At 36.2% G+C, this 144179-nt stretch overlaps 2 protein-coding genes across 12 annotated transcripts; both read right to left on the bottom strand.

Annotated features, from left to right (window-relative positions):
- Positions 1-38555: 38555 nt before the first annotated feature.
- LOC131066816 (uncharacterized) lies at positions 38556-123914 on the bottom strand. Of its 11 annotated transcripts, XM_058001668.2 has the most exons (5): positions 107444-108219; positions 107128-107233; positions 106920-106991; positions 106608-106760; positions 90779-93318 (listed from the first exon to the last, which is right to left on the bottom strand). In XM_058001668.2, exon 5 carries the CDS (start codon positions 92349-92351, stop codon positions 91362-91364), a length of 990 nt encoding a protein of 329 aa, XP_057857651.2. In that variant the 5' UTR covers positions 92352-93318; positions 106608-106760; positions 106920-106991; positions 107128-107233; positions 107444-108219; the 3' UTR covers positions 90779-91361. The 11 variants fall into 11 exon arrangements, 5 of the variants coding, with proteins under 5 accessions (XP_057857651.2, XP_057857650.2, XP_057857652.2 ...); XR_009111729.2 differs by lacking the exons at positions 106920-106991; positions 107128-107233 and adding an exon at positions 38556-38836 and having other exon boundaries at positions 93196-93318; positions 107444-108185; XM_058001667.2 differs by lacking the exons at positions 106920-106991; positions 107128-107233; positions 107444-108219 and adding exons at positions 121546-121610; positions 122835-123914.
- On the bottom strand, positions 122922-123224 carry LOC131066794 (protein AUXIN-REGULATED GENE INVOLVED IN ORGAN SIZE-like). Its single transcript, XM_058001644.1, has one exon. The coding sequence runs from the start codon at positions 123222-123224 to the stop codon at positions 122922-122924; it is 303 nt and encodes a 100-aa protein (XP_057857627.1).
- Positions 123915-144179: the final 20265 nt, after the last annotated feature.

The following is a 144179-nucleotide window of genomic DNA, read 5'->3' as shown; positions in this document are numbered from 1 at the left end:
GTCAGTGAGACTTCCCATTGAGCAGTGGGCTCTAGGCAATTGGCCTTCTTGCATGTGTAGGCCCCTTTTGTAAGTAATATTCTCTTATTGGCCAGTAAGTGAATATTGTGGGTCACAAATCCCACCGAGGTTTTTGCCACACCGGGTTTCCTCATTAAATCCTTGTGTCATGGTGTGCTTTTCATGTGGATGCTTTTAATTCTATTTATTGCATTATTTCTTGCATACGAGTACACTGTTATAATATGTTCTACATGTTTTAAGTTGAGAAATTCTAATTACCGGTTAGATACTGATTCACCCCCCCCCCCCCCCCCCCTCCTTAGTATCTATGGGAATCCTAACAAAATATAGGTTAAGGGGTTATGTAAGAAGCATAGCAGAAACCAGTATTGGATCTGGCATTATAGATGCTATTTTGAAGTAGTACAAGACACTGGATTTATATAATCCATTTTGTAAGTCAGTGAGACTTCCTATTTCATATTTGAGCAGTGAGCTCTAGGCACTTGGCCTTCCCGCATGTGTAGGCCCCTCTTGTAGCAGTAATATTCTCTTATTGGCCAGTAAGTGAATATTGTGGGTCACAAATCCCACCGAGGTTTTTCCCACACTAGGATTCCTCGTTAAAATATTGTGTTATGGTGTGTTTTTCATGTGGTTGTTTTTATCTTTGTTTATTGCATTACTTTCTATTTACCGGTACACATTTTTAATATGCTCTACATGTTTTAAGTTAAGAAAATCTCATTATCGGTTAGATACTGATTCACCCCCCCCTCTCAGTATATGTGGGAATCTTAACAAACCAATTATTAGAAATTGTAATCCAATTTACCAAAAATAATAATTAAACCTTAATGTTGGTAAACCAAACTTAAGTACCAGTAAAATACTTAAGCAGATTTAGCAGTACCGGTAAAACTTAATGTGAAAGACAGAAAGAGAAACAACATCCACAACACATAACATAGAGATTTTGACATGGAAACCCATTGAGGGAAAAACCACAGTGGGAAACCTTACCCATAATCAGATGATACTACTACAGATAGTATGTGTATTCAAATGGGGTCTACACATGCAGAAAGGCCAACAACCTAGAGCTCACTACTCAAATGACATCAAGGGAAGTCTCACTGACTTACAAGTGGATGGTTAAATCCAAGATAATGTACTGTACAAAATAACATCAACAACGCTTGATTCAGTACCGGTTTAGGCTCAGAACTTCTTCATAACCTTTCCTTCATCCTTTGAATGATGTTTTCTTGATTTGCATAGGGATCTGCTCTTCAATATTCTCTTATATCAAAATCCTTAACCAAGTGTACATATTTGATCATCAAGTGATCTTACATTTATACCAAGCCAAAGACCAAATGAGTAGGTCGTCTTACAAAAGATATTACAATAAAAATAATTACAAGATAAGATACAATATGTCAGCTCAACATAATAAGTCATCTTCATAATGTGCAATGTTGATCTGATGGTGAAACGTGTGTCGATGTATAACCAAGTCCTATCTGCCGGTAAAGGCAAATATGTCAATCTAATCAGTCCAATATCTAGAACACCAAAACCAAGCTTCTAATCAATGTCTTCGACATAGCCAAATGATCTCCAAGTGATAACAAGTCTTCATCATTGCTGGTGAACAAAATATCCCTCCGGTGAGTGCAATACCAAAATACCAAAACATCAATGTAGATCTCCAAATATGACAAGTGTGACAAGTGTTGACATCAATGACAAAACCAATGCAACACATGACAAAGTCATTCATAATACCAAAAATCTCCCCCTTTGGCATTGATGGAAACACAAGATGGAAAAACCATCTAAGTGCCAAAGAAAAAATGCCAAAAACCAAAAACCAACAATCTCCAGAATAGATCAATACCAGAAATCAAAATACAAATGCAGAGAGTGAAAATCTCTCCCTCAATAAATAATTGCTCCCAAAATAATGTTGTTTTTCCATAGATATCTCTCTCCCTTTGACATCATATGCCAAAGAAAAGAAGCTTCATGAAATGAAATACTCATCCAGCTACTATAACCAATTGTTATAACCAAAACTACTCCCCCTGAGAAGTAGCTCTCCTCCATCAAAGCCAGAAAATAGATTTTCTGATAAGTCCTACCGGTTTGATGCCAAAACCTTATCATCTAAGTCTCTATCGATGGAGAAATTACCCCAAGCTGCTCTCTAAGATATTCAAATGTTTCCTTAGCCAGAGGCTTAGTAAAGATATTTGCAATTTGTTCTTTAGTGTTCACATAAACTAATTTTACTTCATTTGCTTCTACATTCTCTTTTAGAAAATTGTACTTAATTGAAACATGCTTTGTCTTAGAGTGAAATACCGGATTCTTTGATATATCAATTGTTGTTGTATTATCACAATAGATGATTACTGGTTCTTTGCATTTTATCCTTATATCCTTCAACATTTGTTTTAACCATAATACCTAAGTACAATTCGTTGCTACCACCACATATTCTAATTTTGTAGTGGATAAAGAAGTACATGTCTTTTTTTTTCTTATCCAAGAAATCAGGTTGCTACCAAGAAAGAAATCTCCTCCAATGGTTCTTTTTTTGTCATCAACATCATCTACCCAATTTGCATCAGTGTATGCACATAAATCAAAGTTCTCATCTTTAGGATACCATAAACCAAGATTTGTTGTCCCTTGTAAGTACCAGAAAATCTTTTTAACTGTTGATTCATGATTTTCTTTAGGATTACCTTGAAATATAGATACAATACATATTGCATTCATTATATCAGGTCTTGTTTGTGTCAAATACAGTAAACCTCCAATCATATATTTGTACCTTGTTACATTAACTGAAGCAGATTCATCTTTTAATGTCATTTTATCAGTTATAGTCATAGGAGTACTTACCGGTTTAGAATTTTCCATACCAAATTTCTTCAAAAGTTCCTTCAAGTATTTTGTTTGACTAAGGAATATCCCTTTATCGGTTTGTGAAATCTGTAAGCCTAAAAATAATTTTATCTCTCCAATCATAGACATTTCAAATTCTTCCCCCATTTTGTTAGCAAAATCCTTGCATAGACCATCTTCACCTCCAAAAATGATATCATCCACAAATACTTCAATAAAAAAAATGTCATCATTGGTAACCTTGTAATACAAGTTACTATTAGCATTACCTTTTGTGTAACCAAGATTCAAAAGATATTTATCCAATCTAGCATACGAAGCTTTAGGTGCTTGTTTCAAGCCATATAAAGCTTTCCTTAACCTGCAAACCATATCTTTATCTGCCAAAGAAAATCCATTAGTTTGTTCAATGTAAACTTCTTCCTCAAGATCTCCATTCAAAAATACACATTAAACATCCATTTGATAAACCTTGTAATTCTTGTAGGCTGCAAAAGCTAAAAATAGTCTAACTGCCTCTATTCTAGCTACCAGTGCAAAGGTTTCATTATAATCAATTCCTTCTTTTTGAGAGTATCCTTTACACACTAACCTTTCTTTGTTTCTGATTACTTTACCATCTTCATTAAGTTTATTCCTATATACCCATTTAGTTCCAATTACATTTTTGCCTTTAGGTCGGGGAACCAATGCCCATGTGTTATTCTTTTCAATTTGTTCTAATTCATCTTCCATTGCTTTAATCCAATTAACATCCTGACATGCTTCAATAATAGATGCTGGTTCAATTTGAGAAATTAAACATACCTCTTCATTTGCTAGTCTTCCTCTAGTCATAACACCATGATTCTTATTTCCAATTATTTGATTCTCCGAATGATTCAATCTTACATACTTGGGTTTGTTCTGGTTTGTACTTACATGTTGTTATTCTTTTGTCATTGTTGAGTTTTCTGATGATACCGGTGTGACAGGGTCTTCATTTTGTACTGGTGGGATGTATGTTGGTTCATTTATGATTATCTCTATTGTCGGTTCAGTAGATCTAGAATCTCCTCTAAAGTGTTCATAAATTTTCACATTAGTGCTTTCAATGATTTTCTACAATCTCTTGTTATGGCATCTATATGCTTTGCTTTTAGATGAGTAACCAAGAAATATACCTTCATCACTGCTAGGATCAAATTTCCCAACATATTCATCTCTTTTGATGTAACATTTACTTCCAAAAATTCTGCAATATTTAAGAGTAGGAACATGACCAAACCATAACTCAAAAGGTGTCTTACCAGTTTCACTTTTGATGTGAACTCTATTGAAAGTGTAAACCAATATGTTCACTGCTTCTCTCTAATACATGTGAGGTAGATTAGCTTCCATCAACATAGTTCTTGTTGCATCCAAGATAGTTTTGTTCTTCCTTTCCACAACTCCATTTTGTTGAGGTGTCTAGGGTGTTGATAGCTGTCTTTTAATTCTATTCACTTCACCAAATGTATTAAATTCTCTAGATGTAAATTCACCTCCTTGATCTAATCTTAAGCATTTGATTCTCTTATCGATTTCATTCTCTACCAATGCTTTGAATATCTTGAATTTCCCAAAAGCTTCTAATTTCTCCTTGAGAAAAGTAACCCAACACATTCTGGAATAATCATCAATGATTAGCATGAAATACCTATCTCCTTATAAACTTATTGTTCTTGCTGGACCACATAAGTCAATATGAATTAAATCAAGTGTACCATTAGATTTATCAATAATGCTCTTAAAAGATGTTCTAACTTGCTTTCGCATTTGACATTCCTTACATACTAGATTATGAGGTTTCACATGTGAGGCCCTACCCTGACCCATCCTAGTATTTCAATTATTTTCATGTTGGACCTATTATTGATGCTTCATTTCTATGCATTATGGATATAGAATTTTATATGATCCCAGGATTGGATAACATTGATATGGTGTATCTCATTTATTTTGATTTGCAGAACTTTATTATGATGTTAGAAATATGGATGCATGTCTTATGAATGATTGAAATTTATGAGGATTATGATAATGTCATTAAGTGATTTGCTTTATGTGGATTTTATTGGATATATGGTAATTTGATTAGTATGATGGCAATTGTATGCAAAGTGATTGAATTGTTTGTTTTTTATATGTTAAATTTATATGTGGCTATTTGGGAATTACTAATGTGTGAAATGAGATGTGCAGGAAAACCAATCCATGTGACCATGGAAACAATATGGAGAATCAAGCCTAGACCTTTGTGCGTTTGTGAAGCCAAGGGTTGTTTATTTGGAAAGACAACACCCCATATGTATCGTGTTTTTATTTGTAAACATAAATGTTTGAATGTGTGTTAAATTGTATTTATTAATTTGTTTAATCCAAAAAGAGACATTTGCCATGTGTAATTAACTAATGCATTTTTATTGTGTCACTTGACACATGTGATGTACAGTGTGTTGAAAATGACATGTCTCTTGGAGGGAAATTGTTTCAACCAATCCTATTTTCAAATATTTGAGTGTGGTCCTAGATTAGTCTTGGGTAGAGAGTCTTTGGAGTGGTCAACTCAAGTTTGACCCGTAGGTAAACTTCAGGTGGGTTTCTAAGGGGTCAAATTGACTCCTAGGGTTAGTTTAGGGGATTTTCCAAAGGTCCATATGGTATACCTATGGGTTATGGGCATTTTTAAGCATGTGATCACTCTCATGTGACTATTTAGTCACCTCAAAAATTGATTTTCCCAAGATGGACGAAATCCAACTTGGAGGATTCCACCTAGGTTAGACAACCTTCCCTTCTTGTGTCACTTCCATCTTCCCCTTTTTTAGTTTTCTAGTTTTAGTAACATGTAAGAGGTTGGGAAGAACAACCAATGTGAGCTCACACTTTATCCAAGAGGTTGGAAAGAGTGAGAGAAGCCTTCTTAGGGAAGGGTTTGAGACTTAGGATGGTAAACACCCACTCTCCATCTTTGGAGACTTAAAATCTTGAGAAGTTTGGAATTTTAGTATAAGAAATTTTAGTTAAGTCTTGAGAAAGAAGAAGTTGTAGATTTGGGCAGCTCTCCTACAAACGTTCCTTTGCATCCTTTTGGCAGATTCAAGGTTGGTTGAATCACTAACTCATTGATAGTTCTGATACTTAAAGATAAGTATAGATGTCAAATTAATAAGATGAGAAGGGGGGTGAATCATGCAAACTTAGTCTTCCATAAAAACATCAGATTCAACCTCGGTAACCTATCCTTCAGTAATATAACCAAAACTCCTAAACATGCAAACTTAAAAGCATATAAACATCATAACACTCATAACAATAGATTTAACATGGAAACCCAAATAGGGAAAAACCACTGTGGGATTTCGGACCCACTAAGAAATATACTCTTCTAGAGTATGCTCGGTTAAAAGAAAATCCTATTAGAAATTACAAACACATTGCTAGATGTGACCCGGTTAAGGGATTTCCCTTAGATCTGTTAGGATCTTCACCTTGTTAGAAGTGACCTTGTTAAACGATTTCAAACACTCAATCAGAATGTCACCTTGCTAGAGGGTTTTACAAATAAGACTGTTAAGTCCACTAAGTTAAGAGATTTTCTGTCACTTCTCAAAATAAAATTAATAAAAATCTATCTACAACTTCACATCTAAAATGCTAAAGTAGATTCTTATTTGCTCAATACAATATAGACATAGAACTAATCTTGTCCATCTGCTAGGCTCTATACTCTGTTATTCAAAACAGGTCTTCAAGCTTCTGTGCTTGGTATTCACTATGTAGCATCCCTATGCATACACTTGCTCGCATGCATTGTTTATCAATAGTTCCCTATTTATAAACAATTCTCCAACCACTTAATCTCCTTGATTACATTTCCCATGATCAATCATAGCCATCAGATCTTCAAACTTTGTCCAGGTTCAATGTATCCTTCGATCTAAAAATGTTTTACCCTACCTTGGAACTTGCATACATTTCTTGGAACTTGTGCTAGGGTATTGCGGTTCAATCTAAATTGTAGATATTCCTGTTGATTTTCCTTTGCTATAGATTCTTTAACAAACTTCATTCACGGTATACCAATCATTTAATCATAGCCAGCTCATCAGCTTCCTTCATTAAATAATGCTTTTATTCATTCAATGTATTCTGTTATTACTCGGTTGCAACTTAGTAAATACTAAACTTCACTCGGTAGACATTCTGCCTTCATTAACCGATAGCGATAACCTTAGTTTACCGACTAGGTTCTTTGCTCGGTAACATATAATAGTATTAACCTTTCAATTAATAACATATGTAGGTTATCAAAACAATCCAATCATCATGATCTCATCATTGTCTAACTCAGTAATAGTTGCCTATTGAATAACTTATTTCTCCCCTTATTCATCATATTCTTTCTGTGTCTTTTACTGACATCTTTATACTCATCAAATCATACTTCTCAAGATATGGCAACATTATACTGAATTAGAAAATCAATTTCTTGACATCAATGAAAAAATAATAATATTAAGATAGTAAACATCCTTAATAACTTTTATCCATAATCATCAACAACCTTCTCAATATCCTTGTTGAAATGCCAACAATCTCCCCTTGTCTGTTATAATGCCAAATGCCAACACTCAGGTTTGTTGTTTATTTTTAAAAAGATTGTATATTGCATATGTTCTTCCATTGTTGTTTTTTATTTGTGTAGGAAGATGTTATGTTATTTCCTATGTACTTTTGGTTGAGTTTTTTATATTAATGTTTTGGGAGTTTTCAAGGCCAAACTCACCCTTGGGAGGGAAGACAGGCCTAGGGGTGAAGGGGTGTTTGACAACCTTTGAGTGAGAGGCTCTCTTTGGAAGAGAGTGATTTCACAAGAGATTTTTTGTGACCCTTGCTGCATAGTGATTTTTTTATGCAATGGGGGTCATAAGGAATTGTTGGGACAAGTTTGGAACTTGTGGATGTGTTCTTGGTTGCCTTGTAATGGCAATATGTTCTCCTATTTGAAGTTTTCTTCTCAAGGTACTTAGTCCACCTTAACCCCATTTAAAAGTTCACATAAGTGATGTTGTTTAGCCTTGGGATTGGAATGTGAATGTTGTGAAGTTGTCTTGCTTGTTTGTGTATTGCTTATGTGAATCCCATTTGGGTCTTGATTCTCCAAGCTCAGGGGTGGCTTCTAGTAAGCCTAGGTTGGGAGGTGAGCCTCCATGGTCACAACCTAAAAGCTTTTTATTGTAGGTTTGCTTGGGAAAGGATGAAAAGAAAAAGCTATGAGTTGATCCTATTTTTATTTGTAATAAGAAAAATGTATTTATTTGGGAAGCCCTCATTTAGTAGAAATGAGAGGCTAAGTTGGGTATCTACCTATTTGTAAAAGTTTACCATGATGTATTAAATGTATTCTTTAAACTATGTTTTATCATGAAATGAGATGTATTGTTTTATTAGATTATTAATCTTGCAAGAAAGAAATAAAATAAAATTTGAAGTTATATTTCCATAGATATTGAGATATTCTTTATTGGCATTTTCTTCTTGAAATGAAAATTATTTCTTCCTTATAGCTTGTTGTCTTCAAAATTTGATTCACCTCAACATCCTTATAATAAAATGATTTGAACTTTGTGTAGAAGAGATATTAAAGGGAAGGAAATTCTTAGGACAACATATGACAAGGTTTGATTTAGCCTTCTACACTTTGGACTTACTCAGAGTCTAGACGGGTATACCTTTGTGAACTAAATTCACACTTTCAAAAGATAAATCCATAGCAAACCAGTCTAGAAAACTAGTGGATCTAATCACCTTGAAACCAACTGAAACAAAGGAATGAAAACTATACTCATATTCAGTATATTGATCTACAAAACATACAATAGACAACCTTGATCTATACTAGTGCCTTATCCAAGGTCACAAAGTCATCAAAATTCAAGCAACACTCCCTAGAAAAAATATCTCTACACATCCCATTGGCTCGACTTTTGTTAATCCCTATATATGCCTGGTATATATAAGAATTTATGCACACCAAATCAAACTATGCTCATCAAGATTCAAAATATCCTATGAAGAATTTACTGATAGAGATGATCCCTGCATATTTAATTTCCCTCCTAAAGAGAAAAGCTAGCGAGCACATCTACTAAAAATTGCCTTACAATCCCCATTCAAACAAAATAACCCTCGACTATTCAGAATGAAACAATAAACAACTGCAAGCACATTCGAAGACAACACAAAGTTTTACTCAAAACCGATGGTCTGTATATTGATATATTTTCAAGAAAGTATTACAAAAAACTTTTGAATATTCTCCATTACACTTAGAAAATCTTAGATAAATTTCTGCAGTGTTTTCTTACAATTCTTTGCAATCCTCATTTTACTAGTCCCAGTATCCATTTATAACAATATGGATGCACATAGCTTTGGACTTTCCTAGGAGAATTTGTTATAATCATTTCTTTTCCAAAAGAAGTTACAAAGCCTTTTACAAAAACAGTTACAAGTCCTTTTCGACCTCTGCAGCTTCTTCAACTTGTTGTCTGATTGCAACCTCTTCTAATTGTTCTGGAGCACCCTCTAACTGCTCTACATCCTGGATGGCATATTTTGTTGTCGATTCATTGTACACATCATTAGTGGGCCATGTGAAATTAATCACTTTTGCTTTAGCCTTGGTTAACATTTTCCATGAATTCCTCATCTTGTTAACCTCTGAATTGAGAAAACCATAATGAGATTTGATTCTCTCTATCTCCTGAATTGTTACAACAAAAAAGGAAGCATCATCTAAGTCAACAATTCTTTTTATTCTAGCTGACAATTTGGCCTCTAATTCCTTAAGCCACATTTGTTTGTCCTTTAACTGATTTGGGCTGACAAAAACTCATGGAATCAATTCAAAAACCTGATCAGTGTAATCCTTTTTATACAAGTTGATTTTCCTGTCAGCATTGTCTACCTCTCTTGCCAATTTTACTAGATCCTTGGTGGTGTCACAAGTGGATTTGATGATAGGATCAACCCCTGCTTCATCATAAGATGCATAAATAGACTCCAAGTCCTGCTCTCTGGACTTCCACTTGTCAAAAATAGGTGTCAAAATGGCCTTATCTCCATTGAGCTCATTCCTCATATCCAAAATCTTGCTTATGTTATTATATAGCAATGAGGCTCTCATTGTATCTGCAAAACTTGAAATAGTAGCCCTTACCCTCTCCTCATATTTCTTTGCATACAAGGCCTGAGCCTATTTTAAATTCTCTAGCTCTTGAGGAGTAATCTCAACCATTTGAGAGCTGGAAGGTGCTAGAGATGGTGGGAACTAAATGATGGGGCTGGTAGGTGGAGGTCTTGTAGGAGAAGAGGAGATCATCAGTGTTGAAGACTCACTTTGATGGTACTGTCCTGTCAACTAGCTCTACAACTTAGCAATGATGCTATCCTTACCTCTTACCTCCTCCTTAGCACTATTGTAGGCCTTCAAAACTGTCTCCAACTTGACTTGGAGGACCTCTTTTTCCTTGGCCTCCTTTTCTGCTACTACAACACTAAATTTTGCAGTCTCTAGCACAGTACTAGCAGCTTCTACCACCCCTATGTTCTGCACTCTCTTCACTATCATTCCACCAAGGTAGCTTGACCCTGGGGTATCTTTGATTCTCTTACTCTCATCTCTCTTGAGAGACCACATGACTAGTGTAGCATTATCCTTGCTAAAATTAATTCCCTCCATGGGCTTAGTCTCCTTTCTCACTGCCTCTAGTACCAAGGAATCTACTATGTCCCACTCAAGGAGAATGAGCACTCCAGCTTGTGCCACCATATCTCTTCCTTGCTCAAGAGTGATGGTCTTAAATTCTTCCATCATTTCTTGTTTTATTTCCTCCTCCACCAGGGCTGGATCTTTGTTAGGTTGCTCACCTTTTCTCTTCTCACATCTTGCATTGTATTTATCTATATTTTGTTTCCATACAAACTGCACAAATGCTCCTGATGTGACAAATTGGTTGTCAGCCAAGAAGTCATCACTGGCCTGCTTTATCTCAGGATCCCACTCCTAGCCTTTAAGTTCAGTTGTAGTAATATTCATTTCAGCAACAAGGGGTTCTTCTGGCATTCCTTCTTCCACTTCATCATAAGTGTAGGCTATTTCTCCTAAACTTCCTAACTATAGAAGTTGCTCAGCTACTACTTGCTCATCTCCTATGTGGATAGGGGATTGGGATGGAGAGTACAAAGGTGTATCAAATGGTATTTCTTTTCCTACTCTCTACTTCTTAGGGCTCTCTTGGATGTCAATGACATCTTGTATCTTCCTCTTTCCTTTGGAGGTAGAGGGCTCCCTTGTTGTAGGCATCAGGACACTATAACTAGATTTCTTGTGCAGGGTGTAGTCACTAAGAGGGATTGCTTTGGTGGAGGCAAACCTACTTAGAAGCATTCTTTCCTTTTCAGAGTTTCTTTTAATCACAACTTCCCTCTTCTCCTTCAGGGTCTGCATCACATCCTAAAAGCAAACAATTAAAAACTTTATTTTCTCCTCCAGAGGGAAAAAGCTAGACAATGGGTCATAGCTGGCATCAAACTGATGCACGAAGTCTAAGGCTTTCTTAAAAGCCACCCATTTTTCTTTCCTTAGTTCCTGCTCATCCAAATCAAATTCATTTCTAATGAGGTCTTCAGGAAACTGAAATTGATGGGGTCTACCTCTGCATGTTGCTCTCTTTCTAAAAATGCCATTAAAGAAGTCTTATGGATCGGCACACCTGGATATTGCAGTTGACAAATGATAAGGTTTGAGAAAATCCTCACAACAATTCCAACCTCCCTTAGTTATTACAAATTGGTGGGCTATGGTAACTGTAGGGAAAATAGTCCCTTTACCCCTGCCTATCAGTTCTGCCTCTTGTACACTACCAATTTGTCTAAGGACTTCTACAATTCCCACTTTGAGAGGGACCTGATAGGGCAACAAGAATGGAGTGCCTTTGAAACCAAAAACTTTGAAAGTGTTGAGACTGGGTACAGATAAATGTCACCCTAATTGTGAATAATCTTTATACTCTCTGCAAATTCTTTTGGTCTAACAAACTCCAAAAGAACCTTGGGGATTCTTGGGTTTTCTGAGCAGAGAAGAGTCCTAATCTTGGATGCAAAATATTTATCAAATTTTAAAAAGCTAGCATCCTCTCTGTCCCATGACAACATAGTACTCCATAGTTGCACTGGCATCTTTTCTCCTTCCTTCTCTTTGATGAGGTCCAATCCACTGGCAAAGTAATCACCACCTTTGAACAGAAATAGATGTATAAGGAGTGAATACCATCCAAAAGGCCTATCCACCTTTCCATTTTTTATTCCTGTTAATCTTCCATGGATAGCATCAATAATGAAAGAAGCATAGTCAAATGTTACTGCAAGGGAAGGATTCAAAATCTAAGCAATCATTAGCAAATAGTGATTTGGCATATTTGCCTCAACATCTTCTCCCAGAATCTGGCAGAGTGCCCAATACATTCCCTTAGCCCTAAGGGTGAACAGATTCAATGAGAAGGGCTCTTTAGTGTAGGGTCCTACAATTGCCAACCCACCTATCTTCACAAAAAGTTCCTTAAAGGCCCATTTCTAAGGTGATTCCTCTGTGCATTGTATACTTGAGCTAATGATTTGAAATTAATGGGTTCCAAAAAATTGGTAAACTCATTTAGCCCAAAAGCATTTCTGAATTCCTAATTATTGATTTCAATGAGGGCTTTCCCATTTGTGTCCCTAATGCTTTTGGTAACTGGATCATAATTGTGTGCAATTTGAGTCAATAGATCCATGTCCATGAATACCCCTGGGACTACCAACTTCCCTACATCTAACTCCCAGATGCTATTTTATGGGGCCGGAAAATTCCTTATTCCAAATCCAACCTTAAATAACCCCAACCTAGACAATCTGACCTGCGGATCTCTCAACCAATTGCCCTTGTCATATAGCCCTTCTCCTATTTTCAAATGAGGAGCTCTAAGCACTAATTCTTTTGCTTTTGATGCTTGATTAGTTGACAACGTCAACTACTCAAGAAAATCATCACAAATGGCCCCCTCTTGATAATTGACTTTCTCAGAAAATTCTCTCTTAGGTGCCATTTTGAAAATGCAAGCAATTAAAATACTACCCCCAAATGGTTCTGTGACAAATCAATATCTTAATTAAAACACACCACAAAGAAATTGCTACACGAGAGTACAAGAAAACCTATTTTTAGCTCGAAGGAATCTGCTCTACAACTGAATTGACTTGCTCTGTATTTGAAGAAAATGGCTCTGTATCTGCTCCTCTGCAATAATTCTTTGGAAAGATACCTTCATCTGGTTGATAGGAAATCATATATGGTACCCAGGCTCTTAACTACGGCATTGATACTGCATGCTTCGGTCATCCCTTCAGAATTGAATTCATGAGACAATTCGTATTTTTCACTCCAATGGGCCACAACATTTCTGCAATTCTTTCCTTTTGCTCTTTCATAACTTCACGAAGCATAACCTTCAGGCAATTTTGTCCTACGAAACAGCGCCAACCGTCCGATTAAAAGAAACTTGATCAACCGTTACACTGACTTAACAGTCTTGCCTCTGCGCTGGGCCCCACCTTCTTTTCGCCATTTCGTAGACTTTATCTTTCGAGCACTTCTCCTTCACGAAATAGTGCTAGGCGTTAGATGGAACTCTAACTGCTCGGTGTTTAACTTTGACCAAAACCGTCGACATCTTTACTAACTGCGCCTTTACTTTGACTGCTAGCAGTTTTTCGCTATTTCACGAAGCTTAAACATCTATCAACTTCAAGCTGCGAAACAGTGTGAAGAGTTGGATCAATTCGGAGATGGCCATCCTTTAAGGGAAACCTTTATGCTTGCTTTACTTACACTACCTTTTCATTGGCTACTGGCTACCACGTGGCACTCAACCATTGGCTTTGTAAAACCCTTCGCATTTAATTCAACATCAGCCACGTGTCTCTCCTTTATACCTTCGGTTTCACCTTGGCGGGCCCTCAACTTCTTCTAAAACCACATGTCCACTGACACATCACCATCTAGCCTGACACCTGGATGAACCTCTTTTACTTTCGCTATTTCACGAAGCATATCCTTCAAGCATCTCGCAACCACGAAATAGCGTCGGCTGTTGGATCAAAACAAAGACGATCCTCTTTTAACCTTATGTTTTATCTACCTTTGGGGATGAAAAACCTTTTTGCCATTTCGTAGGGTATAAAGCACGAGCATCTTACCCTTGCGAAATCATGCAGGTCGTTAGATCATTTTCTACTTGCTCAGTGCTTAACCATCTGAACAAACTCCGGCAGACGTGGGCCCTCCAACTCAACCTCGAACACCTGGCATCTAGTCACTTTCAGAGCTGAAATGTCAGTCTTTCATTTGCCAAGAGAAAACACTGGGTTCCAATTAATTCTTACCACCTGCATCTGCCAGGTCACCTCTTATTCCGTGGCATGACTCACCTCTGGGACCCACCTTTTAACTCTTAGACCCACCTTGTTGACTATTGTAGCCTTTGCCACGTGCCATCATCTTACTCACCCTCTCGACCAACTAGACCATCTGCTTGGAATTCCATGCCATTTCGCAACTTCGCGAAAGCTCACTGTCAAGCATCTTCATCCTGCGAAACAACACGAACCGTCGGATCAACTTGGACTTGATCACCATTTAGTTGCTTAGAAAGTTTTCATTGTCGGGTCCCACCAGATTCTTTTGCCATTTCGTGAAAGGTATTTCGCTTGCAAGTTCAGGCTGCGAAATAACACTAGCCGTTGGATCTTGGACAAGATGAGACCTCTTTAAACCAAACCAAAATTGCCATTTAGAACGCAAAGCCTTTTCGCCATTTTGCGGATCATAAACCACGCGCAACTTCACCTAGCGAAATAGTGAAAACCATAGATCTTCCTGAGAGATGTGCACCACTTACTGGGCCCAACAACATTAGGAGGAAAACATATAAGGCGTAAAATTTTATGATTAATTCAAATGACTGCCTAGGTAAATGACAAGGGGGGACACTTTCGACGAACCTGAGACCCATTACTTAAGTGGATAAAGTAACGAAGAAATAGAAACTAGAGGGTTTTTTGATAACACATTGAGTGATTTTAAGACTAAAAACCCTAAACCCTTAAGACCTAGCACAGAGCTGAAGCAATTACTAGCATGTCTTATTCAAAATTTCAAAATCATAGCCAATTATGGGAAAGGAAAACCCAATTTTTAAACAATGATAACATAGCTATTGTAAATGAGAGGAAATAAATAAAATGTTGAAACATAGATGTTAGTAAAAGAAAATAAACATTTATTTCTATCTACTATTCATAATGCAAGATAATGTAAATAGGTTTTAGAGTGTATGTTTGTATTGCATCTCATTATGTTATCTATGGATTAAATGATTTTAGACAATATTAGTTGCAGCTGTAATAAATTAATTTCTGCTTATTTTTCCTTTTTGTGAATGTAGAAAGTAAATCTAGATATTTCGATTTAAAAAAAAAAAAAAAAAAATTCATGATATTGGAAGAATATAAAATATAATCCATTGTGTTTTATTGATTAAAACCTGCTCTAGATTTATTAAAAAAATGAGATCTATATATACATATATATATAAATATTATATATATATATATATATAGAGAGAGAGAGAGAGAGAGAGACATATTAATTATTGTCTTGTTCTAACTAAGTGGTTGTTTTAATAAGAGGAAAATAAATATATATGCTGCTATATAAAAGAAATTTAGTTTTAAATGTCTTTATATTTAAAAAAAATCAAACATATGCATATATATTTATATACTTTAAACTTTGAAAAAGAAATATTTAGTTAATTGATATTGTTGGTTTATTTATTTATTTAACAGTCATTATTAAATGTCTATATTTTACAAAAATATAAACATATGTATATATATATATATATACAAAAAAAAAGATAGAAAATAACCCCATCCTCGTGCCCAGAGCCGAAGCTCCCTACAAGCTGCCTCGGGGTGGCTCGGGGCCCTCTGTGGGTCGCAACCCACAGGGGTGACCCCCGATTGACACTATGGGTTGAGACCCACACAGGTGCCTATGGCAGGCCATGACCCACAAGGGTGGCCTTGGCCACAACTGCGGGTCATGTCCCACAGGGACGCCGCTGCAGGCCGCGACCTATAGTGGTGGCCTCGACACCACTGCGGGTAGCCACCGCCATCACCATTGTATATATCGCCACCGCCCATGAACATAACACTGCCTCTTTGCCCTCCACCATTTCTCACACCTGCACACACAAACACAAGCCCATTTCAAAATTTAGATGTGTGTTATTAAACCCTAACCCGAAATTCGGGTTAGGATAAAATGAAAGGTAGAAATAAAAGTTTAAGTGGATTATTAATAGATTTTTTTAATATGAAACCCTACTTAGGTTTCATAAAGTTTTAATATTAAGTAAAACAAAAAATAAAAAGGGGGAAACCCTTTTCAAATTTGAAAAGGGTAACTCCATTAGTATTTTAGTTGATGTTGATATTTGCTTTATTTTAAAGGGGTATTTAGTTTTAATGCATCTTTTATTTTGGATGATTGTTTTTATGTTTATATATATATATATATGCTAATAAACATATATATTTATATATATGGGTGTTTAGGTTAAATTCTTTTTGGAAATTTTATTAATGGGAATTTTTAAAAGAATAATGTAAAATTTTAGCCAATAGGGGTTTTATGGGTCAACATTAAATATTTGGTATTTAATAATTGTAGGGGATCAAATTTGGCATTTCGGGAAATGAATCTTTAGGTAACTGTTATTATTGTTTTAGTTAACTTTATAGTTGAATCTAATCGCATTAATTACATTTGCTCAAATGATTTTTTAAATTTAATAATATTAGTGTTAACATTTTTTAAATTATTATAAGGGGCAATTAAATATTATTTGAGATAATTTATATCTCTTGTCTAATAAGTTAAGGATTATTAGGCTAAATTATAGTATTAATTATTAAAGTGGTTATGGCACTTTTTGGAGAATTATTTTCGCATTAAATTATTATCGCATGCATGGTTAAGTTAATTAAATTAACTTTAGTAAACCACTCTTTTTTATTCTAAGTTAACCTATAGTTAAGACAAAACTTAATTGTTCCATCTTTATTGTGGCACATTTAGTTTTATTAGGATGTTTTTAAAAAATTATTGTTCCTTTTTTGCCCAAAAGTTTGGGCATGACATTTTGGTATCAGAGCAAGGTTTCCAACACTAGGAACCTTTCTCCATTACGTTTCTCTTTAATTATTTAATTATTTAATTAAATTTTCTCCAAAATTATTTATTTCATTTTATTTTATTTTTTCATAAGGATGCCTCCGACTACGCAACAAGCTCATAAGCACGGTAGAGGTCCTAGACGTGCATGCATGGCACATGAAGATGTCGATAGGGAGGAATTGGTTCTGAAAAGGAACCCAAAAGCTCTTCCCGAACAACCTATTGACCCAAACTGAGATATCTTGGTTGCTCTTCAGAACCTGATAGGGATAGTTCAGGATAGGCTCCTAGCAGTAGATCTTCAGGCAGAAAACTAGAATTCTGAGAGTCATAGATCAGCAGTTAGGGAGCAGAGTAGGAGTCCACCTCCTAATCCCTTAGAGGGTCAGGCTGAGCATGAGCCTGAGTCCATTCATCTACCCGGACCACCTCCAATAGCAGGGCCAGTATATTTTGAGAGAGCACGTCGTGATCCCGGGGATCAGATCAGAGAGGTTTTGCACCTTTAGCCACCATCTTTTGGAGGGTCTACCGATGGGGTAGAAGATGAGGCTTGGATTTTGAGTCTGGATAGGTGCTTTGCATTGCATCCCTATGAGAAAGGAATGGGTTATTGTTGACCTTTTGAGAGGAATGACTTCCACATGGTGGAGGAAGGAGGAGTACAAGTGTGGTATAGTTGCAGACACCCTCACTTTGGAGATCTTTACAAAGAGATTTAGAAACAAATACTTGTCAGAGCACTTTAGGTAGCGTAGGATCGATGAGTTCCATGACCTTCAACAGAAGGGTCTCTTAGTGACCCAATATGAGAGCAAGTTCTTTGAGCTCTTACCTTATGTAAAATACCTAAAGGATGAGAAGCTTCTTGTCAACCATTTTATCAGGGGATTGAATGTTGGAATAGCAGGACCGATGAGGATGGCAGCTCCAGGAAGCCTTCGGGTTGTCGTGGAGAAGGACTTGATAGTAGAGGAGATTCATGGTAGGCCTCAGGAAATGCAGGATCAGTTCCAGAACTAAAACCCTATACCTCAGACTTATAGGTTTCATAAAACCCACTGGAAGGGTAATGGTAGACATTCATCAAGGTCCTTCAAACCCCCTCCTCCGCAGCAGTCACAGCAGAATCAGAGGCAGAGGCCTCCGCAGAGTCAGCAGGGCTTTAAGCCCAAGTAGTGGCAGACACAGGGTCCTCGACGAGATCAGTGACCCCAGGTTCCTTACACACCTCTGGTGCAGACTCAACAATCCTCCAAGGGTGGGTATAGTGGTTCGAGCAGAACAGGTAGGCAATCATACTCTAGGCCAGAGGGTGTTCAGTTTTAGGCATGTGGTGCTTGTTTCACTTGTGGAGCCATGAGGCACATGATGAGAGAGTTTTTTCAAGGTCAGATGGCAAGAAGTCAGTGGATGGTAGCATCAAAGTCTACAGTTGGGGATATGGGCAAGTCCCATAGAGTCTTCATAGCGGTTGACAACTGCTAGGCAGAACATCAGGCCACAATTATTGAGGTTGCATGTATGATCAAAGGTAGTAGTGTTTCTATATTGTTTGATTCAAGAGCTACAAATTCCTTTATATCTCCATTGGTTGTGGAGCATTGCGGGCTAGTGGCAACTAGGTAAGATGTCAGTTGGGAAGTGGAGTTAGCTTCAGGGGCTAGAGTGTCTGTGGAATCAGAGGTTAGGGGATGCAAGCTTCAGATTGGTAGTACAATCACCTTAGTAGACCTTCGAGTTACACCATCTAGATTTTATGGCATCATACTTGGTATGGATTGGCTATATGCCCATAGAGCCAAGATGGATTGTCGTCAGAAAAAGATCGAGTGTGAGGATAATCATGGTTCTCCCATAGTAATCACTGGGATTCAAAGACCTGTATCACTTTGTATGATTTCTACAATGTAGCTTAAGTGGAGCATGCGAAAGGGATTCCAATTATTTGCCATCACTATCAGTGATAGAGAGGAAGAGGACAATAAGGAACCATCTATTGATGACCATCCTATCTTTAACAGATATTCAAACGTGTTTCCTTCCGAGCTACCAGGTATGTCACCTCGTAGAGAGATTGACTTTCACATAGACCTAGTACCGGGAGCTAAGCCAGTTTCGAGAGCACCTTATAGGATGACCGCTAATAAGATTAATGAGCTCAAGATGCAGCTTGAGGAACTTTTAGAGAAGGGTCACATTCATCCTAGCGTATCCCCATGAGGCACACCAATCATCTTCGTAAAGAAGAAGGATGGATCCCTTTGGTTATGTATGGATTACCGTCAGTTGAACAAAGTGACCATCAAGAACCAATACCCTTTGCCCAGGATTGATAATTTATTTGACCAACTTCAGGGTGCCAAAGTATTTTTGAAGATAGATATGAAGTTAGGGTATCATTAGTTGAGAATAGTGGAGAGCGATATCCACAAGACCCCTTTTCGCATTAGGTATGGCCACTATGAGTTCACCGTAGTTCCATTTGGTCTTACGAATGATCCAGCTGTATTCATGAGCCTCATGAATGGGGTATTCCGCACCTTCCTTGACCATTTTGTGATTGTGTTCCTCAATGACATATTGATATATTCTCAGAATGAGAAGGAGCATGAGGAGCACTTGAGTCGGGTATTGCAATGTTTGAGAGACAATCGGTTATATAGCAATTTGTCGAAGTGTTCTTTCTTTAGATTAGAGGTCAAATATCTAGGATATGTTATATCTGGTGATGGGATCTCATTTGCCCCATCAAAGATTAGAGCTATTATCGATTGGCCAACACCAACTAGTGTGACAGAAGTCAGGAGCTTCATGGGCCTAGCAGGTCATTATCGACACTTTGTTGAAGGGTTCTCTAGAGTCACACATCCTATTACTTCCCTTCAATGTAAGGGGAAGAAATTTGAGTGGACAAAGAAGTGCGAGAGGGCCTTTTAGGAACTCAAAAGGGCACTTACTAGCGCACCTATCCTTGTAGTGTTAGATCCCTCAGCTGACTTCATGGTTTGTGTAGATGCTTCCCTAAAGGGTTTAGGAGCAATCCTCATGCAGGATGGTAGAGCTATAGCATTTGAGTCTAGGAAACTTAAGACTCACGAGCTTAACTACCCTACTCATAACCTTGAGCTTGCAATAGTAGTGTATGCACTTGTGAGGTGGAGACACTTCCTTTTGGGTCATCATTTTGAGCTTCATTCAGATCGTCAGAGCTTACAGTACATATACACTTAGCCTAATCTTAATGTTCATCATAGAAGATGGATGGAGTTTTTATGCAAGTATGATTTTGATGTTCACTACATCAAGGGGAAAGAAAACATAGTTGCAAATTCCTTGAGTAGGAGATGTCATGAGGTACACTCCATGTCTATGGGCATAGATTTGAGAGATCATATATTGCAGCGGCTACCAGAGGATGAATGGTATTTAGAGGTTTGTTAGGTGATGCGATCTTAGGAGACCCTGGAGGGAAATTATGTTGATTATTCCTTAGAGTTTGATGGAATATTATGCCATAGAGGGTGCATCTATGTGTTGATATGTGGCGACTGATCAACAAAAAACTGTACACTCAACACATTTTTGTTGATGAAAACTGACATTGTAATAAACCCTAAAAAGGTCAACTTTGTCTGTTGCCCTAAAAATGCATGTTATAAGCAGCTGGGATGCTTAAGGTAGAGGGAGGTTCATGTACTATTTTTGCTGGATAATAAGAAAGATAGGACGACTATGTATGGTGGACGTAACCCATTCTAGGTGAACCACGTTAAATCTCTGTGGTATCTATGTCCTATTTTTATTCTTTTATCTTTTGTATTTAGATCTACTTGAAACCCTAACAATTGGTATGAGAGCGAGGTTTTATGTAAATTGGTAGGACTTTTAGATTTGAGTGGGAGCAATGCAGGATTCCAAATTCAAGGTCAAAAAGTTTAACGACCAGAATTATTAGTTATGGAAAATGCAGATGGAGGATTACCTATATCAAAAGGATTTGTGGAGGCCATTGGAAGGAAAGGTAAAGAAAGCGACCACAATGTCAAATGAAGAGTGGGACATTTTAGATAGAAAGGCACTGGTGTTGCTATTTACTAAGTTGTCATTAGCTTTATGCCCAAAGTCATCCTATATACACTAGTTGGTTAATACTACCGAAAAGTCCAATCGGTAAATACCAAGGCTATCGGTGTCAGTTATAGAAGAGAGACAAGTCACCAAGATGATATACACCAAGCTATGAACTGAGACGAATACAGAATGTCTACCGAGTAAAGTTCATAGGTCTACTGAGCAGCAAAGAAGGTATACTGAGTTAATCTGAACCGAGTGGAAATGTGTTACCAGATTCAATGAACCTGGACACACATGTGAATCATGTTACAAGATTTGAGAAGATGAAACCATTATTACATAGGAAATTACATTTAAAGATTTTGTATGATTTTGAGGAAGAATATCCAATGAAATAATTTCTATGTTTATTCATTCAATAAAACATGTTTGTATGATCGAAGCATGAACAGATCACCATCTCAAAGATCTATATAAATAGAATGATTTGAGTATTTGAAAAATGACATGGACAATCAAGAGATAAGATACAAAGCGATCATATAGTGAAGAAAGAAGATTGACAAAGATATTCAGAGGTTACCAAGAAGGTTTCAGAGAATAGTTTAAGGGATGGAGTATACAGAAGTGGTTACCGAGTTTATTTATCAATTACTGAGGAATGCTATGAGAAAGGTAATTTTATATTGAGCACATATAGTCTGCTAGAACATTTCAGATGTGAAGTTGCAGATATTTTGTAAAGATTTTGATTGAATTTTTAAGTTGTGTTAGAAACCTTTAACAGAGTAAAAGACTCTAATAAAGTCTATAAATTGTAAAGCCTTTAACCAGGTACAACATTTTGTAGAAGTGTTTGTAAAATCCTTTAGCAAGATAGATCTAAAGATCTTTATACTCCTAACAGGGTAAGCTATCCGAAATAGCTAAACATGTAGCTCTAACTGAGCAACCTTGATTACTGCAGTAGTGAAGTTGTGGGTGCCATCCCCACCGCAGTTTTTCTCTCTAACCAAGAGTTTCTGCGTGACCAAAAATATTTGTGTTATGGAGTGAAATTTTGATGGATGTCATTTCTATGATTATGTTTCAGTATTATATATTTATGAGATTAGCAATACTTAGTTTGTGTTTATCAGCAAAATTGTTTTTCAAGAAAAGTTTTGAAGTACTGATTCGCCCCTCCCCTCTCAGTACATTAGCTTTCCAAGTCAGACCTAACAATTGGGATCCATTCAATTGTGCCTTGCACTGTCTGTAGCTTTCAATATAACAGAAGCAAAAATGACTATAGATTTTATAGCGATATTAGCTAAGTTGTATGAGAAACCCTCGGCTTCAAATAAGGTATTTCTTATGAAGTGTTTGTTTAATTTGGAAATGAGTGAGGGAGGATCTGTAGCGGAGCACTTAAATGAATTTAATACAATTACCAATCAATTCTCTTCGGTAAAAATTACTTTTGCAGAAGAGGTTAGGGCTCTCTTGATTTTATGTTCTTTGCTAGAAAGCTGGAATAACTTGGTTATGGTTGTAAGTAACTCTCTCTCTGGTAAAAATACTTGTGTATTTGATGATATGTTGGTGTTATCCTAAGTGAGGAAATGCAAAGGAAAAGCACAAGTGAGACTCCAACATCATCAAGTAGTGTTTTGAATGTGGAGAATAGAGGAAGATCAAAGGAAAGAGGAAAAGACCCTGGGAATGAGAAGTAATGAGGGAAGTCAAAGAAAGGATGCTCTCAATCTAGAGGAAAGAAAGATTGTTGGTACTGTGGAAGACCTGGTTATCTACAGAAAGACTGTTGGTCTCGAAAAAACAAAGAAGGAGACAAAAATGAAAATGACTGTAAGGAAGCTAATATTGCAAGTAATACTTTACAAGATGCTTTAATCTTATATTTGGATAATGTTAATGATTCTTCGGTAATAGATTCTGGGGCTTCATTTCATGCTACACCCCACAGAAAATATTTTCTAGATTATGTTAAAGGTGATTTTGGATAGGTATATTTGGGTGATGATGAGCCCTGTCAAATTGTTGGAAAAAGAAAGATAAAGATCAAGTTGCAGAATGGAAATGATTGGTTTCTGAGGGAGGTAAGACATGTTCCTAATTTAAGAAGAAATTTAATTTTTGCAGGGCAACTAGGTAGTGAAGGTTGCATAGTTACCTTCTCAGATAGTATCTAGAAGGTCACTAAAGGATCATTAGTAGTAGCTAAAGGTGTGAAAGTAGGCACATTATATATGTGTACTGGTAACACTTACTCTACCCTAGCTGCTAGAGATAAAGTTATTGTAGGGACAACAACAATAGATGTTGCAAGAATAGATTTGATAATGTGGCACCATAGGCTTGGGCACATGAGTGAGAAAGGGATGAAAATCCTTCACTCCAAAAATCTATTGCCAAGACTAAAAAATATTGATTTAGAGTTCTGTGAAAACTACGTTTATGGTAAACAAAAAAGAGTCATATTTCTCAAGGTTGGGAAAGAGAAGAAGAGTGAGAAGTTAGAGCTTGTACATTCAGATGTATGGGGACCAACTCAGGCATCATCTCTTGGTGGCTCTTGTTATTATGTTATTTTTATTGATGACAACTAGAAAAACATGGGTATATTTCCTAAAACAAAAATCAGATGTTTTTGAAACATTTAAGAAATGGAAAGCTTTGGTTGAGAGTAAGACAGGAAAAAAGTTGAAGTGTCTTAGATCAGATAATGGAGGTGAGTATTGTAGAAAATCATTCAAAGATTACTGATCCTTAAATGGGATTTGAAAGCAGAAGACAGTTCTGGGAACTCCACATGAAAATGGTGTGTCAGAGAGAATGAATAGGACTATCATGGAATGTGCGAGAAGCATGAGATTGCATGTTGGATTGCCCTTACATTTTTAGGCAGATGTTGTACATACTCATGTCTATTTGATAAATAGAGGACCTTCAACCTCTTTGGATGGTGGTATTCCAGAGGAGGCATGGACTGGTAAAAAGGTAAATTATTCTTTTCTGAAAAACCTTTGGTTGTGAAGCTTTTGTCCATGTTGATAAAAAAAATAGAACCAAGCTTGATGCTAAATCTCATAAATGTATCTTCATTGGATATGGGATAGATGAATATGGCTATCGGTTATGGGATTTTGAAAATAAGAAAATAATTAGAAGTAGAGATGTTATATTCAATGAGAAAGTTATGTATAAAGAACAGATGCAGGAAAAGAAGCATGAACAAGACAAACAAGAATATGTGGTGTTGGATGAGATTCCTGAAAAATGTCATAGGTACCTGATGCTCAACAACAATGGATTGTCCCACAAACTCCTGCAAGTGTTAGACATTCTACAAGGTCAAGTAGACCCCTTGAAATATTTTCTCCTTCTTTGTATTCTATTTTATTAACTGATTCTGGTGAACCAGAAGAATATGAAGAAGCAATGCAGGTGGATGCCAAATAACAGTGGGAGCTAGGCATGAAAGAGGAGATGGACTCCTTGATGAAAATAAGACTTGGGACTTAGTCCCTTTGCCTGCAAAAAAAAGAGCCTTGCCTAACAAATAGGTTTATTGACTGAAGGAGGAGGAAGGAGGTCAGAAAAGATATAAGGCCAGACTTGTGGTAAAAGGTTTTGCATAGAAAAAGGGTATAGATTATGATGAAATATTTTCTCCAGTTGTAAAAATGAATTCAATTAGAATTGTACTTAGTCTTGTGGCTACAGATGATTTACATCTTGAACAATTAGATGTCAAAATAGCTTTTCTCCATGGAGATTTGGAGGAGGAAATTTACATGTTGCAACCACAAGGATATGAGGTCAAAGGTAAGGAGAACTTGGTGTGCAGGTTGAAGAAAAGTTTGTATGGCCTAAAGCAAGCACCCCAACAATGGTATTTAAAATTTGATAGTTTCATGGCTGAACACAGTTATCATAGATGTCATTTTGATCATTGTGTATATTTTAAGAGATTGGATAATGGCAGTTATATTATCCTATTGCTTTATGTTGATGACATGCTTGTTGCTGGGTCTAACATGCAACATATAAATGATCTTAAACAAAAATTAGCTAGGTCATTTTCTATGAAAGATTTGGGTACAGCTAAGAAAATTCTCGATATGAGGATTACACGAGATAGGAAAAATAGAACCTTGAATTTGTCCCAAAGTGAGTATATAAAGAAGGTGTTGAAAAGATTTAACATGCAGGATGCAAAAGCAGTTAGTACACCTTTGGCTAGTCATTTTAAATTGACTAAAGAGATGTGCCCAAAGGCACAAGAAGAGGTAAATAAAATGTCTAACATCCCGTATTCATCAGTTTTTGGCAGTCTGATGTATGCAATGGTTTGCACAAGGCCATATATTGCACATGCAGTGGGAGTTGTGAGTAGGTTTATGAGTAATCCGGATATGGAACATTGGAATGTTGTGAAATGGATTCATTGGTATTTGAAAGGAACTATTACGAAGGCATTATGTTTCAAAGGATATAATGCTGCTTTGAGTGGATTTGTTGATTCTGATCTAGCAGGTGATATTGATTCACGGAGGATTACTATAGGGTATGTTTTTACTATAAGGGGAACTGCAGTCAGCTAGATATCTAGGCTGCAAAAGGTTGTTGCACTTTCAACCACTGAAGCTGAGTATGTTGCTACTACAGAAGCCAACAAGGAAATGATTTGGTTACAATATTTTTTGGAGGAATTGGGTCAAACACATGAGGATCACCCATTGTTTATTGATAGCTAGAGTTCCATTCATCTTACGAAAAACTCTACTTTTCATTCAAGGACAAAGCACATTCAGCTTAGGTGCCACTTCATTTGGACTGTTTTAGAGGAGGGTCAGTTACAGCTTGAGAAGATTCACACAAGTGAGAATCCTGTCGATATGTTCACAAAGGCAGTTCCATAGGAGAAGCTGATTTCTTCATCAGTTTTCTGTTGGTCTTCTTGATTGATAATTGTGGAATTTATACCAATCGAGTCCCAGTGTTTTATCCAGTGGATGCTACAAGTATAGTGGTGTCGTCTAGTATTAGTCTCCAAGTGAGAGATTGTTTGGTGTGGAGCCTGATCAATCTCCAAGTGGGAGATTGTTGATATGTGGTGATTGATCAGCAAAGTACTATACACTCATCACGTATTCTCGCTGGGGTCTGGGGCTAGGCATGGGCCCCGGGAAAGAGGGGGTTCGGGGGTGGCAGCCCTCGAAATTTATTTTTTTTGGCCATTTTTTGTTGATGAAAACCGACATTGTAATAAAACCCTAAAAAGGCCGACTTTGTCTATTGCCCTAAAAATGCATGTTATAAGTGGTTGGGATGCTTAAGGCAGAGGGAGGTTCATGTACTGTTTTTATTGGATAGTAAGAAAGATAGGATGACTTTGTATGGTGGATGTAACCCATTCCGGGTGAACCACGTTAAATCTCTGTGTTATCTATGTCCTGTTTTTATTCCTTTATCTTTTGTATTTAGATCTGCATATAATTTTTAGTTCTTATTTTCTTCAGATCTGCTTGAAACCCTAACACTATGTACCTTCTTCTGGGGAATTGCGAAAGTTCATTGTGATCAATGCTCATAGAGCTCCTTATGCAACACATCCCGGAGTTAAGAAGATGCATGCAAATTTGAGGCAATTATATCATTGGCTAGGTATGTGGCAGCTTATTGCTGAGTTAGTAGCCTGATGTCTTGAGTGTCAGAGAGTCAAGGCGGAGCACCGCCATCCAGGTGGGTTGCTCCAGTCTCATGCTATACCAGAATGGAAGTGGGATACTATATCCATGGATTTCATCATTGGTCTTCCCATGTCATCCCGTCGCCATGATGCCATCTTGGTGATAGTTGACAAGTTGACCAAAGTGGCCCACTTCTCACTAGTTCGGACTACTTTCATAGCACTAGCAGTGGCACAAGTATGTTAGGATTCCCAAAGATACTAAGAGGGGGGGTGAATCAGTATCTAACCGGTTAATTGATTTTTTTGACTTATTAAATGAAAAGCATTCCAAAATTGTGTACCGGTAAACCAAAATTAATACAGTGAATAAGAACAACAACCACAACATGAAAGACACACCATAACACAATATTTTTAATGAGGAAACCCAGTGTGGGAAAAACCTCGGTGGGATTTGTGACCCACAATATTTGCTTACTGGCCAATAAGAGAATATTACTGTTACAATAGGGGCCTACACATGCAGAAAGGCCAACTGCCTAAATCTCACTACTTACATACAAAAGAGAAGTCTCACTAACCTACAAAAGTGGATTATGAAAATCCAATGTCATGTACGGCTACAACAGGGCATCTGCTATGCTAGATCCAGTACCAGTTTAAGCTCTGCAACTTCCAAAACCTTATTCCAAACTCTGCCTTAATGTTCGCACATAATATCCATCATATATCCTACATACAAATGTTCTCTAAGATCTCATACTTATATATGAGTCTTATTACAATATGCCTTGTCAGCTTTCAAAAAGATATTACAATTAATTATATTTTGTAATAAATAAAATCCTATCAGTCAGGGTGCCAGTGAACGTACGCCAGTGTAGAGTCTGTCGGTGTCGGTGCCTACCAGTATCATATGACTATAAGGTTTCCATCAATGACAATACCTTCAATCACCTATAATTTCTCATTGGAGTGTGCATTTGCCAACAAGGTATTCTTGCGAGACATTGTTAGACTTCATGGCATCCCACACAAGATTATTTTTGATAGGGATTCCCTCTTCACTTTTTCCTTTTGGAAGGCATTATAGGAAGCAATGGGCACCAAACTCAATTTCAGCACAGCCTATCATCTGGAAACGGATGGACAAATAGAGAGGGTTAACCAGGTGTTAGAGGATATGCTTCGTATGTACGTCATGGACCACTAGACCAAATGGGAAGAGTACCTTCCCTTGGTAGAGTTTGCCTATAACAATGGGCATCACACTTCTTTGGGGATGCCATCCTTTCAGGCTTTGTACAACAGGCCTTGTACAACACCATTGAGTTGGGACCACATTGAGGATAGAGTAGCTATCAATCCTGAGATAGTTTGAGATATGGAGCAGTAGGTGGATTTGATTATACAGCATCTTAAAGAGGCCCAAGATAGACAGAAGAAGTGTGCAGATGCGAAAAGGATAGATCATAGCTTCTTGGTTGGGGACAAAGTCTTCTTGAGAGTGCAAATACATAAGAGTCCAATCCATTATGGAAAGGGTTCTAAGCTCACACCTCGCTTTGTAGGACCATTTGAGATCCTTGAGAGGATATGACCAGTTTCTTATCATTTAGCTTTGTCACCTAGCCTATCATACATCCACGATGTGTTTCATGTATCAGTTCAAAGGAAGTATATTTATGATGAGTCTCATATTCTAGATTGGGATGCCTTGCAGGTGGAGTCAGATGGGTAGCTAGCTTTGGAGCCCATTTGCATTTTGGCTCGTTAGACATTGGCCCTTCGAGATCAAGAGCTGGACCAGGTTAGGGTCCAGTGGGATTGCTATGACGAGGTTACAACATCATGGGAGGATGCAGCACGTATGAGATCTCAGTACCCCCATATTTTTTATGAACTCCAGGAGGAAGTTCATGCCTAGAGGGGGAGGGTGTGAGGCCCTACCCGGACCCATCCTAGCATTTCAGTTATTTTCATTTTGGACCTATTATTGATGCTTCATTTCTATGCATTATGGATATAGAATTTTATATGATTCCAGGATTGGATAACATTGATATGGTGTATGTCATTTATTTTGATTTGCAGGACTTTATTATGATGTTAGAAATATGGATGCATGTCTTATGAATGGTTGAAATTTATGAGGATTATGATAATGTTGCTAAGTGATTTGCTTTATGTGGATTTTATTGGATATATGGTAATTTGATTAGTATGATAGCAAATGTATGCAGAGTGATTGAATTGTATTCTTTTTATATGTTAAACTTATATGTGGTTATTTGGGAATTACTAATGTGTAAAATGAGATGTGCAGGAAAACTAATCCATGTGACCATCGAAACAATATGAAGAATCAAGCCTAGACCTTTGTGCATTTGTGAAGCCAGGGGTTGTCTATTTTGGAAAGACAACACCCCGTATGTATCATGTTTTATTCATAAATGTAAATGTTTGAATGTGTGTTAAATTGCATTTATTAATTTATTTAATCCAAAAAGAGACATTTGTCGTGTGTAATTAAGTAATGTGTTTTTATTGTGTCACTTGACACATGTGTTGTAAAGTGTGTTGAAAATGGCATGTCTCTTGGGGGGAAATTGTTTCAACCAATGCTATTTTCAAATATTTGAGTGTGGTCCCAGATTAGTCTTGGGTAGAGAGTCTTTGGCATGGTCAACTCAAGTTTGACCCGTAGGTAAACTTCAGGTGGGTTTCTAAGGGGTCAAATTGACTCCTAGGGTTAGTTTAGGGGATTTTCCAAAGGTCCATATGGTATACTTATGGGTTAGGGGCACTTTTAAGCATGTGACCACTCCCATGTGACTATTTAATCACCTCAAAAATTGATTTGCCCAAGATGGACGAAATCCAACTTAGAGGATTCCACCTAGATTAGACAACCTTCCCTTCTTGTGTCAGTTCTCTCTTCCCCATTTTCTCTTCCCCTTTTTCAGTTTTCTAGTTTTAGTAACCTGTAAGAGGTTGGGAAGACCAACTAATATGAGCTCACACTCTATCCAAGAGGTTGGAAAGAGTGAGAAGAGCGTTCTTAGGGAAGGGTTTGAGACTTAGGATGGTAATCACCCACTCTCCATCTTTGGAGACTTAGAATCTTGAGAAGTTTGGAATTTTAGTATAGGAAATTTTGGTTAAGTCTTGAGAAGGAAGAAGATGTGGATTTTGGCAGCTCTCCTACAAACTTTCCTTTGCATCCTTTTGGCAGATTCAAGGTTGGTTGTGTTGGTATTTTGGTATGGTTTTGTCATTGATGTCAACACCTACTGAAAACTAGCACTTTGGAGATCCAGCAACATTCACCGGCAAGCAAGTTACTATTGCACAATTATTGGTATATGGTTCGCTGGCAAGATATAATGTTCACTAGTACCTAGAATGATATGGAAGACACTTGGTAATGTTGAAGACATCATGTGGATACTTTGTTTTGAAGAATTAATCATTGGTATATTCATATTTGCATATTTGCTTTTACTGGCAAATAGGTCCAAGGTTATCTAGGGTTACACTGGCAGGTTTATCTTTTCCAAATCAGCATGGCATGCTATGAGATGATTTATTATTGTTGTAAATGCATTAAGCCGACATGTTCAATCGGTTATTGCATCGGATATTATATTATATGTAAAATATTTTATTGTAATATCTTGTAGAGCTGACCTACTAAAATTGGTCTTAGGGTATGGTATAAATGTAAGATCTTATTTGTAAGATCAAATGTGGAATGCGAAAAAGAATTGTGTGAAGGTATATGTGAGATTAAGCAGAGGTATACATGAAGACATCATTTGAAGGTGAAGCTAGGTTTTTGTAGAAGCATATCAACATTACACTGGTATTGAATCCATCATATGAAGATGCTATTTTGTGCAGTACTTTCTTATTGGATTTAACCATCCAACTGTAGTCAGTATGACTCCCATTTTGTGTTTGAGCAGTGAGCTCTAGGTTGTTGGCCTTTCTGCATGTGCAGACCCCATTTATGTACACTTACTATCTCTAGTAGTATCATCTAATTGTGGGTAAGGTTTCCCATCGTTGTTTTTTCCCTTACAGGGTTTCCATGTACAAATATTGGTGTTATGTGTTGTGGATGACTTTATGTTTATGTTTCATGCATTAATCCTTACCAGTATAGTAATTTATTGTTAACACTATCTACCGGCATACTTAACTGGTTTATCGGTATTAAGCATTAAGCTGGTTAAGTGGTTTTTGGTTTAAATTTATTAGACAACTGATTCACCCCCCCCCCCTCTCAGTTGTCTCCGGGACCTAACAATTGGTATTAGAGCGTAGTCCTCTTTTGCAAAAGTTTAACAACTTGAGGAGATCCAATGTCTACAAATTATTTCAGGAAGGATAGTCCAAAACTTGATGGAACCAACTATGGGTTATGGAAGATCAGGATGGAGACACATCTAAATTGCATCGGTAAAGACATCTGGTAAGTTACAAAGAATGGTTATACTGCTATTGTAGCTAGTCAGACTGCTCCAACTACCTTAGCTAAAGATGAAGAGAATGATTGCAAAGCAAGAGAAGCACTTTTGAGTGCATTATCAGATCAACAAATCATGGGATTATCAGATAGGTCTACTGCTAAAGCTATTTGGAATCATTTGGAAACACTAAATGAAGGAGATTCCACAGTTAAGATTGCAAAACTTGAAAGCTTCTAAGTCAGGTAAGAACATTTGAAAATGGAAGAAGATGAAAGGATTTCTGCTTTTATGGAAAGAGTAAATGAAATTGTTTTGGGTATTAAATGTTGTGGAGGAAGTTTGAGTGAGGATGAAATTATTTCAAAAATCTTAAGAGGATTGCCACCGGCATATAAAATGAAGGTTACTACTATAAATGAGTTGAGAACAATGCCTAATACATCAGTAACTAGGGATACATTGATTGGAAAACTTTCAGCCTTTGAAATTGAGGAATTTGGTCATGTTGCTACTATAAAGACAGATTTGGCCTTTAAAGCATCAACATCATCTGCTCCATCATTTGACAAATCAGACTAGAAAGGCTTTTATATAAGAGAACTTGAAGAAACCAGGAAGGAGAATGAAGAATTTGAAGAACTTGAAGCACTATTTTCAAGGCAAATGCCAAAAGGTCAAGTTGGAAGTAAGTATGAAGGTAAAGCACCCTTTAAATGTTTTAACTGCAATAAGATTGGTCATATGGCTTCGAGATTCCCTGATAGACATGCTAGACTAAGAGAAGAAGCAAGAAGAACATACAAGCCTAATCTTGAATATCAGAGATATAGATTTAAGAAGAACAAAGACAAATCTTGTTACATTGTTGATGAAGGTGTGACTAATGATTCTGATGAGGATCCAATAGATAATGGATGGGTTTTTGTTGCTATAACAGAGGATCAACTAGCACCTATTGCTCAACCAATAGAACAAGCCCTAACAGCTAAAGTTGAAGCAAAGGATGAATGGATCATTGACTCAAGATGCTCACATCATATGACAAGAGACAAAGGCAAATTCTTGAAATTTCAAGAATACAATGGAGGTTTAGTAAGATTTGGAGATGACAAAGCCTATTCAATCAAAGGTAAGGGTTCAATATCTCTTAATGCTAAGCATAACATTGACAATGTCTACTATGTTGAAGGATTAAAGCATAATCTTTTAAGTGTTGGTCAATTAGTTGAGAAGGGATTTCAGTTACAATTTAAAAATGGAAAATGCAAAATCATGAATAGAACTGGTTTGGAAATTGCAATCGGTAATCAAACTAGAGGTAATATCTTTCATTTGAATAACAGTGAAAAGGCATGTTTGACTGCACATATAGATGAAAGTTGGTTATGGCATAAGAGACTATGTCATGTAAACTTTGATTGCATGATAAAAATTAGTACTTCTAAGGTAGTAAGAGATCTACCTAAAATTGTGAAACCTCAGAATACAATTTGTAAGGAATGTCAATTTGGACAAAAAGTTAGAGCTAGTTTCAAAAGTATTCGAGAAAAATCCAATAATGCTCTTGATTTAATTCACACTGATTTATGTGGTCCAGCTAGAACAAAAAGCTTACAAGGTGATAGATATTTCATGCTAATTATTGATGATTATTCTAGAATGTGTTGGGTTACTTTTCTCAGAGAGAAATTAGAAGCACTTGGAAAGTTAAAACTATTCAAAGCAATGGTTGAAAATGAAACCGGTAAGAAATCAAATGTTTAAGATTAGATCAAGGAGGAGAATTCACATCTAAGGACTTTAATACATTCTGTGAAGTGAATGGAATCAGAAGACAGTTATCAGCACCTTGGACACCATAGCAGAATGGAGTTGTTGAAAAGAAAAATAGAACTATCTTGGATGCAGCAAGAAGTATGTTATCAGAAGCAAATCTACCACATGTGTATTGGAGAGAGGCAGTTAGCACTGTTGTCTATACATTCAACAAAGTTCACATCAAAGGTGAAACCGATAAGACCCCTCATGAACTATGGTTTGGTAATACTCCTACTCTTAAGTATTTTAGAATTTTTGGAAGTAAATGTTATATTAGAAGAGATGAGTATATTGGCAAATTTGATCCTAGAAGTGATGAAGGAATATTTCTTGGTTATTCATCTAAGAGGAAGGCATATAGATGTTTTAACAAGAGATTGCAGAAAATTGTTGAGAGTACAAATGTAAAGATTGATGAACAATTCAGAGGAACTTCAAGGTATATAGACTCTGAACCAGCAACAGAAATTGTGACAAATGAACCTACACCAAATCCACTGGTACAGAATGAAGATCCAGTTACCCCGGTATCATCAGAGGATTCCACAATAATTGAAGAACAACAACAAACTAAGACACCCCGGTATGTAAGATTGAATCATTCTGAAGATCAGATAATTGGAAACAAATTTAAAGGAGTTATGACAAGAGGAAGATTGGCAAATGAAGAGGTATGTCTTATTTCTCAAATTGAACCATCATCTATCAATGAGGCATGTGAAGATAAATTTTGGATTAAAGCTATGGAAGAAGAATTAGGACAAATTGAGAAAAATAATACTTGGACATTAGTTCCCCGGCCTAAAGATAAAAATGTAATTGGAACCAAATGGGTATTTAGAAACAAACTTAATGAAGATGGTAAGGTTGTTAGAAATAAAGCAAGACTAGTGTGTAAGGGATATTCTCAGAAAGAAGGAGTTGATTACAATGAAACCTTTGCACCGGTAGCCAAAATTAAGGCAGTCAGATTATTCTTGGCTTTTCTGGCTCACAAGGACTACAAAGTTTATCAAATGGATATTAAATGTGCATTTTTGAATGGAGATCTTGAAAAAGAAGTATATATTGAACAACCTGATGGATTTTCTTTAACAGATGGCAATGATATAGTTTGCAGGTTAAGAAAAGCTCTGTATGGATTAAAACAAGCCCCAAGAACTTGGTATGCAAGGTTGGATAAGTATCTTTTAAAGATTGGTTTTACTAAAGGAAATGCAGATAGCAATTTATATTACAAAATAACTAATGATGACATCTTGATTATTGAAGTATTTGTTGATGATATAATCTTTGGAGGACAAGATGGATTATGTAAAGAATTTTCTATTAAAATGCAACAAGAATTTGAAATGTCTATGATTGGAGAAATAAAATTCTTTTTAGGATTGCAGATTTCACAGACTGGTAAAGGTATATTTTTGAGTCAATCTAAGTACTTGAAAGAATTACTAAAGAAATTTGGGATGGATAACTCTAAACCAGTAAGCACACCTATGACTACAAATGACAAATTATCTCAAAGGGATGAATCTACACCTGTTAATCCAACTAGATACAAATCTATGATAGGAGGTTTACTGTATTTGACACAAACCAGACCTGATATTATGAATGCAGTATGTATTGTTTCTAGATTTCAAAGTAATCCTAGGGAAAATCATGAATCAACTGTAAAAAGGATTTTTCAGTACTTACAAGGCACAACAAATCTTGGATTATGGTATCCTAGAGATGAAACTTTTGACCTATGTGCATATAAAGATGCAAATTAGGCAAGAGATGTGGATGATAGAAAAAACACCACTGGAGGAGCATTCTTTCTTGGAAAAAGATTAGTTTCTTGGTTGAGTAAGAAACAAAGTTGTACATCTTTATCAACAGCAGGATCAGAATATGTTGCAGCAGCAACTAACTGTACATAGGTACTATGGCTTAAACAAATGTTGAAAGACATAAAAGTAAAATGCAAGGAACCCATTACTATATATTGTGATAACACTATAGCAATTGATATATCTAAGAATCCAGTATTACATTCTAAAACAAAACATGTTTCTATCAAACTTAATTTTCTAAGGGAAAAAGTTGAAGAAAAGGAGATAAAACTGGTTTATGTGAATACTAAAGAACAACTTGCAGATATTTTCAAAAAACCTTTGCCTAAGGAGACTTTTGAATATCTCAGAGATCAACTTGCAGTCATACCACCACCGGTAGAGACTTAGACAGTTGATGATTATCATCAACCAACAGAATTGAAAGACAAATCTTTTACTCCAGTCTTTTGATGAGGAAGCTACTTCTCAGGGGGAGTAGTTGGTATTTTGTATGAACTTGATTTTTGTAACCTTGGCATTTGATGTCAAAGGGGTAGATATATCTATGGAAAAAAACATTATCTTTTTAAGGAGAGATTGGTATGAAAATAAATCTTTGGATAAACACATATTGCTCCCAGAGGGAGAAATTATTGTTTAAAAAAGATTGTTGGTTTTTGGTATTTGACACTTTGATGGTTTTTCCATCTTGTGTTGCCATCAATGCCAAAGGGGGAGATTGTTGGTATTTTGGTATGGTTTCGTCATTTGATGTCAACAGCTACTGAAAACTAGCACTTTGGAGATCCAGCAACATTCACCGGCAAGCAACTATTGCACAGTTACTGGTATATGGTTCACCGACAGGATATAATGTTCACCAGTACCTAGAATGATATGGAAGACACTTCGTAATGTCAAAGACATCATGTGGATACTTTGTTTTGAAGAATTAATCATTGGTATATTCATATTTGCATATTTGCTTTTATCGACAAATAGGTCTAGGGTTATCTAGGGTTACACCGGCAAGTTTATCTTTTCCAGATTAGCATGGCACGGTATGGAGATGATTTATTATTGTTGTAAATGCATTAAGCTGACATGTTCAATTTGTTATTGCATTGGATATTATATTATATGTAAAATATTTTATTGTAATATCTTGTAGAGCTGACCTACTAAAATTGGTCTTAGGGTATGGTATAAATGTAAGATCTTATTTGTAAGATCGAATGTGGAATGTGAAAAAGAATTGTGTGAAGGTATATGTGAGATTAAGCAGAGGTACACACAAAGACATCATTTGAAGGTGAAGCTAGGTTTTTGTAGAAGCATATCAACATTACACCGGTACTGAATCCAGCATATGAAGATGTTATTTTGTGCAGTACATTCTTATTGAATTTAACCATCCAACTGTAGTTAGTGTGACTCCCATTTTGTGTTTGAGCAGTGAGCTCTAGGTTGTTGGTCTTTCTGCATGTGCAAACCCCATTTATGTACACTTACTATCTACAGTAGTATCATCTGATTGTGGGTAAGGTTTCCCGCCGTGGTTTTTCCCCTTATAGGGTTTCCATGTACAAATATTGGTGTTATGTGTTGTGGATGACTTTATGCTTATGTTTCATGCATTAATCCTTACTGATATAGTAATTTACTGTTAACAATGTCTACCAGCATACTTTAGTGGTTTACCGGTATTAAGCATTAAGCTAGTTAAATGTTTTTGGTTTAAATTTATTAGACAACTAATTCACCCCCTCCCCCCTCTCAATTGTCTTCGGGACCTAACAAGTTGAATCACTAACTCATGTATGCTGTTTATTTTTAAAAAGATTGTATATTGCAAATGTTCTTTCATTGTTGTTTTTTATTTGTTTAGGAAGATGTTATGTTCTTCCCTATGTATTTTTGGTTGAGTTTTTATATTAATGTTTTGGAAGTTTTCAAGACCAAACTCACCCTTGGGAGGGAAGAGAGTCCCAGGGGTGAAGGGTTTTTTGACAACCTTTGAGTGAGAGGCTCTCTTTTAAAGAAAGTGATTTCACAAGGGATTTTTTGTGAACCATGCTGCATAGTGATTTGTTTATGCAATGGTGTCATAAGGGGAGATTTGTTGGCTTTTATTCCTTGGGGGTCATAAGGAATTGTTGAGACAAGTTTGGAACTTGTGGATATGTTCTTGGTTGCCTTGCAATGACAACATGTTCTCCTATTTGCAGTTTTCTCCTCAAGGTACTTAGTCCACCTTCACCCCATTTAAAAAGTCACATATGTGATGTTGTTTAGCCTTGGGATGGGAATGTGAATGTTGTGAAGTTGTCTTGCTTGTTTGTGTATTGCTTGTGTGTATCCCATTTGGGTTTTGGTTCTCCAAGCTCAGGGGTGGCTTCTAGTAAGCCTAGGTTGGGAGGTGAGCGTCCATGGTCACAACCTAAAAGCTTTTTATTGCAGGTTTGCTTGGGAAAGGATGGAAAGAAAAAAATATGAGTTGATCCTATTTTTATTTGTAATAACAAAAATGTATTTATTTGGGAAGCCCTCATTTAGTAGAAATGAGAGGCTAAGTTGGGTATCTACCTATTTGTAAAAGTTTGCCATGATGTATTAAATGTATTCTTTAAACTATGTTTTATCATGAAACAAGATGTATTCTTTTATTATATTTTTAATCTTGCAAGAAAGAAATAAAATAAAACTTGAAGTTATATTTTCTTAGATATTGAGATATTCTTTATTGACATTTTCTTCTTGAAATGAAAATTATTTCTTCCTTATAGCTATTGTAAATGAGAGGAAATAAATAAAATGTTGAAACATAGATGTTAGTAAAAATAAATAAACATTTATTTCTATCTATTGTTCATAATGCAAGATAATGTAAATAGGTTTTAGAGTGTATGTTAGTATTGCATCTCATTATGTTGTCTATGGATTAAATGATTTTAGACAATATTAGTTGTAGTTGTAATAAATTAATTTCTACTTATTTTTCCTTTTTGTGAATTTAGAAAATAAATCTAGATATTTCGATTTAAAAAAAAAAATTCATGATATTGGAAGAATATAAAATATAATCCATTCAGATTTATTGATTAAAACCTGCTCTAGATTTATAAAAAAAAAACTATTGTCGTGTTCTAACTAAGTGGCTATTTTAATAAGAGGAAAATAAATATATATGCTACTATATAAAAGAGATTTAGTTTTAAATGCCTTTATATTTTAAAAAAATTCAAACATATGCATATATATTTATATACTTTCAACTTTGAAAAAGAAATATTTAGTTAATTTTTTTTTCAATAAAAGTGGATTATTCCACTGAACTTTTTTATTAATATTTTTTATTTTTTACATAGGATTCAAAGAGCATACCGGAGGAAAGAACCCTGGGAAGAAAACCTTCGGTCACAGCTCATAAAATAAATCTATAGTATCTAACATATCAGTTTATACACCCCTCCCAAAACCACATACAAAATGCTATCACAACACATATAATATTAGTTTTGCATAGAGCCCATATGACAATTTGCCAAAAAAACCCATCGGATAATTTTCAAATGTAGACTCCATAGCTGCTATCAATGGAAGAAGACAGAATTTTCCAAAGCTCTGTGCCGAATCCCATGAGCCAAAAACCTTCCTGCCAAAAAAGAAAGTATCAAAAAACCTTTGGAAAAACACTATTGTATCAAATACTATGAGCTCTAACTCTCTCCTAGACAATGAACATGAATAATTGAAATGAAAGGGGAAAGCAGGAATAATTATCATCATAAAATTTTACATCAACATTACTCAAGAAAATCACATAACTATTGTTGCAAACCTTCCCATACCCTAGAAGGAATTTCCTCAAAACCCACCTCTCGTTGATTAGCATTGTTATCAATGGCTAAATTTGCCAAATAATCCGCAATCTTATTAACTTCTCTGTAACAATGGGATACCAAGAAAGATTCAAACAATTCTAATTTTTGTAAAATGGGATCAAGTATATACTGCAAATTTCAACAATTCGATTTCTTTTTCATAACACATTGAATAATCACCATAGAATCACCTTCAATTATTAAGTCCTTAATTCTCAAAGAGATTTCCATATCCAATCCAAAAGACAAAGCATGAAATTCTGCATAATTGTTAGTTTTAAAACCAATAGCATGACACTTAGCTTGAATAAAATTTGCATTGTGAAATATTTAGTTAATTGATATTGCTAGTTAATTTATTTATTTAACAGTCATTATTAAATGTTTGTATTTTACAAAAATATAAACATATACATATATATAGATATATATAAATATATATATATATATGTGTGTGTGTGTATATATATGTGTGTGTATATATATATATATGTATATGTATACATATATATATATATATATGTATACATGTATACATATATATATATATATATATATATATATATATATATGTATACATGTATACATATATATATATATATATGTATACATGTATACATATACATATATACATATACATACATACACACACACACACACACATATATATATATGTATACATATATACATATACATACATACATACATACATATATATATATATCATTTTATATATATTTTAAAAAGTATATATATATTAAAAAAAGACAGGAAATAACCCATCCCCGTGTCCGGAGCCGAAGCTACTTGCGGGCTGCCTCGGGGCGGCTCGGGGCCCTCTATGGGACATGACCCATAGGGGTGACCCCCAGTCTCATAGTGGCACCCGTGGCGTCGCTGTGGGCCGTGACCCATAGTGGTGGCCTCGCCGCCCATGAACATAACGCCGCCTCTTTGCCCTCTGCCATTTCTCACACCTGCACACACAAACACAAGCCCATTTTAATGTTTAAGTGGATTATTAATAGATTTTTTTAAAAAATGAAGCCCTAGTTAGGTTTCATAAAGTTTTAATATTAAGTAAAATAAAAGGGGGGGGAAACCCTTTCCAAATTTGAAAAGGGTAACCCTATTTGTATTTTAGTTGATGTTGATATTTGCTTTATTTTAAAGGGGTATTTAGTTTTAATGCATCTTTTACTTTAGATGATTATTTTTATGTTTACATGTGTGTGTGTGTGCGCGTGCGCGCTAATGTAGCGTCGTAAATTGTACGCACTCGCTAGGGTGGTACAATTTCACACCTAGTTTAGCACTCGCCTTGGCGCATTTTTCATTTTGCATTGCATTTCCCCTTTAGCACTTAATTAATTAAATTAATTAGGTCTAATGTTCTATTTTATCATCTCCTATATCATAAAATTGGGCCCTTTTCAGTAAAGTGTGCCCCTTTCATTTTATTCCTCCAATACATCATTTAATCAAAAACCCTAATTAGGTCCTATTTTGAACTTGGGGGCTTGATTTCGGGGGTCAAAACATCTCGAAATCACCTGTAACTTCGGGATTCTCTCTAAAATCATCATATCCGACGGTCCTGAAAATTTGGTGAAAAGTTGTCAGGACCATGGCGCCCGGAGTGCAACATGGTCCCGGACATTTTTCCCAAAATTTTAGGAGCGCGATCCAATCATAAAATAAAGCTTAACCCCAAGAAATTGGCGGGATATTCAATCTCTAGGTCGGCCAAAATACGAATTTACGACCTAGGGTTTCCTACATAAGAGCTCTCTTTCTTCATTTGAAGGGATCAGAATTTTGGTTTTCAGGACCTCATATGCAGCGAAAGAGCAGATCTTTGAAGACTTCAACAACATTCAACATCCATCTATCAAACATTTATCAATTTCATTCATACACTTAGGGCTTTGAGGACATTGAAGAACAATAGGAGATTACCGACTGAAGATTGGCTTGTACTCCTCCCTTGAGGGTTGGGTATGATTTCATGTTGTTTTCATGTCTTTGTATAAGCTTCAATATATCCTTTATTCATGCTTTAGATCACTTTGCATCTTGATTTAGAGCATTTACATTATCATTTACAAGCAATTAGGGTTTACTTTCTAGGTTGCTCTAGTTTGCTTTCTTGCATTTTAGGACCTTGCACACACACTAGGTCTGCACACACAATACATTACAACTTGGCTATTCGTGGAGGTGGAAATCATCGAAGCGGGGGTTTGACTAAGGCAAAACCCTATATAGCCACCCACCACACCTTTTCAGATATAAGTGCAGGTTTCGGGACTCGGACGACGCCGCAAGTTACAGATCCAGAAGAAGCAGACGGAGACCGAACAACACACCAAATCTCAAAGCAAAAGACCAGGACGGGGGCATGGGGTGCCCTGGTCCTGCCAAGACAGGGGCACTGGGCACCCTGGTCCCTAGGACAGGGGTGCTGGGCGCCCTGGTCCTCCTGACAGACAGCATTTTTGACAGCTTTTCCAAAGTGCAAAAATAGCAGTTTTCGGAGCAGTTTCAGGGGCAGAATCAGGACAGTGGCGCCCGCGCCCCTGTCCCGAACATTTTCAATTAGATTTTAACTCCGGGTACGCATTTGCATTCTTTTCTTGTCCGTGTGTTTACAGCTTTCCATTGTTTAAGTTCAATTCTGTAATCTTGTTGTTAGTTCATACTTGCACTTTGGGTTTAGGGATTGAACTTGCATCATTTCATCTTTGAATTACAACAAAGGAATAGAAATCCTAATAGGTAGCTTGTGGCTCTCTCTTCCACAAAAAGAAGTAGCCAATTGTGTGATACCTCTAGGCTCTTTCGTATTCCACAAGTGTGTGGTTGAAAGTGAGATTAGGGCATGTTTGCTTAGTGTCACTTTTTCTCCCACACATTTTGGTGAACCCGACGTGAATCTATCATTGCTTCCTCTTGCATTACATTTGTTAGATCTAGATCTAGATTTAGTGTGTTTTCATTTCATTTTCATTAAAAAAGAAAAAAAGGAAAAAAAAAAAAGTGTGTTTCTTTGCATTGTGTGTTTAAATTTTATGCAATTTCAAAATGTCAGATTTTTATTTGCAAGATGTTCATATTTGTGATGATTATGAGTTAGATGAAGCTTTAGATGAATTTTTGAAACCTAAATATACCAAACCTTCATTTTACCAAAAACTCATAAACATTGTTACTATGCCATTTCGTTGTGATGAGAAAGATAAGTCGAATGATTCCTCTCAAGGGTACATTCCTATCAGCTCTTCCACTAAATCTAGTAACATGGTTGTTTTCAATGATCCCCTCTATGAAGAGATATCTCCTTTTGAATCAAAAGATAAGCCTTTTAATAGATATGATCATGGTTTGTTGAATGATGCCCTTGATGCCTTCGTGTCTCCTAAAAAACACTCCCTTCATGAGGATCCTTTTGTGCAAGAAAATGACATTATCTCTGCATTTCCTAGTGATGGCCTTTCCTTTTCCAACAAAATTCCCACTAGAGATGATGAATTAATGGTAAATTCTTACCCTTCTCCTAAAGTTGGTCTTACCCATAAGCATCCCTTAGAGAAAGAAGATGAAATAATAAGAAATTTCCTTAATTCTCTCTCCCCTATTGAACATATTTTGAGGAAAGAGGATGAGTTTAACACATCTATTGATGCTCTCCCTCCTAAGGATGAGGAATTAATAAACAATGTTATCTTCTCTCCCGAAATTGACAATACTTCAAACATTCCTTTCAACAACCTCACTATTTGGGATGAACCATTAGAAGAAGGTATAGATTATTCTCTACCCCTAGCCAAAGGGGATGAAATCAAGATTGAAAACTCCCTTGATAGTTTCTCACCTTCCTTGAATCTCAATTATTCTCCCTCTCCTCAACTTGGTTCTACTCATAAGGATACCCTAGTTCAAAGCAAAATGGTTAACATCTCTTTCAAAGATCTCCCTCTCAAAAGTGAGACTTTAGAGAGTAATGTTGATCCTTCTCCTAGAGAGTTTATTCCCCATGTAGATCCTTTGATGAAAGAGGATGTTATGACCTTTTCTAGTATTACTCTTCCTACTAGAACATCAATGCCTACCCCTTGTCTCTCTCCTAAAATTGATTTAATTCGTGATGAGATTTTAGTGCAAGAGAAGACTATCAATAATTCTTCCAACACTTTTGTTCATTCCTCTAAACCATCCTCAATCAATTTGATACATGTGAATGAAACACCTAACAAACCTCTCTTCACTGTCCAAGGTGCTTGTCCTTCTCAAAATTCTCAACCTTTAAATAAGCCTATCTTAGTGGTTCAAGGTGGTTATGCTAATGATTCTTTTTGCACGCCTAAGAAACCTATTATTACTGTGCAAGGAGGTTATTCTACTAAGAGCCCTTATGAGTATGCTAGGCAATTGACTAGAGAGAGTTATCATGCGGCTGCCCATACTTATAATACTAGAAACAATAGGCAACCTAATCCTCCTCCAGTTATCCCAACTTCACTTCCTCCTTCCCAACCTATTCTTCCTCAAGCTCCACGTATTTCACAAGTTCTGGGTAAGGAATATGATCTCATAGAACAACTTAAAACTACTCCTGCCAAGATATCCCTTTGGGATTTGATCCAAGCTTCTTCCACTCATCATGGAATGTTACAAGATGCCTTGAAAGATTTGAATGTTCCTCCACCTAATACATCTAGTAATATAGTGTCTTTGGTTAACTCTATGATGAATCCTAAAGCTCAAATTGTGTTTACTCAAGATGAGTTGCCTACTAGTGAAATTCAACATCAATATGATCCCTTGATGATTGTGGTTATCATAAATGACACTGCTATAAGATGAACACTGGTAGATAATGGCTCTAGCCTTAATGTGTGTAGCATTAATCTATTGCATAAGATGAATGTGGATACATCCCTTATTGAGCCTGACTCTCGTCCCATTCGAGGCTTTGATAATGTGGCTAAGTCTTCATTAGGTATTATCACCTTACCCATCATAGTAGGACCTATTACTTTGCCTACTCCTATCCATGTTATGTCGGGAAATCTAACATACAACTTGTTATTAGGGAGACCTTGGATTCACAGTATGCAAGCTGTCCCCTCTACATTGCATAGACAAGTTAAATTTATTTATAACAATAAGACATATACCTTGATAGGTGATACTAATCTTCAGGCTTGTTTGCAAACATCTACTTCCAAAGGGAGTTCTTCTAAATCTTTCTCTTCTAATGACGACTCTTTAAACAAAATACCTATGGATGAATCATCACCCTCTGATAATCAAAATTCTTTGGATGAGTCTAAAGCTCCTGAAGAAGATCCTTCTCGACTTGAGTCTACACATGAAAAGGCTTTTGATCCTGAGAAGGTTCTCACAGAAGACGATTGGGGATCTCTTGATTTTAATCCCACCTTTGTAGGTGAGTATAGGGTTCCTCCTAGAGCGCTTAAAGTTAAAGAAAAGGAAGAAACTAAAAATCAATCAGTCTTACTTGAACCTATGAGCAATAATTTTGTGGCCGCTTCTCAAACTTCTTCTCCTCACACTTCTAATTCTGAAGGATTTGATTCTTTGTCTTATGAAAAACCACCTTCTCTTCCTGAAATGGCTGATCGTTATGGTCATGGTTTTCGCATTTTTGCTAAGCATGGGTATCATGGAAATGGTTGTGGCGCTCATGAACAAGGGATAAAAGTTCCTCTAGAGACTAATTTTCACAATTATGCCTTTGGACTCGGCTATAATCCCTGCAAACGTACCAAAGCATCTAAAAGACCATCTCTCAATGTGAATGCTATATTTAGTAGTGATGATGATCTCACTTCAACTAAATCATCTTCTACTTCTATCAACTCTCATTCCCCTCATAAGGAAATCTTGGCAATGAACAAATCTCTTTATGAATCCCCTCAAATTTCTAAATCCACTTATGAATCTTTATCTCCTATTCATCATAAAGTCCTTTCCTCTAGGGATAAGGCTCTAATAAATTACACTCATCCCTCTTCTAAGATTTCATGTGACTTTTCTTCTTCAATTTTTATCACTTTATACATGTTTTTGATCTCACTTATAGTTGAGCATTCAGCATGTCATATTCAAATACCTCATTCAATCTATCATATCTTTAAATAACATTAATGGCTATTATGTTGCTCATCATTATGTGACATTGGTAGCTCATTTACTGGGGGCTTATTGTCATTCATGATGGTACAATTTCAAGTGCAATCATATTTTTGAAGCAACATAATAGCCTAATTTTCTTGTTCCTATGGGGACAAGAGTGATTTCATACATCTCTTCTTTTGCTTATGTCCAAATCTCTCCCTAGAAGATTGTGTAAGTCCTTCTCATTGTCCTTATCCTTGGGAGGCAATGATCTTTCCTTATTTTTATCTAAGGATCCACTTTTTCCTATTTTGTGGATGGTGTGGACTTTATTACTTGATGTTATGCCTTGTACGCATTTGTTGTTGTTTGTTCAAGGATTCTCTCTTACAAGAGGTGTAAGTCCTTGACTACAACCTCTTTTGCACTTGGTAAAATACATCCATAATGAATTCACTCTCCTAATTGGGTTAAAAAGAGTGTCATCCTTCATTAAGAATCACTTTCACCTCGCAAAAGAAGGAAGTATTGCATTCTTATTCTCTGCTTTGTCTTATTCTAGAAGATGTTATATTTGTCTAAGACAATTCCTCTTGGGGATAGGCGTCTTTTGTACAAAGATCTCTTCTCCTCTAAGGATCTCCTTTACACATACTACAAGATATCCCTTTTCAACTATCTTATCCTTGCTTAAAGAGTGTAAAACTCTCTTGCTTGGATCTATGACATTGTTGCATTTTTTGGGGTATCTTCTTTTGTGATGAAGGTAGGTATCCTTGTTCTACTTTGCTTATGACATAAACATTACACTTTTTGAGCAATGGGTCATTCTTGAAACCAGAGCACAGACTCTTAGAGCGAGATGTCTCCATTTTTCTTTTATGCAAGGTGATTATTCTCGGAACCAGAGCACAGACTCTTAGAGCGAGATGTCACGCTTTTGTACTATACATATACAGGTTGTAGCATACTCGGGCATAGACTCCTATGAGATGCTTCTAACCTCACTTACACACACATGCACGAGGTTGAGTGGAACTAGAGGCATAAGGCTAGACTTTCTCACTCTCCTCCCTTACATGGATCACCTAGACAGACTCTAGGGGCTAGTTTTCCATGTCCTCTTTTCCATTGATCACCTAGACAAGATCTAGGGGCGAGAAGTCCATGTTTTCTCTTTCACTATTCTTCTCATGGATCACCAATGTGTGTATTCATGCTTTTTTCCTTTCTTTTCTTCTCTTTGCATTTTGTTTCCATTTACATCCTTCATCTTGTGTTAGAGAACTCTCAAATCCTCACACTCTTTGTTGTGTTGGAATTGAGATTTAGTCCTCTTTCTTACCAAATGATTCTCCATTAGTTTTTGATCTCATATCAAATCTTCTTGTGAGCATTTGTCATCAATTTTCTTTAACAATTCGAAGTGGTAAACATGATACCCTGTTTCAACTCACTAAAATTAGCAAGTCGAAACAGGGGGGGGCATATAGCTACCCTCAAATTTTCATCACCTTCCTTAGTAAGCATTAGGTGATTTTGTGATCTAACGTGTGTTTTATAGATTGCGGTTCCTAACTGTGTACTGCAGATACCGCTGGGGGCTTCGTTCGACAGATTTATGGATATATCCTTTTTCAAATAATGTTTACTTTTCTGTACTTTAGCTTGCATATGCACATAGTGTTCATATGACCGCTAAAGTGGGGGCTAAATGTAGCGTCATAAATTGTATGCACTCGCTAGGGTGGTACAATTTCACACCTAGTTTAGCACCTGCCTTGGCGCATTTTTCATTTTGCATTGCATTTCCCCTTTAGCACTTAATTAATTAAATTAATTAGGTCTAAGGTTCTATTTTATCATCTCCTATATCATAAAATTGGGCCCTTTTCATTAAAGTGTGCCCCTTTCATTTTATTCCTCCAATACATCATTTAATCAAAAACCCTAATTAGGTCCTATTTTGAACTTGGGGGCTTGATTTCGGGGGTCAAAACATCTCGAAATCACCTATAACTTTGGGATTCTCTCTAAAATCATCATATCCGACGGTCCTGAAAATTTGGTGAAAAGTTGTCGGGACCATGGCGCCCGGAGTGCAACATGGTCCCGGACATTTTTCCCGAAATTTTAGGAGCGCGATCCAATCATAAAATAAAGCTTAACCCCACGAAATTGGTAGGATATTCAATCTCTAGGTCGGCCAAAATACGAATTTATGACCTAGGGTTTCCTACATAAGAGCTCTCTTTCTTCATTTGAAGGGATCAGAATTTTGGTTTTCAGGACCTCATATGCAACGAAAGAGCAGATCTTTGAAGACTTCAACAACATTCAACATCCATCTATCAAACATTTATCAATTTCATTCATACACTTAGGGCTTTGAGGACATTGAAGAACAATAGGAGATTACCGACTGAAGATTGGCTTGTACTCCTCCCTTGAGGGTTGGGTATGATTTCATGTTGTTTTCATGTCTTTGTATAAGCTTCAATATATCCTTTATTCATGCTTTAGATCACTTTGCATCTTGATTTAGAGCATTTACATTATCATTTACAGGCAATTAGGGTTTACTTTCTAGGTTGCTCTAGTTTGCTTTCTTGCATTTTAGGACCTTGCACACACACTAGGTCTGCACACACAATACATTACAAATTGGCTATTCGTGGAGGTGGAAATCACCTAAGCGGGGGTTTGACTAAGGAAAAACCCTATATAGCCGCCCACCACACCTTTTCAGATATAAGTGCAGGTTTCGGGACTCGGACGACGCTGCAAGTTACAGATCTGGAAGAAGCAAACAGAGACCGAACAACACACCAAATCTCAAAGCAAAAGACCAGGACGGGGGCATGGGGCGCCCTGGTCCTGCCAGGACAGGGGCGCTGGGCACCCTGGTCCCTGGGACAGGGGCGCTGGGCGCCCTGGTCCTCCTGACAGACAGCATTTTTGATAGCTTTTCCAAAGTGCAAAAACAGCAGTTTTCGGAGCAGTTTCAGGGGCAGAATCAGGACAGTGGCGCCCGCACCCCTGTCCCGAACATTTTCAGTCAGATTTTAACTCTGGGTACACATTTGCATTCTTGTCTTGTCCTTGTGTTTACAGTTTTCCATTGTTTAAGTTCAATTCTGTAATCTTGTTGTTAGTTCATACTTGCACTTTGGGGTTAGGGATTGAACTTGCATCATTTCATCTTTGAATTACAACAAAGGAATAGAAATCCTAATAGGTAGCCCGTGGTTCTCTCTTCCACAAAAAGAAGTAGCCAATTGTGTGATACCTCTAGGCTCTTTCGTATTCCACAAGTGTGTGGTTGAAAGTGAGATTAGGGCATGTTTGCTTAGTGTCACTTTTTCTCCCACACAAGTTTTAATGCATCTTTTACTTTAGATGATTATTTTTATGTTTACATGTGTGTGTGTGTGTGTGTGCGCGCGCGTGCTAATAAACATATATATTTATATATATGGGTGTTTAGGTTAAATTCTTTTTGGAAATTTTTTTAATGGGATTTTTTAAAAGAATAATGTAAAATTTTAGCCTATAGGGGTTTTATGGGTCAACATTAAATATTTGGTATTTAATAATTGTAGGGGATCAAATTTGGCATTTTGAGAAACGATTTTAGTTAACTTTATAGTCGAATCTAATTGCATTAATTACATTTTCTAAGATGATTATTTAAATTTAATAATCTTAGTGTTAACATTTTTTTAATTATTCCAAGGGGCAATTAAATATTATTAATTATTAAGGCTAATAAGTTAAGGATTCTTAGGCTAAATTAAATTATTAATTATTAAGGTGGTTATGACACTTTTTGGAGAATTATTTCTACATTAAATTATTATCGCATGCATGATTAAGTTTATTAAATTAACTTTAGTAAACCACTCTTTTTTATTCTGAGTTAACCTATAGTTAAGACAAAACTTAATTGTTCCATCTTTATTGTAGTGCATTTAGTTTTATTAGTATTTTTTTTTTTTAAATGTTGTTCCGTTTTTGCCCAAAAGTTTGGGCATGACATCACAATCCTAGGTAAATCTCTTACTGCCTTAGTTGAACTGATTTTCACAATGCAATCAAAATTTACATGACAAAGTCCCTTGTGCCATAACCAACTTTCATCAATATGATAAATCAAACATGTCTTATCTCCAAAGTTTAAGTGAAAGATATTACCTTTAGTCTGATTACCGGTTGCAATCTCCAGTCCAGTTCTATTTGTGATTTTGCATTTACCATTCTTGAACTATAACTGAAATCCCTTTTCAACTAGCTAACCAACACTCAAAAGATTATGCTTTAAACCTTCTACAAAGTAAACATTATCAGTAGTATGCTTACCATCCAAAGATGTAGTGCCTTTTCCTTTGATTGAACATGCTTTATCATCTCCAAATATTACTTGTCCTCCATCAATCTCTTGAGAAGATGCGAACTTACTTTTATCTCGAGTCATATGATGTGAGTATCCGGAATCAATTATCCATTCATACTTATCTTCAATTTTAGTTGTCAATGCCTACTCTACCGGTGTCAGTGAATCTTCCTTAATAGCAACAAAAGTCAATCCATCATTTGGATCTTCATCTGAGTCATCTGTAACACCTTCATCTACATAATAACATGATTTATCTCTATTTTTCTTAAATCTAAATCTCTGATAATTAGGGTTAGGCTTGTATGTTCTTTTTGCTTCATCCCTTAGTCTAGCATGCCGGTCTGGACATCTAGAAGCAATATGACCAACTTTATTGCAATTAAAACATTTAAAGGGTGCTTTACCTTCATACTTACTCCCTATTGGACCTCTAGGCATTTTCCTAGCAAATGCAGCTTCTAATTCCTCAAGTTCTTCATTTTCCTTTCTCATTTCTTCAAGTTATTTTGCATAGAGTGTTTTCCAATCAATTTTATCAGATGATGATTCTACTACTAATGATGCTTTGAAGGCCAAATCAGTTTTAGCAATAGTAACAGGACCAAATTCTTCAAGTTCAAAAGCTGAAAGTTTACCAACCAATGTATCTCTAGAAACTGAAGTGTTAGGCATAGTTCTCAATTCATTAATAGTAGTCACTTTCATTTTATATGTCAGTGGTAATGCTCTCAAAACTTTAGATACAATTTCATCTTCACTTAAGGATCCACCACAACATTGTATTCCCAAAATAATTTCATTAACTCTTTCCATAAAAGAAGAAATTCTTTCTTCTTCTTCTTCCATTTTTAGATTGTCATACTTGACCCATAAGTATTCCAGTTTTGCAATTTTGATAGTGGTATCTCCTTCATTAAGTGTCTCCAATTTTTCCCAAATAGCCTTAGCATTACATCGGTCTGATAATCCCATGATTTGATGATCTGACAATGCGCTCAAAAGTGCTTCTCTTGCTTTGCAATCATTCTCTTGATCCTTTGCCAATGTAGCTGGATGAGGTTGACCTTATGCAGGAGCAACATATCCATTCTTAGTCACTTCCCATATGTCTCTTCCAATGCAATTCAAATGAGTCTCCATCCTAATCTTCCATATACCATAGTTAGTTCCATCAAGCTTTGGACTGTCCTTCTTGAAAAAGTTAGATGCCATAGGATCTCCTCAAGTTGTTAGGCTTCTGCAAAAGAGGACTATGCTTTGATACCAATTATTAGGTCCCATAAGGACAACTAAGAGCGGGGGGTGAATCAATTTTCAACAAATTATTAGAAATTGCAATACAATTTACCAGAAATAATAATTAAACCTTAATACTGGTAAACCAAACTTAAGTACCAGTAAAATAGTTAAGCAGATTTAGCAGTACCAGTAAAGTTTAATGTGAAAGATAGAAAGAGAAACAACATCCACAACACATAACACATAGATTTTGATGTGGAAACCCGATGAGGGAGAAACCACGGTGGGAAACCTTGCCCACAAGTAGATGATACTACTGCAGATAGTATGTGTATATAAATGGGGTTTGCACATGCAGAAAGGCCAACAACCTAAAGCTCACTACTCAAATGACAACAAGGGAAGTCTCATTGACTTACAAGTGGATGGTTAAATCCAAGATAATGTACTACACAAAATAGCATCAACAATGCTTGATTCAGTACCGATTTAGGCTTAGAACTTCTTCATAACCTTTCCTTCATCCTTTGAATGATGTCTTCTTGATTCGTATAGGGATCTGATCTTGAATATTCTCTTATATAAAAATCCTTAACCAAGTGTACATATTCGATCATCAAGTGATCTTACATTTATACCAAGACAAAGACCAAATGAGTAGGTCGGCTTACAAAAGATATTACAATAAAAACAATTACAAGATAAGATACAACATGTCGGCTCAACATAATAATTCATCTTCATAACATGCAATGTTGATCTGATGGTGAAACTTGTGCTGGTGTATAACCAAGTCCTATCTACCAATAAAGGCAAATATGTCAATACGATCAATCCAATATCAAGAACACCAAAACCAAGCTTCCAATCAATGTCTTCGACATAGCCAAATGATCTACAAGTGATAATATGTCTTCATCATTGCCGGTGAACAAAATATCTTGTCGATGTGTGTAGAATAGTCTGTAACAGTATATCAGTGAGTGCAATACTAGAATACCAAGACATCAATGTAGATCTCCAGATATGACAAGTGTGACAAGTATTGACATCAATGGCAAAACCAATGCAACACATGACAAAGTCATCCATAATACCAACATATTCTAATGTACCTTGCAAGTATCTAAAAATCCTTTTCACTAGGATCACTGTGAAATCTTGAAACAATACAAACATAATTTATAATGTCAGGCCTAGTCTGAGTCAAATAAAGAAGACCTCCAATCATAGATTTGTATCTTGTAGGATTTATTGGTTTAGAAATATCTTTTCTTGCCAATTTCTCACTTGTAAGAATAGGAGTACTTATCGGTTTAGAATCTCCCATACCAAATTTCTTCAACAATTCCTTTAGCATATTTAGTTTGACAGATGAAAATATCTTTGTCAGTCTAAGTAATCTGTAAACCTAAGAAAAATTTTATCTCACCAATCATAGACATCTCAAATTCTTTCTCCATATTCCTAGAAAATTATATGCATAACTTATCTTCACCTCCAAAAATAATTTCATCAACAAATACTTCAATAATTAGTATATCATCATCATTGATCTTATAATATAAATTATTGCCATCACTGCTCTTATTAAAACCAAGCTTCAAAATTTATTTGTCCAATCTTGCATACCAATCTCTAGGTGTTTGTTTCAATCCATATAAAGCTTTCCTTAACCTGCAAACCATATTTGTATCATCTGATAGTGAAAAAATACCAGGTTGCTCAATATAAACTTCCTCATCAAGATCCCCATTCAAAAATGCACATTTAACATCCATTTGATAAACCTTGTAGTTTTTATAAGTAACGTAGGCAAGAAATAATCTTACAGCTTCAATCCTAGCTACAGGTGCAAAAGTCTCTCCATAATCAATTCCTTCCTTTTGAGAATATCCTTTACAAACCAATCTAGCCTTATTACTTATAACTTGACCATTATCATTCAATTTTTTCCTAAAAACCCATTTAATTCCAATAACATTTTTATTTTTAGGTCGGGGAACCAAGGTCCATGTGTTATTTTTCTCAATCTGATCTAATTCTTCTTCCATAGCTTTCAACCAATATTCATCTTTACATGCCTCAATTACTGATACTAGTTCAACTTGTGAAATTAAACATACCTCATTAGTTGCCAGTCTTCTTCTTGTAATCACTCCATTTCTCTTATCCCCAATGATCTAATATTCTGAATGATTCAATCTCACATACCTAGGAGTCTTCTAACTTTTTGTTCCTCTTCCTTGTTCTTCAGTTACTGTAGAATTCTCTAATACTGTTGGAGTAACTAGTTCAACACTATATTGCAGTAAAGGTTCTACCGGTTCAGATATAATCATTTCCACTGCCGATTCCTTCTCATAAAATCTAAGTTGACTTTTGTTTAGCTCATCTACTTTGACATTAGCACTCTTCACAATTCTCTGCAATATCTTGTTATAACATCTATATCCTTTACTTTCAATAGAATAACCAAGAAATATGCCTTCATCATAGCTAGGATCAAATTTACCAATGATATCATCTCTCCCGATATAACATTTACTACCAAAAATTTTTAAATACTTAAATGTAGGTGTATTACCAAACCATAATTCATAAGGTGTCTTACTGGTTTCTCCTTTGATATGTACTTTGTTGAATGTATAAACTATTGTGCTTACTGCTTCTCTCCAGTAGATATGAGGTAGACTAGCTTCCATCATCATTGTTCTAGCAACATACAAGATAGTTATGTTCTTCCTTTCCACAACTCCATTCTACTGAGGTGTCCGGGGAGCAAAAAATTGTCTTCTTATACCATGCTTCTCACAAAAGTTATTAAACTACTGGATGTGAATTCTCCACCATGATCTGACCTCAAACATTTAATCTTCAATCCTGTCTCAGTTTCCACTTTAGCCTTAAAGATTTTAAACTTTTCAAATACTTCAGATTTTTCCTTTAGAAAAGTAACCCACATCACTCTAGAATAATCATCAATGATTAGCATGAAATATCTATCACCTTGAAAACTTTACTTTTAACTCTAGTAGGGCCACACAAATCGGTATGAATAAGATCAAGAAAATCATTTGATTTATCTTGTATACTTCTAAAAGAGGTTCGGACCTATTTACCCATTTGACATTCTTTACATACCAGATTATAGGGCTTCATAATCTTAGGTATATCCCTAACTACCTTAGTTGAAATAATCTTTACAATGCAATCAAAATTCACATGACACGACCTTTTATGCCATAGCCAACTCTCATCAATTTGTGTAATCAAACATGTCTTCTCACGGAGTTCAAATGAAATATATTACCTTTTGTCTATGTACCAGTTGCAATCTACAAACCCGATCTGGTAAAGATTTTGCATTTTCCATCCTTGAACTGTAATTGAAATCCCTTATCTACCAATTTTCCTACACTCAAAAGATTATGCCTTAAACCTTCAACATAATAAACATTTTCAGTATTGTTCTTACCATCCAATGATATAGTTCCTTTTCCTTTGATCATACATGCTTTGTCATCTCCAAATCTAACTAGATCGCCATCAAATTCTTGCAAAGATAGAAACTTCCCTTTATATCCACTCATATGATGTGAACAACTGCTGCTAATTACCCATTCATCCTTGTCTTCAATTTTAGCAGCAAGTTCCTTCTCTCCAAGTACATTCTCTTCCAATGCTAGATCATCTTTCTTGATAGCTAGGAATACCCATTCCTTCCCATTGTCAGAACCACTAGTAGAATCTTCTGCCAGTTCATCATCAGAATCAGTAATGCCTTCCTCATCCACTATGTAGCATGATTTGTCTTTGTTTTTCTTGTACTTGTACTTGTTCTGATATCCAAGGTTAGGCTTAAATGATCTTCTAGATCCTTCTTCAAATCTTGAATTCCTTTCAAGACATCTAGATGTAAAATGACCAATCTTATTACATGCAAAACATTTAAAAGGTGTTTTTCCTTCATACATACTTCCTACTGGTCCTTTAGGTACTCTTCTAGAAAATAGTGCTTCAAGTTTCTCAAATTAATCATCTTCTCTCTTCATATCTTCTAATTCCTTTGCATATAAAGCTTTCCAGTCTTTCTTACCAGTTGTAGATGTAGATCATGAAAAGAAGGTTCAGACTTCACAGCTCCAGAAGGTCCAAATTCTTCAATCTCAAAAGCAAATAGTTTCCCAACCAGAGTATCTTTGTTGACACATGTATTAGCCATTGTTATCAACTCATTAATAGCAGTAGCCTTCATCTTGTAAGTCAGTGGTAGGGCTTTCGGGACTTTAGAAACAATTTCATCTTTGCTCAGAGTTCCACCACAACATTGAATTCCCATAACAATCTCATTTACCCTTTCCATGAATGCAGTAATCCTTTCATCTCCTTCCATCTTCAGGTTTTCATATTTCACCTAGTAACCATTAAGTTTATCAATCTTCACTGTAGGGTCACCTTCATTAAGAGTCTCCAACTTATCCCATATAACCTTTCCAGATGATTTGTCGGTTAATCTCACTATTTGTTGATCAAAAAGTGCACACGAGAGGGCTTCTCTTGCTCTACAATCATTCTCAAGATCCTTGTCTAGGTTTGTCAGAGGAGGATTGCTAGATCCTAGATTATAATGTGTGACACCATTCAGTGTGATCTCCCAAATATCATTGCCAAGACATCTCAAATGAGTCTCCATCTAAATCTTCCATACTATGTAATTTGTTCCATCAAGCCTCAGAATATCCCTTCTAAAGATAGCTCTTGAAGAATTGGATGAACTTGAACTGTTAGTCACCATAGGATCTTCCTCAAGTGGTTAAGCTTTTTGCAGAGAGGACCAAAGCTTTGATACCAATTGCTAGACAGTTCAAATAACTGAAAGACAACTGAGAGGGGGGGGGGTGAATTAGTTGTCACAGATTACCATAACTATTAGCAGTTTAAAACACTAATACTAGAACCCAAAACATTAATACCCGAATGCTTAAACCAAATACCAGAATAGCAATTAAACCAATTAAGAATAAGCAGTAATCACAGAATAAATGCCATCCACATGACACCAAGATTTATACGTGGAAAACCCTGTAAAGGGAAAAACCACGGTGGGAAGCCTACCCATAGTCAGATAATACTTTTGTAGTAAGTATGTGAATTATAATTGAGCATCCTACACTTGCAGGAAGGCCAACAACCTAGAGCACACTGCTCATCACAAAAGGAGCCTCACTGACTACATAGAAATCCAGACTACAATCTAGAGAAGTGTTGAACTGCAAAATATAGCATCTCCTATGCCTGAGTACAGTTCTGGTTAAGCTCAATACTAGAGGACTAAATCCTCTTACATTAACCCAATTCGATCTCCAATGATCATCCAAATCCTCTGCCTGAATGATATTACATTACTCACACATTACATTCCTTGACAATGACTTCTAACCATAACCATGATGATCTACAATGAGATCTTACATCTATATATACAAACCCTCAACCATAAACAATTAGGTTGGCCACCAGATAATAAACTAATTACATAATTACAAACCATGTTGGTCTTAGACCAAACAAATAATATCCAATACATAAGACATCTCGAAAATACATTGAGAGGTCCAATCCACACATTACATTAAAGTTGGTCCATAACCTAGATCAATCGGGACCTAGTATAGGTCCACATGCTACAACAATGATATCAATCCACCAAGTCTCAAACATGATCACCAACAACATCCTAAAACTCCACCAGAAGCTGCACCAACACCACTTATGCAATTCATCAAAGATCTCCATCAAAATCTCTGCCGGTGAAACCCTCGTCGGAACTAGAAACTAAGCTTCTAGGCAAGCATGATAGCATCTAGTCACTAGACCAAAACCAACTGACCGAATATGAGCATGAGTATCATAAACAAGCCAATTCCATCACCAAACTATACCAGAGCCTACTGGATCATGTCAGATCCAAATCAACCAAAAACCACTCAACCTACTGGGACCAGAAGGGTGCTGATAAAGAATCCAAACAGCTAGTGTTGGCATCAATGACAAAACATGAATGAAACACATAATCAATTCCAAGAAATGGCCAACAATGGTGTGTTTTTGTCTTCAATTCTAGGGGGATATTGTTGTAACTTTGGGTATTTTGATGACAAAAACAATTTTGGTGTCTAAAACTACTTTTACTCTTCCCACATATTTTGTTCTGATCTAGTGTAGATGATGTGAATGATAATGATGTTAATATTATAGATGTCTTGAAGATATAGTTAATGGTGAAGATATAGTTAGTGGTGTTTATAGAAGTAGTCATGTGAGTGCGTGTGTATGTTGTGTGAGTGATTTGATAAGAAGATGGTATGGAGTTATTCTACTCAGTTGTATATATCTCCTTAAAGGATAGATCATTCTTTTTAGACTATGAAATTGAATCTTGTTCTGTATCCAGTTTCTTCTCTCTGGTTCAGTGAATGAACCTCTTCTTAGTTGCTTTCTCTATTAAGGAAAGTTGGGTTTTATGTCTTCAAGCTTATATTCAACTATAGTGATAGAACAATTGACATCTTCTTTGTAGCATGGATGACATTTGAATGGCAGAATGGTTTTTCATTGGTCCTTAGAATAAATGAATGCAACTAAATGTGTTGACAATCATGATATAGATAATCATGGATTAGTTTCTTTAATAGACTGTTTGTTTTTTAATAAACTTGGCAAACTAGTCGAAGATAGTTATGTGGTGGTTGTAATATAATATTAAAACAGGGGAATCAACATAAAAAATTTGAGTGATGATGAGGAGATTATGGTGTCATTTAATTCCAAAGATATAGTCTAATTATAATAGAAAGTTCTATGAGACAGAGACAATACTCTTCAATTGTAAGTTGAAGGTTGGATCTATTTTTGATGTGCAGAGACATTTGTGAACAAGAACTGTTAATGTCATTGTGATGTGGTAGACATATCAAAAGGCTATACTCTACAATAGATGAATTGTGTTTTGTATTGAAAACAGAGGATCATCTATGTGTTCTTTTCTTTTCTTTTATAAGACTTTCAATACTTGTGACATTAGTGAGATGAATTATGTTTGTCAATGAGACAAATTGTATATGTCAGTGAGACATTTGATTAAGCCAGTGATGCATTCTTTGAGAATGGTTTTTATACCCCAAAGGTTTTCCACTCATAACTCCTGTGTTATCATTTGTGTTTATTGTGTTCTTTATCTAACATAAGTGATTTTAGTCAATAATCAGTACTTCTTCCTTTCATATGATCAGTTTGTTAACATTAACTTGCAAGAGTTGAAATTTTAATTTTGATTCCTTTGTCACTGATTCACCCCCCCCCCCCCCCCCCCAACTCTTAGTGACAGTAATATTACCTACATCTTTATGCTAAATGGAGACCTTCTTCACCTTCCGATCCTTTTGTCTATGTGGTTTGATTTGTCACCCACTATTTTGGCCTTTTCTCCAACCTCATTGACCATATAACTTGTGGACACTAATGTGTCATGGAGACATTTGCAAGTTGTGCTCACATCCTGCAAATCTATAGTATGTAGGTGGTCATTTGAGCATTACACATGTGACTGGAAAAGCTTGTAACAACTCTTCACATGGCCATCGATGCTAGTTTCATTTTTAGCATGCATATCTTCCCAGAGCTCTTGCTTCATTTTAGCTCTCTAGCAACTCATTCAAGGCTCTCTAACTTCAAGATCATTCTCTATGCTCTCTTCTCACTCCATTGAAGCTCTCTAGTTACATTTTACAAAACTATTGGCTCTTCTACATGCTTGAGATTCTCACCATCATTGTTATGCTTTGAGGAGTACCTCATGCTTCTTCTTCTTCATCTAGAAATCTCCACACTTTGCGTGTGGAAGGGGATTTATTCTCTTCTTTTTGTTATCTCCATTAGTATATTTGTTGTTGCATTTACTTTCTATTCTATTTTTGGTTTTATCTATCTATCTACCTATCTATCAATCTCATTGTTTGTCAAGGTGGAAACAAAAAAATGGGGGTCTGATTGTGGCAAACCTCTAAACACAACCCCAACATTTTTCCTTTCTAGCTTGTGTGCATGTTTCATTGTAGAGGGGTTACTTTGTTGGAAGTTTCATTCATGGACCGTCTATGAGATTGCTTCCTTCCTGACTTTCATTCTTTTTCTTTAATATCAGTAGTCATTTTTTTATTCTATCATACATAGTTTATATAGTTTTATCTCATCTGGAAAATGTATCTATCACATTTCATTTTTATATAGAATTCTCTACTCTAGTTTTACAAGATGCCAATGAGCCCCACTATCATCCATGACCTGCACGTGCATCCTCAGGTAGAGAGCTAATCGAGTTCCTCAAAAGATCTCTATGACCTATCTCATGTTATCTATGGGGCACCTAACAAATCCATGCTTTGTGTTCATCCTGAGTGGAGAAGTTAATTATTAAGTCCTTGAGAGGTTGATATTCACCTATCAGAGTGGTTAACTTTCTCCCCTCTATATTTTTAGTGAACCTAACGTGCAGCTTGTCTTGTGGGTTAACTTTAAAACACTTAAGCATCCCTTTTATCTATTTAGTTCATTGTCACTTATCAAACTCCATCTTTGCATCATTAGATCTTGAGCTGAGTGGTGGCCCATTTTTTAACATGGTCACCATCACTTTGATATTGCCCCCTAGCTAGATGATAAAAAATGATATATCTTTTATACCACTAGATGCTCCCTATAATGTGGAGCCCGCCTGTTGTACATCTCAGCTAAGATAAATAGATACATCATTATGGGTGTGATGATAGATCCCACATGTTGAGTTGATATCATCACGAAGGAGACCTTATTCATTATTTGTCCACATAGGGTGAGCTATGATGAGTGTTGTTCCTTTGTTCGCATGGACGGTAGACTCTCGTTTCCTCCTCTAAGTAACACCACATTGATGACCCTTGTAGGACCCAAGGCACTGCCAACTACCTTTGTTGTTATTCATGAATTAGATTAGTTTCAAGTTAAGCTAGGTATTACCTAGTTGATTGGAAGTAGTTCCTTTAGTTGTTCATAAGTGTTTGAAGTTCCCTCATGAGGGAAAAGTGCATGTTGTCCAAGACACTGGATTTTAGTTGTTCATTATCCATGGAGGATTTTCATTAGATCACTTCTAGTCTACTCTCATTGGGTTTATGTTTCCCCATAGAGATATACTATACAAAGCTTATTATAATTATAAAATGTGGGAGTTTGCCTCTATCAGTCCAACATACAGTTTCATTATCTCCTTTTGCATTAGTTTTTGCTCCTCCTTCCTTGTTTTCTCCTATGTTGCACCTGGTTGTATCTTTTTACCCTTCTTCATTGGGGGCTAAGGATAAACGTGTTCCTTAGGGTAGACCTCCTTGCCTGCCTAAGACTACATAGCCTCCAGTGATGTCTTATGTTCCTACAACTACACTTAGAATAGGCAAAGGAAAGACACTTGTGTAGTCCAAGTCCACAACTTTCCCTCCCTTTGAGCTTCTGATCATGGATGAAATCCCTCATCCTGCTTGGTACATTAAGGGTAGGAATTTACCTAAAGTTCTCTCATCACCTCAAACTCCTACATCATAGTCTCTGAGGGCACTTCTTGTTCCTTTGATAACTTTAGAGGAAAATGGGGAAGGGTACCCATGATTGTGTCTATAAACCTATTTAAGTGGAACCTCATGCTCCATCAATTGGGCCTTTTCCTTTTCTAGCAATAGATTTGGAGGCCTTTCCCATGCAACACAATACCCATAAGCCTTCTCAAGCTTCTATACCCGGTTCCCATTTATGTCAGAACTAGCTTTCACATGAGCGTAAGAATAATTGGTGGATGATGGCTTGGAAGCATGAGGCCACCCTAAAGGTTGTGAGTGAGTCGTCGGTGTCTATCCCTACTTTTTTTGTTTTTGTGCCTGCTCTTGCTATTGTTGCTCCTATTGCCTCTACATATTCTTTGTCTTATATGATGTTGTCAGTCGCCCTAAAGACTATCTATGAGCCTCGCCCTAAAGTGTATAGTTGTTTATTTCTCCCTTCTTAGAGCCATCCCTTATCACCAAGTTAATTGATGTTCCTTTGTTCTCCCGACCTATTGACATGTTGCATACATAGGTTGCGGTGCAACCTTGTTTGATTCGCCTGCTTCATAGTCTCCTCTACATCAAAGCTTTCTCAAGGTACTCGAGACCACCACAATAAATAAGGGGCTTCCACCCCCACAAAAAGCTAACTAGAAATTTGAGAAAGGTCCTCTTCCTAAATTTTGTTGTTGGAAGAAAGCTTTGACAACTGTTTTTTTTGTTCCTTTGTCTATTTTGATGCCTATTTCTTTGTTTGCATCTATTTTCATTGTTGAGAAGGGTCCACCTTCTCTAGAGTTTGTCTCTACCCCTCTTCTAGAGGTTGATATCCTGACTATTACTTCTTCACCTCGAGCTGAGCCACTTGCCTCTTCTACTGAGGGGAATTTGTTTGACTTTTTAGAGGATATACTACCATTATCAATGATCTTTACATAATCGTTGACCCTTACCTCTTAGGAGCTTCTAAACGAGAATGTGAAAGATGCATCATCCTTGGCCCTTATTGCTAGTCCCACGTCTAGTTTTTCCCTCACAGTCATCCATATTCAATTGTGGGCTCCCTCCCCATATGATCAAGATTGGAAGGATGACAAATTGCTAGTGGGTGACTACTAGGACAATACCTCTTTGTATTTATCTTATATATTAGGGTGTGCTTTTTGTGTTCCCCCATTCTTGCTTTGTGTATTTTGTGCCCTTTTGATTGACCCAACTTACTCTATTGGTACTTGGGAACAGGGGGCACCTGAGGATTGTCTTTATATGTTTTGCACTCTCTTAAAGGACCCAAGTTGCTTTGTAGGTAATTAGAAATAGGAGATTATCTCTCATAAATTTATTGCATTTGTTAATCACCCTTCTTCTATTTGTCATATCTTATTTTTTTATTTTGAGGATGATGGAAAAAATTGGGTTGACCTAAATTTTTATTTTATCTTTGTTTTTATGTGCCTTCATTAGATCTGTACACTTTCAAACCATGATGAATAACTCATATGTAGCCATATAGATTATTTAAATTTCACTATTGTGAGTTCTTTTGATGATGAATCAATCGATCCCCTTGTCTCTTTGTGTCTTGTAGATGTTGTGAATCTATTGTGTCATCTATTATAATGTGGAATTCCATGGAAATATCTCACAATGTTGAAGTGACACAACATCTCTTCTCCTTAAAATGACATGCATACCATTCTAAGGGGGGCTATCATTGTGTGGGGGAAAAAGCGAGACTAGGTTATCATGCCCTAATCCTACCTCTTGTCACACATTACGGAATACGAAAGAGCCTAGAGGTATTGCACAATTGGCTACTTCTTTTTGTGAAAGAGAGAGCCACAGGCTACCTATTAGGGTTTCTATTCCTTTGTTGTAATTGAAAGGTAAGATTATGCAAGTCCAATTCCTAACCCTAAAATGTAAGTATGAACCAACAACAAGATTGCAGAATTGAACTTAGACAATGGAAAGCTGTAAACACAAGGATAAAACAAGAATGCAAATGCGTACCCGTAGTCAAAATCGGACTGAAAAATGTTCGGGATGGGGGCACGGGCGCCACTGTCCTGATTCTGCACCTGAAACTGCACCAGAAACTGCTGTTTTGCACTCTGGAACACTGTCGGAAACTGTCAAAAATGTTGTCTGTCCGGAGGACTAGGGTGCCCAGCACCTTTGTCCCAAGGACCAGGGCGCCCAGCGCCCCTATCCCAGTCTTTTGCTCTGCAATTTGATGCAGAGTGCTGTCTTGACCTATTCTCTCCGGATCTGTATCCTACGTCATCATCCGAGTCTCGAAACCTGCACTTATATCTGAAAAAGGGTGTATGGGCGGCTATATAGGGTTTTGCCTTAGTCAAACCCCCGCTTCGGTGATTTCCACCTCCACGAATAGCCAAGTTGTTTTGTAAAATGTATTGTGTGTGCAGACCTAGTGCGTGTGCAAGGTCCTAAAATGCAAGAAAGCAACCTAGAAAGTAAACCCTAATTGCTTGTAAATGATAATGTAAATGCTCTAAATCAAGATGCAAAGTGATCTAAAGCATGAATAAATGAGATATTGAAGCTTATGCAAAGACATGAAAACAACATGAAATCATACCCAACCCTCAAGGGAGAGGTACAAGCCAATCTTCAGTCAGTAATCTCCTATTGTTCTTCAATGTCTTCCAAGCCCTAAATGGATGAATGGAATTGATAAATGCTTGATAGAGGGATGTTGTAAGATGTTGAAGTCTTCAAAGATCTGCTCTTTCGCTGCATATGAGGTTCCTGGAAACAAAAATCCGGTCCTTTCAAATGAAGAAAAAGAGCTCTTATGTATGAAACCCTAGGTCGCAATTTCGTCTTTTGGCCGACCTAGAGATTGAATATCCCGCCAATTTCTTGGGGTTAAGCTTTATTTTATGATTGGATCGAGCTCCTCAAATTTTGGGAAAAATGTCCGGGACCGTGTGCACTCCGGGCGCCATGGTCCTGACAACTTTTCACCAAATTTTCAGGGTCGTCAGATATGATGATTTTAGAGAGAATCCCGAAGTTACAGGTGATTTTGAGATGTTTTGACCCCCGAAATCAAGCCCCCAAGTTCGAAATAGGACTTAATTAGGGTTTTTGATTAGATGATGTATTGGAGGAATAAAATGAAAAGGGGAACACTTTAACGAAAGGGCCCGACTTTATGATGTGAAGGATGATGAAATAGGACCTTAGACCTAATTAATTTGATTAATTAAGTGCTAAAGGAGCAATGCAATGCAAAATGTAAAATGCACTAAGGTGGGTGCTAAACTAGGTGTGAAATTGTACCACCCTAGCAAGTGCGTATAATTTACGACGCTACATTTAGCCCCCACTTTAGCGGTCATATGAGTACTATGTGCATATGCAAGCTAAAGTACAGAAAAGTAAACATCATTTGAAAAAGGATATATCCATAAGTTGTCGGACGAAGCCCCCAGTGGTATCTACAGTACACAGTTAGGAACCACACCCTACAAAACACACGTTAGATCACAAAATCACCTAATTCTTACTAAAGAAAGTGATGAAATTTGTGAGTAGCTATATGCCCCCCCCTGTTTTGACTTGCTTATCAGGGAGGTGAAACAAGGTAGCATGTTTACTTGCGACAAATTGTATAAGAGAGCATTGATGAGGGACGTTCACTAAATAGGCTTCATTAGAGAACTTTTTTGGAACATCTTGAGAGTAGGGGAATGAAAATACGATTCCTACGCAACAAACAGTTCGAAAATCGCATCTCCCAAACTCAAGTTATGATGAAATGAGTGACAGAGGAAAATTAGGGTTTGAAAGGTAAAGATAAAGAAATGAAAGTATATACCTTGAAAGAGACATTTGCATTTGTCACTTTTTTGTTTTCTGAATACTGTTCATTGTAGCAGAGCCCACATAGCCATCATCATGCCTTCACGATGACCAGAGCGTCCCACGAGGGTTGAGATCCTGCGCCAGGTTGTGATTGACGATGAGCCACTAGACGAGGTGAGTTGACTCAGGCAGAGAGAGACACATTATCGATCGTGGGATTATGGTATGTGATCCTCATGCCAGCCATTCGGTTCCATCCTGCAATGCTAATGGCATTGATGGAGCGATGGGATCCTTACACATGTACATTTCATCTTCTAGTAGGGGAGCTGACAGTTACACTCGAGGATGTGTACCGTATACTTCGTCTTCCTATCAGAGGAGCGACTGTTACATACATGACCGATCGGTCAGCGGAGGATCATCAGAGGGAGCAGGTATATTGCATAGGAAGAGTCATGCCGAGCGAGATGAGAGGTCGCATCATGGTCAGCTGGCTCTTACATCCTACAGGGGAGGTACCCCTTCTGAGACACCTTATGATCGCCATCATAGCACTAGCCGTCTGCCCTAATGGGCGAGGCATGCACATGCATGGGGGTCTCACATGGTGCATCAGAGTGATGGAGAGACATAGGAGAGTGTATGCTTGGGGTCGGAGTATGCTTGCACATCTCTATCACGACCTTGAGGAGTATGTATTTGGACAGGGTTGCAGTTTGATAACATGCACACTTCTGCAGGTATGGATTTTAGAGCACTTCACATGCACCAGGCCTGTTGGCTTTCCGCTGAGTACGGCTAGCGAGTGACCTAGGGTGTTTGCTTATCCACTTACCAGCGAGTGGAGATTTGGAGATCTATTATATTGGAGAGTGATTTTTGATAGACTGACAGCCGAGGTGACAGTGTGGAGACCTTACCTGCGGATGCACAGATGGGATGGGATGGAGAGATAGTTAGCATGCTTACAGAGGAACCGCCTACTGCAAGGATGATATTCACACATCATAGTCTCTTTCTACTTTGACAGAGTACGTAGGCAGTTCGAGCTAGAGCAGTGTGTTCCAGCCGATGTGCCCATCTATACTCGACACTCACAGGTCCTTCCCAGACCTAGAGCAGTAGTGAGACCGATGATAGATGACATCGAGACTACAGATATAGAGGGATCTGATCAGGATGTAGTCACTGATTATTCTGCAGAGCCTGGAGCATAGCGCAGGTATGTCTCATGGTTTATGAGATCATATCCAGGTCCTATCTTTCCACAGGATCACCCAACAAGCCATCCAGGCCCATGGAGACATGGAGACCGAGATGAGGACCAGGGATCCAGGTCAGAGGAGCCAGAGTAGGGAGAGGGTCATGAGGAGGTGGGAGATCCTGATCCACCTATAGGCGATCAGCCCAACATCGAGGAGGAGGAGGACATAGATAGAGATGAGGACGAGGAGGAGAGAACTGATGATGAGGAGAACGAGGATGCAGATGAGGATAGAGATGATGAGGAGGAGTCAGATGTAGCTCCTTCAAGGGATGATACCATAGCTCTGGATCCTCCTCTTATTCCCCAACAGGGGGAACATGAGGCGATACAGAGACCTGTTCCTAGTACTGTCCAGCCTACACCCATCGTGCACAGATTATTCGAGCGAGGGGAGCCTAGTAGATCCCAATCACAGATGCTACCGTATCATGATCCCTACTGGCGTGAGGGAGACCCAGGTATAGTAGGTTTAAATTGATTATTAATGTTTTGATGATATAGAATGGTACTAATACAAAAATCTATTCTACTGCCATAGCTAATGTGCAGGAGTGGCGTTCCCTGATTCAGCAAGCAGTGACAGACATTTCCACGATAGCACAAATCCCCAGTTCCTCACAGATTGCCTATAGGCCTCAGGGGAACGCGGGTCGGCATGAGGACTTGTTTTCCCCATTCCGAGTTCAGGTAGACATATGGAGGGAGAGAGAGAGAGAGTCCTATCAGAGGACCTTCAGCAGGTGCGGCGAGATCTAACAGCAGCTCAAGCCGAGGCTACCACCTATCGCGCGATCCTTATGGATAGGGATTGTAGGAGTTCCTCTCGGAGTCACTCACGGTCTCTATCGCGCTACACACCCATGGGTCCACCTTCACGGCCAGATCAGGAGGGAGCGTCCAGTCGACACTCTCCAGCCACTAGTCCTAGAGATAGGAGATGATTTTATGATGTAGGAGAGGTCACATTTTGGATGTATAGTGACCTATATTTGTATACGATCCACATATATATATTTATCTATACATGCTTCTCTTTTGTCTCAAATGTGTTATCTTTAATGCTTAAAACAATGTATATTTTGCTTTGATTAAATCTAATACATTTGGTAAATGTACATGTATGTTCAGAATTTAATTTCCATGTGATTGACTTCTCAATGCACCATGATTAAATTGATACATGTGTGACTTAATTAAATATTTAATCAAGTACTACATTGATGACAGGGAAGAAATATGCATTAAGTCTAAGAATCATATAACTAACGTGATTTAATTTTGAACTTAAACACAACATGATACGATTCTACTTAACACATAAAGACACTGTATAATATGCTAGCATAATGGAAATGTAAATCTTTTACAACTTACATAAATGAATTCAAGACAAACTATGAAGTAAGGAAATACGCTTGTCAAGAACGAAGCAATATAGATTAAACATCATAACATTTAATTCTATTTTTCTCTAATTAGGAGATACTAACATATTACCCAATGTTGAAGAACTGAAAAGAAGATAAATAAGGAATGAAGAATTAAGCATAATATCTACGCAAGTGTATAGCATTTATAGGTTCTTTAAGAGGCGTACTGTCTACATCCGCTATTTTGTAAGCACCTGATCCATAATCCTCAATAACGATATATGGTCCAAGCCAATTAGGACTAAATTTTCCCTTTTCTGCAGGTAAGGCATTCACATTGCGCTGATTCTCATAAAGGACTAAGTCACCTATTGAGAAGGAACGTTGAATAACCTTATCATTATAGCTTCGTTGTAGAGTTTTGTGATACGCTTGAATATGCTCAAGAGCGTTTATACACTGTTCATCAAGCATCTCAAGCTGTTGAAGTCATTGTTCTCTATAAGAGTCACCATCTACTATACCTTTGAGAGAAACCCTAAGTGATGGAATCTCTAGCTCTAAAGGCATAATAGCATCAGCACCATAAACAAGATTATAAGGAGAAGTTCCCGTAGCAATTTGCACACTCATTTGGTAGGCCCAAAGAGCATAGATTAGCTGGTTACTCCAATCCTTACCATGCTTATTCACAGTTTTGCGAAGAATTTGTTCGATTATTTTATTGGATGATTCGGCTTGACCATTTGACTGAGGATAGTATGGTGTAGAAAATCGATGTTTGATATGATACTTCTCGAGGAATTTCTTCACGTCCTTGTTCTTAAATGATGTCCCATTATTTGAGATTATAGTAGAAGGTATCCTGAATCGAGAAATGATGTTTTCTAGAAGAAATTGACAAATCACTTCAGCAGTGGTAGAGCGAAGGGGAATAGCTTCTACCCACTTCGTAAAGTAATCTGTTGCGGTTATAATGAAGGTGTGTCCTTGAGATGAAGGAGGAGAGATTTTACCAATAAGATCCAAACCCCATGCGGAAAAAGGCCAAGAAGCTTCTTGAGAACGGAGTTCTTGGGCAGGAGCATGAATCAGATTATTATGTTGTTGACATTGATGACATTTCTTAACAAATGAAAAAGAATCCTTCTGCATAGTTTGCCAATAGTATCCCATATGAAGCAATCTATGAACCAAGGATTTGCCTCCAAAATGCCCCCCACAGGCACCTGAATGTGCCTCTTCAAGAGCAACGGGGATTTCTGATTTGTTAAGACAGCGAAGGAGAAGACCATCATAACCCCTTCGATAAAGGATATTAGAAAGAATGATATATCTAGTAGACAGCTTGCGGATTCTAGCCCTAGTGTTTCTATTAGTGGAATCAGGAAAGGTACCATCGGTCAAATATCTTACGATATGAGAGTACCATTCATCTGAGTCTATAAAGTCACAACATGTTACCAGACTAGGATCCTCTACAATAGCTGGAGAAATAAGGTTGTGAATAACAAATTTAAGATCAACCACAGGGTCCTCTAAAGATACAAGAGAAGCCACACATGCCATTGCATCCGCATGTCGATTATCTTTTCGAGGAATAGGTTCCATGGTATAAGAATCAAATTTTTGTAATAAAGAGATGGCAAGGTCTTTATATTGTGATAATTTGTCTTGTTTTGCTTGATATATTCCTGTTACTTGTCTTATAATCAATTGCGAATCTCCATAGATATGTATGTGTTTTATGTTCAGAGCTAAGGCTGCTTTTATTCCCGCTATAAGAGCCTCATACTCAGCAATGTTATTGGTACACAGGAAATTTAGATGATAGGATAAGGGAATGGGTTTCTTTGTAGGAGAAATCAGAACAACACCTGCCCCCGATCTCGTACAACACTTAGAGCCATCAAAGTATAACTCCCAAGTTTCATCTTTCTCTATAGAAAGAATGAAGTCGTCAGGAAAAGACTCAGGGTTAGGGAAGGAGAAAGGTGAAGGGGCCTCAGCTAGGTGATCGGTCAACGCTTGCCCTTTAATTGCTCTTTGTGAAACAAATTTAAGGTCAAATTCAGTTAACATCATAGCCCACTTAGCTAGGCGTCCTGATAAATCAGTTTTAGAGAAAAGATGCTTCAACGGATCAAACTTTACCATGACGTGGACTTCTGAGTTTAAGAGATAATGTCTCAATTTCTGAGTCGCAAACACCAAGGCCAAGCATTGTCTTTCTATTGCAAAATATCGGGTCTCATAATCGAGTAAGGTATGACTTATGTAATAAACCGGACATCCTTTACCATCTTTATCATGTTGTGCCAACAATGCTGCAAGAGCATGAGAGGAAGCAGCCGTATACAGAAGGAAGGGTTTGGAAGGTTCGGCAGGTTGAAGAATAGGAGGACTAGCCAAATACACTTTTAAATCTTCAAATGCTTGCTGACAATCCTCATTCCATTGAAAAGTGATATCCTTTTTAAGGAGTTGAGTAAAAGGAAAGGTATGATCCGCAAGTTGAGACACGAACCTACGAATGGCTTGAATCTTTCCTTGTAAGCTTTTAAGCTGAGACACATTTCTAGGAGGTGGCATGTTGACAATAGCATCTATTTTCTTAGTGTCCACCTCAATCCCATGATGCGAAACTATGAATCCTAATAGTTTTCCACTATCCACACCAAAAACACATTTTCGGGGATTCAAGCACATGTGATACTTACAAATTCTTTCAAAGATTTGATGAAGGATTTTAATATGATCCATGCGAAGAAAGGATTTGGCTAAAATGTCATCAACATAATCCTCTAAAATCTTATGCATATAATCATGAAAGATAAGGGTCATCGCTCGTTGATAAGTTGCACCGGCATTTTTAAGTCCAAAAGGCATCATTATCCAACAAAACGTACCCCAAGGAGTGGTGAAAGCAGTTTTGAATTGATCTTGAGGGTTAATAAAAATTTGATTGTATCCTAAAAAACCATCCATGAAGGATAACAAGGCATGTCCTGCCGTAGAATCAACTATCATGTCAATGTTTGGAAGAGGAAAATCATCTTTTAAAGAAGCCTTATTTAAATCCTGAAAGTCGGTCCACATTCTTATTTTGTTATCTGGTTTAGCCATAGCAACAATATTTGAAATCCATGGGGAATAATCAATAGGGCGGATAAATCCAGCCTCCAATAACTTTTCAATCTCAGCCTTAACAAGCAGAGCCACCTTAGGATTCATTTTTTGAATCTTTTGTTTCACGGGCTTAGCATCAGGAACTAAGACAATGTTATGAGTAACAATCTTAGGATCTATACCAGGCATGTCAGAGTATGTCCAAGCAAAGATCTCGGGGAATTCATGCAATAAATCTTCATATTGTTTTTGTTCCTCTCCATCCAAACATTTTCCAATCTTAATAACTTTCTCTTTATTGCAAGGGTCCATCTTAACATCAATGGTGTCACTTATGAGAAGATTGCTTTGTTGAGGAGTATCCTTTAGCTGAGGGAATTCTTTCACAATCTCATCATTATCCGTCTCTTTTCCAAAGTAGGCTTCAGTGTTCAAACAATAAGGGAGTCCCCTATTGTGATGATAACGAGGAAGAGTGTCATATGCTCCTAAAAATTCAGCTAAAGCATCATCAGTAGGGAAAACGTCAAAAGCACAAGCACACGAAGGATCCCCATCAATATACTCAGGGTGTTGCATTGATAGAGATGTAGAAATAACATTAACACTAATGCATGGTCTTTTAGAAGCTTTAGTGCACTTGCAGGGATTATAGCCAAGTCCAAAGGCATAACTGTGAAAATTAGTCTCTAGAGGAACTTTTATCCCTTGTTCATGAGCACCGCAACCATTTCCATGATACCCATGCTTAGCAAAAATGCGAAAACCACGACCATAACGATCAGCCATTTTAGGAAGAGAAGGTGGTTTTTCATAAGACAAAGAATCAAACTCTTCATAATTAGAGGTGTGAGGAGAAGAAGTTTGAGAAGCGGCCACAAAATTATTACTCATAGGTTCGGGTAAGATTGATTGATTTTTAGCTTCTTCCTTCTTTTCAACTTTAAGCTCTCTAGAAGGAACCTTATATTCACCTACAAAGGTGGGATTAAAATCAAGAGATCCCCAATCGTCTTCTTCGAGGATCTTCCCAGGATCAAAATCCTTCTTATGTGTAGTTTCAAGTCGAGAAGAATCTTCTTCAAGAGCTCCAGACTCATCCAAAGAATTTTGATCATCGGAGAGCGAGGATTCACCGATAGGTATCTTATTTAAAGAGTCATCACTAGATGAGGACAGCTTAGAAGAACCCCACTTGGAAGTAGATGTTTGCAAACAAGCTTGAAAATTAGTATCACCTATCAAGGTATATGTCTTATTGTTATAAATAAATTTAACTTGTCTATGCAACGTAGAGGGGACAGCTTGCATACTGTGAATCCAAGGTCTCCCTAGTAGCAAGTTGTACACTAGATTTCTCGACATAACATGGATAGGTGTAGGCAAAGTAACAGGCCCCACTATGATGGGTAAGGTGATAGTACCTAATGAAGTTTTAGCCACATTATCAAAGCCTCGAATAGGACGAGAGTCTGGTTCAATTAAGGATGTATCCACATTCATCTTATGCAAAAGATTAATGCTACACACATTGAGACCAGAACCATTATCCACTAGTGTTCGTCTTATAGCAATGTCTTTCATGATAACCACAATCATCAAGGGATCATATTGTTGTTGGATTTCACTAGTAGGCAACTCATCTTGGGAAAACACAATTTGAGCTTTAGGATTCATCACAGAGTTAACCAAAGATGCTATATTACTAGATGTATTCGGTGGAGGAACATTCAAATCTTTCAAGGCATCTTGTAACATTCCATGATGAGTGGAAGAAGTTTGAATCAAATCCCAAATGGATATCTTAGCAGGGGTAGCTTTAAGTTGTTCTATGAGATCATATTCCTTACTAAGAACTTGCGAAATACGGGGAGCTTGTGGAAGAATCGGTTGAGGATTCAGAAGAGAAACTGGGATAACAGGAGGAGGACTAGGCTGCCTATTATTTTTGGTATGATAAGTATGGGCAACCGCATGATAACTCTCTCTAGTTATTTGCTTGGCATAACTATAAGGACTTATAGGTTTTCTTCCTTGCACAATGATGATTGGTTTATTCGGAGTACGAAAGGAATCATGATCATACCCTCCTTGGACAATAAGGAGAGGTGATTTAGGAACTTGAAAGGTGGGAGAAGGATAAGCTCCTTGGACTTCCAAGAGAGGCTTTTTATGCTCATTCAAGTTTATCATGTTAACTAATTTAGAAGTCTTGTTCTTGTTTAAAGATTTCGATAAAGCCACAAAGTCATCAAGAGCATCATCCAACAAAGCATGATCATATCTATTAAAAGGTTTATCTTTTGATTCAAAAGGAGACATCTCCTCATAAAGGGGATTGTTGAAAACAACCATGTTACTAGATTTAGTGGAAGAGTTGATAGGAATGTACCCTTGAGAGGACTCATTCAACTTATCTTTCTCATCGCAACGAAATGGCATAGTAACAAGGTTTATGAGTTTTTGGTAAAATGAAGGTTTGGTATCTTTAGGGTTCAAAAACTCATCTAAAGCTTCATCTAATTCATCTTGGCTATACTCATAATAATCATCATAAGCATGAACATTTTGCAAATAAAAGTCTGACATTCTGAAATAAAAGTTGCATAAAATTTAAACATACAATGTAAAGAAACACACTCTTTTTTTTTTTTTTCTTTTTTAATGAAAATGAAATGAAAACACACTAAATCTAGATCTAGATCTAACAAATGCAATGCAAGAAGAAGCAATGATAGGTTCACGTTGGGTTCACCAAAATGTGTGGGGGAAAAAGCGAGACTAGGTTATCATGCCCTAATCCTACCTCTTGTCACACATTACAGAATACGAAAGAGCCTAGAGGTATCGCACAATTGGCTACTTCTTTTTGTGAAAGAGAGAGCCACGGACTACCTATTAGGGTTTCTATTCCTTTGTTGTAATTGAAAGGTAAGATTATGCAAGTCCAATTCCTAACCCTAAAATGTAAGTATGAACTAACAACAAGATTGCAGAATTGAACTTAGACAATGGAAAGCTGTAAACACAAGGATAAAACAAGAATGCAAATGTGTACCCGGAGTCAAAATCGGACTGAAAAATGTTCGGGATGGGGGTGTCGGCGCCACTGTCTTGATTCTGCACCTGAAACTGCACCAGAAACTGTTGTTTTGCACTCTGGAACACTGTCGGAAACTATAAAAAATGTTGTCTGTCCAGAGGACCAGGGCGCCCAGCGCCTCTGTCCCAAGGACCAGGGCACCCAGCGCCCCTGTCCTGGTAGGACTAGGGCACCAAGCACCCCTGTCCCAGTCTTTTGCTCTGCAATTTGATGCAGAGTGCTGTCTCGACCTGTTCTCTCCGGATCTGTATCTTGCGGCATCGTCCGAGTCCCGAAACCTGCACTTATATCTGAAAAAGGGTGTATGGGCAGCTATATAGGGTTTTGCCTTAGTCAAACCCCCGCTTCGGTGATTTCCACCTCCACGAATAGCCAAGTTGTTTTGTAAAATGTATTGTGTGTGCAGACCTAGTGCGTGTGCAAAGTCCTAAAATGCAAGAAAGCAACCTAGAAAGTAAACCCTAATTGCTTGTAAATGATAATGTAAATGCTCTAAATCAAGATGCAAAGTGATCTAAAGCATGAATAAATGAGATATTGAAGCTTATGCAAAGACATGAAAACAACATGAAATCATACCCAACCCTCAAGGGAGAGGTACAAGCCAATCTTCAGTCGGTAATCTCCTATTGTTCTTCAATGTCTTCCAAGCCCTAAATGGATGAATGGAATTGATAAATGTTTGATAGAGGGATGTTGTAAGATGTTGAAGTCTTCAAAGATCTGCTCTTTCGCTGTATATGAGGTTCCTGTAGGATTTGAGAAATATAAATCCACAGAACCCAAAAGAAACCTGCATGCAAGAAACCTGTCACAGAGAAAGAGAGAGAACGAATACAAGGGTTTTGGCTCTGACAAAGAGAAAAGATGTATTATCAGAGAAAAATGAATCAAGAATATGAATAATACAAGAGATCAATCCTTATAAAGGAGATCAACACCAAAAGGAAAACCTAACCCTAAGGTGTGAGCATTTAATAATTAAATATTAATTATTAAATGACTAATGTATGCATAAAGAGAAATCTTAAGAGGAGAGCAAAGTTAATTAATTACTTTACTCTAACACCCCCCCTTAAGATGAGCTACAATGCAGCTACAAATAATGCAGAAGAAAGCAAAGGAACTACAAACTGATGTTGTAAACCATGCTCAGTGCAAAAATCTCTGAAAGCCTGATTTACATACTCCCCCCCATTATCTGTGCGTATCCTCTTGATAGAAAGTCCAGATTGCTTCTCCACAAATGTCTTAAACTTCCTGAAAGAGTCAAAGACATCAGACTTGTACTTAAGAAAGTACACCCATGTACGTCTGGAGAAGTCATCAATAAAAGTGAGTACATAACGAGCCCCTGAAAAAGGAGTTGGAAAGGACATAAGATCACTGTGTACCAACTCTAGGGCTGCCCTAGCACGAGAGGCTCGACCCTTAGGAAAAGGATCTCGATGATGTTTACCAAGGACACAACCATGACATACACCATCTGTACAAGAAATCTGTGGAAGCCCAATCACAAGTGCCTGTGTACTCATCTGCTGTAGATATCTGTAATTGACATGACCAAAACGCTCATGCCAAAGCCTGCTCACTGAATCTGCATGTGCTATAAGAGAGGAACCAACAGTGTCTGAACTCTCAAAGCCATCAAAACTATATAAGTGAGATGCAGAATCCACACTCCCAGTAGCCACAACCAAGTCAGGATCATGAAGATCTCGAATAACCACATCATGTGGAGAGAACTCAACTGTCTTACCAGAGCCAGAGTGGCAAATCTGATAAACAGATAGAAGGTTTGTCGAAATGTCAGGAACCAAAAGCACATCCTGAAGACAACCACCATCCAATGAAACAGTACCAGAACCCTGAACGGAAAGTTGTGCTGAGTCACCAACTGCAATATGTCGAGTGCCTATAGGAGCAAGAGCGGTGACCAAATCCTATGTGTGTGTCATATGGTGAGAGGCACCAGAATCTAGAATCCAAGTGGACGCTGAGGACAATGCTCATGCAGAAAGAGCATGACCTTTCCCTGTGGGCTGTGAAGGAGGCTGTGGTGCACTGATATTATGCTGCTGCATGGCTTCCTCCAAAGCCTCTAAACGTTTCCAACACCTGGAAATGGGATGTCCTTCCTTGCCACAAAAACTGCAAGGATCACCTGATTTCTTCTTAGTCTTGGAGGAAGACTCACCAGACTTTGAAGATTTGCCCTGTTTAGAATTGAATTGTGGTTTTGAATCAGACTTAGGTGGTGGCTTGGAGGGATTCTCACTAGCCTCTGAATCTTTCTTAGGCTTCGGTTTCTGCTTCTGTTTTCCTTTGGAGGACTGGGCTACCAATGCTTGGTTCTGTGAACCTGAAAGTGAATCCAACTGCTTAAGCTTAGCTTGCTCACGAGTCAGACGATCACAAAAGACCTCAAAAGAAGGCATGACATGTCGAGCACCCAAGGCATCCATGGTGGAATAGAAGGTCGAAGAGAAGATCTGAAATGGACCCCGAAGCTTGGAGAGAATCAGGAAAATGCACTCTGTATCAGTCTTAGTCTTACCACAACCCTGCAAGATAGATCTTTGCTGTTTGAACTTCATCAGAAAGTCCTCAATAGAAGGAAATGAATCAGGTACCAAGGAAGTTAACTCTGCCTCAAGCTGCAAAGCTCTGAACTCGTTGACAGTACCAAAAAGTCCCTCAACTTGGTCCAAATGGCTCGAGGAGTGATAAAACCCTCAAGATGAAACTGGAGACTGTCAGAAATGTGTAAAGCCATCAATCCCATAGCCTGATCCATATTGTTCCTGTGCTGCATAATCTCAAAAGGACGTGTCAACTGAGGCTGAACCTCATCCAAACAGGACCATAACCCTTTTGACTGGAGAAGAGTCATCATGCGACCCTTCCAAGTGTGGTAATTATGCGGTGTGAGAGATTCAATAGGTCTGTCTGCCATCCTGTAAACTATGCCTCAACTGCTCTGAATTTTTAATTATTATTAAGTGGTCTTTCAGAACTAGACAGAAGATGCAAAAGGGGGTTTGATTTTTTTTTGTATTGGTGTTTGTAAATTCTAGTTTTCTGATGTAAATAACAGAAAGCAAGAGAAAACACCCCCCCACAATGCAAAAAACTAATCCCCAGTACAAACTGAAAGCCAGAAAATGATAGAAAGCAATAACGGGTTGAGATAAAATTTGGAGCACCTGAAGATTTTTTTGATGAAATAGACTGTAGATCTGAAAAGAGCACAGAACCACCTTTCCGACACCTATTCGCTTTCGAAAAACGGAGTCCGTATGCAAAAGATATGGCTCCTGGAGTGCAAAAAACTTGTTTTGACTTCGACTGGCAAAAAACACTACAAAACGGAAAAATCAGAAAAAAAGATATTCATCTTTTAGATCGGGCTCGGAACTAGCTTTCCAACGCCTATTTTCATTCGAAAATCCGAGCTAAAATGTCTGAGTTATACCCGATTTAGTAAAACTGCTCCAAAAAAGCCCAAATAGGCCCTTTAAGCCCTCAAGGGCTTTAAAAAAATAAGCCCCTGGTCCTCTGGGCGACCAGGGGCGGGCGAAGGGGGCGGCGCTATGGTGGCGCGCGGGCGAAGAGCGGCGCGCGGGCTGGGCGCGAGCTGTGCGTGGGCGGTGGGCGGCGCGGCGGTGGAAGCCTGACCGCGGCCGGTGGTTTCCGCCGGCGGCGGTGGCTGAGCGATGGCCGCCGGGCTGCGCACCGACGGAGCGGGCTGTTTACACTGGCTGCGCTTTTTTTAAAACAAAAAAATTGCGTTTTTTAATTTTTTTTAATTTTTTTTGAAAATCCGCCTCGGTTTTCGTGCCCTAGGGCCGTACGGCGTTGGGGCCAAAAAAAATTTGCCACCTGGTGCAACTGTGTCCAAATCAGACGAATTTTATATGGAAATAGGGGTTTTTGGGCGCTACGAGCTCAACGGTGAGGTCTGTTTGGGCTCAAAGTGCACTAAAAAAAAAATACCCCCTATTCCAAAATAAAAAACAGAATACAAACACAGATCTGATGCAACCAAAACCTGGATCTCAAAATCTTTCAAAAGTCTGAACAAGCTGCAGCAGATCTGGCTCTGATACCATGTAGGATTTGAGAAATATAAATCCATAGAACCCAAAAGAAACCTGCATGCAAGAAACCTGTCACAGAGAAAGAGAGAGAACGAATACAAGGGTTTTGGCTCTGACAAAGAGAAAAGATGTATTATCAGAGAAAAATGAATCAAGAATATGAATAATACAAGAGATCAATCCTTATAAAGGAGATCACACCAAAAGGAAAACCTAACCCTAAGGTGTGAGCATTTAATAATTAAAATGACTAATGTATGCATAAAGAGAAATCTTAAGAGGAGAGCAAAGTTAATTAATTACTTTACTCTAACAGTTCCTGGAAACAAAAATCCGGTCCTTTCAAATGAAGAAAGAGAGCTCTTATGTATGAAACCCTAGGTCGCAATTTCGTCTTTTGGCCGACCTAGAGATTGAATATCCTGCCAATTTCTTGGGGTTAAGCTTTATTTTATGATTGGATCGTGCTCCTCAAATTTCAGGAAAAATGTCCGGGACCGTGTGCACTCCGGGCACCACGATCCCGACAACTTTTCACCAAATTTTCAGGGCCGTCAGATATGATGATTTTAGAAAGAATCCCGAAGTTACAGGTGATTTCGAGATGTTTTGACCCCCGAAATCAAGCCCCCAAGTTTGAAATAGGACTTAATTAGGGTTTTTGATTAGATGATGTATTGGAGGAATAAAATGAAAAGGGGCACACTTTAACGAAAGGGCCCGACTTTATGATGTGAAGGATGATGAAATAGGACCTTAGACCTAATTAATTTGATTAATTAAGTGCTAAAGGAGCAATGCAATGCAAAATGTAAAATGCACTAAGGCGGGTGCTAAACTAGGTGTGAAATTGTACCACCCTAGCAAGTGCGTACAATTTACGACGCTACAATCATATATTTGCATTTCTTGCATATTTGCATTTGCATCTTGTGCTCAACATTTATTTATCTAATGATATTATTATCCATTGCCTTTATGGGGGAAAAATCTATTTGATCTTATTATTTGTTTCCTTTATGGGGGCCAATCCACTTTATCTTATTATATTTTGCCTTTTGTGGGGGCCAAACCACTATCTATCAAATCAATCTATGGTTACCCTACCATATGGCTATCTAGCATAACACAACTTGCTACCCATACTAGCAAAATTATTTATCTCAGTGATCACTATCTATTTTCTTCGTGTTTGATCATATTATTTTATCTCATCATTTTATCAAAATTTTGGTTTTTTCATCTAGCATGTTTGTCTACAACAAACATGTTTGTGATGGTGCAACTTATCAATATCTTATGAAGGTTTAGGTCTCTTTCTTGGGGGCAACTCAGCATGGTTAGAGAAATTTTCTTCCCCTTTGCACCTCAATAAAACCGTTTTAACTTTTTATCTCTACTTTGGCTTCACATCTCGTAACAATGATATGCTCACTAAAGTGGGTCCAAAATATAGTGTCATAAATTGCACCCCATGTAATTCCACACTACATAAGTTCCTTCAATTTATTTTGAGTCGAGACCTTCTTCATATTTCTATCCTTTTATTTGTGTGGTTTTCTTTGTCACCTACTATTTTGGCCTTTTCTCCAACCTCATTGACTATATGACTTATGGACACTAATACATCATAGAGATGTCTATATGTTGTTCTTGCCTCTCACAAATATGTAGTCTCTAGGTGGCCATTGGAGTGTTATGCCTACAACCAACAAATATTGTAATAAATCTTCCCATGACCATTGATGTTAGTTTTGTTCCTAGCATGCATATATTCCCTCCTTTCATTTTGGCTCTCTAGCAACTTAGTCAAGCCTCTATAACCTCAAGATCATTCTCTATTCTCTCTTCTCACACCATTGAAGCTCTATAGTCACATTTTAGAATATTCTTGGCTCTCCTCCATGCTTGAAACTGTCACCACCATTGTTATTCTTTGAGGAGGACCTCGTGTTTCTTTCTCTTCATTTGAAAATATCTCCACTTTGGGTGTGGAAGGGATGTTCTTCTCTTCTTCTTTTTTTATCTCCATTAGTATATTTATTATTGTATTTACTTTCTCTTATGTTATTGGTTTAATATATCTATCTATCTATCAATCTAGTTGTTTGTCAAGGTGGATACACCAAAATGGGGGTTTGATTATGGTAGACCTCTAAACACAACCCCAACATTTTTTCTTTCTGTCTTGTATGTAGGTTTTCTTGGAGAGGAGTTACTTTGTTGGAGGCTTCATTCATGGACCAATAGTGAGATTTCTCCTTCCCTTCTTTCATTCCTTAACTTTAATATCAGTAGTCTTTTTTTTTATTTCTATTGTACATTTAGTTTTATCTCATCTGGAAAATGTATTTGTCACTTTTCATTTTTTATACAAAACTTAGTATTCTATCTATATAGGGTGTTAGTGTGCTACATTGCATGCATCCCTAGGCAGAGAGATAATGGAGGTCCTCAAATGATCTCCATGAGCTATCCCATATTTTCTACAAGACACCTAACATCTCTATGATTTGTGCTCATCTTGAGCAAATAGGCTGATTAGTGACTCCCTGAGAGGTTGATATCCCCCTATCAGAGTAGTTCACTTTTCCCCCTCTACAATTGCAACTGTAGCCTTTGTATTATTCTGATATGCTTTGATTTAATCTATAGTTTTAGGACCATTCTAAGGAGTAGTATAGCCATTCTTAATGGTTTCCCACATTTCAAACAACATAGTTACTAAATTATATTCCATCCTTTCTTTCCAAAAAGCATAATTTGTGCCATCAAACTTTAGAGCCTTGAAGGTGAAATTTTATACCATTTTAGATCTTCCTCAAGCGGTTAACCTTTTCAAGAATAACCTCACTCTGATGGTAATTGTTGAACATGCCATAGGACTAAGAGGGGGGTGAATCGGTCTAGACCACAAAAATACTTAATTTCTAATCTTTAAAATTCAAACCACAACTATATAATCACAATAGTAATAAATCATGAAAGCACAAAACACAAAAAATACATGAATACCAGACTTACATAGAAAACCCTAAGAAAGGAAAAAATATGGTGAGAATCACACTGAGAATATGAATATAATTTATTACAACCTTGGCTTCTAAACTCACTACCCTTGAGAGGACTTGTAAAACTAAGGTGCCCAACCTTAGGGAAAGATACAAAAAATTGCCAAGAGACTCACTATCTTCAGGTAGAGAAAGGAATAGTTGAAATGAAAATAACATGTTCTCCCAATGATGAAATTATCCATGAACCATTGTGTCAAGTGACTAAGATCAATGTAAACACATCAGACTTCAAACACTATCTTTGAACATTGTCACACTGAAGATATCATCAAATCTCTTCACAACTGACATTCACACATCTCCAACATCAAATATTCTTTCAAATTATTCATGCTCATGAATTTTTGATTCACACACATCCATACATTCAATCACACATCCACACTCCTTTATATACAAGATTAATCATTAAAATCCTTGACTAGGTCTACCATAGGCAAAATAGCCTATATTACATTAATTTGGCCACTTAGATCAAAAGCATCCATTTTGGTCCACTCCAAGATATAGAGGAACCAAATAAATTACATGATATTCTTTCCAAATGATTCCAATGAACCACACATTCTAACACATCCTCCAAAGTTGACATCAAAGGAAATATGCAGATAAACATTAAAGCACGTTAACCAATCGACCCAAAAGTATTGTTCAATGCAACTTACACAATGCAAATCTCCACACGTCATGATGAGACCCAAAAAATTAACCAAACTCATTTTCTAAATAAAAATCAGACTAAAAGAATATGATCCAATTAGGATACACCACCAAATTCAACCAGAAACCAGACCGACTGACAACACTGAACTTAGAACATCATAACTTCACATGTCAATCAAACCATCACCAAAAAATGAATTGGAACACTACACAAACTGAATGAACATGTCCTTAAATTTACAACACTTGAATCCACATATTGAAAGCCACCAAGCATCCTCCAGACCACTTTTAACAGGCAACCTCACTATTAGAAATAGCAACAATCAAATCTACCATCTGGACAAGCTCTTTATGTACCACAAGTCATGATTCAAGGAGATGGTTTCTAGATTCAGGAGCTTCTCATCATATGGCATCTTTGTAATCTATGTTCTCTTCATTTGATCCTCGCAAAATACCACCACTTTTGATGGGCAATCATGTTGGAATCAAGGAACATTGAGAGGGGGGGTGAATCAGTAATCTATAAACTTTGATATTATTAATATGTTCCTTTAACCATTTAATGAATTTAATCAAAAGAAAGATGCAAGAACATAAATTTAAGAACCATAGCACCATAACACAAGGACTTTATACATGGAAACACAGTTAAGGGGAAAACCACGGTGGAGATGAGACCCACAAAGTGAGTATACTCAAATAATCTAAGGTTTTACAATGGGAATGCACATGCATTCAGGCACACTTCCTACAAAATTATTTACAAAAGATAACTGATATGTGTGAACTGAAGAACAACATCTACAAATGCCAAAGTACAATTCCGGTTAAGCACAATACACCTATTTCTTACAATTGACCTCTCACTACTCTGTTACATTGTTCTACTATGATTTTGGAGCATATTTCTTTGTCTTGCGCATGTGAAACTATGCACAATCGATCACCAACACCTTTCCCATGCATAAAATAATCAATTACATTGATTATATATATATCCGCAACATAAAATCATATCCATCGCTAGTCGGCTCAAGAACACTTAGAACATTATTGAAATGTATATGAACTATCGGCTGAATTTAAACTTTGGCAATACTTATGCGGACCAAAAATAATTGTCCACATGCTTCCCAAATATCATCCAAACTCCCTAGATCACAAAATCAATCATCAAAATTGTTCCATCAAATCTGCACAGTGATCAACTACGTAAGTTGACTTGTTCTTTACTAATAGAATGGAACCCTGTACTCAGGACCTTGTAACTTGCACATCAATCGTCACCGGAGACCAAAACTCTGGAATAAGATGTTCCAAACATCCATCTACCTTCCTCTAGATCCATAACACAAAATGTTAACCTGAAAATAAATCTGGACCAAATTGTTGATCACTATCAGATGCTCTGATCTAGGCTTGCTGGACTTGAATAAATCACCAAGTTGACTTTCGATATGATCAAATCATGTAATGTAGATGGGAGAAATGACTTGCATTACCATAAACAACAATACTTGACTAGTTGTGCAGTGTCTCTTGCCAACAAATCATACATATATGAATGTGATTGGGAAAAAATCTATTGCTATTGCAAATGACACCTTCAATGATGTTTTGTGTGTACCTCACTTGAGAAACAATGTTCTTTCCATCTATCAAATCACTCATGGTGTTGCAAGGAAGTCTATGGAGTTCACACCCGATTTAGTTATCATTAGAGACTTGGATACTAGAGCTATCATTGCTATTAGGGTGGTGGATCATGCATCTTGGTTGTACTCATTTCCAAACTTTGTTCCTATTGATGACTTTGATTCTTAAGATGATAATCACACTGATGGTATGATGAAAGAATAAGTATCCGGTGGAATACTGAGGTGGGGGGGGGGGTGAATCAATATATTAAAAAATTGATACAAAGTTCCCAAACTCAAACTCAGTCAAACAAAGTAAACATATCTCAGTCAAGATCAATATTAATAAGAATACTTGACATCACCCAGTTTAACTATTATGACAACTTTAATAATAAACAACTTCAATCTTGTAAACATCAACTATGCTTAATCATAACTTCAACATATTCATCTCTCAATGCTTCTACATAACATGCCTTATCAGAAAGTAACCAAATCAACAAATAAGATCACAATCACAAAAGCATTCACCACTTGACACAAATGTTTATACGTGGAAAACCCAAATAGGTAAAAACCACAGTGAGATGAGACTCACAAGGATTGCTATCTGAACTCTTCTGAAGTTCGCCCTGTTAGGAGCCAAGCCTATTAAAGCTTTACAATAAGTCTTGTTAAGAACTAATTTTGATTAGGAATCACAAGGTTAAGGGATTTACAAATATGCCTTGATTAAAAGCACAATACCCTGTTAGGAGTAACCTCGCTAGAGGATTTAAGAATCCAAGCTAATGGACCACCTTGTTAGAGGATTTAATGAGTAACCAAGCTTGTTAGAGCTTACCTGGTCAAGGAATTTAACCTTTGTTATAATTGTTAGAAAACAACAAGTTTTCTTGATCTGTCTGAGTAGCAGTATATTTGCTTAATCATATCCTTCTAAGCTTCAATCTACCTTCACTCGAAGTGCAGATCCATTCACTAGCTAGGCAACTACACACTCAACAGGTTTTCATCAATCTTGCCAACAACTTTTACAAACAACTTCATTGACCTTAAATAGAAATCAATTAGGTTGGTAACACAGTAAAAACCTAATTCTCATCATCGAGATTACAAACAAGTCGGTGTTAGAAATAATTACAATCTCTTCACATTCTTTAAGAAAATTCCAACCACTCCATGATCACCGCTTCATCGAACTTTTTAACTCATCACATGTTGTGCATTAGATGCAATCCACTTTTCTCCTTCCCTAGACAAAAAAACAAACACACCAAAATGATTTGAGCATATCCTTATTCAATGATCACACATGTCTCCATCATTACCGCTTATCAGATAATAAACCATCAAACTTGATTGGTTAGGGTTTAACAACTGATAGGGTTTACCAGTTACATTACATAGAAAGGTTTAACCTTTTACACCGGTTCACCGGTTCAACTCACAAACTTTACATACTACTTTACAACATCTTCCACAAAGCTCTTCTTACCGGTTACTAGCCAATATCAAAAATAACAATATCAGCAATAACATGAATATGATTAGTGGTTCAATTGACATCAATGACAACATATCATTAATGCAATCTTTATGCAAAATACCAATAAACTCAAAATGCCAACACACACTTATTGTGTGGATTCAGATATAGAGGAAAACTTTGGTTACTTGAACTTGGGTGTTCTCACATGTGATCCAGTTCTTGAGCCTTGTATTTCCTCTCCTCCTATTTGTATCACATTTACTATTGCACCTGATGATGCTTATGTTTCTACAGTTTTAACTTCTTTTGATTCAGTACAATAGGATATACCTTTTCTCCCAGATACAATTCCTTGGGATGACTACTTGGCAGACATTGCAACTTTGTTTGTGGAATCCTACATTGTAGATTTGGGAGACAGCACTGATGATATTCATCTTCTCTTTGATGGAGATGATCCTTCTTCAGTTGATGCACGAGAGCACTCTAACTCTCTTCTTCATTCTCTACATGATCATTCTTTTGAGTTTGATGTGATTGTGGATACTTATGTACAAAATTTGGAGGAGGTGAGATCTTTATATTTAGAGGAGACACTTGAGTCTTTGGATCATGTTCTACATTCATCTTCACTAGATCTTGGATTGTCTTTTTTAGCAGTGTGGACTAGTAAAGGGTAAGTGCACAAAGATGGTGGTCAAAAAAGTGGACAGCACCCAAAAAAAACATGGAAAAACAAGCAGCGCATATGCGGTTCTAAAATTTGAAATGATTGCATATGTGCTTAGGTTTGTTGTTCTCGGGCCTAGAGAAGGTTTGTTGAAATGAGCACGTATGCGCTAATAATCCCTAAAGAACCGCATACACAGTACCTATCAAAAAAAGTTTTTTAAAAAAAATTGGGTCTTATTTTCCTGTGAAAGGCACATTTTTATTTTGTTTTTTCTTTATTTTCTCTCCTAAACCACGAATGGGGTGCTAGATTTCTCCTCCAGACACTATGGATCAAGGTTAGTTTTTGTTAATTTTTGTCTGTCTTTCTTGTTTGTTCAATTTGTTTTACATTTTGAATTTAATTTCATTAATTTTGATTAGGTTTTTCCATTTTTTGTTTCAAAAAATAGATTCTTCTAATCCACAACAAGAACAAGTAAATGCACCTCCTGAAAACCCACAAGATACACCCCCAATTCCTCCTTTTGACCACACACCTGAAACATAGGAGCAATTAATTAATTAGTTATGACAAAATACGTCTAAAATTAATAGACTGATTGATAAATTGAAAACATTCAAACTTGAGCATCATCAATCCCTCGCCACTAGCCTAGAAACATTAGCTAGTGGTCTCATAGTTGTTTACCCACAAATTAGCAAATGGGGAAACTTTAGGGATAGGTGTCGTCAATTCTATGCCGATGGGCTATCATACAAGGGAGTCAAAAACAAAAATATTAGTAAACAAGAAATATGTGCCCTTTTTGTTGATCCCAAAACTGGTAAGTCATTACCTCTTAATGCAAAGAGGTTTCCCATACATTGGTGTACCAATGTGCAGATGAAGAATATTTTTTGGCAAAGGTGGTGGATGGTCTTTGATGATCCACCTTGTAATAATTATGAGGTGCCATTGTATTTTTTAAGAAAAGTATAATGTGAGTTTGTGCTCAATGTGCAGCCAAACTATTTTGACATGAGAGAGTTCCATAGTAGAGGTAGCGGCTCTGCCCAAGATAGATATGGAGCCCATAGGTGATTACCCGCGGAGAGTCGCCACCCTCTAGCACCCAAACCCAAGGTGCATTAGGTTGTCCCAGTAGAGCTGAAAGAGTCGATGGAGCTACAAACTCTTCAGTGGCCACAACATTGACTGGTGGCATCATCCAGCATGGGACGTCATTAGCACAACCTATTGTACTAGATGATGAGCCATTAGTTGCTCTAGGTGGTGATAGAGAGCACATCCAACATATGTGTGTTAGTTGCTCAGGGATAGATGATGCAGCTGGTGCAAATGGATCTACATCTCATTCATGCACAATTTGTGGGAGTAAATGTTAGGCCTGCACAACTGAGGATTTCACGCTGACAGATGAGTTGATGGACATGGTGTTTGCCCATCAGCAATAGACATAGGTGTATTGATTTGAGTTCATAGCATTTTATTTATCAGTCACTTAAAATTTTTAATTACATAAATGAATTTTCATTTATACACCGATTTAAATTGAGATAAATAATATGCATTTCAGGATGCAGTAGTGGTATCCCATACTCCTCCCCCAATTACTACAACTGCAACTTCGATGCCTGATGTATAAATTTTTTAACATGTTAAAATAGAATAGTACACTTTGAATTCAAAAAAATACAAGATATACTAACTATCTTTAATGCTTGGTCCAATTTTTGGTTTGTAGGTGCTGACAGGGGACCAAATGTCCCAGATTGATGACATCACACTCTCAGCGATCGATTTTGGCCTACAAGGCTATACGGTATCATATTTTGTACAACCCTTTTTATGTATTGTTTTGATGGAACATGCAAGTCCTTTCATTTTAGATTTTAAAATTATGTTTAATATATTATCTCTACTAATATCTCATGTTAATTTTGTTTTTTTAGGGTACCCCCCCTGCGTCTAGGGCTCGCCCTAAGAAAAAGAATTCCTCGAAGACGCTAAAACGTGGGAAGAAGGTAATTGAACACATTTTTAGTTGTACAGTTGTTTGAAAATGTTGAAATCAAGTATTAGTTGGGGTTTATAGATTGATTAGTGTTTTTTGTCTATTTTACATGTACAATGGCCATTGAGCTATGTGGATTTGTTGAATGCACCTGATTCGCCCATGGATCAAGAGAGGGTAGAGGTATGTATCTCTACTTTATTTTCTTGATTTCATGATTATATGCACGTGTACATGTGAACTTGTGATATATTATAATCTTATAATTTTTTCATATAGGAAATATCAATAGATGTTTCATCAATGGCGAACCCTCCTCCATGCACTAGAGAAACATCTCAGGATCTGATACACTTTTGTTTGATATATTACATTAATTGTTTTTAACCTACAATACTTATCATTATATTAATTGTATTTAATCTTTGATCATTTTTTGTATAGGTAATAGCAACAATTTCTCCTTTGATGGTGAGCCATCCTCAGTCCATTGGAGAAGCATCTCAAGCATGGGTACGTCATTGTTCTCTATATTATAGTTTTTAAGTGTTTTTGATATATTTATGTTAGTACATTGTATTAATTGTACATTTCATCTACAATAGACCCCTTCATGGTATGACCATAACGTGGATCCTTTTAAGTATGTCTTCAAGAAAACTGCTAAGAGTGACAAGGAGAGGAGAGCGAAGACATTAGCTCCTAGATCAGCTGATAAGGTAATCTACATTTCAATTGTAAAGGAATTATAGTTAAATGCATAGTTATGTTGTTAATTGTGAATTATTTTCTACAAAAGAATTCTTACTTGGCTTTTGAATTGTGGTTTTGCAGCCATCTACAGAGCCGCATACTACATCGAAGAGGCTTGATTTTGATGATCCACCACAAGTTTAGGATCATATAGCATTAGTTTTGGTCATAGAATGACCAATACATGTAGATATATTCTACATTTTTATTGTATATCGATTTGGACATGACATATGCCACATTTTTGTAATACTTGTATTGACTTGGCAGACATGCCTTTTTTTGATATATATAAATGTTGATATTCGATCCAATAAATGTGTACTAAGCTCATTATTTTGTATTCGTTGTATTTTGTAGTTGTCCTTTTATAAATTTAATTGATCATTTGCCTATATAATCAATAATATGAATATAAACAACAAAAATATATGATATAAAACATTGCAATCGTGGAATATGATTTGATAAACTTTCTAAAATGTTGAATTAACCCTACAAAGCTCCTTGTATTCAGTTCATTATTGTGTATTCGTTGTATTTGGTGGTTTCTTTTTTATAAATTTAAATGAATATTTGCATATGTAATCAACAATATGAATATAAACAACAAAAATCGACAATATGAATATAAACAACAATATGTGTTTGGTGCGAGAGCACCCTCACGCTCGCAATGGTCAGTTTTTGGATGTCATGTGCACAAACTGACGTCACGAGTGTGTCTGGGTGGGTAGTTTTATGCTTGGCATGCTATTGTCATGCATCCCAAAGCATCAGAACGTCGAGAGTCATACCCTACTGGGGCGATCTCTCAAGTGCCCTAAGTCAAAAAAATTGTCAAAATTTGACAGACTGTTTCTTCCAATCCAAGACACATATGATTGATTTGTTTGAACCTGTGGGGTCGCATGAGGCTCCTCTACAATGGCCTATCTCGATTTTTGATGACTCGGAGCCATTTTCAATTGGTAGCATTTTTTTGCCTACTACAAAAACCGTTAGTTGCATGCAATGCAAAGTTGCAGGATTGGCTAGAATTGATTCAGTTCGTCGTGTGCACAAACCAACTTCACAAGCACATCCGGGTGGGCAGGTTTACACTAGGCATGCCCCTATCATGCATCCCAAATTGCTGGAACGTCGAGAGTCATACCCTATCGGCGTGATCTCTCAAGTGCCTTGAGTCAAAAAAATTGTCAAAATTTGACGGATTGTTTCTTTCAATCTAGGACACATATGATCGATCTGGTTGAACCTGTGGGGTTGTGTGAGGCTCCTCTAAAATGGCCTATCTCAATTTTTGACAACTTAGAGCCATTTTCAATTGGTAGCATTTGTTTGCCTGCTGCAAAAACCGTCAGTTGCATGCAATGCAAAGTTGCAAGATTGGCTAGAATTGATTTGGTTCATCGTGTACACAAACCGACATCATGAGCCCATCCGATTGGGTAATTTTATGCTAGGCATGCCCCTTTCATGCATCCCAAAGTTCTGGAACATCAAGAGTCATACCCTACCGGGGCGATCTCTCAAGTGCCCTGAGTCCAAAAAATTGTCAAAATTTGATGGACTATTTCTTCCAATCTAGGACACATATGATCGATCTGTTTGAACCTGTGGGGTCGTGTGAGACTCCTCTATAATGGCCTATCTTGGTTTTTGATGACTCAGAGCCATTTTCAATTGGTAGCATTTTTTTGCCTACTACAAAAACCATTAGTTGCATGCAATGCAAAGTTACAGGATTGGCTAGAATTGATTCAGTTCGCCATGTGCACAAACCGATGTCACGAGCACGTCCGGGTGGGTAGGTTTATGCTAGGCATTCCCCCATCATGCATCCCAAAGTGTTGGAATGGCGAGTCATATCCTACTGACGCGATCTCTCAAGTGCCCTGAGTCCAAAAATTATCAAACTTTGACGGACTATTTCTTCCAATCCAGGACATATATGATCGATCTGTTTGAACCTATGGGGTCACGTGAGGATCCTCTAAAATGGCCTATTTTGGTTTTTGACGAATCAAAGCCATTTTCAATTGGTAGCATTTTTTGCCTGCTGCAAAAACCATTAGTTGCATGCAATGCAAAGTTGCAGGATTGGCTAGAATTGATTCGATTCATCGTGTGCACAAGCTAACATCATGAGCACATTTGGGTGGGTAGGTTTACACTAGGAATGCCCCTGTCGTGCATCCCAAAGCACCGAAATGTCAAGTCATACCCTACCGGCGCAATGTACAAGTTGCTTGACAACTTTTTTGACATTTTTTGCTCAAATTGTATCTAGTCTCAATCTATGACCCCTATGACCCGATAATGACTCAAATAATTCTCCATGATTATACAAGAATCAAGAATGCTCATGACTAACCTTATCACATCACATATACTCAAAACATACTCACAAAACATTGACACAAAAAATAGTCACAAAACATTGTCACATATTATTCAAAAATTTGCCTCTAATTATGGTCAAATCAGCTCTTGGCTATTTGATTATACAAAAAAATGTCTTACAAATCATCTCATGGGCTTTTATACAAAATTTGGCATTACAATATGTGTAATTTAGCTCATCACCATTTTAATATACAAAATTTGGCATGTACATATCTACAAATCAGCTCATTGCCATTTAAATATATAAAATTATGCCCCTAAACATGTAAAAATCAGCTCATGGGCATTTATATATACAAAAAATGAATATAGAACAATTCATCGATGATTTATACAAAATTCTCAAAATCATTTTACTCTGAACTGTAGAATCAATCAAGTGAGCCTTCAAGATCGACTCTAACACGTATTGTGTCAAGTATTGCCTCGTGGTTAGATTCATGAACTTTCCATAAAATCTTGTTATGAGGTCTACTGCGATACTTCATCAAATGAATATTTGTTGCAACAACAAGGTTAGAGAAATGAAGAATATGTTTGTGTGTTTCAAAGTCCTCGAACAACCAAACATCAGAATTCTTGATAGGGTATCTCCAAAGCCATGTTCCTATCATGACAATAGACCCTATTGGGTACTCAATACCCTCTCCTTCAATGATTGTAGTTGTCAATTTTCTTTTTGGCTCAACACAACGACACAAATAGTAATTTGTTCCTTCTTCATTATTCTCTTCTGCAACAACTGCATACACATGACCTGCATTTTATAAAGTGTTAGTTAATACCAAAAATAAAGTATGATGTACAATAAAATGAACCAAAAAGAATACTTGCAAAAAAATCAACTCAAAAAATCACTTGAATCCACTAGGTCGAATACATGGTCAAAATCCACTGATGTCTCCATCTGGCTCAATTGTAGTGCTCTAGGAATTTGATATGTATCAATGGGAACCGATGGTCTACAAGACCATTTGTCAACCCACTCTTGTGATTCACATTCTTCCCACAAACAATACATGCATGAAGAGAAAAAACATACCTTATGTCTCGTATAAATTACCAGTGAACTTGAATTTGAACTCATAATTGAGTACATGTCACTCAATCCTGCAACTATACAACAATCTAGAAAAATTTCAATGTTAGATTCAGTGATCAACCAAAAATATCTACGAACCATTGACGTACCTGGATTAATTGGACCCATCACTGACTTACACCATCGCATAATTCTTTTTGCATCTATCATCTCAACACCACCTTCATACTTCAATTCTTCTCTAGCTAGGGCTCTTTTCACACATGCTCTTGCACCATCGTGCTCTCCCTTACCATGTCCAACCTTAGTGAAATTCTAAAAATGTTGTACACCACTTTTCATATGCATCCTTCTCAACCAATAAAACATCCTTGCATTCTTGAATTTTGCAGTGCATATCTGACCATATTAAGTGTCGGTTGTATCGTATGTTCCTTTCCCTTAAACTATAATAGAAAAATTTAAAGTATCCTTGTACAAACTCCGATGAATAAGTATGATCATCACTTATGTAGAAGTGATACTCTCTTACAACCTTTCTATCCTCCTTTGTGCTATCACTTGCATGCATGAATGCTATGTGTATAAAAATAGAAACTTGTGTAGAGTGATAATACATAGATTGCATTTGATTTTGAGGTTGTAGTGCATAATTTTCAGCGAAATCAACGATAGAGACAATGGTGCCAAGAGGAAATGTGTCCTTACATAACTTGAATTGCTCATCTAACCATCGAGCTCTATGTGTATGCATTATGTACTCATAAACTAGTTTCTCCTGAAATATTTTTATAAATTCAGCTACACATATATCATTTTTCACTAGCTCACATCTCTTCAAATCTTTTCCATCTTTAACTCCATATGTGGTTGTCTTGTATTTTCTGAAAGAAACTAGTTTTGTACCAATTTCATGTGTGCTCTCCAAATGTATGCATCTTGGTAAATGTTGCAAACCACCACATATAGCATAAGAACCTTCCAAACAAGGCATCTTATAATAAATGAAACCATCATGTCTATTACATAGCACACTTGAAATAAAATATCTTATCGACTTAGGAGGTGCTTGTATATTGCATTCCTGCAAAACATTGTTAGTGTGCAAAGTAGAACAAATATGATGAAAAATATCATAGTGCATGGAAAATTCAATATGCATCCTACAACAACACGTGGTGCGTACATGATTAATCTTAATATAAAAAGGTTTTGCCATTTCAAAAAATCTTTGAGAAATTCTTATTTGAGGAAACTTTTGAAGGAATCTTTCATAAAATTTAGTTTGAGTCATATCCAAATAGTGTTTGCCATGTGGCTCGTGATTTGTAGACCCAATTCACCTTCTAACAACATCTCTTTGTTTGGGCGAAACTCTTGTGTTGTCATGCAAAAAAATTTCAATTAATGTTCTTAGTGCATCAACAACAACCTTGTCTTTGCATGTTAGTCTACTCGAGAATGCCCAAAGAGAATTATTGTTAGGTTCCTCTATTTTTTCCTACCTCTTTAATGCTTTACTTAATGTTGTTCTACTAACATTTAATGACTTACTTGTTTTTCTTATCAAACAATCTTTTTATTTTCTTGCTCATTATGGTTGATGTAATGACATGTCGAGTAGCATTAAAATCTTTAGTACATGATTTTGAACCAATAGCTTGATATGCATCAAATAGATTTCTCACAATAGTTCTTTCACTGTTACTTTTAGATGATCTTAGGCCTAGAATTTTCATTATCTCTCTAAAATTCAAATTTTTAATCATTTGAACAATTAATTGACATCTTCCGGTTTGATTTAAGTTTTCAAAATAGTTTTGCCATATTTTTAACCATTCTCCTACAAGTTCATTCATTCATTTTATTGGGCATTGGCTTCAATATATTCTCATCAATGTGAATTAGATACTTTGGTTTCCTACGAATGATTCTAGGAGGTGTTAACATCGGTGCATTATGTACATTCAATTCATCAAATAGAGAAGGTGTATGTTCATCATTTAATTGATTATTCAATGCGATATTTTCTTCAATTGCATTAGGTTCATATAGTAAATCAAATGTCTCTTCTTCAATTGCATTAGGTGCATTATGTTCGTTTGGTAAATCGAATTGAGATGTTGATGATGACATACCTTCTTCTCCCATTGTTCTTATGTCATGTAATTTTTTCATACGTTTCCTTTGTCTTTCCTTTTTAGCCTCTCGTTGTTCCATCATTCCTCGCTTGTTCTTTCCCATGGTTGGCATCGATTGTTCTAAATAGAACCATATTACATATATATGTAAACAAAAGTTCATAAACAAATAAATAACCATAAATATGAATCTTATCACTATTTTTTGGAATCAAACTATTAAACAATCATAATACTATTGACAAAACTAATAAGAACAACAATTCAATCACTTGAAATTATGCAAAAACATAAAATTCACTTACTTCTATGTATAAAACAATGATAGTGTTGGTATTTGATGAACTGGTATGATGATATGATGATAATGTATGTTGTCATTGATTTCAATAAGTGCGAGTGAACTGGTATGAAGAGTTTTAGTAAACCGGTGTCTAGGTTTCACTAAGCGTGACTACCGGTTGGTAGTCTCAGCTCTAGGGTTTCCAGTTTGGCAATCCAGCTTGTGTGATGCAACCGATGACATTCTGTGATGAGTTAGCTAAGAGATGAAGATGAGATCAAGATGCCACGTCAGTTTTGTGCACGTGAAGGACTTCCTTGAGGATCTTGCATGTGAAGATTGTCTGCATTTATTGTCTACCTCGGGAATGAACATTCTTCTTAGTGGTATGAGAAGAGAGCGTGATGGGTTACTGATTTCTATGTGCAGTGAAGAATGGATGATGCAGAATGATTTGTGATATATTTTAGATTGTTTCATTCTATGTTAAGTGTTTTGTACGGTCAAGATTGGACTGCCTATAATTGTAAACCTAAATGCTTAGGGTTTAGGGTTTATGCTATCGACCTAATTGTTGTCTATAAGGTCATTGATGTTTTTTATTATAAGTTGTTGGCAAAAGTTGTGTGTGTATCTGAGTGATGAGATACTTTCCAGACCAATGAGAGAAAACTGCAGAGTGTAATTGCAGAGTAGAGGAACTGAAAAGGATCTGCCTTAGCATATAGTGTTGTTATCAGATCAAAATTTTACCTGTTGTCTTCTAACCATTTCAACAGAAGGAAAATCCCTTTTTCGGGTAGCTTTAATAGGCTTACTGCAAATCCTCTAACCAGGTGACTCAAGTTCATTGAGTTCTTTGAATCCTCTAGCAAGGTAACCTTTGACAGGGTTTCAACCTTTAATAGGGTATATAGCCATCCCTTAACCAAGTGATCTTTAATAGGATCAATTCCTAGCAAAACCTTATTGTAAAGTCTTTAACCAGACTAGGCTCCTAATAGAGTGGGCTTCAAAAGAGTTCAAAACAAGCTTGTGGGTATTCATCCCCACCATAGTTTTTCCCATTTGGGTTTCCACGTGAAAAAATTGTGTGTCATGAGTTGTGCATTTTTCATGTGATGATTAAATATTCTTTGTTTGAGTAATTATGCATGCAGTTAATGGTCATGGTATTACTAATATACCACATGCATATGTTTCTGGGTGAAGTAGTTATCAAGTATTGAATGTGTTTGAAGGGTTCAGTTTTACTAGTTTATGTTGATTGAAGTCTTACTATGTTTAACCGGTATTGCCATGGTTAAGTTCAGTAATGGAGACAACCGATTAGTATTGTTTTAACTTGACAAGTTAAAAAGAAGTTTTTGTATGTGCTGATTCACCCCCCCCTCTTAGTACCAGTTAGGGTATCTATTGTTCATCATTACTCATCAATTGGTATCAGAGCAACTCCAGGTCCTCGGTGATATAAGCTTAACTGCTTGAGGTAAAAGATATGACCTTAATGATGAAGAGGGAAGGTCCTAAGTTCAATAGAGATAAATTTAAAATATGGAAGGACAAAATGAAGATATATATCAAGAGTTTGGGTGCTCAGCATTGGAGCTATGTTGAGAGTGTCTATGTAATCCCCACTGGCACTCTAACTGATGATCAGAAAAGAGAGATTCAAGAAAATGGGCAAGTCATGGAAGCCCTTATTAGCACTTTGTCTGATATTGAGTTCATTGATGTACAAGATAAAGACACTCCTAAGGATGTATGAGACACATTGGAAACTATTTATGGTAGTGATGAGCATGTCATGCAAGCTAAGGAAGAGAGCCTTAGAGGAAAATTTGAAGACACGAGGATGGTTGAAGGTGAGACCATTCAACAATATGGCATAATAATTAAGACTATTGTTGGAGATATCAAGAGCACCGGTGGAACAATTTATGATGTCACCATTGTCAGTAAAGTCTTGAGATCATTGTTACTGGTCTATGCAATCAGAGTTGCTGCTATTTAGGAACTAAGGTCTATTGACAAAACCAAGGTACCCTTAGACTCTATCATTGCAAAGTTAACTGTATATGAGTTGAATAGCTATCATGGTAGTATTCAGAAGACCAAGTCAGATTTTAGAGCATCTATTGCATGAACTAGAAAAAGGAAAAGAAGTAAGTACCAATTATGAATCCATGCAAAGTAGAGTTATGGACGATGAAGAGATTCTAATGGATTTTGAAGCTCTTCTTGCCAAGAGACTTCTGAAAGGCACTCGAAAATACAAAGGTGAGCTTCCTTTAAAAAAAATTTCTTGCAATAAGATAGGACATATAGCTATTAACTATCCTAACAATGATAATAAGGATAAACCATAGAGGTTTAGAAAGTATATATGAGGAAATAGAAGAAATTGTCTTGTTGCAGTGGATGAAGGTGTTACTGATGAAGAATCTGAGGATGAAGAGAATGAGGACAATGATGTTTGTTATTGTAAGTTGTTGGCAACAGTTGTGTGTGTATCCAAGTGATGAGATACTTGTCAGACCAGTAAGAGAAAACTGCAAAGTGTGATTGTAGAGTAGAGGAATTGAAAAGGATCTACCTTAGCATATAGTGTTGTTATCAGATCAAAGTTTTACCTGTTGTCTTCTAACCATTTCAACAGAAGGAAAATCCCTTTTTCAGGTAGCTTTAATAGGCTTAATGTAAATCCTCTAACCAGGTGACTCAAGCTCATTGAGTTCTTTAAATCCTCTAGCAAGGTAACCTTTGATAGGGTTTCAACCTTTAATAGGGTATATAGCCATCCCTTAACCAAGTGATCTTTAACAGGATTAGTTCCTAGAAGAACCTTATTGTAAAGTCTTTAACCGGACTACGCTCCTAACAGAGCGAGCTTCAAAAGAGTTCAAAACAAGCCTGTAGGTATTCATCCCCACTGTGGTTTTTCCCATTTAGGTTTACACGTGAAAAATCTGTGTGTCATGAGTTGTACATTTTTCATGTGATGATTAAGTATTCTTTGTTTGAGTAATTATGCATGCAAAGCTAATGGTTATGGTATTACTGATATACCACATGCATATGTTTATGGGTGAAGTAGTTATCAAGTATTGAATGTATTTGAAGGGTTCAGTTTTACTGGTTTATGTTGTTTGAAGTCTTATTGTGTTTAACCGGTATTGCCATGGTTAAGTTCAGTAATGGAGACAACCGATTAGTATTGTTTTAACTTGATAAGTTAAAAAGAAGTTTTTGTTTGTACTAATTCACCCCTCCTCTCAGGATTAGTTAGGGTATCTATTATTCATCAGATAGAAGTGCATACACAGTTCCAGCGGGGCCTTCAATGACCTCAAAAACTTCTTTTGAGGTCATTAGGCTATTGGGCAACTAAAACTATGTCTATGTATCATATACGCGGTACATTAATAACTGTGTACGTGTTGTTAGTCCATAAAATGTTGGCAAGCCCAATGATATTTTTTTTTCCCATTTTGTACTAATAAGTAGTGCATATGCGCTCCTAAGCCTAAAAAATGTTATGGCAGGGTAGGGAATAATGGGCTCAATACCTCGTATGTGCTTACAACTAATAAGTATTGTGTATGTGCTCCTATGCCTTAAAAAATTTATGGTAGGGCAGTGAACTAATAGGTTCAGTACCCTATACACGCTATTTGTAGTAGAAAAATGTGAATGAAAAGGGATGGAGAGAGAGAGAGAGAGAAGGGGGAGTAGGGGGAGGGAGAGAGGAAGGGGCGTGAGGGGGAGAGAGAGAGAGAGAGAGAGAGAGAGAGAGAGAGAGAGAGAGAGAGACCATAACAACACCATATGAAGTCCTAAGGGGTCGTTGGGGACCATATGACCCCTTAGGACACCATATGACCCCTAATGACACCATAAGACACATAACGACACCATACGGTGTCATATGGTGTCTTAAGGGGTCATATGGTATCCTAAGGGGTCACATGACACCATATGACCTCTTAGGAAACAATATGACCTCTAATGACACCTAAGGGGTCATATGGTGGGCTAATAAAATGATATATTATTTAAAGTTACAAATAGAACATCATAAAATAGAACATCAGTAGTTTAGTTTTGATATAGCTAAGTTAGACCATTGTCAGCATAAGAGAGACTCCAAGCAAACAAACAACGAGGCTTCGCTAAAAAGAAAGTGTAAGAGCTTGACCTAACCTTAAGAGTACTGCCTTTCTAAAATATATGATTCTATTAAATTTGCAAGGTTGTAGGACTAATCTTGATTGTGACCATAGGAATTACACACTTGATTTCTTTCATGGGTATGTACCCTTCCAAGCCTTTTGACAAGTGATGATCATCATATACTACCACTGCCATGCTTACAACAAACTTTAATTTCTTTAGGTGACATGCATTGTGTAGCAACATGGGAACTCTCACATACCCACCATTATCATTCTCCAAGACATCATCTGTGTTACTCTCCCTCTTTCTCTTCCTACCGGTTGTTTCCTTCTAAAAAACATATTGTAGGTACTCTAACTCATCATTTTTCTCATTAAAAACACATTCGAGAAGAATATTGATGCAGAATTCCTTGTTTGTCATGATAATGCACTCGTGGTTCAATTTCAGACCCTTCTTCCTCCTATTCAATACACACACACAAATCCATTGGTAGGGAGAGAGGGAAGGAGGGAGAGAGAGAGAGAGGGAGAGGGGGAAGGAGGGAGAGGGAGAGAGGGAGAGAGAGAGAGAGAGAGAGAGAGGGAGAGAAAGAGAGTGGGGAGGGAGGGAAGGTAGAGAGAGGGAGAGAGGTAGAGGGAGGGAGGGAGAGAGAGAGAGAGGGAGAGAGAGAGGGGGGGTAGGGAAGGTAGAGAGAGAGAGAGAGAGAGAGAGAGAGAGAGAGAGAGAGAGAGAGAGAGAGAGAGAGAGAGAGAGAGAAGGAGGGAGGAGGGAGAGGGGGAGAGAGAGAGAGAGAGAGGGGGGGGGGGGAGGTAGGGAGAGAAGAAGGGGTATGGAGAAAGGGAGAGGGAGAGAGAGAGAGAGAGAGGGGGGGGGGAGGGAGAGAGGGAGATAAGAAGTACCCTATACACGCTTTTGATTGTTTTGGCTTGGAAATAGGTCTGGATGACAAAGCTATAGTTTGGAAGTTTGATTTCCCTCATTTTTTACGTGTTTTATTTTATCAACTTGGTTTATCGACTTTGTCATCATTAGGTTTACACTTCATCAAGTGGGTATTTCTAAAATTGCCACCATATTTTCCCATCTTCTGAGCTTTCTAACCATATAATTTTTTTAAAATTTGAACAACAATAACATATTATTATTGAGTTTCTTTTACCAGTGTCTCCATAGTTCTCACAGACATAGGTGCACCATGTTTTTAATAACTTTTGATATACTTATCTAGATTTAAAAAACTTTATATATTATTGTAGTGCACTTGATTCTTTATAATTTTAAAAAAATAAAATTGTATTTTTGATTTGTTTAGTGCAACTTATGATTCATGCATGAATAGGTACCTAATTTTCAGGACGTGCTCAATTGGAAAAGTCATTAAAAAAAAATACTCAACAAAAAATTACAAAAAGAATACACATCTTATAGTACTCACTCTTAGCTATCTTTTTGCAAAAGGATTTGTCAAAATACTAAATCTAACTATGACTTTTTTGATGCGCACGTCAGACACTATGTTATGTTTTTCAGAAAAAAAATTAGGGTCTTTTTTTCGTGCACGAAGGATTTGACCCCCTTAATCTTATCCAATTTTGAAAAAGTTTAGTAGTTTGGAAACTAGATTCAGAGTACTATAATATTTGTTCTTTAATTATCTACATATTTTGAGTGGATGACTTTCAAATTTTGCCTCCAAGTTCAAGTTCACCTGATTTCAGAAAAAAAATGTCCACTTATACCCCCCTTTTTGACCACCATCTTTGTGCACTTACCCTAAACCTGATTTGGAAGGGGCAACTTTCAGCATCAACGTGGGGACACTTGAGAAGTTTTCAGAGACTCCATACATCTGGACTTTTCTTCCTACATATTCCTTTCAAGATTAGGGAAACTTCATGGATACACCTTTGTTTTGTTTCTTCCTTTGGGGAGGAACATTGTTTGATGATTGTGGAGTAGCTTCTTCATTTAGTTTTGAGCTTCTACCATTGGTGCATATTCTACATTGAGGGGGGGCTTCATGGTCTCTCTTCTTCTCTCTTATAGGGGGGACTTTTTCCTCACATGTTTTGTTCTTCTCATTGAGAGCATCATGCGTTTTAATCTCTCTTTTTTTTTCCCCATTGGGTTTTTCTCTCTTTCTCCATTTGTGAGAGACTGCATTGCATTTGTACATGGGTACCTAACATGGCCTTGTAGGCAGGACCCACCTTGCATTGTTAGCTTGAGTTTATAGTCCCCTAAGTTGCACTTAAGGGGGGGTGTTGGTGTAATTGATGTCTCATGCAATTACACTTTACTTAAGTTAACTTAGGATAATGCATACTATAGTAATTTGCACAGGAGACATTTAGGGAATTGCACATCTAGAGAATATGGTTGTAGGATAAATTCCACCTTTAGTGGAATTGTCTATTATTTTCTCCTACCTACCCCTACTTACCCTTGCATCTCATTGAGTCACATGTCATCCTTGTGTGAGATCTCTTCTCCTTTTGCCTTGCCTATATATGCAGGCACATGTACACTATACTTAATCCAACTATTTTCATCTTGATGATAATATAATTTTTTCTTGTCACATATTATTTCTCTCTTATTCTTGTGCTTTCCATTGCCTCTAGGTCTTGGTTGCCTACCTTCATAGCCAATTCTCACATGAGCTATATTCATGGAACCATTCATTTTGGTATTTAATATACACTAGGAGTTTCAGAAATAGTAGGCTACATTAACTCGGATTGGGTAGGATATGTTGATTCTCAAAATTCTACTTCTAGCTTTGTCTTTTGTGTTGGTTTTGGTCTAGTTGAATGGTCTTGCAAGAAGCAAACTGTTATAGCATTATCATCCACTAAGGATAAGTATAAATGAGTAGTTACTTCTAATTAGAAGGTATTGTGGCTATGAAGCTTATGATAGAGTTTGGTCATCCACCTAATCATTCTGCTATACTTTGGTGTGGTAATTAAAATGCCATTCGTATTTCATACAATCTAGTTGAGCATTTGTGGACAAAGTGCATCAATATTTATATGCACTTCATTCGATAAATTATCTAGGATGAAATTCTATCCTTAGAGTATTATGTACTAAGGATTAGGTTGCAAACATATTTCTAAATGTTTAGCATCACCTCACTATCTTGTGTTGCCCCAGTTGCTTAGGGTGAGGGAGGTTGTCCTTGGGGGGTCTTGAGTCCTCCTTCCTTGGGAGAGGAGTTATTTTTCCAATGGGTTTTATCCTTTACTCTATTTGTGAGATACTTTTATTTTGTACATGAGTACCTCAATAGGCCTTGTGGCTAGGACCCGTATTTAAATGACTTACTCCCTAAGTATCACTTAAGGGGGGTGTTAGCGTGAAAAGTATCTTTATGCATAGATAGTTTTTTTTTTAATCTAGTTTCTACACTTAGTAGTAGTATTCAACCTATCTTAAGATCACTAATGGATTAGTTGTCTCACCTCATAGACACTTGACACATGCCTTCACACTTGTCTTGAGTGTTCAACATGTCTCACATCTCTTGAGGGTTAGTCAATCTTTTGGTTTCACCTCCCTACTTCCTCCTTGATCTATATATAAAAGGATTGGCCATTGTACATTACATGTTTATGGTAGATTATTGACAATTGTGTGTGCTAGATTCATTTTTGGAAGTTTTGAAAATTGTGTTCATTATTTTCTACTCCGATAGTCCTTACCACATAATGCTTCAAATGTTGAGATAGGTGTCAAGAAATGGAGTTCACCTTAGAACTTTGTACAAAATTGATGCTACTACCATGCATGATGAATTTTCCTCCTCCATGGTGCATACAGTTTCCAAAATCTATCACCAGGAGGAAATACCTTGGGTAAGTGAAAGGAATTTCTCAAGGGATGTCTCCAACTAGTTATGATGACATCTTATAGGGTAATGGAAGAAGAATGTTAAGATGAAAGAAAGATTCTTAATGGATACCTCAAGTTGTCATTGAGACAATACCACAAATGGAATGAACTCATCTTGTTATGGTCAAAGGAGACAAGGGATAACTTAGATAATAACTTTGGAAGTTTCATGAGGATTGCACATTTGGATTCATTTAAAAAATATGTAATTTCAAAAAAAATCACCTAATTTGAAATATGTGTGGAGAAGTTATGGCTTCTAGAATTTAGCATAAATAAGTATGATATATTATAAATCGAGCATTATTATCCTTTTGAATGTGTAATATGAAGGATTTGATTTCATACATGGGCAAGGAAGGGAGCTAATGTACTTTGAATTTCATGACTAAATTGAAGCATTAATCAAGTTCCATCAGACTTAAATCGTTCCAATCCAATATATTTTGGCTAACAATTTTCAAATTTGCATGATTAGTCCAAGTGGTTGAGCTTAGTTGGTTAAAGCATTGAGTTCTCAATGTGGAGACCCAAGTTCAACTCCCATAAGGGACACCTTTATGTAGACTCTTGGTCTTCCTAAGTGGATTTCTAAGTTGTGACCCTTGGTCTTCCACTTCTTGTTAGTTTGCTAGAAAGGAGCTGATATTTGTAATAAGTTGGATGCTCGAATGAGCTGATATGTAATGATTATATGATATCTAATCCAAATTTTTTTTGCATGATTAATAACATAATTTACCAACTTATTGGTCACTTTGTTCCTTCTCTATAACAATGCTACACTATGAAAGTGTTTAGCAATGAAAGCGTTTGTTAGAATTTGTTTCATCATGTTCTTGAGTTTTTAACTTGATAGACATTTATTTTTTTATACCATTTACTATTACCATTATATCTCCTTCTAAGATGACATATGAAATCTCATTTTTAATACAAATTTGAAAAATGATAAATAAAGCTAGACCTCATCTTTGTTATTAAATCCATTGATTTTTAAAAAAAACAAGCCATATTATTTCTCTAAACAATCTCTTATGACACAACTGACCCCATACACATCCAAATTACTCCAACCCCATACACATCCAAATTACTCCAAACTACTTCATTGAAGTTCAATTTAAACCTTATAAAATTTTTAAAAAAGCTCTATTTGACATTCACCCTTTACTCACTTTAAATTATCCCACAAACCCATGAAAATAATAGTAATATAGAATTTGATTTTATATTAAATAAAAGTATATATATATATATATATAATCTACTTGCTTAATACAAGATGGAAATTAAAGTTTAAAAATAAATAAAAAATCTCTTAGCATGGTTGGTTTGTTTGTTAGGAAGGAACATTCACGCAACTCATTTGGATATGTACATTATTCTTTATTGAGTACATTGAATGGTGAATAAAAGTTGAAGAGAGAAAGACAAGTGGGTCCGTTTCCCTAGATTAGGGTGAAGAAAAATAAAAGACAAGTGGACGGTATTAATGATGTCATCTTTAGTATGCATTGCACAAAGACATCCAATGCATATTCATCTTAACTTAAAGTCTAGTGGAATATTTGGACTTCTTAACCACGCTAAAATTAAGTACGAACAAATAATTATTTAAAACGATGCCTTACCAACTGAGGCGGTTTATATATTCAAACCCATCTCTATTCAACATTTTATAATATATCGCTTACAAAGCAAATATTATAATATTAGATCATTTTGATATTTATATATTTTAAGTTATTTATTTAATTCATAGGATTTTTTTGATCTTTTTAAAACGCTTTCCTATTATTTATTAAGAAATTACTTTTAAAATTTCAGTAGCTTTTAAAAATTATATGTTTATTGTTCACAATATTTTTATAATTTTTTTATACCTTTTTAAAGTAATTTGTTTAGATATATTTTTGATATTTTAAATTAATTTGTAGAATTTTTTTTCAATAAGTTACGTGTCTCTTTTTCTTTGATTAATTAATTTATGAGTTGGATTTGGAGTGGTCCTACAAATGTTCTCATATCTCCCATCCCTAGACTTACATATTATTTGAATTATTTTATTATGTATATTCTTTTTATGTAAATATTTTTATAACAATTTGTTCTATTTATACATTTATTATTTCTTGTTTTAAAATTAATTTGTGTAATTTTTTTTTATGTTAGATTGTATTTCTTTTATTTTAGTAATTAATTATATGAATTAAGTAATTTATATGAATTGAATTCTTAATGGTTCTCATATAATATTCAAATATATTTCTTTTCCATTTCTTAACTCCTCCTTAAAAAAATATATGATAGTGAGTCTTTATAAAGATTTAAAATAAAGTTTAAATATTTTCTTTAATTAATTATAAAGTTTAGATACATAGAAAATTTCATTTTCTTTGAAAAATGTACTCTACTTCTTATTGTATTTGTAAATTTCATATTAATAAAATTTAGAAAATAATTTCTATTTTAATTATTTATAATCATATAACAAAGATAATAAAAAGAGGCACAATGTTACCTAGGGTAGAAATAGAAACCTAAATAGTTTGGTTTTTTTGTTTGAAAAGATCTTGGATTACAAAGTATCATTCTTACATTAAAATAGATTTTATTTTTTAATATAATAAAATATATTTTTTTCAATTATATATACTTCTTTTAAGATGAAATAATATTACATAAAAAATATAAAGGAATTTTTTTTCTTGAGGTTTAGTTGGAAAATAATGTAATGCAACAAATGTACATAAGTATAATTTATCTAAGGGGTTGACCCTATAGTGCAATGGTAAAGTTGCAAACTCTGTTGATGTGGCTATTATAGTTCAGATTCCACTCAGATGCTCTTGGAGGAAGCAAGAAGGAAGCTCAACATGAATAGATAGAGTGACTGTCGTAGGATATGTAGGATCTGATTGTCTTGGCAAGAGTGGACATGCAATGCTAAGAGGTCTAAGTCTGGAGAGAAATGAGAGGACACCACATAGGCACACACCAAGTCTGTTACTAGAGGCGTTAATACCTCAGTTGCACCAAGGTAAGAAGAACAATCAACGTGGCCAGAGAGTGTGCCAACAAAAATAGGTGTGACACAGAAGGAAGGATGGGTACAGAGTGATAAGGAGCGAGTACAGAGATAAGGAGCAAAGAAGAGAGATTAGGAGTGAGTAGAGAGATAAGGAGAGAGATTAGGGGAAAAGTGGAGAGATAAAGAGCGAAGAGTAGGATAAGGAGGAAGGAGAGATAAGGAGCGAAGCAGAGAGACAAGGAGGAAAGAGAGATAAGGAGTGGAGCTGAGAAATAAGAAACAAAATAGAGAGATAAGGAGGAAGAAGTGATAAGTAGAGGAGAGTGAAGAATTGATACTACTAGCCTAAGGCTAAAATCTCGACATTTGAGGATGAGGTCCCTAAAAAATGTGGCCTCATTGGTTTATAGCTCTAGTCAAAAGTGTTCATCGATAAAAAGAAAAAAAATATAGTTGATCTAAGTTAAGTATTGACAATTTTGATAAATTACAATAGTTGTTAAATGAATGAAATAAAAATAAAAATATTGAACTCTATGATTTATCAATGTTACTAATTTGATATGCCTCAAGAATAGGAATAAGTAACCTCACACTAATAATCGGTTTAGAATTATAATATTTTAATGATATTGTGTGAGATGAGTCTAGGGAGTAGGAAAAAATTTATAACTATTTTATTTGTCACGTTCCCATGAACTTGCATTAAGTAATATTCAACATCTTATCTTTGTTTTATCTAATGTGCATTAACTCCTTCAGGTCTTTTGATATATGGAGGTTGGTAGTATTTATAAACATCTTTGTAGGGTTTGTCACAAGAGAATATATTTTCTTAGATCAATCCATAAAAGTGCATATGATATAATAATGTAATAATGAACAAATATGATATCATATATATGAATAATTTTTTAAGTGAAATAATGAACAAATATGATATCTTTTAGCCAACTTTACCTAAAGTCCTCTAAAGATAGGTATGCTAGTTTAAATGTCTACCTAAAGAGTTTTAGAGCCATTTTATTTACTCAAAAAATATTTTATTTTGGTTTTGAATTATTTTGTTTCTCGTGAAAGCATAGGATTGAGATAAGCTATACTTGTATATAGGAAAAAAATGAATTATAAGAATGGGGTAGAACTAGGATAAGGTAAGTGTATAGAAGTGGTTTAATATATAAGGATAAGGTAGAGAAAAGTGTATAGGAATGGATATTTGTATATGGATTAACAAAAGACTAAGAGAATGGATCCAATTTAACACAAGATCATTTCATTTGTCACATGCACATATATCAAGACATTTCTTAAAAACAAACATTAAACTAATATACTTAACATAAACATCAAAAAAAGAAAATGATATTTATTTTTCCTAATCATATTTTCATATATACATATAAATAATATATATATATATATAATTCATATAAAATATAAATACCATATGTAATTATAATTTTCCACCTCTATTTTGTACTATCTTTAAATTTTCCTTCAACACGTTGTCGAATCTTTCAATCTGATGTGTTTTGCCAGGTAAAAAATGATTTTCCTTCTAGAACTGTTCCATTTCTTTCCGTGAAAAATGTAACTAACTATCGAAGAAATTAAATACATCTTTTTTTTTTATCAATTTTATTGAACTGAATTCTTATTAATCTAAATCATGAATTATAACACACCTTCAATAATAAATCACACATCCAATTTAAACGTAAAGTATTTTAGCGCTATCCAAAATGTGTGGAAAAGAATGAAACATAGAATCTCGATTGAAGAGGGTTTGAGCAGAAACTCAGTTTTAAAAGTAGTTGCATTTTGCTTCAGGAGGAAACGGAATTATCAAACCGAAGAGACTGCTATATTGGGGACATTAAAAGGCATTAGAGCCAAACCCATGAGCACAACAAATATTGCAATAGGAACCAACAATAATATAAAAGGAGGTGGAGGCAGGGGAGGCAATATCAAAGGAAGAACTAATAATGAAGCGGTTAGCCAGAATAGTACCAGTACAGATTCAACACTGAAGTGGCCAATAACATATGCCTGCTGCTTTTTCGTTGCTTCATCTCCTCTGTTGGGCACCTTGAAAAATGGAGGACTGCTAGAAACATTCATGATGTTCAGATAACTATTTCACCGACATCCAGAGCTCGGAAGCTAAAATAACAGAGACAAAAATAAAAAATAAAAAAATTTCAGTCAATAAAGTGTAATAAAATTCCAATCTTACAGGCAAACAATCGAAGAAATATCTATTTTCAACTCGACAAAGTTCACTGAATCTTAGACAGATTTTAAGCCTTGCAGAAATTGCACCTTAAATTTATCATTCTTTAACTTCGCGGAAAAGAGATATTGAAAAGAAATCCAGTACAATAACATGCGGAGCTTGGAAGCAAAAAACGCAGCAGACAAACAAAATATAAAAATCTTCAGTCAATAAAGTATAATAAAATTCCGATCTTACAGGCAAACAATCGAAGAAATAATAATTTTCAACTGGACAAAGTTCGGTGAATCTTACACAGATCTTAAGCCTTGCAGAAATTGCATCTTAAATTTATCATTGTTGTAGTTTGCGGAACAGAGATATTGAAATGAAATCCAGTAAAATAGGTCTTAAAACGCGTCTGACGCACAAAAGTTATCCGATCTTTAATCAAACAGGTGAAAAACCTTAAATATGTTTCAAATTGCAATGAATCTTACATAAATTCTTGAAAGGAGTCAAGAATTTTGACGATCTCTCACAAGCTTTTTAAATTCCAGAAACCTTATATTTTAAACAACAGAATCATAAAAATAAATATAATATGTATCAGAAATCTTGAGACACGTACCTAATGAATAAGCTCTGCTTTTGCGTTATATTTGTCGGCTCAAATCAACAACTGGTAACAGCTTTACGATTTTAAGCATATGATGAATTGGAAGCAAAATAAAATCTAAATCTACCGTAAATCTTGTCCAATCTGTTCCGTATTGACCTCGTTAGGACTGCCTTGTTCAGAGGAAGGCCGATCTTTAATCCGATTTCAAAGCTTTGCGGTCGTTGACACAGATTTCCGTAATAAACCGAATATCTAAGCTTCAAATTCTTTGCATTCGCCTGCTTTCAATAGAAACGATTTAGCTTTTCCGTCGATAAATTTCATCAGAGAAAGACCTCTGCTGATTTCGCTGAATTTTACTGCTTATATCATCAATATAAAAGTTCTCTCCGTCAATTTCTGTCTCCGGCAATTTCGATGAATTTTACGGCGAAACGATTGGAAAGAAATAATGTCTATCTTCTTATTGGGGATTATTGTTTATTTATCTTGATGGTTGAAAGTTTGGACCAAATTCAATGTAACGAACATTTCCTTCTGTCCGGGTGAAATGGATGTTAAAGACATCGTGTAAGCTCCGTCTCTCTTTTTAAATTTGTAAGCACGTTTCTTCACAACCATTCCATTGGGGTTGATCAACTTTACTTTTAAACTCTATTTTACTGTTTTGTTATTATTATTTTATATATTGATTGTTGAAGATGTTAGAAATTAATTCATTAATATTTTGAAAATTTAGGTTTGGATTAGACATTTGTTTTACAATATGTAAATGGATAATGTTTTATTCTATTCTATTTTAGATTAGTGCTAGTGAAATTTGATTTTTATGAGTGGATATGTTTTGACATATAAAATTGAATTTAGACTTACAAAAAAGAAGTGATAAAATTTTAAGAATTGTAAATTTCTTGTCTCACTTCAAAAGTGTCTAAAAGAGAGTTGCGTCTATATAATGCATACTATTTGGAAGCTTGCTAAGAAAGGTTCGTCTTTTCCTCAACCAATCAACTGATTTAGTGATTATGAATCAAAATTGAAGATAACAAGTAAATATACATGATACATAGGATAATGATTGAATTAGGATGCTCTATAATTCTATTAAGATGATTTCATGTGAATATCTTTTTGATTATTTATTTCTCTAACTTTTTCCAAAATGAATGAGTGAATGATCTAAGTGCAACAATATAACACACAAGGGTGGGTGCTTACTTGATTGGCTAAAGAATCCTATTGTAGGTAAGTGGTCACAAAGTCTAGTCTTGTAATAAAAATATTTTTTCTAATTCTGAACTATTATAATTTTGAAATATTGTTATTTTAGAATTATATTCTTTTCATTTTATTTATATAATATTAAATATAATCTTAATTTAATTTAAAAATCTATATAATTATAGGGTATTGAACTGGGTGAAAAAGGAGATATAAGGGTGTTAATGTCAAATTATTATTAATTTAGAATTATATTTTTCTAGTTATATTTATATAATATTAAATATATCGTGTACTTCAAAAAAATACAAATAATTGAAATATAATATAAATATTATAGTGTAAAATATAATCTTAATTTAATTAAAAAATCTATATAATTATAGGGGTTGATCCAATAGTGCAACAGTTAGTTACAAGTAGCATTAATTTTGTGATTCAGGAGCAAAAGACAACTCTAAGATGATATCCTGGCCCCTTACCATAAAAAATGAATAAAAATATATACAATTATAATTATAATAATAAAATTAATCATAAACCTAATTATTAGTTTAACAATATATATTTTAATTATATTTATGCATTATTAATTGTAATAGATCTTAATTAGATAATTATTAATAATTATAATTTTGTATATATATATATATATATATATATATATATATATATATATAGGTTTATTTTTTAATTAAAATATTTTTATTTAAGTTTTAGTTAAATTTTATTTAAAGTGTTATGATTGATTTTATTATGTATATTTTAAGAAATTAAGAATTGTTAAATTTTATATACTTATATAGAAAAATCACTTTATTACAATATTATAAATAATATAAAATATAAAAAACTATTTAAAATAGAGATTTTCCTTTTTAAATATAAATAAATTCAAAAAAGATTTATAATATCTACCATTCTTATAAATTTGTTTCTATAACACCAAATTTTTTAAATCAATGATAGTGTAGATAAATATTTAATACAATATATTACGTTAATATAACACTCAAAGGTGCATTAAGATAGCTCAAAATGGCTACTAGGAATGCCAAAAATGTTTAAATTTTAATTTTAAGATGTAAAAGAGGATACTATATGATATTATATGATATAATAATTTTAAGCTTGAAAATCAAATATGATACTATATAATTTAGGGTGATGAATGAGAGATCTAAGAATAAAGATCAATTACTAGAGACGAGTGATAATAGGATTAGATTATGACAATATATTAGTTTTAAGCTTGTTATTGAATAAAAAATGCTCCAAATCAAAGTGAACCTAAAACATGAAGGAAAGAGGGATGTTTATGAAATTTTCATCATTATACAAGTATTGAATGTTATAGTTTGAGTTTTAGAAGAGAAGAGATATTTACATAATCATATTCATCTTGCTTTCTATTTGATGTGGTAAAATAAATATCTCACTAATTTTTTTATTTTTGATTAAAAAAAAAGTTAATTTTTTGAAAATTGTAATTATTAAATATAGAATTAGTCAAAAATTCCTAGGTAATCTGAATTATGAAAATAGTGTAAATTGCTCTCCAAATTTTCATAAGGTCTTTTTTGCATCTTTTTTTGCGGTCTGCTGTGGTCTTCATCTGGCATTGTGGCGTCGCTAGAAGGGAAAGATGACACCAGCGGTGGACAGCTGGGTGTCCCTACGCATGCGAGCGAAACAGGTGGTATTTCTCTCGTTCAACCAAACCTTCAATTTGCATTTTCGGCAAGGGCTGCAATTAATGGCTCGGCGTCCTCCGTATCTGCTTCGGCTGCTTCAAAACCTCGATCTCACATCGTTTCTGATGGAATTAATCTTCCTGCTAACCCTACCGCCTTCAAGCCTAAAACCTTCTCGGAGGCGGTCGCTCAATCCGTTGGTATTGTTGAAGCCAAAGCTAGGTTTGTTGTCACCGGTCTCGAGCAAGATGAGGCCACCCCAACTGGTAAGACCTCCTTGGCTTCCTCAGTTTCATTTTCCTTAAATCCCAATTCAAAAATGATTGCTGAAATTGTTAAAGAAAAGAATAGGTTGAAAGACACTGCCATCTTCTTTGCTACTGTGGAAATAGATAAATGTCCTCCTCGAAAATTCTTGGACGACTGGTTCCATAATTTTTGGAACATTAAGTTAGGTTTTCACATCTCTTTCTGCAGACAAATTCAAAAAGGGTTATTTGTCATATTTTTTGCGAATCATGAAGCGCAAAAAGAGGTTTTAAAAAAATAGTTCTGGGCAGTTGGGTCGACCTCTTTTCGGGCGTTGGCTTGGACGCCTGAAGCCGTCCATGAAGAAGTGTTGGCTTTATCCGCTCCCAGATGGATTCTTGTTAAAAACGTCCCTCCCTTTCTGTGGCATTTTTTACCCCAATTATTAGAGCCTCTGGGTAAAACTATCAAAATGGACAACATTGTTAGGCTCATCCCGCATATGGACGCTAGGGTTCTTATTTCTCTCCTCCGTGGTAAAGAATTGCCATCTGAAATCAATGTCAGTGTTTTGAATGAAAGCTTTGTTTGCCCTATCGAAATTTTAGGTGGCCTAAACGCATGTTTTCTGAGTAGGAAAGAGGGTCATATCAGGAAAGATTGCCCCATTATTAAGAAATCCCAAGCTAAACTAGCCAGTAACCCTAACCCACCAGCTAACCTCTTGGTTGTCTCTTCATCTGCTGATAAACCTTCTAAGACTTTACCTGAACCGTCTATTGCTTTCCGCAATATGCCACCGGCCAACATTTTGTCCTTGCCTCCTCCCCTGATGGTTGCTGATCAAGATAGTGATGATGGTTTTACCTTGGTTAGGGATAGAAAGAAATGAAAGGGGAATATTGCAGGTAAACCTAATCCAAAATCTAAAAACCCTAGTGTTTCTTCTGTCCCTCCTCCTCCCATTTCTGGATCGCAGATTACCACTATTACTGATGGCTCTTCCCTTATTGTTAACCCTAGCATTATTTCTATCCCTCCTCTTCCCATTTCTGTGTCACAGAATGTCGACATTATTGATGGCCCTTCCCCTATTGTTAACTCCATTAAGCCGGCTGTGCTTACTCGAAAGCTTCCACCTAAGGTGTTTCAAGAAATTGAGGACGATTACTGTTTAGAGGTTATTCCTGCTATGGGTGCTTCTCAGACTGTGGATATGGAGTCCTCAAATTTTGATGAGGATCCTAAACCTGAGGACCTTGCTTTTAAGAGGCATGGGAGGCCTCCTGGTTCCAAAAACAAACCTGTGACTAAGAAGAATGGTGAGATTTCCAATAGCCTCACTATCTCTGTGAATAATGCATGCAGTAATCCTATTTTTGGTTCTCAATGAATTGTTTATCTTGGAATATCAGGGGACTTGAGTCTCCTGACAAAAAATTTGTGGTTAAACGTGTGTTAAATTCTTTTAATTCTGTTGATATTTTTATGATGCAAGAAATCAAATCTACTGGTTTCACTCTCAAAACCAATCTTAATTATATTTGGAATGATGCTATTAAGTTTTGCTCTAACCATAGTAGAGGTAAGGGAGGTATTGTTGTTCTTGTTAACCCTAAATGGGGACCTCTCATTACTAATCACGGTGTTTCTCCCTATCAAAGGGCTGTTTGGTTTACTATGAACATTAATAATACCCACATGGGATTCTGTTCTATTTATGCTCCTAATGATCCTAAAGAGAGAATCGCTCTGTGGGATTGGCTTATCACCCTTCCTGATATTCCTTGGTTTTTTGGAGGAGATTTTAACATGGTAGAGTCTCAAACTGATAAAGTTGGGGGCAATCCCTTTAGATGGAAAGACAGTGAAAATATGCACTGGTCTAAATTTAGATATTCTAAGAATCTTTTTGATCCTCTTGCCAACAATAAAGATTGCAATCCTGGAACTTGGCACACTTGGTGCAATTTCTAGCAAGGCTCTGATAGGATTTATTCCAGGCTTGATCATTTTTATGGTAATAAAGACTACTTCTCATTTCTCCCTGATCAAAATGGTAATGTTGTTTTGGTTACTGCTACCACTTTATCTGATCATCATCCCATTTTCACTTGTATTAGCTTCCATTCTGTTCCTAGTAAACAAAGGCCTGCTTGTAATAAGTTCATTTTGAATGCCAAGCTTCTTCAGGATGAGGATGTGTTGTGTGCTATTCAAATTATCAGAAATTTTAATCATATTAATCTCAAGGACTCCTCCCCGATTAATATATGGAAGGCTAACCTTATGTCTTGGAAATCTTTCCTTCAGACTATAGGTCAGAAGTTTGCCAAAGACTTTAGGTTCACTGAAAAATGCTTAAATTCTGATCTTCAGCAAGTTGAGCTTGAGGTTCAGTATGACTCTTCTAACCCAGAGCTTTTGAGTAGGGTCCTTACTGCTAAGGACGCTCTTAGTAGGCATCAGTATGTTAAAATTCAAGGAGCTAAAGTTCGTTCTAGAGCTAATTGGCTCCAGCACGAGGATAGAGGATCTAAATTCTTTTTTAATATTCTTAAACAAAAGCAAATTAAAGAGTCCATAGATAGATTGGTTTTTAACAATCAGGAGATTTTTGATCCTGTGTGTATTACCTTGGCTTTTGCTGATTATTATAGTAACCTATTTTCTTCTGAAGAGACTAAGGAAGCTGAAGCTGTTAGAATGCAATGCAAGGCTCTTATACCTAATAAATTGGATTTAGCTGATTCTCTTTCCCTTTCTAAGCCGATTTCTGTTGATGAGATTATTGGGGCTATAAAGTCCCTTAAGGACGATAAGGCCCCTGCGCCTGATGGCTTTTCTGTCGATTTCTACAAAGCTAATATTAGTTGGATTAGTAAAGACCTTTTGGATATTTATAATGAAGCCATGAGGGTTGGTACTCTCAGTTCTGAGATTAACAAGGGTATTATTAAGCTTCTTCCTAAGGATGGAGATAAGACTCTTATTAGGAATTGGAGGCCTATTACCCTCCTTAATGTGTCTTATAAAATTTTGGCTAAAATTCTTGCTATTAGATTGGTGCACATTCTCTCTAAAATTGTTAGTGCTACTCAAACGGGCTTCATTAAAGGCAAGTATATATTAGAGAATCTTATTACTGCTTGGGAAGCCATGGATTGGGCTAAATGCTCTCATCAAAACGTGGCTCTTCTGCTTCTTGACTTCGAAAAAGCTTATGATAGGGTCGAGTGGAATTTTATCATTATGATGCTCCAATCTTTTGGCTTTCCTCCCTATTTCTGCAATGCTGTTCAAATTCTCCTCAGCGATGCTTTTGCGCAAGTTGAAGTTAATGGTTCTCTTTCTGAACCTTTCCCCCTTGGGCGTTCCATCGGGCAAGGATGCCCGTTGGCTCCTGCTCTTTTTGTCATTTCTGCTGAAGCTTTGTATTATATCCTTAGGGATAACACTCTGTCCCCTGAAGTTAGAGGGGTTTACCTTCCTAACAATGACGAGCTTATAAATAGCCAATTTGCTGATGATACTGCTCTTTTCTTTGAGATCTCTAATAGCAATTTATTGAATCTGCAAACTAAGCTGAACATGTTTTGCACCATTTCTGGTGCTCGTATTTCTCAGGCTAAGTCTATTTGTTTGGGGTGGGATGATCAACCTCCAGATTGGTTATCTCAATATAATTATCAATGGGGAGGTCCTAATAAGATTGTTAGGTATCTCGGTATACCCTACTCGGTTGATCCTTCTCTTAAGGACATGTGGGATTGGGTTAAGGCTAAGATTATGAATAAACTCAATAAATGGCATAACAGATCTTTGTCTCTTGCTAGGAGAATTCAAGTTTGCCAAAAGCTGTTATCTTCGTATAATATTTATTATTCATCAACGTGGATGTTTAGCAATTATCAAATTCTTGAAATTCAAAAGGCTATTAGAATGTTTCTCTAGTCTGATGGCAAAGGTAATAGGAAATTTCATAGTGTTAATTGGAAATGGTGTCATACGGATAAGACCCTGGGAGGGCTAGGGCTTAAAGATCTTAAGCTTCAAGGCATTGCTCTTGCTGCCAAGTGGATTTTTCACTCTCTGGAGGGTGACAGTCCCTGGAAAGTGCTTATTAGACATAATATTGAGAGAGGTTTTCCCAAGAAAGCTTGTTCTTGGAAGAACCTCCCTCTCAGAGACCTTATTATTGGTAATTTTCTGGTGGTTGTTCAAGGTTTTGTCATCTTCAAATCCATTTGGCGTGCCTGGGAGCATGTCTGGGTTTTTATTACCAATAAGGAGTTCTATAATGATAATTATCTCCATGGTGAAAGGTCCATTTGGTGGAACTTGAGCATAAATGATAAGCCTCTAGCCCTCTACCAGGTTTGCTTTGCTAAGTCTTGGGCTAAATCTAGTATCACTCAATTTGTTGATATTTTTGAGCATGATAAGCTTATTCCTTGGGATGATCTTAAATGCAAATTTAATTTACCTGATACTCAAAATAAGACTTATAATTTGATTTTATATGCTTCTAAAGATATCCCTACCACTTGTCAGGTGGACTCTCACAGACACCTGAAGTGCAAGTGGCCGAATGGTATAGTTTTAGACAAGCTGAAAGCTAAGTATATAGAATTATTGATCATAATGAAAATATCCTTATGCATATTAACAATGTTTGGTATTGTTCTTTTGATGGTAAAACTTGGATTAAGCTGCTGAATTATATTTGGAAAAGCCCTATTGAGCCCAAGATTCAATGTTTTAAGTGGCTGGTTTTGCTTGACAGACTTCTGATTAAAAGAGATAATCAGTCTTCTGATATTTGTAATATTTGCAAATTGCCTGATACAGGTAGACACATTTTATTTGATTGTCTTTTTGCTAAAGAAATATGGAGACTTTTTGGCATTGTTTATCCTATTAATGTCAATATTCTTCAGATTGTTACTGGTTACATTAATGGTATTAGTAAAGATGCTAATGTTTTTTGGAATATTCTTTCCTCTAACATTCTTTGGCAGAACTGGAAATGTAGGAATGAGGAAAAATATCAAGGTAAGCCAAGAGATCTTACTAAGTGTTTTCGTAAACTCACATTTATCAAAATTTTCTTGCAGATTCAAACCACCATGATAATGGAGAAGGAAAAGCTGAGGAAATTTCTCAAAGATGGTCAAGCCACCTTCTTTTTGTATGAGCTCAAGTATGGTTACCAATGGCATAGGTCTCTGGATGATTTGAGAATATTTGAAAGCACTTGTTGGAGACTTAACCAGGTGATAAAGTGGAACCAGATTTCCAGGAAAGAGGAGACCTTTATGTTGGCCTAGATCCAGGAGAGGAAGAATATAGTTTGGATGGAAGGCCCACAAGGTTGGACTGCGTGGGTGGATACGTTCCCTGATGTTCTTCACTAGTTTTTATGTCACATCTTGTATTGTTCATATGATGTACATGGTCCATTATACTTGTACATTCGTTATTTTGGTTTTGGTGTGAGGCTTTGCCTCGGTCTTGATTCTCGGTGAACAATATTGTCCTTTTTTGGTACTCCTTATAGCTAATAGAAAAAAAAAAATTCCTAGCTGGGCAAGGGCATGCAATTTCACATTGAGATAGGTGCATGTAGAAATTCACAACTCATTTATATAATATATTATATAAATAAAAAAAGAAATAAAATAAGTCATCAAAAATACACAACATAAGAAACTTTTATATATTATATGCCTCCAAGAATAGAATAGAAATGAAAATACATTATGTCTTTTTTGAGTATGATATACAATATAAGTTTGAAATATGCTCAATATTTTAGTATGGCATTAGACTCATACATCTTATTCTTTTATCAACAAGAATTCTTACAATAGTCTAATGTTATAAATAAAAAGAGATTCAATGGTGAATGTTTTAATATCTAAAACCTTAGAATAATGGTGGTTTTACTAAACAAGGTCTTGTTTAGGTTATTTATTATCTAACACCTTAGAATAATAGTGTTTTTACTAAACAAGAACTTGTTTAGGTTAGTTAATGGACAAGAAAACCAAACCTTCACAAATGTAGATGCTACTAGTAAGTGGGAGGTAAGATGGATCTAATAAGGTTCTCTTTTCAATATTATTTAATTTAAGTAGTAATGTGATTTAATATGTTAGTAAGTTAATATAGAAAAGAATGTTTTCGATTAGTTCACATAAATTTGTGAATAAATAGATATCAATCTTTTATTATATCTTCAAAAGAAGTTTTTTAGAACAAAAATACTCATATAAAATATATATAAGTCAACTTATGTCTTTCAAAATCTAGTTGGTGGCATGTATATTAGAAATTTAATAATAATATTCCTATTCAATAATAATTAGTAGATCTTATAAATCAAGACAACCTAAATATATAATGTAACAATATCAAGTGCTACTCCAGAAATAAGAACCAAGATGTAGGATTGAGAGTTCTACAACCCTATGCATAGTAGGATATAAGAGAAATTTATAGAAAAGAAAAAAAGGAGGTCCCATAGTGTATACAAATAGTCAAGATATAGAGAAGGAGAAAATGAAACCTTAAATTTATTGTTTACATCATAGTGCTTGAGGATATTTTAAAGAAATGCAAGAATGGCTACTATACATTGAAGTTATAAAAAAGGAAAAAGAAGTAGAAGATAATATAAATTTATGTAGTGGGGAAGAATAATTATTTATACCTATTACACCTAAAAAATTAAAATCTACACAATAAGATCCTATTTAAAAAAGGTTGGTTCAAAGAGAACAATGATATTCCAAAGGAAAGAATGTTATTCTAGTAGGCATGAAATAGCTAGAGTATAAAATATTTCATAGAAAAAAAATCTAATGTTTTATATAAGAAAATCAATACTATATGGCATGTTTAAGCATTAGATAATAATAATCTTCTAATAAAAATTAAGATTATTGATATAAGAATATCAACATAATTTTATAATAACAACTATATCATAAAAAATGAAAGGTTATTGCAAAAGGAATTCAAGAGGAAAATTTTATACAAGTTATGTACAACAAATCTAAAATTAGTAGAAATGGTAACATTTGATGATAAAAATGTCAATTTAGTGGATGCCAAGTTTGAACTTGTAAATACACACTTTAGAGTTTTGAGCAAAGAGTAAAACTCTAGAATAATTGGATCTTCATTTAATAGTAAAATTGGGAAAATGTGAAGGTTATATATTATGCAAGCAATACACATTTCCATTTTAAAAAAGGGAAACAAAAGAAAAGGATCAAAATTACACTTAGTACATTTAAACATATGTGGAATAATACAAACCACCTCATATTAGTGAGCAAGAAAGTTAGATAGGTCACTAATGGGGTGAATAAGCCTATAATGTTGCCAAGAGTTTATATGCAATTGGATCAAGATGTATTATATTATCCCTTACTCCCTACAACAAAATGACATAGTAAAAAGGAGGGGCTATACTCTTGTTAAGACACAAATTGAATGCTTAAGAGTAGTGAGTTGCAAATTCTTTTTAGGTTGATGCACTTTTGACATGCCACCATATGTCTAAAACATATTGCTCAGTGTATTATTTTATTTTGAGTGATAGTGTAGTTTCTTGGATGAGTAAGAAACAACCAATAGTTTCACTTTCTAGTATTGAAGTAAAGTATATGTTAGCATGCCAAGCCATTAAATAATTAATTTGGTTAAAAAGGAGAGTGAACTCTTTCAAACCCAATTTGTAGTTCTAAAATGTGATAGTTAAAGTTTCATTGAACAAGTTGGGAAGAACACAATAAAGATGTAAAATTGTGCAACAAAAAATATGGTAATAGATGTGTTGACAAAGCTATTGTCAAAAATCAAGTTAAAGTTCTACAAAAGAAAATTTAATCTTCAACAAATCAATTAAGAGCTATTTGTCTTGTGTAAGTATTACAAATAAATTTAACCAAAGATCTCACAAGAGAATGTCATCTTTAACAAATCATTTTATTTGTCTAAATTGAAATATTAAAAATAAATTTAACCAAAAATTTCTAGTTAAATAAAACATATAATTTGCATAATGAAAATCACAATTTAAATATAAACATATTATATAAAACAACTAAAAACAAGATATAGAATGAACAATAAAATATACCCTACACAATAGAAATTTTTTTTATATATGATTTGAGAATAAATGGAAGAAAAATGTTGTATTCCTTTATTTAAATGGTGTTATTTGTGAATCATTTCATATACCATGTAAGTTTAAGTCTACTCAATATTTAAACAGTAATTGATAATAAGTTTTTTTTAAAATAAAAAATGATAACCTTCATAAAAATCTATGTTTAAAATAACGACCATTCATAAAATCCAAATGGAAAAGCTTTAGAACAGAAATGCACACTTGAAAATATTATTTAAAAAAATCAACAATGTATTGCATTGTCTAACGACAAAAATAAACAAGAGCTGTGAGACAGCATGAGTACCTGCCTTTAGCTAAAAACATGCTAGCAATGCAGTGAATTGTTGAGAACAATTAAGTAGTATAAAGTTACTTTGTGCATGTAAAAAATGTATATAATAAATAAAATTATATATGATAAATTTTTAAATTTGCGTGAGCTTATATTTGACATAGTAGGAACTTTTTCTTTTCATGTAATGTAATTTTAGAAATAGTTTACAACTGAAATTCAGTGCTAAAATAATAAGTGGTTGTAGTGTTTGAAGAACGAGTTATCAAACCTAGTAGAAAGTGATAGTTTGGAAAGTATGGTGTCTAATACTATGCATGTTCTGAATGTAACTGAACAGTGCACAAAATTTGCATTTACAAAAACTACTTTTTCACGATTTAGAGTTTAATGGTTAAGTTTGTATATACTGTGAAAGTGTAGAACTTAATGGTTAAGTTTGCATTACAAGTATATACGAAGAAAACTTGATATACGAAGAAAACTTATAACAATAGAGAGGATAAAACAACATGGATACATCATGTATTCAAAAGAATATTTCATGTAAATTGTTCGTATTTACTGTCGTGTTCTTCTAGGCCAATAATATTTCTTGTATAATTGTGTTGGTAAGATATCGGGTTTATTTTTCTTGACTTTCAACATTGGATTATATTCCCTTACAATATGTCCAGAGGTCTTTATAAATTGCTAATATTTGTTTGACTATTAATTGTATAAATTGCTAATATTTGTTTGACTATTAATTGTAATTTGATTGTTTGATTGTTATTAGACTATTAATTGTAATTTGATTGTTAATTTTTTTTTATGTTTGAAGGTGAGTCTCTTTCTTTGATTTTTTGAGTTGATATAATCTATCATTTTTCAATGTATTTATATGCTTCTATTATGATTACTCTCTATATTGGGGTGTAATTGTTATTTGATTGTGTTTGACTATAGACTCTCATTTTATTTTTTATTGATTGTTCGAAATAGTCTCTTTCTTTGACTTTTTATTAGATTCAAGAACTTATTTTACATTTAAAATTACAAATAAAATCACAATTAAAAACTAAAAATACAAAAAAATATTAAAAAAAATCATAGTAAAAAACAAAAAATACAAAAAAACATATTTAAATAGTTTTAAGAAATTAATTTTGGCTATATAATTTTTTAATTATCTTTTGATATAAAAAATAATGTTAAATATTATTTAAAAAATTTTAACATTAAATTTTTTTAATTTTATAATCAATATTTTATTTAACATTATTTTTTTTTAATTTTATAATCAATTTTTTATTTAAAGTTCATTTGCTCACTCAAACATATTAATCTTTTACAAATTTTAAAAAATAAGTGTGTGAGCTATATGAGATTTTTTAAGGTCTCTATCTTAAAATTGAATTTTCTTTTTCTTCCAACCATAAAATAAAAATCATGACTGGTGGGACCGACTGAAGCTGAGAGGGGGGAATTATTATTCCATATTTATTTGGAAAAGATAGTTTTTATGGTTACAAACTCGAAAAGATAGTTTTTATGGTTACAAATTCGTTACTAGAGGGAGAGGTCTTCTGGGTTTACTGTTATCGTTTCCGATCTGCTTCGAGTATTGTCATTAATTTTCAAACCAATTTATATAAAGAGGAAGAGATAGAAGGGGAAGAGATGAATATATATATAAAATGGTATGGTATATAATATATAATAATGTATAATATTAAAATATTACATATATTAATAAGTATAAATTATGATATGTATTTTAAAAGTAAAATAAATAAATAGAATATTTGACTATATAATATTATTATATCAAGATTTATTTTCTTAAAATGGAGCATTTATATCATATTATTTTATTTTATTTTATAATATTATAGTGGTTAACAAAATTACATTTCTCAATATAAATTTAAATTTTGAAAAGTATAAGAATATAATATATTGACATTACAAACAATAATAACATTAATTGAAAGATGAATTCAATATTAACAAATAATTTTTTATTACTATACTAAAACGAATACAATTTAAATTTACATAGATAATGTCAAATACTATTGAAGTTTTTCTTAAATTTGATAATCAATATTTTTATAGAAATTTTTTAAAATATAACAACTAATAATAATTTAAACAAAAATAGATAATAATAATATAGATTTTTAATGTTGTAAATTAATATGTAATTTTAAATTTTAGATATGAGATTTCTATGTCTTAAAAAATTAATACAAGATTAAATTTTAAAATCAATGATAGTGAAAACAAGATAAAATTATTTAATTTTTTTTTATTTTAATTATTTTTTAATCTAAATTATTTTATATAAATTAAAAATTTGTATTCAAAATTGTTATAATAATTATCATCGTTTAAGAAATGCTTTTTATTAAAAAAATAAAAATACATACAATATAATAAAGAAAATATCTTTTAACTGTAAACTTGATTAGTTCAGGGTTACCGAAATTAAATTGAATATTGAAGTCCGCTGCATTACTCCGTGTCCTTTTATTTGTGTGAGCCCACCTGTCAAGTACAAGAAAGCTGTCATCCTTAGAACCATGAAGAATTTTATATATGCTTGCCACGTAGCTGGTACCTTAAAATTGTAGTGGGGTTTTACAGAAGCTTATGCTAAATAAGTAGAAAAGCTCCAGATAACAAGCTCATAAATGCGCATTAAAAGCCCTTCTTCCAGACATTCATTTCAATTTTTTAAGTAAGACATTGGAAAAAAATAAATTCCTTAACATTAGTCTCCGCCTAAACGCATTGAGTTGTTGTATAAGTTTTTATTTAATCTCTGCAGATTGTCCATACTTTTAATAAAATGAAGAAACTTGCATTATCTCCATTTTTAGGAAACAACAGATCTGCCATCAATGCAACAACAAAAGGGCCAAAAAAAAAAATCAATTTGCAAGGCGGCCTCTGCTCTGCTTTATAACCAGAAAGTCAAATGGAAAACAAGGAAAACATGATAAATGCTAAAAACTACTCCTAGGGAATGGGAGTGTCTGTAATTATGGGAGACAAAAAACAGTTTTCAAAGCAAAAATAACCATTCAAACAATGAATTCATGGTGCATTGAATAATAAAAAGATTCTCAAATTCTCTGAACAACAATAAGTCAATATTTTAATTGTTAGTAGTCTTAACAAGTAATAAAGTTCCATATTTTTAAGTTTGATTGAAGGAACTAACAGTCTCAAACACGCTTGGAATTTCACGGTTTCCTTACCTGTCAAACCAGAAATTCAAGACGGTTTGCTATGTACCTTTTGAATTACAGGTTAAGAAAATTAACAGAGTATCAAACATTTTAATGATTCAAAATAAAATTTATTAAAAACCAGAAAAATCTACAGATTATTTGTAATTTATACTGTCAAATCTTTGGTTCAGAGATAATTCGACCTTTATGAATATTTTAAAGCATAAATCCGTAGAAACATGCCGCAATTTCAGATTTAGTTGTGAGTCTAATGGAGAGAGAAACTAAGTACACAAAGAAAAACAGTAAAGTTAAAAATGTTCTTTTATCCCTACCTAGATGTTTCTATAATTTTGTATTCAACTTGAACAAATCAGAAAGAAACAATTCATTTGTTTCAATTTTTAATTTGCCTCTTCAATTATTCAAGCAAGATATGTACAGTAAAGAACAGAAAAAGAATCCTTGCGATTTCTAACGGATAAAGAAATTCATGCTGAGATTTACAAAGAAATGGTGTCCAAAAGAATCGTACCTAGAACATACAATCTGCCGCGAAGACGTTCAGCAAAAACTCATCTTGAACAGCCGTTGCAGTTTCTTTCATCGAAGAAACGTATTATCAAACAGATGACACTACCGTATTGGTGACATTGCCAGGCATGAAAGCCAATACCATGAGCATAACAAATATCACAATAGGAACCAGCAATAATATAAATGGCGGAGGCGGTAGAGTAGGCAAAATCAAAGGAAGAACTAGCAAAGAGACAGTCAGCCAGAACAGTACCAATACAGATTCAACACTGTAACAAGAAACACTACATGACTTCTGCATTTGCGCTGCTTCTCCTCTTCTGTAAGGAACCTTCACAAATGAAGCATTCCGAGAAACATTCACTATGTTATTGGAATCCCGCTGCATTTAAAGACTCCACCGGTATGAATTTCCAGTCGTACAGGCAAAAAAAAGTAAAACCTTAAGGAAGCTTCCGGAACAAAGAATTTCAAACAAAATAGGCCTCCAAACAAGCAAAAATTCTCGGATCTGGCATCAAACAGTACTCATCTCGCTTCATCTCCTCAAATATCCCCCAAGGTGCAATGAACCTTGTACACCTAATTTCTTATTACTGAAATAATCTTGACTATTTGCTGCCACACTTTTAGTAAATTGCACAGAACTTTCATTTTGCGGATGCAGCGCTGCAAAAGTCTGATAGACAACAAAAACCTTGAGATATGTACCTGATTGAGAAGCCCGCTAATTTCGATGAAATTTCTGTAGTCACATGAGTAACAGCTGACATTTTCTGTCCTTCATCATTATGTATTCACAAGTTGAGAACACCAAAGTCTAGCGTAAAACTCATCCAAACTGTAAAATATTGACCTTGTAGGAATCGCAGCGATCAGAGGAAGGCCGCTAAAACATCCGATTTGGAGGCTTTGTAATGCGACATGGCGATTTGTCTGTTAAATCCAAGGTTCAAACCCTTCCCCTTCGTCTTCTTTAGATACAGACGGTTGAGCTTTTGCAAAGGTGAAAATTCCTTTCAAAATATCGCCCCGTCTTTTTTTTTTCTTTCTTGTTTTGTATGTTTGTCGACAACTTTTTCAAAAGTATCAACATTAATTCAAAGTTTGCTCAACTTGCTTAGTCTCACATGCTATATTAGTTTCTTGGTAATAGGTGGATTACTATTGTTATACATTAAATAATTGTTTATGATGTGACCTATGAATCATAATTATTTTTTTTTATAAATTCTATTTCAATATTAAAGTAAATTTAAATGATTAATTTTTTATTGGGCAATATTTAAAACTGTTTTTTATATTGTATTTGTAAGAGTAGGACAACTTCTATTTTGGAACGGTTTTTTTCATAATATGATAGTGCATAATGTAATGAAAGGTGGTACACTTAAGTTCTTAATAAGATACATATTGACAAAGATTAGTGGTTTAAGATTAATGGGTCTAAAAATAATGGATTGGATAAAATGGGCTTAACAAAGTTGCATGATGCTTATTTAATTGTTTTGTACCCATCCAACCATATTGCATCTTAGGATATCTCACAATATTCTTAGTGTTTACAAAATAGGGTCATAGAGACAACGAAAGGAAAAACTATGTTTTTTGCTCATTTAGCCATAACCCAATAAAAATATAAAACATCATTGCCATATATATGTACAACTTTCTTACTTAAATCAATTCAATGAACCTACCTTGGACATATTGTTAACAAACTTGTAGTGCATTTGGTTGTTTTTCCTTTAGTGTGGGTGTACATGTTAGATTAATGCCATAGTGATATGATAGCCTAAGTAGACTTAATTGAGCTCTGATGTACAATGAATTTGTGGACATCAACAACTAAAGTGGAGTACAACTAAAAAAGATGGGATACATTATCAAGACCAAATAGTGGGGGAATAAATGTGTGGTAAAGATGCCTGTTGTTTATTGGAGTTGTTTAACCACTTGACTAATTAAAATATGCTACATGGCCTCTTTAAAAAGTTTCACAACTAAAACTTTATTAGGCTCACAAAATTTGCATAAAATAATTTATTACATCATTAAAGAGACTTACTCAAGAAAAAAACTAATGTTGCACATCAAATTATTTAAACTATTCCAAGAGATATTGGCCAAAGAACAAAGTAATGAGAAATTGTTCGCTTGTTTGGTTGTGATGAATAGAATTACTTGTAGAAAAGTTGAAACAAAACTAGAGAAAGTAGGCCATCGGGTGATCAATCATGTTAAAGGATACTACTTACTCGATTTATTGAGGTGTGGAGGAATGATTCTTAGTAAAACCTGCACAGTGGAAAGTGACTTAAGTTGTGAGTGACTACTTATCCTACTTGTCACTAAGAAAATATATTAAAAGGTGTTGGCATGTCTTAAGATAAAGATAGGAAACTTGATTCAATTGTAAGGAAAAAGACATGGGGATTAATGGATGGGGTTTGAAGACACAATGTAAGTTCTATAGTCCATTGTTTAGTTCTTTATCCCTAGGAGTGATATGTGTTATTCTTGTTAGGACCCAGAGGCAACTGAGAGGGGGGGGGTGTGAATCAGTTGTCTATTAATTTCAACCCAAATATAACTTAATCAAACTTGATGCATAATACCGGTAAACCAAACTTAATGTCGGTTGACAGTTTAATAGTTAATAATAGTACCGGTAACGTTTAATGCATGAAACGAAAAGACAAATAACATCCACAACACATAACACAAATATTTGTACGTGGAAACCCTATAAGGGGAAAAACCATGGTGGGAAACTTTACCCACAATCAGATGATACTACTGCATATAGTATGTGTGTACAAATGGGGTCTGCACATGCAGAAAGGTCAACTTCCTAGAGCTCACTGCTCAATCACAAAATGGGAGTCACACTGACTACAATTGGATGGTTAAATCCAATAATAATGTACTGCTCAAAATAACATCTTCATATGTTGGATTCAGTACCGGTTAAGCTCTGATTGTCTTCTTCATACCTTCCTTGAATCTTCAAATGATGTCTGTGTGTATAGCTCTTCTTATATTCACATATATCTTATTACAATCCTTTTCCACACCTTCTACATAATCTCACAAATGAGATCTTACATATATACCAAAACCTAAGACCAAATGTGTAGGTTTGGCTCACTACGAATATTACAATTAAATCAATTACAAATGAATCAATATGTGATGCATCATGTCATCTCAATGCATTTACAATAATAACCAATCAATAAAACATCTCCATAACGTGTCGTGCTGATCTGGAATAGATAATGCTTGCTGGTCCATAACCTAGACCAATTTATCAGTAACAACAAATATGCAAACTCGATTAGACCAGTAACCAAATCACCAAAACCAAGTGTCCAAACAATGTCTTTGACATAACCAAGTAATCTCTAGATGGTAACAGATCATCCTCAATGCCGGTGAACAATATAATTGATGAATCAATGATGAACAATTAGTACCAAATCGGTACTAAGAGGGCAGGGTGAATTAGTACTGACAAAAACACTTTTACTTGAACCAGTTTGACTGAGAACACTGTACTTGATTGGAAAGCAATAGCACCGGTCTAAACCAAATTACTATCGGTTCAACACAGTAAGAATGTGAAAGACATAAACTGGTAACTCTTGGCTTTCCACACAATCTAACATCATATTTCCACTTCACCCATATGCATACACTAGTAATACATCAACAAAAATGTAAAGACTTACTGGTTCAACATGCTTTACCACTTGACAGAGAATAACAAAGCATCACATGAAAAACATCACACATAACACACATATTTTTCACATGGAAACCCAACTGGGAAAAACCACGGTGGGGATGAATACCCACAAGTTGTTCTTTGAACCCTTTTGAAGTCCGCTCTGTTAGGAGCCTAGTCCAGTTAAAAACTTTACAACAGGTTCTGTTAGGAATCGATCCTGCTAGGGATCACCCGGTTAAGGGATGGCTAAAATACCTGGTTAAGGGTTAAACCCTGTTAAAGGTTACCTTGTTAGAGGATTTTAAGAACTCAATGATTTTGAATCACCCTATTAAAGGATTTATAGCAAGTTGGTTAAAGCTACCCTGTTAAGGGATTTTCCAATTGTTGAAGTGGTTAGAGGTCAATAGGTATTACAATGATCTGGTAACAACACTTCAATGCCAATACAGATCTGCTTTAGTTCCTTCCTTCTGCAATCACACTCTGCAGGTATCTATTCTCTTATCTAGTCTAGCAAGAATCACGTATCTCTGCACTTAGATACTCTCACAACATTTGCCAACAACCTCAATATAAAAAACAACATCGACCTTATAAGAAAGGTAGGTCTTTAGCATAAACCCTAAACCCTAAACATTTAGGTTAAGCAATTCAATCGGTTCAATCCTAACCATTGAACATATTGCATTGCTCACAACAGTCTTGAACAGATCTCAAGATGTTCTCCATCATTCGTTCTTTACCACTTCTTGGAGGCTGATAACCCATCACGCATTCTCCACCGTTTATAGAGACTTTGCACATTCCCGAGGTAGATAGGATCAATCTCCTTCATGCAAGATCCTTCACGCACACAAGGTTGACGTGGCAACACAATCTGTTCTTCATTACAATGCTAACTTGTGACACGATGTCATCGGTTGAATCCCACAGACTTGGAATACTTCAACCAGAAACCCTGAAGCTAAGACTACCAACCGATAGTCATACCATATGAAACCTTGATACAAGACATTCCATATACTAGTTCACATTCCAACATACCAGTTCACTTGGATAGGCATATCGCTTCACTTTTTCACATATTCCTATTCACAACATCATACCGGTTCTCTTACAAGTTGCTTACTTCAACATACCGGTTCACTCTTTAGCATATTGACATTTACCAGTTCACTCTTCAGCATATTGACATATACCGGTTCACTCTTCAGCATATTGACATCAATGACAACATACACTATCATCATGTCATCATACTCTGCACATATGCCAACAATCTCCCCCTTTGGCATTGATGGCAATATACAAAGATATCTCTCCACTTCACATCTTCTCCCCCAATACTGCAGATATCTTTTCCGCTTCACATCTTCTCCCCCTTTGACAAAAATGACAAAGTGAAGGCATAAACATCTATGTTCTACTATGTTGCTCCCCCTAAGGAGTAGCATCCTTCAACACACCAATCCTGAAAAAGATATATCAATGTAAGTCCTGACTGATGTGGAGCACACACCTTTAGTTCACCTCTTGAAGGGGCAACACCCCTAATTCACCTCTCAAATAGGTAAAGGTAGCCTTCGGTAGAGGCTTGGTGAAAATGTCTGCTAACTGCTCCTTACTGGAAACATGTTCCAATACAACTTCTTTGTTTTGAACCTTTTCCCTTAAGAAATGATACTTAAGCTCAAAGTGCTTGGTTCTAGAATGTAAAACCGGATTCTTGGAGATGTTAATCGCACTTGTGTTGGCACAAAATATACTTACCGGTTCAGATACAGGAACTTTGAAGCCATTTAATACATGCTTCATCTAGATTGTCTGGATGCAGTTCATAAATGCTGCAACATACTCCGCTTCTGCTGTAGATTGAGAGATACAACTCTACTTCTTACTCATCCATGAGACTAGTCTGCCACCAAGAAAGAATGCACCACCGGCTGTGCTCTTCTGGTCGTCCACATTACCAGCCCAGCCAGCATCTGTAAACACTTTTAGGTTGAAATCATTACTGTATGGATACCATAATCCATAGTCAATAGTTCCCTTCAGATATCTCAGAATCCGCTTGACTGCTACTAAGTGGGATTCTCTTGGGCTTTTCCAGGAACTGCGCAGTAATGCCCACTACATGTGCAATGTTCGGTCTTCTATGTACTACATAGTGCAATTTACCAATCATTGATTGGTATTCCTTCTCATTTACCAACACTGAGTCATCCTCCTTTGATAGTTTACAATCGGTCACCATCGGTGTACCAACCGGTTTGCTGTCTTCCATGCCAAAGGTCTTCAACACCTCTTTGACATATTTGGACTAAGTGATAAAGATTCCATCTTTCATTTGTTGAATCTGTAGTCCAATGAAGAACTTAATCTCCCCTATAAGTGACATCTCGAATTCCTTTTTCATCTCATCTGCAAAATCATGACTCATCTTGTCATCTCCTCCAAAAATTATGTCATCAACAAATACCTCACAAATTAGAATCTGATCTCCTTCTGACTTCAGGTATATATTACTATCCTCACTTGTTCTCTCAAATCCAATCTTCACAAGATGGGAGTGCAAACGTTCATACCATGCTCTAGGTGCCTGCTTTAGTCCATACAAGGCCTTATGTAGCCTACATACCATGTCACTATCTTCTAATAGGGCAAACCCATCTGGTTTCTCTATATACACCTCTTCCTCTAGTATTACATTTAGGAATGCAGATTTTAGATCCATTTGATATACTTTGAATCCCTTGAATGCTGCATATGCAAGAAGCATATGAACTCCTTCCAATCTAGCTACTGAAGCAAAGGTTTCTCCATAGTCTTCTCCTTCTTCTTGGACAAATCCTTTACACACCAGTCTAGCTTTGTTTCTAACCACTGAGCCATCATCATTCATCTTATTTTTGAAAACCCATTTGGTGCCAATGACATTTTTATGCTCCGGTCTGGGTACCAAAGACCATGTACCATTCTTTTCTATCTGGTCAAGTTCCTCTTCCATTGCCTTGATCCAGTCTTCATCTTTATATGCCTCTTTGAATGTTTTAGGCTTGAATTCAGAGATCATGCAAGAGTTTTCTTTGACTTTTCTTCTTGTAAGAATTCCTGCATCCTTGTCTCCTATGATCTGCTTTGGATCATGATTCAGCTTTACATACCTGGGAATGATCTTAGTTGTTTCCTCTTGCTTTTTTTCTTCATTAGCATCAACATCAACATCTACCGGTGTAGGAGCACTGTTACTGGTGCTAGGCTGTTTTGCAACCGGTTCCTAGAAGGTTACTACCGGTTCATTTCCTACTTGCTCACTGCCAGTTTCCTTAGATTTTTTAGAGGTTTCATCAACTCTAACATTGATGCTTTCAACAATTCTCTGAGTCCTATTGTTGAAACATTGGAGAGCTTTTCTCTTTGTGGAATATCTTAGGAATATTCCCTCATCACATTTAGCATCAAACTTGCTCTGATGTTCACTCCTCTTGATATAACATTTTCTACCAAACACTCTAAAGTAGCTTACCACTGGTGTCTTACCAGTCCAATACTCATAAGGTGTTTTATCCTTACCCTTTTTGATGAGTACCCGGTTCATTGTGTAGACTGCAGTGCTCACCGCTTCTCTCCAAAAGGTGTGAGCAACCTTTCCTTGGATTAACATAGTTCTAGCTGCTTCAACCATAGTCTGGTTGTTCCTCTCTGCTAGGACATTCTACTATGGATTTTGGGGGGCAGACAATTGCCTCTTGATGACATTCTCTTCACAATATTTTTTGAATTCATCGGAAGTGAATTCTCCTCCTTGATTAGTTCTTAAGCACTTAATCCTCTTACCACTTTCTTTTTCAACCAGTGCTCTGAAGGCTTTGAATTTTCCAAAGGCTTCAGATTTGTCCTTCAAGAATGTGACCCACATCATTCTTGAGAAATCATTAGTAAGAATCATAAAATACCTATCTCCCTACACACTCCTAGTTTTCATAGGACCACACAAATTAGTATGCACAAGATCAAGTAAATTATCTGCAGTGAAAGGTTTACCTTTGAAGGTTGAGAAAGACATTTTCCCCAGTTGACACTCTCTGCACAAAGGATTCTCTGGTTTGCTCAGCATAGGCAATCCTCTAACTGTCTTGATCTTACTAGCCTTCACAATATTATCAAATTTTACATGGTAGAGTCTCCTATGCCATATCTAGCTATCCTCAAACTTAACCATTAGACAAGTACTGACATTAGCATTTAGCTAACCTTTGGTCTGCATACCGGTAGCCATTAGTTCACCATTATTTCCTTTGATTTTGCACACTCCATTTTTGAATTCCAAAGTGAGTCCATTATCATTCAGTTGAGCAACACTCAAAAGGTTGTGTCTGAGATTTTCTACCCAATACTCATTGTCAGCACTGCTTCTTCCATTTAGAGAGGTGGACCCTCTGCCTTTTACCATACATTGTGCATCATTACCAAAATGAACCACACCACCATCATACTCTTCCAGAGATAGAAAATTACTCCGGTCACTAGTCATATGGTGAGAACAACCACTGTCAATAATCGACTCATTGGAATTATCAAAGCGGGAGACAAGAGCCTTCTTGTCTGACACATCTTCCTTGACTGCTACAAACACAATATCTTCATTTTCTTAATCTTCTGATTCCTCATCAGTGACACCTTCATCAACTGCTACAAAACAATTTCTTTGGTTTCCTCCTTTGAACTTCTTGAACCTCTCCGGTTTGTCCTTGTTGTCACCATTAGGGTAGTTTACAACAATGTGTCCTATTCGGTTACAAGAAAAGCATTTCAAAGGAATCTTACCTCTGTATTTACCGGTTCCCTTGGAAAGTCTCTTGGCAAGAAGAGTTTCAAATTCCATCAGCATCTCCTCATCATCCATTTCTCTACTTTGTCTTGGTTCACCACTAGTACTAGCTTCTTTGCCTTTTTCTAGATGGTGCAACAGATGCTCTAAAGGCTGATTCAATCTTCTGAATACTATCATCATAATTATTTAGCTCATAAGATGTTAACTTTGCAATGATGAAGTCCAAGGATACCTTTGTCTTGTCTACATACCTCAACTCCTGAATAGTAGCAACCCTTATTGCATAGACCGGTAATAAGGATCTCAAAACTTTGCTAACAATAGTGGAATCTTCCATTTTACCACCTGCACTCTTGATATCTCCAACAACAGTTTTGATTCTTATTCCATATTGTTGAATGGTCTCTCCTTCAACCATCCACATGTCTTCAAAACTTCCCCTAAGATTTTCTTCCTTAGCTTGTTTCACATGCTCATCACTGCCATAGATATTCTCAAGGGCATCCCATACTTCTTTGGGGTTCTCTTTATCCTGAACATTAATAAACTCAATGTCAGATAAATTGCTGATTAGGGCTTCCATGACTTGCCCATTCTCCAAAATCTCTCTCTTTTGATCATCGGTGAGAGTACCGATAGGGATAACATAAACATTCTCAACATAGCTCCAGTGTTGAGCACCCATGCTTCTGATGTATATCTTCATTCGGTCCTTCCATATTTTAAAGTTGTCTCTATTTAACTTTGGACCTTCCCTCTTCATCATTAGAGTAGGATCTTTACCTCAAGCGGTTAAGCTTACAACACAGAGGACCTAGAGGACGCTCTGATACCAATTGATGAATCAATGATGAACAGTTAGTACCAAACTGGTATTGAGAGGGGGGGTGAATCAGTACTGACAAAAACACTTTTCCTCGAACTGGTTTTACTGAGAACATTGCACTTGACTGGCAAGCAATAGCACCGGTCTAAACCAAATTACTACTAGTTCAACACAGTAAGAATGTGAAAGACATAAACCAGTAACTCTTGGCTTTCCACACATTCTAACATCATATTTCCACTTCACCCATATGCATACACTAGTAATACATCAATAGAAATGTAAAGACTTACTGGTTCAACATGCTTTACTGCTTGACAGAGAATAACAAAGCATCACATGAAAAATATCACACATAAAACACATATTTTTCATGTGGAAACCCAATCGGGAAAAACCATGGTGGGGATGAATACCCACAAGCTGTTCTTTGAACCCTTTTGAAGTCCACTCTGTTAGGAGCCTAGTCCAGTTAAAAACTTTACAATAGGTTCTGTTAGGAACTGATCCTGCTAGGGATCACCCAGTTAAGGGATGGCTAAAATACCTGGTTAAGGGTTAAACCCTGTTAAAGGTTACCTTGTTAGAGGATTTTAAGAACTCAATGATTTTGAGTCACCCTGTTAAAGGATTTACAACAAGCCGGTTAGAGCTACCCTGTTAAGGGATTTTCCAACTGTTGAAGTGATTAGAGGTTAACAGGTATTACAATGATCTGGTAACAACACTTCAATGCCAATGCAGATCCGCTTTAGTTCCTTCCTTCTGCAATTACACTCTGCAAGTATCTGTTCTCTTATCTTGTCTGGCAAGAATCATGTATCTCTGTACTTAGAAACACTCACAACATTTCCCAACAACCTCAATATGAAAAACAACATCGACCTTATAGGAAAGATAGGTCAGTAGCATAAACCCTAAACCCTAAACATTTAGGTTAAGCAATTCAGTCGGTTCAATCCTAACCGTTGAACATATTGCATTGCTTACAACAGTCTTGAACAGATCTCAAGACGTTCTCCATCATTCGTTCTTTACCGCTTCTTGGAGGTTGATAACCCATCACGCGTTCTCCACCATTTACAGAGACTTCGCACATTCCCGAGGTAGATAGGATCAATCTCCTTCATGCAAGTTCCTTCACATGCACAAGGCTGACTTGGCAACACAATTTGTTCTTCATTACAATACTAACTCATCACACGATGTCATCAGTTGAATCCCATAGGCTTGGAATACTTCAACCAGAAACCCTGAAGCTAAGACTACCAACTAGTAGTCATACCATATAAAACCTTGATACAAGACATTCCATATACCGGTTCACATTCCAACATACCGGTTCACTTGGACAGGCATACTGCTTCACTTTTTCACATATTCCTGTTCACAACATCATATCGGTTCTCTTGCAAGTTTCTTACTTCAATATATCGGTTCACTCTTCAGCATATTGACATCAATGACAACATACACTATCATCATGTCGTCATACTCTGCACATATGCCAACAATAGCCTGTCGGTGAACCAAATACTGATGACTGTGCATAAGTCATTGAACATGCCAATGAACATAACCAAAGATCTCCAGTGCTGATAAGTGTTGACAAGTGTTGACAGGTGTTGACATCAATGAAAAACCCAATGCAACATGTATGCGGGAAAAGTGGGCTGATAAAACTCAATATGTGAAAATATTGCAAAATACTAGTCCACACACACACAAAAGACTTCTTGGTGCAAGCTATGGAGTAACAAAGTATTACTTAGGTTCCCAAGGTGGGTCCCATGGTTCTCTATCTTACAATGTCTCTCAAACCAATGTTTTTGGTCTCAGATCACTGAGCAAAATGGTTTAGGGATGGCAAATGCAAGAACGAGGGATGCTTTGATAGATTTTAGTATGAGATGTGTTATAAGCTATGTATGATTCTAGAAATGCAATAAACTAGATGATAAGATGACAAGGTTAGTATGAATACTATCCTAACATGATATATTTAGTCTATGATTGAGCTAAATGATAAAGAAAGTATTCTAAACATGCATATTTAGACTAGTTCCTGATTTAAAAGAGGCTAAATGATGAGCATAAAAATGATATGAAAGATTGAATGTATTTGAGCATAAGTGTGATGCTACAAATTTGAAGGATGATTGTTGAAAATGGAAGAATGAGAGCTCTATTTATAGCAAGGATAGGGCAATGGATGGTCAAGATTGAATGGTTTAATCAAGGGTTGAGTTTGAAAGTTGGGGATCCCTATTTGTAATTGGCACCAATGAAATGGTGACAAGTGTCAACATAGGGTTGGGTTGAGAGAAGGGGTTGGAGGCATTAAATGCCTGAGGAGACCTCATGGTTATCTAGAGGGTAAGGGTCAAGCTTAAGTTAGGTTTACCCAATGGATTAAGACTTAATCCAAGGATAAACCTTTGTGCAAATGATTAAGAGATAATCATGGTCAAAGCATTAAAGGCCTGATGAGACCCTTGGGTTGAGTGAAGGTTGAGTTAAAACAAATGTTTTAACCATGTAGGAGGGTTTGAGTTAACCATTAATGGTTATTGGAGACTTTGGGGGATTAAGTGGTTGAAAGTTGGAAGCTTTTAATGGTTATCAAAGACTTTGAGGAATTAAGTGGTTGAAGGTTGAAAGCCTTTAATGGTTATCAAAGACTTTGAGGATTTGAGAAGTGACCTCCCCTTGCTTAGGGATGTGACAAAGTTTAGAAGATGGGTTAGGCTAATTAGAAGCGATTAGAAGAGTCTAGAAGGGATTAGAAAGGGGTTTGGGATTTTGCAAGTGGATGGAGGGATAATAGGATTTAATTGAAATAAAGTAATTTAATTCAATTTGGTTACAATTTGGGGAAATTAAATAAATTAGATTTATTCAATTTTAGGATAACTATTTAATTAAATTTGAATTTAATTAAAAGTGGATAGGGGGGATTTAATTGAATAAAATGATTTATTCAAATGGGTATAGTGAATTTAATTTAAATAAATTGAGTAATTTACTTAATTAAATAGAGGAATGCGGGTAATTTAATTAAATAGAGAAATGAACATAAAATATTCATTTAGGAATATGGTCATTTTTATACGTCTACATTTTGCCCCTCTTTGAAGTGACGTGTGTGCACATGTTATTTCAAAGAAAATGATGTGTTTTTGTGATTTATGATCAAATGCAATTTTTGTGTCGCTCTTTTGATTTGCCAGTCATGTCTCGGATTTGATTTGATGTGTGATGCCCTAGATTTGATATTTGATGGTGATGCCCCCTCGAGAGATGAATCAATAGTTTGAATTTTTTTTTTTTGATTTAATTTGATGAGTTGCGTATGATGTGTATGATTTTGTGCATGTGAAATGTGTGCAAATTGATTCATCTCCCGATAAGTTACAAATGTTATGGTATAGGGGAGACCGCAACGATATTACAGGTCCATTTGGCTAACCCTAATTTCATTTTCCTCCTATAAAAGGGGAAAAGGGCTTGAATTAGATTCATTTGTGCTTTATTGACTTTGGAGAAAGAAAATTTGGTCTGCAGAGAAAATGCCTATTCCGTATCATAGACACCGTTTCGAGCACGTTCGGAGGTACCGGAGACCTGCAGCGCGTGGACCACCAGTAAGTCAACATTTTTGACCCTCTTTTGACTTTTCATTTTGTCATTTTTAGTCATTTTTTTAATTTTCAAAGTTCGGGTTTAACGGTTTAGCGCGTCTAGGGCATAGAGTAGCGCATCAAGTCGAATATTAGGGGTCGCGTCCAAAATAGATAGGATAGCGCATAAAACAAATAAGTTAGCACATATATGTAGAATAGCGCATGGCAACCATCGGGTAGCGCGCCAGGTCAACAGGTTAGCGCGTAGGGTAGACCTAGCGCATAAGGGTCGCAGGGGTTCGCATAGGTAAGGGGGTTTAGCGCGTAGGGTTAACCTAGCGCATAGGGTCAAACGGGTAGCGCCTTGGAAGTGTAGGTTAGCGCGTAGACAGAGTTTAGCGCATAGAGTAGGTTAGGTGGCGCATGGGGGAAAATTTTAGCACGTAGAGTCAGTCTAGCGCATAGGGTAAATAGATTAGCGCGTAGGAAAAATAGCCTAGCGCGTGGGAGAGTTTTAGCGCAGCGGGAGTCTGTTTTAGCATAGCTGGAAAATTTTTGCCAAATGAGTCGATTTGTAAATTTGTCGTGCCTGTCTGTCATGATTTTATGGATTTGTCCAATATGAGCGTCGATATAACTTGTTTTGATTTGCGATTTTGTTCAAGTTATGTATAGATATCAATGGGGTGTTTTGATCAAAATATGATTTGTTTGCTTACCATGTTTCAAGTTCAATGTGTGAAGCTTGAGTTGTTTTACAAGCTGATATGAGTTGGAAACTTGAGTTGTTTTACAAGCTGATATGGGTGGGAAACTTGAGTTGTTTTACAAGTTTATGTGATTTTGGAGACTTGAGTTGTGTTACAAGTTTTGATATGGTTTTTGAGAACTTGAGTTGTTTTACAAGTTGATATGAAATGATAGGATTTTGAACTTTGATATAGATAAGCAAATTGTTTCATGTTGTTGATGTAAGTTTGATTTTGATATCTTTGTTTTGATGTGGAATTGATATTGGATTTTTTTTGTTTGTTGATAGGAGCGATTGGGCGTGGTTCAGTCACGGGAGAGATTTCCCAGACCGTGGACATTGATACCATGGTTGTCGCAGGTCGATCTCAATATCATCTAGAGATGTGGTTTGACTTCCCTCTTGGATATGCCTCGGTTCACTGTGAACCAGGGGCTATTGACAGCTTTGGCAGAGAGTTGGCATAGCGACACCAACACCTTCCAATTTGCCACTGGAGAGATGACAGTCACACCAGAGGACTGTTACAGGATCCTGCGCATTCCTGTAGTAGGTGCACTACTACCATATGAGCAGTCAGAGGAGGGTGGCATAAAGGCACTGCGCCGCATTTTCCAGGATGATACAGTCTGTGGCTATGAGATCCCATGGCAGGAGTTTCTAGACCTAGACTACGCACCACTGCCATTCGTACTAGCAATGTTCATTGGTGGATTCCTTTGTCCTAATTGCAGGTCAAAGGGATTTTCTGTGGGATGGGGGCTGGTTTTGGAGGAGATGGTTACACAAGGGCAGAGGTTTGCATGGGGGTCAGCTATGCTAGCCCATTTATACAGGGGTTTGCATGAGGTAGTATACCTCGGTTACGACAGTTTGTCAGCTGGCATGACTTTATTACAGGTATGGTGCTAGGAGCATATTCCAGTAGTGAGGCCACTAGCAGACAGGGACAGGCCCATAGGATGTGCATATGCCTATGGATACAGGGGTCTAGTTGTCCAACGTAAGCTGGACAAACTAGAGCATTGGAGGAGAGTGTTGGATGACATAGATATGGTCACCTGGACTGTATACAGGATGTGAGGTGTGGGTCGAGGATGGGCTGGAGATGCCCTTTGTATTTATTACCAGGTACCTGATCGGGAGGACCCCGTTCGTTATAGAGAGGTTTGTGGTTACCCGAGTTTTGAGGCAGTTTGGGCGCCAGCAGGGTATTCCTCAGGGAATGTGCCTATATGCATGGCGGTAGCAGGATGTAGCGGATTGGGGGCCGACCATTGATAGTGCAGTGGCAGTGGAGGAGTTTGTGGGGTTGGCTGGGCAGATATGGAATTATGCCCCTGAGATTCAGGATGTGGGCATGACAGATGAGTTTGCCCGATTGTTTGCTGCATAGGCGGTGGCTAGGATATCTGATCCTAAGGAGATGAGGCCAGCCTTTGATTCAGATGAGGAGGAGGGAGATGGGGGAGACGATGGAGATGATGGGGAGGATGGAGGAGGAGGACGAGGGAGAGGAGCCAGAGGGAGGCAGGGAGATAGAGGGAGGAGAGGGGATAGAGGTGTGGATAGAGCGATGAGACAGGGGAGGATAGATAGGGGGAGAGGTGGATTGGCTATTAGAGTTGGTGGAGAGGGGAGAGTGGGGGAGGTGCTAGCTGCAGTGGGGGGTGATGATGAGCCTAGGCGACCAGTGTAGAGGAGGAGGACAGATGTACTCCCACCTCCAGCACCGAGGACAGGTCGAGTGGGAGGGGTTCCTCCAGCACAGGTACCACTACGGGTTCGGATCCTAGGTCATATGGAGGATGCACAGATACGGACCTTACAGATTATTGTTCAGCAGCTACAGGCACAGATTTTGACCTATTTGCGGCAGATTTCTCAGTTGACCACTGAGCGAGATATCGAGATAGAGCAGCGGGGACGAGTGGAGGAGGTGGTGTCCAGCATGCAGAGAGAAACATCGGGTGGTCTGATGAGAGACACCCTGAGAGAGCTGGTGTTGAGAGCCCAGGAGGCAGAGTATTATCGGTGACACTATGAGGCTGTAGTACCCAGGGACCGGCGAGTACAAAGTTTTGCACAGTAGAGATCTAGTCGATCTCGAGCCACTGGGTCACGGTCTGAGAGCCGAGGTGTTACGGGGCCACTGAGACAGGACCCTCTGGGAGATCTAGGGCTAGACGTATCTGGAGCTAGACCATCTCCGTCAGGGGATAGTCATACTTGAGAGACATGGTCTCTATTTGTATTTTTGAGCATTGTATTCTTTGTACTAGACACAGTGTTTTGACACATTTTGTACATTTGGATCATTTTGAGATATATATATTCAGTACGATTTGCTTTGATAATGTGATGTGTTTATATGGATGCATGTTATGTGGGCTATTTCGTTACTTTATGATGATGCAATGTTTAAATATATGATGTAATGTATGATGCAGGATGTATGCTTTTATATGCTGTGAGATGTATCTTGAAAATGAGATGTATGATTGGATATGCAGTGTGATGTATCTTAAAATGACATAGATGATTTGATTTGCAACTAAATGTAAAATGATATGCAATGATGTTAAAATGATATGCAACTAATTGTAAAATGATATGCAACTAATGTTTTTGGAACATCCCTCATTTTGTATTTGCCATCCAATATAGCCATTCATTTGCTTTCTTGATAGATATCATCATTGAGCATTGATTTATTTAGGATATGTTGAAAATTTATACAAGCATAATGGTATAATTGAACCATAATGACCTGAAAAAAATTTACATGATGTTTGATTTTGCAAGATAGCACAAGCGTCAAGGTATAATTGAACCAGGACGACCTGAGTGCGCATTGCGTAAATAGACAAGATTAGGTCATTTGTATGTGTGAAGTGGAATTAGACCTTCAGTGATATTCGACGTATCACATCTCGAGGCATGTATTCACACAGTACAAGTGATCACCTCACAGATAGAAGACTAAGAAAATATTGGAAGTTCCTCATGATCTCTAGCTGTGAAGCATTTAGTGAGACAAGGACGAGGATCCAATAATTCAAAAATTTCAAAATGCAAAACTACTTAAGATTTTATGCTATAGTGCAACATCCAGTACTTCAGAAAATCATCCATCCTTGGTATTTCTGTGAATTATTTTATTTTGCAATGAAGCGCAGTTTTGATTTGTTGGATGTCATGTTTTTGAGTTTTGCAAGTAGTCTTGATGTCTTGAGTGTTTGCAATATTGAGATGATTTACATGCCCCTAGTGGAGTGTCCCTCTTGATGTGAATATGTACAGTGATTTTCAAGCCATGGTGGATTAGTGGTAAGAAGATATATATATAGATAAACTAGGATAGTGACTACGCTAAGTATGTCCTGAATGGATATTTGCTAAGTGTTGGGCGATGGCCGATAGTGTTTGTATGGATAAAATGGGATTGAGATAGATAGAGGAGCCGTTCTTTCACAAGAGCACCTGTTTACCAGGTTTTCACCATTTGTTTTTATTGTAATTTGTTTTTTCTTTTTCTGGATTTTTTGATTTTTTTGCTTATTTTGGCTTTTTCCGTGCACTAGGTCACTTAAGTGTAGTACCTCTTTAGATGGATGCTGTTAGTTGGTTCGTCGAGCACATCTCCTTCAGAATTTGTTAGCTGATAGGCACCTGATCCATAGACTAATATGATAACATAGGGACCCAACCAGTTAGGTTCAAATTTCCCTTTCTTTTCTTGATCTTGCTGATTTCTTGGATTTTCTTTGAGGACTAGGTCACCAACCTTGAAGTTGCGGGGAATGACCTTGTGATTATAGCTCCTGCACATGCATTGTTGATATGCTTTGAGATGAGTATAAGCATGTTGACATCTTTAATCTAATAGTTCAAGTTCGTGTAGTCAGTTAACTCGATACTCTTCATCTGGGATTAAACCTTTCAAAGAGACTCTGAGAGATGGGATTTCTACCTCCAGGGGTAAAATGGCTTCTGATCCATATACCAATGAGTATGGTGTTGCTCCTGTAGGTGTGCAGATGTTGGTTCTGTATGCCCAAAGTACTGGATTGAGTTGTACGTGCCAATCTTTGCCTGCATCATTTACTGTTTTCTTTAGGATTTTCAGTATTGTCTTGTTAGATGCTTCCGCTTGACCATTGCCCTACAGGTAGTATGGTGTAGAGAACCTATGTTGGATTTTGAATTTTTCACATAGTTCTTGGACATCTTGATTTTTGAAGGGCCGTCCATTATCTGTGATGATTGAATTTGGAATACCATATCTGCAGATCAGATAATTTAGGATAAAAGAGGCAATTTGTTTCCCAGTCACTGTGGTCATGGGAACTGCTTCTATCCATTTGGTAAAGTATTCTGTTGCTGTTATAATGAACTTGTGTCCATTTGATGATGAAGGATGAATTTTGCCAACCAAGTCTAGTCCCCACTAACAAAAGGGCCAGGATGTTGTAAATAGCTGCAGTTCCTATGCTGGTGCATGTATCAGATTACCATGGATCTGGCATTTAGGACATTTCTTGGCGAAATGATATGAGTCTTTCTCCATTGTAGGCCAGTAGTATCCCATCCGTAGAAGCTTTTTAGAAAGAGTAGTGCCACTTGAATCTGTGCCACAAATACCTTCATGAAGCTTGTGTAAAGTAGAATCGAAATCATTACGATCAAGGCAACGAAGAAGAGTACCATCTAAACCTCGACGATACAAAGTATCAGCGGTAAGGGTGTAACGGGTAGCTTGTCGGATAAAGTTACGTTTTTGGTTATGGGATTGGTCAATGGGTAAGATATTATTCTTGAGGTAGTTGTATATTGGTCCATATAACGGAGAATCTGAACCAGTCAAGGTATAGATAACCTAAGATTCAGAGTGGTCATAGGCGGGGGAGAATAGTTGCTCTACCAGGAACTTGTAACGACTCTGTTGCTCTGGAATTTGTAGTAATGAAGCAATTGTAGCCATTGCATCGGTTGCTTTGTTTTTTAATCTTGGTATTTGCTCGAAGGTGATGTGCACAAAATACTGTTTGAAATCATCCACCATTCGCTTGTAGGGTAGTAGCTTGTCATCCTTTGTCCGATAGTCGTTGTTGATTTGATGGACAACTAGTTGTGAGTCTCCATAGACTTTCAACTCTGTGATTTTCCATTCGACGACCATTTTGATGCCTATGACCAGTGCCTCATATTCAGCCACATTATTTGTGCATGGAAACATGAGCCTATATGATTTTGGTATAGTGTGTCCTTCAGGAGTGATGAACAGAATGCCAACACCTGAACCATGTTGTGTATAGGATCCGTCAAAGTATAGGATCCATTGTTTAGTAGAAAGAGCAAGAACGTCTCTGTCTGGAAATTCAATCTCCATGGTGTGTTTGCCGGGGAGTGGTGCTTCAGCGAACTGATCTGCAATTGCTTGTCCCTTGATGGCTCATCTTTCTGTGTATTGGATGTCAAATTCACTGAGAATCATGACCCATTTAGCCAATCGACCTGTAAGAGCTGCCTTATTGAGTAGATATTTGAGAGGATCAATTTTTGCGACTAGCTTAATGGTGTGTGCTAGCATATAATGTCAGAACTTCTGAGATGCGAAGACCACTGTTAGGCAAGCCTTTTCAATGAATGTGTAGTTGAGTTCATATCCATTCAATGTCCTACTAATATAATATATGGTGCATTCCTTCCCTTGTTGATCTTCTTGTGCCAATAGTGCCCCCAGTGATATATCTGTTGTTGAGATATTTAAGATAAGAGGCTTTCCTGCGACTGGTGGGACCAGAACTGGTGGATTCATCAGGTACTATTTGATTTGGTAAAAAGATTCTGCACACTTGGTCTCCCATTTGAAGGGTACATTTTTATGTAGTAAATGGTTAAATGGTAGACTTTTATCTGCTAGCTGAGCGATGAATCGCCTGATGGATTGAAGTCGTCCTTGTAGAGATCTGAGTTGAATGATATTCTTTGGTGGTGGCATGTCCATAATGGCTTGTACCTTTGTTGGATCTACATCAATACCTTTAGTTGAGACTATGTAGCCTAGTAACTTGCTTGATGTAACCCCGAAGACACACTTCTTAGGGTTGAGCCTGACCTGGAATTTCTCCAATCGATCAAAGATCTTTGTTAGGATGCCAAGATGTTCAGCTCTAGTGAAAGATTTAGCGAGTAAATCATCCACATAATCTTCCATAAATGTGTGCATCATGTCATGGAATATTGTCGTCATTGCTCTTTGATAAGTGGCCCCTGTATTCTGTTGTTCACCAAAAGTGATAACCCAAGACACCTGTAAATCTATCTATGAGATAGCCAATCTCAATCAATGAAACACTTCAGGGCTGGGACAACATAACATAGGATCCTAATGATCCTCCTGCACTTCAGGTTCTGCTAGACCTAGGGGGGGACACCCTTTTGATGTATTGAATACAACAATCACAAATATAAGACTGCATCAACAATGAGCAGACAAACCATTCCACAAGCTCACCAAATTAGGTAACATGTACAGATGGGCTGGATCTTATACAAATAATAGGTGAAATAGAGCTTTGGAAGGATAGAACATTAACCCCTAAATATAAAGGGAAATAGATTTGTCTTTTAAAATGTATATCTGAGACCATTCCCAAATCTGTCAAAGACTAGTGCCTTGTTCATTGGGCAGCAGAGTCACTCACAGAACTACAAATATGAATCATAGATGCAAGTTTGTTTTCCTTAAACAAGATATTCATGTATCAATACCTTATATTAATACACTATTTGATTCATTCACAAATTCATCAGATCTGGATACATATTTCATTATTTATGACTGACTATAGAATTTAAACTCTTCATTGAAGAATGCCTACAAACAATCATACAATCTCCTTGAGATGACAAATTTCATCCTCCTTGAGGACTGAATTCATAATAATGAAAAAACATATCACAGAGACAATCTTGTGGGAAATTACTCATGCCTGACACCAGTAAGACCTGTAATTAAAACCATATTTACAACACTGTACTGCAATCGCTATACCCTGAAACCAAACAGAAGCATTTACAAACTTGGGTCAAGATCTTCAGAAAATGGAAGCCATCAAATCTGGAGCATTTTCCAAATTTCTGGAACCCTTACAACTGAGAAGAATTCAGAATAAAAAGAGGAGGGAAGAAAATCAAATCTGCAACTGAATTGCCAAGTGTCTCCTCTCTAACTGAATTTTGTTCCTGTGGAAACTGCCTCCAAAATATCCCACATTTGTTAAAATTAACCTCATAATCAGATTCCTCACTCTGAGAGCTTTCCGGCGATATATAATACTTTATATTTTGTCCAAAATTTAGACCCTGGGCGAATTAATTCCCATTTGTGCTCAGTCATTTAAATATTTCGAATTTTAATATAGTCAGAACTATATCATTTATTCATTTTAATTTTGATTTTTTGCCTCCATTTGGTCCTGACGCTTTTGCCACGTGGCGGCCTCTGATTGGTCGATGGGGTTGACCGGACGCCACCTGGGACGACACCTCATCCTTTGCCACCTGT

The sequence above is a fragment of the Cryptomeria japonica genome, chromosome 3, assembly GCF_030272615.1.
Source record: "Cryptomeria japonica chromosome 3, Sugi_1.0, whole genome shotgun sequence".
NCBI lineage: Eukaryota > Viridiplantae > Streptophyta > Pinopsida > Cupressales > Cupressaceae > Cryptomeria > Cryptomeria japonica.
Note: the sequence above shows the minus strand (reverse complement) of the source record. Positions and strands in the feature narration are given on the sequence as shown.

Coding starts and splice junctions, on each gene's coding strand:
- LOC131066816 (XM_058001667.2), bottom strand. CDS start 92,351: ATGACTCAAACTAAATTTTATGAAAGATTCCTTCAAAAGTTTCCTCAA.
- LOC131066794 (XM_058001644.1), bottom strand. CDS start 123,224: ATGCAGCGGGATTCCAATAACATAGTGAATGTTTCTCGGAATGCTTCA.